This window comes from Heptranchias perlo, chromosome 13 (genome assembly GCF_035084215.1).
Source record: "Heptranchias perlo isolate sHepPer1 chromosome 13, sHepPer1.hap1, whole genome shotgun sequence".
NCBI lineage: Eukaryota > Metazoa > Chordata > Chondrichthyes > Hexanchiformes > Hexanchidae > Heptranchias > Heptranchias perlo.
In genome coordinates, this window is record NC_090337.1 from 37,554,221 (window position 1) to 37,698,399 (window position 144,179).

The following is a 144,179-nucleotide window of genomic DNA, read 5'->3' on the forward strand; positions in this document are numbered from 1 at the left end:
CCTTTAGGCAATGAGGGGAGGAAATGAATCAGCACAGATAGTCTAACGTCATGGATTAATTTAGCATATTGTTTATTAATACAATAACTGAAAACTAACAAACATATAAGCCTACAATTTCTATCTCCTCATTATGTAAGTTGTTTATACCAAAATCAGTATTGTGTTATGAAAAAATCATGTTTCTCCTAATTTTTCATACAAACATTGATGCATAGATCTGTAGCTTTATTTCCCCATAAGGTATTTTTTAGTATTCTTCTCTGGCTTCAGTAAGATAATGTAACATTTAGGGGCAAATATGCAGCCAAGAAGACCGGTGCTCGAAGAAAGAATGGCAAATATCTCTACAGCCACGGTGTACTTTCCAGGTGTAGTTATATAAGCAGGTACAAAAGTTAGCCAAACCACACAAAAGATAATCATGCTGAAGGTTATAAATTTAGCTTCATTAAAATTATCTGGTAGCTTTCTAGCAAAAAATGCCAAGACAAAGCACATGCATGCTAATAACCCAATGTATCCTAACATGCAGCTAAAGGCTGTAACAGACCCAACACTACATTCCAATATTATTTTTGCATTTTGATACTTGGTGTTTTGTGCTGGGAATGGAGGAGAGGTGACCAACCACAATATACATATTATAACCTGAATACCAGTGGCAACAAACACAATACCTCTCTGCTGTGTAGGCCCAAACTATTTCATCAAATTGTTGTTAGGTAGAGTAGCCTTAAATGCCATTAAAACAACAATTGTTTTCCCAAGAATGCAAGAAATACAAAGGACAAAGGAAATTCCAAAAACTGTGTGCCGCAACATACAAGACCAGACCGAAGGCTGCCCAATGAATGCAAGAGAGCATAAGAAACAAAAAATTAAAGACAATAGGAGAAGAAAACTCAGTTCAGAATTGTTAGCCTTTACAATGGGAGTGTTTTTATGAGACAAGAGCAATGCTGCAACAGCTATCGTGATGCAAGTACCAAACATCGCGACTGTTGTTAATGTGATTCCCATGGTGTCTTCAAAAGTGAGGAACTCAATTTCTCTTGGAATGCATTGGTCTTGGTGTTCATTGGACCAGTAACTTGAGGAGCATTTTATGCATTCAATTGAATCTGCAGAATGCAAAAATCCACAATCAGAACAATTAAAATGTTGTGCTTGTTTTGCCCATCATGTAAAAGAATTCCAATTCCATAACAAATATATGCAGGAAGGTCTATGGCCATCAGTATATTACCATTTTCTCCATGGATTCTGTTTTGTTATTACCATATAAAAGAATGCAAATGAGCCAATAATGTCACCTCCAGTTAAGTGTAGCCAATACATTATTTATATGGAAGGTTGTTCTCCGAACGGATAGTATGGACTAATGCTTTCAGTCTCTTATCTTATCGCAGAAGTTGCAGCTCGGGCTACACCACAAACCTGTTACCTTGTAGATGGTGCTACAATTCAAACTATCACCTAATACCCTTCATTCATACTCTGAGAAAGGTCAACTTCCTTAGATAACGCTGTGCTTCCCGTGAAACAAAACTTGACCTGTTGTGCAAAATATCTGGCATAGTGGGATGTCAGGATGAACAATTAAATTTTTTACCATTGGGGTACAAATTTGAAACAGCACTGAATGCCACCATACACTCCAGAGTCCACATTTTCAGGCAGACAGGGGAGGAAATGGGATGGGGATCCATTATGTTGTCTCCTAGCATAATTCAATGATATCCCAATTTTCTGTAATCATTTCCCTCAAATGGCAGAAGTGCCTGGTGAAAATTGGGCAGGCATATTTAAAGGAGGTGGCAATGAAATGGTGACATCAGATTTCCGATTTTCGCTTATTACTGCCTCCTTATAAGCTTTTTTGGACTGAGGTGGCCTTTGTGTCATAGCAACTAAATCCTGAAATGGACCCACTGTAGTCTGCATCTCTTTTGCTGTTGCTTGTGCAGCTTGGTCCTTGCTCCTTTCTGCCTGGTTTGCAGGCATTTGAGTGGATTGGCAGGATGGCATCTACGTGCTGCTAGCCTGAGCGACTACCATCATGTAAATACGTTCCTACCATGCCACTAGTATCAGGCACTCACCTTGCCCTGAAAGATAATTGTCTGTATTTCAGCTTCAATTGTTTGGAGGCCAGTAGAGGTAGGCCTGACCAATCTGATGCCATAGGCCTCTATGGCAGATGCTCAAGCTGCCCTTACTGCCCCTGTCACAGGTCCTCTGCTGCAGATGTCCCTGATTTGTCACATGTTCCAGATGGACTATAGTGCTGAGATCCATCTTTCAGGATGCCACAGAAATGAGTCGTGGTTCTCCAATTAACCCATTAAACGCTCCACATTTAATGGGTCTTCAGTCCCTGCACATATGTTTCATGCTCTGCAAGCGTACTTTTAAAAGCAAGACCATGAGAGCTGCATCCCCAGCTCTTTAGCCAAGAGATGACATCTCCTGACCCTCATGCCAGCAACATCTTCCTCCTCATGTTTCACCTACAGTTCAAGTTGACTCATGCTCTGCATATCATTGTGTGTACTCCTCCCTTGCTTCAGGAGCTCGTTAGTAACAATAAGTGCTGTTGCAGAGAAGTTTGATGAAGAAAGAAAAATGCAATTTAGTTTAATATTTTCTTAAGCTTTCAGGTTTTGATCCTTAATTGGTGCACTTACAAGAAAAGTATTTAAAATAAACCAAATAGAGGCAAAATGTAGAGTATCCTTTGCAATTGGTCAGATTAGTTGGGAAAAGTCGATGTACCTTTTGCAATTGTGACACATGGATGGTCAGCATTCAGTAAGCTGTTTTTCTACTGCCCAGGCTGCACGGAGTAAGCTTGCGTGAATGCTTAGGACAGGGCACACTAAATGAGTTGCGGTTATGAGGGTACACTTTGTGGTATGTGAATTTGGGGCAAGTACTTTGCATAAAAAGCTGTTCTGTAGCCTTACCTCAGCAACTTTCTTTGGACCTGACCTGCATCCAAGCCCCCTTGGTTGTGCAAATGGCATTTACTCTGCCTGCAATTTACTGGCGTACTTGCTGGACCAGCTGCTTTTGAGGAAGGTGTCCTCTCTTTCATACAGGACAACTCTCAATTCCTGCATTTCCTGGGTGAGGAGCTGCAGTGCTGCATCTTCAATGTGAGTGGTTCCCGTTCTAGAAGCCTCCATTTGGCAGCAATGTAGAGCTGCCAAACAAACATGTACTATAAACAGCTTCATGGGATATTTGTATTTGAATTGAATGGTTTGATTGGTCTGTTCAAAGCTCTGAGGTATAAGTTTGTCTTGTACAGTAGCGCAAAATGGGCAATAGTGAATCGGCAGCCTGTTTTGCACTCCACTCGATTTAAATTTTGCGCTACTGCACAAGATGAATTTATACCTCTTTAAGTAAGTTGTAAGATGGCTTCCCATTCAAGGACAAAGGTAGCAATCAATCAATGCATATCAGCCAGTCTGGGATGCGTATCCTCTGTAGCCGACAGGAACAGTTTGTATTAACCAATTTTAACCTGTGTATGATGTGACCAACAAGAAAGAATCTGATAAATAATCTCTCATAGGCCAGAATGCTTCATGGTTGTCACAAATGATATTTGGACGATTTTTATAATGGGCAGCCAATCCCAATGCCAGTTTTGCATCGGGTGGGGGGGGCGGTAAATTGAAAATCTGCCACTTAATGTTTCTTACTGCGCTCGCTAGTGGCAAAAATAAGCAGAGTGTAGTTAAATAAAATTGCCTGACCAACTCCACAGTATCTATTAAAAAACTCAAATTAGTGGAGTGATTTCAAGTTATTAATCTCATTTTGGGGTTATAAAAGACTCCAGTTTGCAGTTAGTGATATAACTTTGGTCCTGCATGAGATTATTGGTTTAGAATCATCTCTATTTTTTATCTATTCTGCATTTGTAATTTAATAAATTCTTATCTGCCTGCCAATTCTCACTTAATTATGCTCTTAAATCCACTCACCTGTCTGGTTGTTAATCTCACCATCAGCACATGGAATGCAGTCAAAACAGCAAATTGGCTGTCCTTTCCTGACTCCTTTTCTAGTACCTGGGGGACAGCTTTCACTGCAGAATGACTTCAACATCTGTTCATAGAAAAATGCATATTGTAGCTCATTATTATATTGGAAAAAATTCTTGTATCATTGTTTAAATGTGTTTATGAAACAATTGTAGTATCATAATATTGAGAGGATATTGCACTGGTATTGATGAATTAATGGCTTTATCTCACAAATGTGAAAGATGCATGATTCATAAATGCTGCAGCCATAAGTAAAATAAACCATCTTCAGGACAATTTACCGTGGTCTGTCCTCCACTCCAAATAATTGACTCTTCATTAATCTCAAGTTCTTGTTCTGCTCCTGAAGATACATCATATCTCCCGACATTTATATACTGAATACCGCCTTCAGTATCCAGCTGCCAGTTTAGAATATCGTACGATGCAACTACATCTCCATTTTCATCAAAGTATATGTCCTCTCCAAGTCTGCTTTTAAATTTGACTTCTTTCAGGTAATTTAGAAGCTGTAAAAAGAGATCACACATAAAATAATTTAAATAATTTAAAATGAATGATCTCTGTGCAGTTCTTCATATTAGTATATTATAATTTCCATCTGATATACACTGGACAAACAATTCTTCCCTAATTAATTGTAAATTATTTCCCAGTAATAAAATAACAAACACATTTAATGCCATTCTGTGCACTACTCAGTTGCCAATTTACCTGCCAGTTTCTAAACTGGAATGTACAAAACAAGTAACAAGTAAAAGTATGGAATCAAAAATAAATGGTACTGAGCAGCTGCTGCTCTCTTTTATCATTATTATTATTACAGAGAAGAAATGAGGCATGTTTGTCCACCAATACCACAAACAACAAATTAAACAGCTGCTGACTGCTGAAACATATCCAGGGTTTCTGCACCTCATACATTTTCTGAGCTTGGGAAGGTCTCAGGTGAAAATAGGAAGATTAACAAATTTAAAGACAAAAAATAGAAACAAATAAAAATAGACTGAAATATTGCAATGCTGTAACATAATTTTAAAATTCATTTTGTATCATAATATCACTTCAAATTACATTGCAATCCTTGCATATTATCCCTTGTTCTGTGTTTATTAATACTGAAATCTCTTAAGACATGGATAAATATCAGGCTTCATCTTTGATAAAACAAGTTCATATAGTATCAAGGATACTAATATCAATTGCTCCAATTAGTATCTCTTAAATGTTAAGTAGATAATTTTACACAGAGAATTATCTTAGTTTTGTAAAGATGTTTTGTAATGTCTAAAGTAATTCAAGATAATAATTAGTAGTATGTATACCTATTATTTTAGAAGTATAGATGCAACTTCAGAAAAAAAAATGTTCTCAGATCTGTGAGAACATTATAGAATCATAGATGCTACAGCGCAGAAGGAGGCCATTCAGACCATCGTGCCTGTGCCGGCTCTTTGGAAGAGCTATCTAACTAGTCCCACAACCTGCTCTTACCCCATAGCCCTGCAAATTTTACCCCTTCAAGTATTTATTCAATTCCCTTTTGAAAGTTATGATGTGGAGATGCCGGTGATGGACTGGGGTGGACAAATGTAAGGAGTCTTACAACACCAGGTTATAGTCCAACAGCTTTATTTGAAATCACAAGCTTTCGGAGCTTTCCTCCTTCGTCAGGTGAGTCACTCACCTGACGAAGGAGGAAAGCTCCGAAAGCTTGTGATTTCAAATAAAGCTGTTGGACTATAACCAGGTGTTGTAAGACTCCTTACTTTTGAAAGTTGCTGTTGAATCTGCTTCCACCACCCTTTCAGGCAACGCATTCAAGGTCATAGCAACTTGCTGCGTAATTTTTTTCCTCAGGTCGCCTCTGATTCTTTTGCCAATTACCTTAAATCTGTGTCCTCTGGTTACTGACCCTGGAAACAGTTTCTCCTTATTTACTCTATCAAAACCCTTCATGATTTTGAACACCCCAGTCAGATCTCCTCTTAGCCTTCTCTGCTCCTAGGAGGCCAACACCGGCTTCTCCAGTCTCTCCATGTAACTGAAGTCCCTCATAGAATCACGGAATCATGGAAAGGTTACAGCATGGAAGGAGGCCATTCAGCCCATCAAGTCCGTGCTGGCTCTATGCAAGAGCAATCCAGCTTGTCCCACTCCCCCCCCCTATCCCCATAGCCCTGCAAATTTTTTACTTTCAAGTACTTATTCAGTTCTCTTTTGAAGCTCATGATTGAATCTGCCTCCACCACCTCCAGATTCCAGATCCTAATCTCTCGCTGTGTAAAAAAGTTTTTCCTCATGTCACCTTTGGTTCTTTTGCCAATCACCTTAAATCTATGCCCTCTGGTTTTTGACCCTTCCGCCAATGGGAACAGTTTCTCTCTATCTACTCTGTCTGGACCCTTCATGATTTTGAATACCTCTATCAAATCTCCTCGCAACCTTCTCTGTTCCAAGGAGAACAACCCCAGCTTCTCCAGGCTATCCACATAACTCATCCCTGATACCATTCTAATAAATCTCTTCTGCACCCTCTGAAAGAAATTCACATTTCTCATTTGTTAATCCATACTTTTCCAAGGGCCAATTAATTTTGTCCCGGATTATTGTCTCTAAAAGTTTCCCCACCACCAACATGAGACTGACTGGCCTGTAGTTGCCGGATTTATCCCTCCACTTTTTTGAACAGGGATGTAACATTTGCAATCCTCCAGTCCTCTGGCACTACTCCCATATCTAATGAGGATTGTAAGATTGTGGCTAGAGCCTCCACAATTTCCACCTTTACTTCCCTCAGCAACCTAGGATGCATCCCATTCAAACCGGGTGACTTTTCTACTTTCAGTTGGAATAAGTTTTTTTTCTTACCAAATTGAACATTGACATAAGAATATTTTACTGCATTAAATTAAGAGGCAAGTATAAACAATGTTCTTTGCTTTTTCCTACCTGTCCTGGTTCCATGTTTAAAATATCGCCACATGTTCCATTTGTAAATGGCCCTTTTCCCGGTACACATGAAAGCAAATTGTGCAGAGCGTGTGCTACAGAATAAATTGCTTTGTATACGTTGTATAAAATTCTTAGCTGAGATACATCAGAATATGTGGTTTTTTGTTTAGTTAAATCTTCAGAGCCAGTACATAGCTGTTGAGGATATGCAGATGTACGTTGTGCCATTTTAAATGTACAGTTAAATAATATTTCCCAAAATTCTCTATCAAACACATTAGCAAGGGATTTAAAAGGCTGGAGCCTGAGGAGAAATTTTCTCAGCCCAGGAATATCTGCTCCTTGTATCGCAGTCCCTATTGTTCCCCTCATCACCGGATGAAGTTCTTTTGCCGACAGTACTCCTGAAATGATGGAAGATTCACTGGCTAACCATTGTCGACCAGTAATATTTTGCTTCACTAGCTCTTTTGCCACAGGAAAGAAATCTAAGTCACGAGCAAATATAACAATGGCTCTTGCTGAAGACATTTGTATAGTATTAACAATTTGTTGTGTCTTCGTTTTGGAGTAGATTTTGGGGATTGATTCAATAAATGCAATGCAGGCACCAGATCCTTGGATTTCAGCCCTGAATATCTGTAGTCCGTATCGACCATAGTCATCGTCACTTGCAAGAAAGCCAACCCAAGTCCAACCAAACCTTTTCGCAAGTTGGGCCATAGCCTTGACCTGATACTTATCACTGGGTATTGTTCGGAGAAACGTTGGGAACTCAAGCTTATTACTGAGACACGAACAAGTAGCATAGTAACTGAGCTGTAAAGGAAATGACAAAACACATTGTACAGAGAGCAAGATAATGTTTAAATAACATTACACTCCTGGCAATTCTTTACCCAGTATCTACAAGTAATTTATGTTGAATTACTGTTTTAGGAACAGCCCTGACTCTTATGTCTCAATAGCCAGCCTTTAGAGTTTTATTAAGGCTAAACCTATAAACAGATCAAGTATCACAGTGCATTGCTTTTTTTTAAACTATCTATTGCTGTTGTCTGGGATTAAAGAAGCAAAACGGGAAGGAGTATTCTGTCCTTTTGTTTTGTCCCGATGTCATATAAACAGACAGCATAAACTCTATATTCTCGACCTGGGAATGATATTAAGGGAACATATGTGACGTTGTTGAGAGCTCTGCATCCTTGTATTCACCACTAGAATTACTGTAGCTTTAGCTATTTCTACATTCAGTAACACCATTCAGTCTTGAAAAAAACTCTCTTTTGTTAATAGGCAACAACTACTTACATTTCTATAACATTTCTCAAGACATCTCAGAGCGCTTTACTGTGCTGAGGAAAAAGGTCGGCCATTGAGTGGAATGAAGAAAAGCAAAACAGCAAGGTTAGGACGATGAGCCCTAAGCATTGTCAAAGAAGCATTTTTAAGAGGCCTTTGAAGGCTGGAGGGAAGTAGCAAAGCAGAGTTTAGGGATGGAGTATCAGAGGGCAGGATCATAGTGGCAGAGCAGCTGCAGTTAATGGAAGAAAAGGAGCAGGGAACAAAGAGTAAACTGATATCAGAAGAGCAGAGGACGTGGGCAGGGATACACAGCTTAAGGTAAGGTGATACCATGGATTGTTTGAAGGCTAAGATGAGGATCTTGAAATCAATTTTCAGAACCAGTGAAACTTGACAAGGATGGGATGACAGGAGTATTGGACTTTGATACTGGCCTCACCATTCTGGATAACGTAACTTTTGGAGTGTGGTTGTGGAGAGGCCAGCAAGGACAATATTGGCAAAGTCAATGCTCGATAAAGGCAAAGATATGGCAGCAGTGGCCAAGTAGCCTTACTTCACAGTCTGAGTATGAGAATGCACTGCCCACTGAAAAGGTCTGCCTCAATTTTATGATGTGCTCAGGGTGGGAAACACACAAAACCTAGTAACCCCTTATGTTTCTGCCATAATGCTCTATGCTGCCAGCATACGGTAAGAATTTGCAATTTGCAGGAAAAGAGTTGGGGAACAAATTATATCACTAATAGTGTATCAATACGTCAACCACTTTTAGATGTTCATTGTTTGAAAGTTTTAATCTCCCATTTTTATTCACACTTTAACATTAAATTCTTTTTTAAGGCTGTAACTCAAAACTGTTTAAGGCCTCCAACAGTATAGTAGCAAGTAATGGAGAGCTACAGAGAAGCAAACGGGGTCTAGTTTCTTCATAAGATAGATACCTATATGTGAAATAGGTATGAATGGGTTAAATTAGTACAAATGAAAACCAAAAAGCTGGTGTAAACTGTGGGGTAGTAATTATTGTCTCTTTTCATTAGAAGGGAAATGGTCTATGAGAGGAAATAATTTCTCAGAAAATGTCAAAGCACCTACACGTACTAAATTCTAATTGATTATTTATTATCTTAACAGGGGTGTTTTATTTCAGAACTGCTACAAATGCATTAAAGAAATAATTTTAAATAGAAATTGCTGTATTCATTAAAGCACATGTAGGGAAATAAAATGTACTGTTATTTTAATCCTTTTAATTGCAAAGTTGATTTCTGTAAACTCTTACCACTAGAATCTGAAATGATGCTAACGTTCGAGATATTATCATGCACTGCGTTGAGGAAGGGTTGCCGATTATCACAGGCACATCACTGGCAGTACATCTAGAATTCGGCACTATTTCCTCCTGACCATTAACAAGAGAGATAGCTGCTCTCAGAGACATGGGGTGTTTCCCGCAGGAATCATAAATCTTGTAGCCCAGTGTGATATTTGGAAGTAGTATTGAATCTTTATTGATTTCTTCTATTGCAAAGATCATTGTTTGTGCCCAACGAAATGCTCTGAAATTGAAACTGTAAAATGCATTAGATGCAAATTGAGTGCAGTTCTTGAAAATAGTTTTAACTATTATCAAATTATCTGAAATCAAATGATTAAGCAGGAAATTAAAGCAGAAAATACAAGTTAAGAGATCCTTGGAGTTAAAATCAATACAATAGATAAAATTCTAGAAACAAAGTGACGACTTGTACAGAATTCCTACATGTATCTGATCATTTACTGTTGCGTGAAACAAATTCAAATGTTAGAATTAATGATAAATCAGTAAGGAATCTGATTAGTCCACTTAGTCAGTACATTTCCAGTACAAAATGACGTGATGTTAACAATCATCCAGTTATGTAATCACTTTGTTGCATTGTGTTAGTACGCACAATGTCTGATCTGCAACATGTATAGAATCATAGAATCGTATCATAGAATCATACAGCACAGAAGGAGGCCATTTGGCCCATCAACTGTGTGCCAGCTCTTTGAAAGAGCTACCCAATTAGTCCCACCCCCTTATTCTTTCCCGATGTGGAGATGCCGGTGATGGACTGGGGTTGACAATTGTAAACAATTTTACAACACCAAGTTATAGTCCAGCAATTTTATTTTAAATTCACAAGCTTTCGGAGGCTACCTCCTTCCTCAGGTGAACGATGTGGAAATGAAATCCTCGAAATGAAGTCGCATTTATAATTCACAGAACAATGCTTGGTGATAACAGACAGTTTTTTCAAATGCCTTGGCAACGGGCAGTTGAAAAAACTGTCTGTTATCACCAAGCATTGTTCTGTGAATTATAAATGCGACTTCATTTCGAGGATTTCATTTCCACATCGTTCACCTGAGGAAGGAGGTAGCCTCCGAAAGCTTGTGAATTTAAAATAAAATTGCTGGACTATAACTTGGTGTTGTAAAATTGTTTACAATTATTCTTTCCCCATAGCGCTGCAAATTTCTCCTTTTCAAGTATATTTCCAATTCCTTTTTGAAAGATACTATTGAATCTGTTTCCACCACCCTTTCAGGCAATGCATTCCAGATCATAACAACTTGCTACATTTTTTTTAAACAGTTTGTATAATACTTGTTCTTATTTAAAATGCCTTTTTTTCATTATAATTCTATGAACAAAAGTTTTGAACACCATCTATTGTGCTTACTGATTATTGCATGTAATGGATTCTTCTTCTTGTGGAAAATATTAACAAGTTTTTTTGGCAGATTTGTAATCATGAAAGGGATATTTTGTGGTTGTTCAGTTCTTAATCATTTTATGGTAGTCAGCATCTCAGTTTAACAGAAAATCACTTCTCAGGCTGCGTAAGCTGGTCAAACACAGAGTATATTTACATACTTCCAAGATGAATAGACACTTAAAAAGAAAATATCTTGGTTATATAATAGACACATTTTAATGATTATTATGCATTATTCCAAAAACATTTCTGGACATATATTCAGAAATATAACAGTAGTAAAGCTATTTTGGGATAACGTTTGATCCTTGTTTGCATGCAATTACCAGCAGATTACAAATTCTAAAATACTTTGATGGTTAGAAATGTTAAAGACTGCACCTTGCTCATCTGTGTAGCATCCTACGTATCCTGTATAAAAACAATATATTCAATAAGAGATAAATGATTCTTATGTTATTGCTTACCTCTCACATCCTAAGATTTTTGGTTGAGATTTAAAGGCTAGATCTTGAATAATTACTTTGGTATGAATATGGAACAGTCCACCTAGAATAATGTCACCATCCATAGACAGGTCAGGTAAATCAAAATTTTCTTGTATTTTACATGCAGCCTTATCTCCTCCAAACATACTGGTGCCTAAAGAAACCATCAGTAATAAAATGAAATGGTTATACATTATAGTACTTCATGAGAACAAAATAAACTGCTTTCATGTGAATGTCTTGTTTATATATGTATTACCATACCCAAATGTCAAATGTTTACTGAAAATTAAAATTCTAAAAATGAACAATCCCAAAAGAACCCTTTAGAAGGTGGTGGGGAATGTGTGTTGGGGTAAGGTGTTTATCATTTATTCCTCTGTGAGTAAAGACTTCATCCAACTTTTTTGCCTTCCGACTGCAGGCATAACAATAAATAAACTAAGCAAATCATCAAACTATCTCCCATAGGAATAGTCTCATTAACAATTGCTAATTATTTTTTCTTGTGTTTCATATATTAGTATGCAGGAATATTATGTTTTTTGGCATATTAAAAATTTTGACAAGCAATATGGATCAATTAATTTCCTCTTCTATGTTTAATTGTTTTCTCTTTAGGTCCTATTCCCTGACTGGGAAATTCTGCAGATCACCTGTTCCTGTGTTCTTTGATGCTACTCTGTCACTGGCTACTGGGCAATGTATGAGAGTGACCCGGGTTGATCTTCTCTCTGACCATTCCTCCTTACTGTGGAGAATTACCATCTCACTAGCACCTCTCCAATGGCTCCATTGAGAAACTGGGAGTGCAAACCCACATCTTTCCACTTTGTGGAACAGCAAAGGAGATACCTTGGGACAGATTTTCTTGTTCCTGCACCTGGGCCTATTGGATCACCTGGCAGGGTTGCCAACCCTCACAGATTGTCCTGGAATCTCCAGGAATTAAAGTTTACTCTCCTGGACACAGCTGCAAGCAACCCAGCAGATTAACACACTTAATGATACTATGGTGTGCGTCACTCAGCAGCTTCCAACTGCCTCTCCTCAGGGGAAAGCATCTCAGCTTAGCACTCCATACCTTTTACACCACACAAAGCAAGTCATGCCACACCATCCTGCATAAATCAGATAGAACAAGTCCTACAATGCTTTATGTCTTTTGATTAAAACCTCTTAGAACATGTTTAACTCAAGTGGCCAATCCTATTGCCTGGGCACAAGAAAATTGGGTGGGATGGAGCACACACCCTAATAAGACATGCCCAATTTTCTGGCTATTCATTTAAATGAAGTGTCAGCCTAGATTATGTGCTCAAATCTCTTGAGTGATGCTTGAACCCACAAACTGTGACTCAGAGGTGATAGTGCTATCCCTGAGCCGAGCCTGACATGAGAATCAGACATTGTTGGTGTGAGAAAGTTGCAGCTGATTCTCCTAATTTACATGATTGCAAGAACTGCACCAATATGCACAAACTTTGTATACAAGCAGAATCAGACAAAAGCTTTTCAATATATTTTCAATCATTTATGTTATGATCATGAGTATCTTAAACAACAATTTGGATTTCAGGGGGGCCATCAGGGTCTATTGTGTTGTGCAAGAAAGATCCAAACAGCAACCATGTTTTTAAAATAGCAGAATCATGATCATGTAGATGTTAAGAGCTTTGATGGAGTTTCAGACCACCTTGGATATATTCTGGGGAACAGGCATTGTTTTACTACTGGAGAGTGGTTAAGGTGCCCTGAGGATGGATCTGATTCGAAACTTGACCTCTCCGCCCTTTCTAAACTGACCAGAGTATTGCAAGATTTCTGCCCCCAACAGCAATTTACATTCAAAATATGCATGGATCTAGTCTAGGATCAAAATGATCTCTCATTTGCATTGGACTGGAATTTGACCGGATATCTGCCATATGAAATACTACACTGCTGCAAGTGATGGGTTTAAACATGTTCAAGTTACTATTCTAAATTAGGCCCACATATTCTCACAAAATAATGTGTGCTAGAATGCAAGACTTAATTATTTAAGTGTAGAGGTCTAGAATGTTTGTTCATTTGGGGATGTTGGCATTGATCACTTAAGTTCTACATTCAGGGATTCTGACATATATCAAAGGCAGTGTTACAAGTTCCAGGTATGCATTAGATATTCTTTCAGGTTCAGCATCATCAGTCTCTACCATAAGCGGATCCCACATCCCTTAAGATCAGGAGTTTATCTTTACTGCCTAATATCTAGACATATAATAGTGTAATCCGAGGTGTCGTAACAATGAAACCCATTGTTATGTGCACTGGATACTGTTATTTTGTATGTACCCCCGTGTGCAGACTGATGAACTAGCACTAAATGGCCAAATATAAACCAAGAAGTTGGTTTATTTTACACAAAATACAGGACTGAACGGAACACAGTCTTTTATAAAATTCAATCTAATTTCTATTGCTTCTTGTAACATTTAAAATAACAAATTACATAAATTAGCCACCGATACAGGCCCAGCTTCATATTTACAAGTCAGCATTCGGTGAGCTGGCTGGTTCTACCTTAAAAGGAAGGATCTCACCCTCCTCATTACTGTTTCCACTCCAATTGCAGACTGACTCTGTAGACTGTGTGGCCTGGAAATTCCTCGGATCTGCTCCCGCTCTGCTGACATTACTTCGGCATTTCCGCCGCACTTCTGGCGAAATAACACCATTGGATTGGGAGCTTCTCTGAGAAATTTCCTAGCCTGTGTTTCTTTCATAACTGGACAGGAAAACAAAAACCCTTCCCCAGCTCCCTTTGTCCAGGGATTGGCCAGTTGAGCTGCCAATCAAACTAACGACCACTTTCCAAGTGTGAGCTTCCCTGATAATACCCTTCCCCCACCAGCACTGGGGTCATATGAATGAAACCATTTTGACATTACATGTGTGAAAATTACTAGGAGATTTTAGAATGTGTTAACAACTTTCTGCTTGTTGCAAATTGAAATGGATAATGGATTTCAATGTGTGTCTCATTATCTTTCACAAGAGCTCTTTAAAATACATAGGGGGAAAAAATTGGATAAGGGCCGTTTTTGAGCGTGGGTAACGTGATGTGCTATTACCCCACTCCCAATGACCCCTGCACAGGCCGGCAAATTTCAGCCAGCAGGAGGACTCACCTGCAATCAGCGTTCCATTCCAGGCCTTTCACGTGGAATCAATGCAATTCACACTTTCCACCACCAGTGGGAGCTCAATCTCTTAAAGGGAGGATGTTCCTTAGAAATCTCTTAAAGGTAGCTTTAAGAGATTTCTAAGGTACCTGTTATTTGCTGAAAATAACATTCTGCTGTCTGCACGGAGTCTGAACGGAGATCAGACATTGCACACGTAAAACACAGATGCGGGTCCCATCCCTATGTTTACACACTGATGAGTTATGTTAAAACATTGAATAAAGCTTGCACATTACTAAATCCCATATCCTTCACTTGGTTCCAGACCTCATTACAGCCTTGGTCCAAACATGGACAAAAGAGCTGAATTCCAGAGGTGAGGTGAGAGTGACTGCCCTTGACAGTGTGTGGCACAAAGGAGCCCCAGTAAAATTGAAGTCAATGGGAATCAGGGGGAAAACTCTCCAGTGGCTGGAATCATACCTAGCACAAAGGAAGATGGTAGTGGTTGTTGGAGGCCAATCATTTCAGCCCCAGGACATTGCTGCAGGAGTTCCTCAGGGCAGTGTCCTAGGCCCAACCATCTTCAGCTGCTTCACCAATGACCTTCCCTCCATCATAAGATCAGAAATAGGGATGTCCGCTGATGATTGCACAGTGTTCAGTTCCATTCGCAACCCCTCAGATAATGAGGAAGTCCGTGCCCGCCATGCAGCAAGACCTGGACGACATCCAGGCTTGGGCTGATAAGTGGCAAGTAATATTCACGCCAGACAAGTGCCAGGCAATGACCATCTCCAACAAGAGAGAGTCTAACCACCTCCCCTTGACATTCAACGGCATTATCATCGCTGAATCCCTCACCATCAACATCCTGGGGGTCACCATTGACCACAATCTTAACTGGACCAGCCATATAAATACTGTGGCTACAAGAGCAAGTCAGAGGTTGGATATTCTGCGGCGAGTGACTCACCTCCTGACTCCCCAAAGCCTTTCCACCATCTACAAGGCACAAATCAGGAGTGTGATGGAATATGCTCCACTTGCCTGGATGAGTGCAGCTCCAACAACACTCAAGGATAAAGCAGCTTGCTTGATTGGCACCCCATCCACCACCCTAAACATTCACTCCCGTCACCACTGGCGTACTGTAGCTGCAGTGTGTACCATCCACAGGATGCACTGCAGCAACTCGCCAAGGCTTCTTCAACAGCACCTCCCAAACTCGCGACCTCTACCACCTAGAAGGACAAGGGCAGCAGGCACATGGGAACAACACCTGCACGTTGCCCTCCAAGTCACACATCATCCCAACTTGGAAATATATCGCCGTTCCTTCATCATCGCTGGGTCAAAATCCTGGAACTCCCTTCCTAACAGCACTGTGGGAGAACCTTCACCACAGGGACTGCAGCGGTTCAAGAAGGAGGCTCACCACCACCTTCTCAAGGGCAATTAAGAATGGGCAATAAATGCTGGCCTTGCCAGCAATGCCCACATCCCATGAACGAATAAAAAAAACCTCCAATCTGCACGCCAGACCTCACCAATCTGCCGATCTGAGTTGGTACCAGGCCTGGAGAATGCGTACACCAAGGTTCTCTGCTGATGCACAAGAGGCCTTGGTGCAAGAGGTGGACAGAAGGAGGGACATCCTATATCCACGGAAGGAAGGGGGGAAAGAGGCCCTCCAGACATATATCCAAAAGGCAGTGGGAGGCAGCGGGGGATGAATTCAATGCCAGGCACACAGCAGCATGAACATGGGTGCATTGCAGGAAGAAGTTCAATGCTTTGACATGAGTGGGCAAGGTGAGTGAGGTCAACTGTCAAGTGGCGTCTCATACCAACTGCACCACGCACTACACCCCCCCATCACCTACATACCAACAAACTCTTTAGTACTCAACTCTTCCAACCAGATGCTTCCTCTCACCCTTACACACTACCACTGCTTCAAGCCGCCCACCCACAACTCACAGGCCACACACACTGGCAGCTATTCAACCATGACAGGCACATCACCCAGACACACGTCCCGCTTTCTTGCAGGAGAAGGTGGCACACATCAGGAGGCAGCAAGTAGCAGCGGCATTAAGTCCCTCGAGCCTGTTCCACCATTCAATTCGATCATGGTGGACCTGTGACCTAACTCCATGTACCCGCCTTAGCCCCATATCCCTTAATACCCTTGGTTCACAGAAATCTATCAATCTCAGATTTAACATTCACAAGTGAGCTAGCATCAACTGCCGTCTGCAGAAGAGCGTTCCAAATGTCTCCCACCCTTTGCATGTAGAAGCATTTCCTAACTTCATTCCTGCACGTTCTGGCTCTAATTGTTAGGCTATGTCCCTGTGTCCTAGTATTCAAGTCTAGGAGACCTCCAAAACAGTTACAAATGTCTCGGCAGCCAGAAGCAATAATCCAGCCACTAACCTATAAATCCAGCAAGGTCCCTTTAAATAGCGCTGGTGGGGTGCCCTCCAGGCACTTAAGACACGTTCAGATGGTTGGGGTTAAGGCTGTGCGTTGAGTTGAGCATTAAGTCCCAAAATGGTGTCTCTCATTTTAAATCAGCATTGCACACTGATTGAAGCCATTTTCTCCCTACTTCACATGATTCCAGTGTTCGTTATCTGCGCCTGTGCTAACTCCTATACCAAGATGGCGTTCAGCACACGTCACTCTGGAAATGTCCATGCGCATCCAAGACGCCATCTTGGATGTCGGAGAGGCCATGTAGTGCCGAAACAATGGGCGCTACACAGCCCAATTTAGTGCCCATAGTCCCCATTGTTCGAAGCGCACCAAATTTTTTTCTTTGTCAAGTCAAAAAAAGATGCTGGATCTTTGTGAATTAATCCTTAGAATCCTGAATCTGATTTTGTGTCAAAAAATATATCATAACTTAAAACAGAAATTTCTTCTAGGCCGAATAATGAAATGTCTTAAAATGCATCAGGCAATTAAAAGTTCCAACTCCAGCAAAAGAATAAAAGCATGTAAAGAAAGAACTTGCATTTATGTAGTGCCTTTCATGACCTCAGGACATCCAAAGTGCTATACAACCAATTAAGCACTTTTGAACATACGAAAATAAGAAATAGGAGCAGGAGCAGGCCATCCGTCTCCTCAAGCGTGCTCTGCCATTCAACAAGATCATGGCTGATCTTTTACCTCAACACCATTTTCCTGCACCATCCCCATATCCCTTGATGCCTTTAATATCTAGAAATCTATTGATCTCTGTTTTGAATGTACTCAATGACTGAGCCTCCACAGCCCTCTAAGGGAGAGAATTCCAAAAATTCACCACCCTCTGTGTGAAGAAATTTCTCCTTATCTCAGTCCTAAATGGCCTACCCCTTATTCTGAGACTGTGACCCCTGGTTCTGGACTCCCCAGCCAGGGGAAACATCCTCCTTGCATCTACCCTGTCGAGCACTGTAAGAATTTTGTATGTTTCAATGAGATCACTTCTCATTCTTCTAACTCTAGAGAATACAAGCCTAGTCTACTCAATCCCGCTATCCCAGGAATCAGTCTGGTAAACCTTCGTTGCACTCGCTCTGTGGCAAGTATATCCTTTCTTAGGTAAGGAGACCAAAATTGTACACAATACTCCAGGTGCGGTCTCACCAAGGCCCTTTTTAATTGCAGTAAGACATCTTTACTCCTGTACTCAAATCCTCTTGTAATAATGGCCAACATACCATTTGCCTTCCTAATTGCTTGCTGCACCTGCATGTTAACTTTCAGTGACTCATGTACAAGGACACCCAGGTCCCTTTGAACATCAACGTTTCCCAATCTCTCACCATTTAAAAAATACTCTGCATTTCTGTTTTTCCTACCAAAGTGGATAACTTCACATTTTCCACATTATATTCCATCTGACATGTTCTTGCCCACTCACATAGCCTGTCTATATCCCCTTGAAGCCTCTTTGCATCCTCCTCACAACTCACATTCCCACCTAGTTTTGTGTCATCAGCAACCTTGGAAATATAACATTTGGTCCCCTCATCCAAAGCATTGATATAGATTGTGAATAGCTGGGGCCCAAGCACCGATCCCTGCAGTACCCCACTAGTCACAGTCTGCCAACCTGAAAAAGACTCGTTTATTCCTACTCTCTGTTTTCTGTCTGTTAACCAATTCTCAATCCATGCCAGTATATTACCCCCAATTCCATGTGCCCTAACTTTGTGGGATCTTATCAAAAGCCTTCTGAAAATCCAAATACACCACATCCACTGGTTCCCCTTTATCTATTCTACTAGTTACATCCTCAAAGAACTCCAATCGGTTTGTCAAATATGGGGCCCGATGTTACCAGGGCTGCGGGTTCTCGGCGGGGGGCTATCGGGCGCGTGGGTAACGCGCCCGGCGAAATCAGTCTGCCACCCGCGTGATCGTAGCCCAATTGGATCCACTTACCTTGTCTTCCGGGTTCCCCACTACCGATCTGCGCGTCGGGCGGGCTGCGCATGCGCAGTAAGATCTGTCAGCTGGAGGAGCTCTATTCAAAGGGGCAGTCCTCCACTGACAGATGCTGCAACAAATAGAAAAAATTACAGCATGGAGCAGCCCAGGGGGAAGGCTGCTCCCAGTTTAATGATAGAATCATAGAATCATAGAAGTTTACAACATGGAAACAGGCCCTTCGGCCCAACATGTCCATGTCGCCCAGTTTATACCACTAAGCTAGTCCCAATTGCCTGCACTTGGCCCATATCCCTCTATACCCATGTTACCCATGTAACTGTCCAAATGCTTTTTAAAAGACAAAATTGTACCCGCCTCTACTACTGCCTCTGGCAGCTCGTTCCAGACACTCACCACCCTTTGAGTGAAAAAATTGCCCCTCTGGACCCTTTTGTATCTCTCCCCTCTCACCTTAAATCTATGTCCCCTCGTTATAGACTCCCTTACCTTTGGGAAAAGATTTTGACTATCTACCTTATCTATGCCCCTCATTATTTTATAGACTTCTATAAGATCACCCCTAAACCTCCTACTCTCCAGGGAAAAAAGTCTTAGTCTATCCAACCTCTCCCTATAAGTCAAACCATCAAGTCCCGGTAGCATCCTAGTAAATCTTTTCTGCACTCTTTCTAGTTTAATAATATCCTTTCTATAATAGGGTGACCAGAACTGTACACAGTACTCCAAGTGTGGCCTTACTAATGTCTTGTACAACTTCAACAAGACATCCCAACTCCTGTATTCAATGTTCTGACCAATGAAACCAAGCATGCCGAATGCCTTCTTCACCACCTTATCTACCTGTGACTCCACTTTCAAGGAGCTATGAACCTGTACTCCTAGATCTCTTTGTTCTATAACTCTCCCCAACGCCCTACCATTAACGGAGTAGGTCCTGGCCCGATTCGATCTACCAAAATGCATCACCTCACATTTATCTAAATTAAACTCCATCTGCCATTCATCGGCCCACTGGCCCAATTTATCAAGATCCCGTTGCAATCCTAGATAACCTTCTTCACTGTCCACAATGCCACCAATCTTGGTGTCATCTGCAAACTTACTAACCATGCCTCCTAAATTCTCATCCAAATCATTAATATAAATAACAAATAACAGCGGACCCAGCACCGATCCCTGAGGCACACCGCTGGTCACAGGCCTCCAGTTTGAAAAACAACCCTCTACAACTACCCTCTGTCTTCTGTCGTCAATCCAATTTTGTATCCAATTGGCTACCTCACCTTGGATCCCGTGAGATTTAACCTTATGTAACAACCTACCATGCGGTACCTTGTCAAAGGCTTTGCTGAAGTCCATGTAGACCACGTCTACTGCACAGCCCTCATCTATCTTCTTGGTTACCCCTTCAAAAAACTCAATCAAATTCGTGAGACATGATTTTCCTCTCACAAAACCATGCTGACTGTTCCTAATCAGTCCCTGCCTCTCCAAATGCCTGTAGATCCTGTCCCTCAGAATACCCTCTAACAAATTACCCACTACAGATGTCAGGCTCACCGGTCTGTAGTTCCCAGGCTTTTCCCTGCCGCCCTTCTTAAACAAAGGCACAACATTTGCTACCCTCCAATCTTCAGGCACCTCACCTGTAGCTGTCGATGATTCAAATATCTCTGCTAGGGGACCCGCAATTTCCTCCCTAACCTCCCATAACGTCCTGGGATACATTTCATCAGGTCCCGGAGATTTATCTACCTTGATGCGCATTAAGACTTCCAGCACCTCCCTCTCTGTAATATGTACACTCCTCAAGACATCACTATTTATTTCCCCTAGTTCCCTAACATCCATGCCTTTCTCAACCGTAAATACCGATGCCTCACTCCAGGTATCAATACATGGGGTGAGGAGGAGGGGGAGGACAGAGATCTTCCCCCCCGGCGGGCGGGAGGAAGCGGCCTGCCTCTGCCACCAAGAAGGCCTGGCTCGAGGTGGCAGAGGAGGTCACCTGCACCACCAACATATCGCCCACCTGCATACAATGCAGGAGGCGCTCCAATGACCTCAGTCGGTCAGCCAAAGTGAGTACACTTACTCATTCCCCTACACTCCATCTGCCACATCAACACCCCCACCCCACACCTCATTCTGCACTGCCAACACTACTCTGTCACATCACCCCTCATACCCACTCAAACCTCATCCTCATCTTACCTGCACTTACTCACCTCGCCAGTACTCATCCCGCCACTACCACTCAACCCAATCCTCATACAATCTCATGGCTCTATCTCATATTCACCCTCTCGTGCATCTCTTTCACATTCAGCCTCACTCAACCTGCCACTACCTGTGCTGCAGCCACAGGGCATGCATCAGATATGTGCAATAGGCAGCGTAAGACAAACGTGTCGTGAGCATGAAGGGGATGCACAAGGGTGTTTGAGGGTTTGTCATGGTTGTTACTTATATTTAATTTCTGACCAACTCACATTACATATTATATTGGCACTACTACTGCCATGTCTTTGCGAATCTTGTCTGGTTTATGCAATAATGCCCTTTCCTGAGGATCACTATGAAGACCCACAACTGATGCCACCCATTGTGTCACTGCAGAGTGGGTGTAGGTGTATTTGCAGGGCTCTTTTGTGCAGATGGCTGAGAGATGTCGGCGATGTCCCCGGTTGCATCCTGGAAGGATGCGAAGGAGAAGTTGTTGAGGGCAGTGGTGACTTTGACAGCGACAGGTAAGAAGATGGTGCTCGGGCCAGCCAGGAGCAGCTTGGCATGAAGGAGGCTGCAGATGTCCACGACTACATGTCGAGTGACTCTGAGCCTCCGTGTGCACTGCTGCTCAGAGAGGTCCAGGAAGCTGAGCCTCGGTCTGTGGACCCTGTGGCAAGGGTAGTGCCCTCTGCGACACATCTCTCTCTGCGGTAGCCCTCCCTCCTGCTGTACAGGTGGATGTGTCAAGCACTCTGTTGTGGAGCTCCACATGTCAGAGGTGGACGGCGTGGATGGTGAGGCTGGTGATGCTGTTCGCCCTCCGTGGAGGTCATGACTGCAGCTACGGTGGCCCCCATCCGGAAGATGTACATCTGCGGGGGTCCGCAAGGTAGGTACATGTCTCTGGACCCCGGGGTAAGTGTGTAAGTTGGTGACTTTGATTGTCAGGAGGAGGGTGGTGGAGGCCAAACTTTGTCCCAAGTGACAGAGTGGCCTCCTGCAATGAGTGACGGTCTCCCCCCACCACCTGTCAAATGGACCTTTGCAGCTGCCACAGGCTGATGGCTGCAACAGGTCCATTTGAACTGGGAGTGTTTCCCCCAGAACGGGAAACAATCCCAGTTTGCTATAAAATCCCACCCCTCCTCACATAATCCCTTAATCAGGTCAGTTAATGACCTGAACAAGCAAAGTAAATAGCTTCAAGTGGAACCCCGCTGGCTTTAATTGCCTGCGGGATTCCCACCAGCGGGGGCTATGCACGCACGCCGGCGCGTCAGTGGGGGACCCGGAAGTGGGCGGGTTGGAGTCGGGCTCCCGACCCACTCCGGGATTCTCCGATTTTCGGAGCCTCCCCGCCAGGAACGCACCCGATAGCGGGTGCTAAAATGATGCCCATGATTTCCCTTTCATAAATCCATGTTGACTCTGCCAAATCCTATTATTATTTTCTTAGTGTCCTGTTATCACATCCTTTATAATCGTGTAATCACTGTTCTAATGTAGGAAACGCGGCAGCCAATTTGCGCACAGCAATCTCCCACAAACAGCAATGTGATAATGACCAGGTAATCTGTTTTAGTGATCTTAGTTGAGGGATAAATATTGGCCAGGACACCGGGGAGAACTCCCTTGCTCTTAAACAGCCTATTAGTAGCACAGATTAGGCAAAGAATGATATGATGTTACTTTTATTGATTTAATGAATGACAAGATTACACATTTTTCAATATTTATATCTAGCTATATCAGTTCTTTAACAAAAGTGGCTCATGAAAAATTACTAATATTTCTGGGCAGTTTTTCCTAACATGAACAGAATACGAAGTACATTGCTCAATTGACATTTGACAATTGACAGTTACAAAGTAGTTTGTATTATTTTATGTGCTGGCCGTAGCTGCTCTACCCATCAGATGCTTTTTTGTGTTCTGATCTGGTTTCAACAAAATAATGTAACATTTAGGAGCAAAATTACAGGCAGCCAAACCAAAGCTGGAAGACAAAATTGCAAAAATTTCAACAGCTACTGTATATTTTCCAGGTGAGCTAATGTAAGCTGGAATGAAAGTTATCCAAACTGCAGAAAAGATTAACATACTAAAGGTAATGAACTTGGCTTCATTAAAGTTGTCCGGCAGCTTTCGTGCTAGAAATGCTAATATGACAGAAATAGTTGCCAGCAAGCCAATGTAACCCAACACACAACAGAATGCTGTTACAGAGCCAACATCACATTCCAGGATTATTTTTGCACTTTGATACTTGATGTTTTTTGCTGGAAATGGAGGCGATGTGATCAGCCATAAAATGCATATTATAACTTGAAGAAAAGTACATGTAAAAACACTGGCTCTTTGCTGTAGGGGCCCAAAATATTTCATCATGTCGTTGTTGGGAAGTGTAGCACTAAATGCCATTAGTACAACAATTGTTTTACCAAGAATGCAGGAAATACACAAAGCAAAGCTAACTCCAAACACTGTGTGTCGTAATATACAGGACCAGACAGATGGCTGGCCAATGAAAGTCAGTGAGCACAGAAAGCAAAGAACTAATGAAATTAGCAGAAGAAAACTCAGCTCCATATTATTAGCTCTCACAACAGGGGTATTTCGGTAATGGATAAAAATGGATAAAATTACAATGGTTATGCAGGCTCCAAACAATGCAATGGTTGTTAATATGATGCCCAGCGTGTCTTCAAATGAGAGAAACTCTATTTCTTTCAGTACACATTGATCACGTCTATGATTTGACCAATAATCTATTGGACATGTCAAACAATGTATGGAATCTGCAAAATAAAAATAGTAATTTTTTCTTGCATCAGGAAAATATAGTTAACCATATAAAAGAGATATCCATTAAAGTCCACAAATCTGCCCTTTATGTTTATATTTTTTATTCCATTTGTTTAGCATAGTATTTCATGTAGGTCTGTGAGTGCAGCTTGGTAATGACTTTCTTTTTGATTTTCTCTTCTTCCTTTTGCAGAAGTGCCTAGTCTTTGCTTGGCAATTCTCCACAATGATGTGTCTGAGTTTGGGAAATCAGAGATGTGGAGCACTGCAGCCACAATTTTATGTCCCACCACTAATGGAGTTGTGTGTGTGCCTCTATGGTGTGCGTTATGGTACTGTCCTTTGATGCATTTTTATTTATTCCTGCAGACATTGTGAGCTCAGCTGAGGGGACACGTCTAGCAGTGTTTCATTACTGTATTTATAACTGTGTAATAATTATTTATACTAATTGTCAAGGAAATGGTAGTGGTGGCTATATCAATATGTTTTACTATTGGAAATTACATTGTTTCTGCTCATGAGTAAGATTTGGAATGCCAAACAAAGTGTAACAAAACAAAACAAAACATTTTGAGTGTGTATCAATGATTGCATTGCACTAAGAAAACAAAAGGTACAGCACTGCAAAATGAATAATATTTTGTGTTTTTAAGGCATTTGTATTGGACATATATGTAATGTTTTTCCTACATATCAATATATTATTAAAAACAGAGAACCCAGCATGCAAAATATCTACTGATGAGTATACATATGGAGAATTACGGTGAAAAATATGCATTAAACAACAACTGTACAATTTTAATGTGTACATTCTGCAAATATTTCAATATCTCTGATATTAGAAAATAGGTGGCAAGTCAATCATACAATGCCACCATTCATAGGGGGATTGGAATTGCAAACGATCTGATTCTTCTTCAGCACGGCACTGAAGTGGAAAGTTAACAGAGACAATATTTCCAACCAATGTACAGCAGCACATCTGGTGGTATCAGAAAAGGTGTTTACACATTTATCTGGGATTTCTGTGGCTCTTCCTCCAAAGTTACGCCAGGCGATAGAAGAGTCCCCACAGAAATTCATTCCCATATGTTGCTGCATTTCTGCCCTCATGTGAAATCATGTATAAAAGATTCATAAGAAACTTCTTCCCAAACTCACTGTGCATATTTTGCTTGTCAATTAGAAATACAATAACAGGAAACAAAGATATTGAGCCTGATAGACTAACAAATATGTCACCACAATACAAGTCTGGATTGGTGGGAAAGGTGTTCACCAAATATGCATGTATTCAGCAAGATAATTGTATGGCTATTTTGAAACCTGAAAACAAAATATATTCCTCAGATTAAACAAAATGAGATTGAACCGAACAAATATGCTGGGGCAAACTTTTATTATTTTTTGGTGAAATTTTTTGTGCTTATAAAGATGAGAGATGTCAGTGCTGGGAAATGGAACTCTTTTCCTATTTCAGTCATTCAAGATCAATATTAAGCATTCTCAGGTCAAGTAAAGCACAGCCAGATGCAGATTTACTCTGCCAGGTGGGGAAATTATTTTATAGATTAAATGCTAAATATTAAATTATAAATGGGGTAAGGATGCTTCTGTCAATGGTAGAAAAGATACAGATGGTGTTATTTCACTTAATATATTGTGTAGTGGAAAGAAATGTGCAAATAATACAAGCAATACATACAATTAAGGATTCCGTCAATACGTATTTCCTCCTCACTAATTCATTGCTGTAGTTATTAAGGAAGGAAAATATGGAGTAGGTATTAAGTTACTTGCCCTTGCCTCTCTTGTTTGGCTTGTTGGTCAATTCTGTCTCTTGCTTTTCCTGTTCCATATTGGCAGCTCTTTCTGTGACTTTTGCTACCCCGACTCTTTCTGTCTCCTGCTTTGCTCTATCCAGAAGACTTTTATGGGCCATGAAGATTGAAAATGGCGACCGTTATCTTTTTCATTACTTACTTGTCCTTCCAGGGCTATAGTGAGAGACCAGGGTGATGGGAATAGCTCTGAATTGATCTAGCAAAGAGCCAATACAGACACAATGGGCTGGATGACCTTGCTCTGTGCAGTAAATGTCTACGGCTTTATGATTCTGCTGCTCATATATACATTGCATGATATCATTACCATATCAATGTTTTCTTTTTATTTGTTTAGAGCATGTGGGTGATGGTGGTAAGGCCACATTTATTGCCCATCCCTAGTTGCCTTGACAACTGAGTGGCATGTAGAGAGAATGTTAAGAAGTGGGTGAAAGTCACATGTAGACCAGACTGAGTAGAGATGGCAGGTTCCCTTCCCTAATGGATATTGGTGAACTAGTTGGATATTTATGACAATTTTGCAGCTTTCATGGTCATTTTTTCTGGTGCTAGTGCATAAATGACCTTATTTATTAAATTGAATTTCCCCTAGCGGAGAGTTCAAGAACTAAAGGACATAGATTTAAGCTGATTGGTGGAAGGATTAGAGGGGACATGAGGAGAAACATTTTTACCCAGAGGGTGGTGGGTGTATGAAATTCGCTGCCCAAATTGGTGGTGGAGGCAGGGACCCTCAACTCTTTTAAAAAGTACCTGGACTTGCACCTAAAGTGCTGAAAGCTGCAGGGCTACGGACCGGGTGCTGGAAGGTGGGATTAGAATGGGCACCTGGTTGTTCTTCGAGCCGGCGCGGACATGAGGGCCGAATGGCCCCCTTCTGTGCTGTATCTTTTCTATGGTTCTATGGTTCTAACTTGTCGTGAGGGTGCAATCTCTGGGCTACCAGTCCAGTACACTAATCTCTGCACTACTAGCATGTTTTTTCTGTTAATTTGCTCATTTGAGAAAAAGTATTCCTGAAATTCTTTTTTAGAAAGAGTTTGGCATTTTTGATGGACTTACCATAACCTATGACTTGGTGAATATAAAATTGTTGTAAACAAGTCTGCACATAGCTTCCCTGCAAATAGATTATGCATTGAAAGATTCTTTGTATGGCAAATATGGCAACTAGTTAATTAAAGGTCAGTGATATGGCCAGAGTTAGGTGACTGACATGGAAAGAAATTTCATGTCACTTTACTCAAAATAGAATTACATCTGAAGTAAATTTCAAGAATCTGATTAAGAACTAAAATCATATTAAATTTTTACACACCTGTTTGATTGCTCATTTTTCCCTCAGCACATTGCAAACAGTCAAAACAACATACCGGTTGTCCTTTTCGTGCTGCTTTCCTTGTACCAGGAGGACAACTTTCACTGCAGATAGAGCTCGGGATCTACCATAGCACAGACATAAAGACAAGAGGAAATTTAGTGATCCATTTCTAATCTGACCCATTATTAAAGTAACATGTGGTATACAGTGGCGACAAATTCACTAATCAATGAGTAATTTGTGATAAACCTGTTGTAATAATGCCATGAACTGTTGATATCCTCATGTGAACATCACCAGACTTTGAGAACATGCAATACAATGTAAGTCAAACATGTAGCAACAGCTGCAACTGTCCAGAAACGGACTCAAAACAGAACACAAATTCCCATGTGATTAACAATTTTAAAAATATATCCCAGAATTTAGAAGACAGACATAAACTGCTTAAACTTCATTCTTGCAATTCATTGCGCCATTTGATTACGGTCTTGACCTAGTCATTAGTCTCTATTATCTATCAGATTCTCATCATTCAAAAGTGTAAGGATGTGAAAAGAATATGCTTTGTTACAAATATTAACTGGTTTCAGTAATTGTTATACATGTCAGGGAATATTTAGTTGTATCAGTTAACATGCAGAAATTCTATTTGAGGCACATCACAGAACAGCAGTTGTACAACATTGCAAGTCCCTCCTTGAACTTGATAACAGGGAAAGCTATTCGTTCACTGTTCCTTAAAAGAATTCTGTGAAGGACATGGATTTGCTTTATACAACTTTTATCCTTGTAGAAGTCAGTATCATTATCTTTCAGATTTGATCAACATTTGTACTTTTTTTTGTATAATAATGGAATTTTACATCAGTGGCAGTGGCTAGGGGCATGAGACTGTGGGGGCATTATTACTATCAGTCATATTTGTAATGAATGCGTTAATGTGTTTCCATGAAAGTCCTTTGCATGGTATTTTAACGCACTTAAATTGGTTAACAAATAGCATACAGGGGAACCTCATATAAGCAAATTTCTGTGTTTGTTACAAATATTGTGGAGAGCAATTTCATCCCTAAGGTCTCAATGTTAAGCTGTCATCAGCTGACAGCAGATTTTTCCTTTTGGGATTTCCTTAGCTAACGCAGGGGAACAATTATGCCGGCTTTCCATTGTCTGAGTTTTACATTGTTGTTAAACATATAGATAGCATGGAAATGTTGTGATGTACATTATGTGAAATCTCCATATTTCAAATATAATACTGTGGATGAAATTTCTGTGAGCAGTATTTGTAACAAATGTGTAAGTTTTAGGACATTTAAAAAAAGTTTTAAATTAAAAAATTTAACATTTTTAAAAACTTTTTCTTTCTGTCTCTTTTATCTCAGTTTTTTGATCTTACCCTCTCTTTATTTCACTTTCTCTATCTGATTTTATAGTACATTTACTAATCTTATCTGTGATTTCCTGGTTCTTAGTCTGTGTGGCTTGCTTCAAGCTAATTAGTGGAGGGGACACAAAGATTCTTTCCTCCTCTCACAGCTCAGAGAAGCCCGGCCACATCTTGCAGCTCTCAATTAAAGCAAGTTGGCACCCAGAAGCCCAAGAAAGGTTTGTGGGTGAGATATTTGCTTACGAGCGGCGGGCGACATCCATTCGCCGCTCAGTACAATCTCCAGCCCATTATGTGCTTCTTGGTTTGGTTTACAACCATGGGTTGTGCACACTTTTCTTCTGCTGTCTGCTTATAGGTGCTGCAGAAACGCTAATCCATGTCCTTATCACCTCCATGCTTCACTTCGTCAATGTTTTCCTTGCCTATCTCCAGGCCTCCAGCCTACACAAACTACAACTCATTCAGGAAGTCACTGCTTGTGACCTCATCCACACAAAGTCCTGTCCTCCCATCGCACCCAATCATCACTAATGACACTCACTCCATGCTAAGCTCCACTGGTTTCACATCCCCCAACAAATTGACTTCATGATTCTCATCCTCATGCTCAAATCTCTCCATGACCTTGTCCCATTCTACCTCTATGATCTCATGCCATCTCATGCCCCACCAAGAGACATGTTCTTTCAGTCACTATACCACTACCCTTCCCTAAACCTCTCCGTCTCACCATATCTCTGCTTTCAAAAGCCTACGGAAAGTAGCTTCTTTAGAAACTTAAAAACTTTGCACAGAAAGTTGTAAGTGTGCAGAAATAAAATAACTCACCCACTGTTAGCTGCAATGGTAAATCAGCATTTATTCTAAATAAAAAGCTAGGTATTATCTTGCATCTGGACTGTTCTGTCAGGATTGTGAAATACTAAACAACTTATGAGAAACTGTTCATGGGAGGAAACCCTAACTTAATACTTAGTTTCATTAGTAAGAGAAGGAAGCTCAACATTCTGCTGGGTACAAAATATATTTAGTTATTTCTCTACATGCAGAGTTTAATAAATTGCATAATATATTTACCTTTGTTTGCCCATCATTCCAAATAACAATGTCTTCATCAATTAAAAGCTCTTGCCCAAGAGCTGCTGATGCATCAAATAGGCCAACAGTAACAATTTTAACAGAACCATCTGCATCCATTTGCCAGTTCATGATATCATATGATGCAATAGGATCGCCATTTTCATCAAAATGTATTTTTTCACCTAAATGGTTTGTAAATGTAACTTCTTTTAGGTATTGGAGAAGCTGTATGTTGAGGTTGAAAAATGATAATATGATTATTTTTAAGCTTTGAAAGATAAATAGTAGAAATGTCATTATTCACAAACACTTCTAGTGTAAAACCTGAAAATGTATAATATACATATTAATGCCTTACTTGCCAGGGCTCAAAGTGTGAAATATTTGTGCAAGTTTTGTTCAGAAATGGTCCTTTGTTGTGTTCACAGATTGCCAAGTTATGAAGTGCATGTGCTATCGCATATACTGCTTTGTAGACATTATATGAAACTCTCAATTGTGACACATCATGGTATACACTGTCTGTTTTCTCTATGACCTCTTGTCCTGTACATATTCGTTCAGAAATAGTGGTTGTAGTGTGTCCAGTGGTGTTATTTGGCATATTAAGAGTACATCCAAATAGCTTTTCCCAGAATCTATTTACCAAAGAATTACCAGGGGCTGAGGAAGGGCGCACCTTGAGAAGAAATTCTTTGAATTGTGGAATTTCTCCTTTACGAAAAGCAAACCCTATGGTTCCACCAAATGATCTAAAGTTTTGTTTTGTTGCTAGCAGTGCTGCTGTACTCCAAGTTTCACTTGCTATCCACTGTTTATTAGTAATATTCTGACGCACCACTTCATTGGCTAAAGAAATTATATCCCCTACACCAGCAAACAACACAATAACCTTTGCTTTGGATTTTTTGATGGTGTCTACAATCCGGAGTATCTTTTCTCTGGAAGCAATTTTTGGAATTGCTTCAGAAAAGGCAAGGCATACACCATAATTCTGTAAATGTTCATTAAATAACTGAACTAAATATTGGCCATAATCATCTTGAGTTGCTATAGACCCAACCCAAGTCCAGCCGAAATGCTTCACAAGTTGGGCCATAGCTTTGGCTTGAAAGCTATCGCTGGGTATTGTCCTGAAAAAGGTGGGGAATTCCAGTTTGTTGCTAAGACATGAGCATGAAGAAGAGTAACTGACCTGAAAAATAGTAAAAAAGATTTGTGAAGATTCAATGGAAAGATGAAAAGATGAGAGACAGAGTTACATTTTCTGCTTTGTCAAGAACACTATAAATCACATGTTAAAGCAGAATCTTCATTTTATTAAAATAGGTGATAGTTTTTCAATATTTTTGTGCTAATTTAAGACCTCGTCATCCAAACGTTTTGTATTTTTTAATATTATTACAGCTTATGTTGTCTATTTTATTTTATGTCTTACAATTTGAGAAAGAGATTTAAGATTTATTTGTAGAAACTGAATGTTATGCACATGAAAGAGTACTTCTACATTTACAGCTTCCCGACTTGCAGTGTTATCGCTTGTGACGAATGAATGTCACTGTTATGAATTAAGCTCTGCAATTTAAAATCAAAATCAATGCTACTGCACATGAATGAATCTTGGCATAGAATTTAATAGCAAAGTTGCAAATAGATATTGCAGGCATTAACATTGATATACATATTGAACTATTGTAAATAGAAAATAAGAGATAGATTTTAATGTGCTGCATATCCAGAGAAAATGTGTTTTTCTTTGACAAACAAATTAACTTCTATCAATTTTTGATGATTTGCAAGTACTTTAAATATTTCAATAACCTTACAATTTTTGAAAATGAAAGCTCTTTCACCACATTGATATCTTACCATAGGAATTTTAAACAGTCCTGCAATTCTTCCTATAATAATGGATTGTGTTGATCGAGCATCACCAACAATTGCAGGAATGGGAGGTGGTCCTGTACATTTATAATTCTTGAAAGTATTATCTACTCCATTAAGGAGTGTGACTGCTGCTCTAACAGCCTGCGGTACTTTACGACAGTTGTCATAAATGCTATAGCCTAATCTTATATTTGGAAGTAGTGTTTGATCTTTGTTTATTTCTTCAATGGTGAAGATCATCATTTGTAGCCACCGAAATGTTCTGAAATTAAAACTGTTGGAGAACAAATTATTTGATTTTACTGTCCTTACTTTACAAAATGGAACACAAGATGCTGTTTCATTTCATCTCTCACAGTAAATATATGTGCAAATGATAAGCAATTTAAGCATGTATCCAACATACCCAACCCAGCACAAGCAATAGAGCAGTTAATTTCTAACTAGAATGTTGCGAAGTTGAGTCTTAGGGCGACTTATTGTTGATTGTCTCAAGCAAGTCAATCTTATCGGTTCTTAACTGAATCAATAGAGGGAACTTTGCATGGCAGTGAGATGTCCCTGTTTGGGTAAAAATAACTGGAGAAGCCCAATTGTTTGTCAATTAATTATGGACAATTATTGATGGTAACCATGGAGAAGCCACTGTATGTTAGGTCTAATGAAGGGAGTTCCATGTGGATGGATCAATTAGAAAATTTGAATAAACAAAAATCAGTAGAATAATGTTTGCTTCTGTTTATGACAACCCATTATGCCAGTGCTGTTGCTTTCATCACCTGCACAAATACTGAATCAAGAAACATGCTTTTTCACACCTAATTTTCACTCCAATTTTCCCCTTACAAGTGAAGGTGGCAACTCACAATGGGGCAAGGTTTCTTGGTCTGGTACCTCACCCATGTAGTCATGCTTTATGTATGAATCTGGGCAGTGAGTGAAGGTTCACAATTCAAGCATGGGGGCCACCACGCCAGGGTCCAATAATCTGACTTCCAATCACAGGATGTCAAAAGAGTTCACTTGACAGCAATCAGGAGCAGGAACTTAGACTTATTTGTTATCTCCTCTCCTTAACTGGGCGATGTAGAGACTAACTGTAGCATCCGCATTACCACCCTTGCTGAGACTGGCTAATAGCACAGACCTGGACTTTCCGGGCCTGTATTGTTCAACCATCTCCCCAGTGAAACATCAGGAAAGGAAACATTTATGTTAATCTCTACTTTTATTTGTTCTCAAGCATGAACTATTCATTTGGATTATTAAAAGGGATTTGAACTAAATAACAGTTTATGGATTAAACTAATAATATAAAAGTAATGTTTGCCATTTGATGATTGATTTTTAAAAAATCATACACTCTAATTACAAATTGTTGCCAACAAAAGTATATCAACAAGGACTTGCTTTTAAAATAATTTCCTTCCAACTACTTTCAAGTCCTATTCATTTGACAAAAAAAAAACTTCCAAGCAGCTGCATTCGCTGAAATATATCCTTCTTCTGTCTTGTCTCCCTATTGTAATCAAAGCCATAATTATCAGCTATTTCAAAAGCCATGCATTATAGCTCTGCCTGTTTTCTATTTCTCAAACCATGTTGTGCTCAAAGTGTGCAAAGCAATGGGAACACAATTATTTAAATTCTATTTTTTTCTTCAAAATATTCTAAATCTCTTTCAATTTTAGCAATTCCTACTTTGCCTTCCAAGGTACTCTGTATTGTAGAGATTTGTACGAACACCAGGAAATTTAAAATCAATGCAGTTGGACATGAATGAATCTTAGCTTAGATTTTATTAGCGAAGTTGCAAATAGATATTGCATTCATTAACATTTATATACATATTGAAATATTGTAAATAGAAACCAAGAGATAGATTTTAATCTGCTCCATATCCAGTGAAAATCTGTTTTACTTTGGCAAACAAAATACCTTCTATCACTCTTTGATGATTTGCAAGTATTTTAAATATTTGACAGTAACCTTTCAATTAATTTGTGAAGAACATTCAAACTCACCCTTCACATTGTAGTATCTCAGGTTTTGCCTTGTAGGAAAGTTCAGGTACAGTTACTGTGAAGTGAATAGGAAACAATCCACCAATAATGATGTCTCCATTCTTATGGACTCCATACAGATTAAACTTTTCAAGTAGTTTACATGTTGGATCAATGACCCCAAGCACAGAGAGAGACAATGAATACACCAGGACAAAATGCACATTGAAATTCATTGCTACCTTCATCACAGGATAAAAGCAGACTGATCTACTTCAATATTAGTTGCCCTTATATACAGCTGGTGCATTTGGCAGAACTCATCATTTTACAAGAACTTCAAAACTATAGTATTCCCAAAAGAATTCAACAGTACTGGGAAAACAAAACAGCAATAGCGATCAGAGGAAATCATCATGCTACGTGTACAATGTTGCTAAAATCATAGCAACCGGAAAAAGTCTTCCCCCAGAACTAACCTGTGGGTGAAGGAATGCCAATAATAAGAGGTACAGAGATAAACCAGGCTAGACTTAGTAAGTAATGGATTATAGTGGCTTGTACTGGAGTATGGAGGATAAAATACACAGGGGTTCAGGACCACATGTATCCCTAAATTGGACTACAAATCGCCAGTGATTTATTTTAAGACTATGTAATATAATAGGATAGTTCTAAGATATAAATGTACATACTATTACCCAGCTTCCTTTTTATTGGTGGTATTTCTGGTTCATCCATTCCTTTAATATATTTATATGCATAATTTAGTTAATTGTTCAAAATAAACTGTCAGTCATAAATTAAAGCAAAATTTAAGACACATTAGTTACTTTAATCCATTGGTAGTAAAGAAAAAATGCTTACTTTTATCCTGAAGCGAACAATTGAGGTTTAGGTGATAATCAAAACGTAGATGCTAATGAACAAATAAATATATAACCAAACAAAGTGAAACTCATCGATGTTCTAACAACTCTCACATGTTATTACCAATGCCTCCAAAGGTACTGTTTACCCAATGGTACCCCAATCAAGTGGCCTTTCTTTACTTGTGTTGACAAACTATTCAAACACAGCAGATATCACAGCGAAGCCCGATCCTATCTTTCACAATATCTACTTGCACTTTTTAGCAGAGATCAACAGATAGCAATTGGGAGGAGGAGTCCTGGCTGATTTCTCTCTCTCTAGCCTGTGCATTGAGGCCAATTATTGCACCCTATTGCTGAGATTAGCTAACTCAGCACAAAGTAGGAATTGAATTAGAGAACCATTTCCTTTACCAACTGAACCATGAGAGGAACTTTTTTGCATTGAATCTTAGTGCACATTGCATCTTCTTTTCCCATTGTCCACCACTTCTATAATTTTGAGGGTTTTATCTCTTTAGTGTATTTTACTTGCTCTTTGGATAATTTAATCAAGCCACTCCTCTAGATGGATCTAATTTATTCTTTGTGTTACTCATATTCTAAGTATTACAGGGATAATGATAAAAAGAAAAAATATGAATCTTGGAAATCTGAAATGAAACGGAAAATGCTGCAAATATACAGCATCTAAAAAAGAATGTTTTGGGTGGGTCCCTTTATCAGAGCTCAGGATAAAGAGCTCTTATTGTATGTGCTAGTGCTAGTGTCAGTAATTTTGTTTCTGATTTAATGCCAATGAGAATGCACCACTTGAGTTTAAGCTCATATTTGCAGTCTTTGCGCTATGTAACGCTTTTTGATGTGAGATTATTACCATGATGAAAGCTTACGTTAGTGGACTGAGGCATCAATTGAGCCAATTTTTAGGTAGAGATCAACCCCAATTTGGCAAGTATCAAATTTTCAAGTACCATAAAACCGATATAACACCTCTGCTAAACATCTAAGTGGAATTGGGTTTTAATGGTGCTGTAGGTGAAAACACCATTTGCAGATATAACTGTGCTATCAAGGAGCAGCAGGAAAGGATAATGGGTCCACAAACGATGAGGAGAATTGGGACAAAGTCTTATAATCTCTGGATAAAATACTTTGATGCTCAGAGCAGCAATATGACCTCAATGATAATGATGACAACCTACATAATATTCTCAATGTAAAAAAAAGTCCCAAAGCCTTTATATAGAGAGAGAAGAAAAATAATAGGTAAAAGAAATAAGGAGGTGGATGCTGAGCTTTGGTACAAGAGTTAGGAGAGGTGACTGTAAATTTTGGTTCATTTAGGTGGCCATTTTTGCACTGTGCCAAATGTTGGTATCTGACTTGGAGGAGTCCTGAGTGGCTCCCTCTGCCTAGCTAATGGCTATAAAAGTCTTATCAATTGTTTTGGGCATGGATTCTTTCCAGACTTCAGGCAGTTTTTCTAGTATTAGCAAGGTAGCCATGACCACCTGTATGCAGGAAGTGATAAATGCACTGTCCTGAGGCTAGTAGATTTATTAATTTCTCAAAGAGTGCAGATAAAATGTTGTCCACACAGCAAAGATTCTACATCACTGCTGATTTTATCAGTGTGCTGAGTGTAGTGGGCTGTACTCATGTGGAGGTCTAGGTAACAACAATGAATTGAATAACATACATCAACTATAAAGAGTTCTAGTTCCTCAATATACAGGTGAGGCACAATGCCCAGAAAATGATTATTCAATACATGACTAGTAGATTCCAAAGAATGCATGTATTTCCTTTTAAGCAGGAGAATCAATTGTTGGGGAGCAATCATTATTTAATGAAACCATGGCTTATGATGCCCTTAACTGGCTCAAGATGCCAGTTGAGCAATGGTGTAATGACATGCACAAATCTCATTGCTTCATAGTACAGCAAACTTTCGATCTATTGAAGTGGAGGAGGTATAGGTGCTCATGGGTACCCTACAGTATGAACCAACGGAAGTCTGTAAATTTTCTGATGTGTGCTGCACATTGCAGTCTTACCATTCAGAGGAAAATCCACAAAGATATCATACAGGAATTCATCTGCACTCTGTTAATAGTTGAATAGGAACTCCTTCAGCCTGTGCTTCGGAGGGAGGGGGGAGCAATCTCTTTGCATTGGTAAGATATGGAGCAACATCACTAAATAGCATTTTAGTTTGAAGGAAGCTGTCTTGTGACTGCAACCTGCATCAAGACATCATGTACATTTTTGTGAGACCAGGATCAGTCCAGGCGAGTGCCAATATGACACTGCTGCTATTTTCATGCAAAGAACAATTAATGGAGCAAATGGTCAGATGTAACTGACAAATGATCACTTTTCCAAACACTTTGCAAAATAATGCTTTGCAGAAGCTTAAGGTTGGTGTTGCTCTGCCTAACACCAGAATGAATTGCAACCCTAACATCTGTTAAATATATTATTCCTGATGACTACAATCTTTTGTTAAGCTATTTTCTTACCTTATGCCAGCCCACATCCATGTTTTCATCACCTTCACCAACCTCTCCAATGCTCTGCTCAGCAGTCTCCTGTGTTCCCCCCCACATAACCTCTAATTTGTCCAAAACTCAGCTGCCCCCATTCTATCCAGCATTAAGTCCCATTCCCCTATTGCCCCTGTCCTCACTAACCTCCATTGGCTACCAATGCATTGAATATTAAATATTTGTTCTTATTTACAAATCCCTCCACATCCTCACCCCATCTTACCTCTGAAACCTCCACCAGCCTTGCATGCCAGTTCACATCCTCTGCTCGTCTAACTCTGTCCTTCTTTGCCTCTTCCCCTCCATTTGTTCCACCATCAGTGGCAGAGCCTTCAGCAGTCTGAACACTACATTCTGGAACTTTCTCCATAACCACTCTTCCTTACTATCTCGCTCCTTACCTTCAAAAGCCTCCTCAAAACCTACCTCTTTGACCATGCCTATGGCCACCTTCCCTAATTCTTCTCCCACTACTTATTTTTTTACCATTGCCTCTATGAAGCATCTTGGTTGATCCCCCCACCCAAACCTGCCTAAAAAACTTCCTTGTGCAACATTCTGTTAGCAGCTCTCTCAGATGCAACCCGTGCTTTTCATCTGTTTCAACACAAAAACATACATGGCTTAATCTTAGTTAATCAACTAGAGGTCTCCCAAAAGGCACTTCAACTCTGATGCAGGCCAGTTTGAGATAATGGGAGGAATAGTCCTTCATGAAAACATATAGCATCACTCAATGGGCCAAATGTCCTCCTTCCATGCTGTAATTTTTCTATGATTCTATGATTCTATGATCACAGTGGAGAATGTCAGAAAATTCAGGTAGTGAGGCCTACTGTGGCCTCACTGCCCTGACTGGGATCTCCCGTTTCCTCAGAGACTGTCATTGGCTGTCCCTTCTCCACCCGCCACATGCAAACGATGGATTTTCCTTCTTTATGTCCTGGTTACCACCACTTCCCAGGGCTGCCATGTAGTGGTGGTGGGCCCCAGGTAGTGGTGGTAAATACCTAGACATCCTCCCTGCATTGGAGGGAGAGCGCCGTATAGTGGCCTTCTCTCCCTCCAATTGGCCCCAAAGACTTACGTGCTGAAGTAATTATTCAGTCTCAGCTGAGACCTTTAGTTGGAGCCTTGAAACCACAAGGGTACCCCGCCCTTGCACCGGCAGGCTTCTTCTTGATGGTGGGAATCCCATCGTGCATATGGAATGAACCTTGACCTAGGAAAATGGGTTGAGGCTGGAAAAATGGAGAAGTCCCACCCAGCCAGAGCTCTTCCCTGAAGAGGAGAATTCTCCCTCTAATAGGTTTAGCAAGATTTAGTTCAAAACAAAATAATTGCATTCCAGATAACACTGATGTCATCTAAAATATCTCTTCCATCATAATGCACATTCAAATGATTACTGTAATAATTATACGAGATTGCCTGCAATTTCCAACACAGGAATTGGTATGATTGTGATAATACTATAACAAAGTAGGAGCTAGAGGAGGCTACTGAGGATTTTCAGCTCACTCCATTGTTGCTGTTGTCTTTTCAGGACATTTCCATCTTCCTCTTGTTTTGCACGAAACATCTCTTTCCCCTGTTGAATTCTGAGTCTGTCAATTGCCTTTGAAATAGTTCAATAGAAATCAATCTTCACTATGCTAAGATGTCAATTTCTTCACAAATTTAACAAATTTGAAGTAGAAATCACTCATTCAATTAAACTGAGCTCATTGCTTAATCACAGAAACTACTGAGAATGTACTGGAGAGGGATCACCATATAAAAAATGCACTTCTGTTGAAGGGGTACACTTGAAAAGTTAACTTATTTTTCTATTTTGCTTCCTGATTGATCTCCTTGCATTTCCAACATTTTGTTTTATTTTATATTTTCAGCATTAATAATTTTCTTATTATCTCAACTCACTTATTCCATTTCACTCCCATTATTTAAAATATAATTGCAAAACAAACTAATTTTGTAGCTGAATGCCATTTGTCTAATACCACACATAGAGCTGAAGGAGACATTGTTTTCAATAAGATTTTCCAGTGTGGACATACACAGGCAAATTATCACTGAAATAAGAAATATTGCACGCAACCAAAGCAGGGCTTCCCTTTTTAGAGTGGGCACATAGGCCTCAAGGTCTACAACAGGTCTAGTGAGAAAAGGCCGTGTTCACCAGAAAACAGTCTGCTATTTTTTCTCCTAGGTCAACAAAAATAAGCATAACATTTTGACTGCATACCCCCATCCAACTTACTATATTGAGCAGTATTATTTTAGAGCAAAGTTACTTAATAAGTGAAGCAGATTGTTTCAATCTCCCATGTGACATAAAATTAATTATCTGGCACTCTCACACCTGTGTTCCCCATTTGATTTTACAACACCAACTGGAAACTTAACCCTCTGAGAGGAGAGAACATTATACACATTGAATTCAGTGCTGTTACTTGTGAGATAGATAGAAGTCTGAGGGTCATCAGGGATGGTCCGTGTAAGAGTGGAACATCTGCGTCATCTTCTCTTTAGGCCAACGAAAGCCTGCCAACTCTGCTTGCCATGAGGTCACGTGGTTCTGTGAGCTGCATCAGTATTTTTAAAACTTTATTTTGATGCCATGATTCATTAATCTATTAGAACACTGACTATGATGTCAATCTGACACCTTAATGTTAATTGATACACAGCTATGCTAAACTCTGCCAAAGTCTTCCAGCCTTTAACATTGGCTCCTTTTCAATTATTATTTATGATTGTAATTGAAATAAACATAATTTTTGGAGCAACTTTAACAACATTTCATTAGAGTTGTGCATACATTTTTTTTGATCAGTTAGGTGGATGACACACACAGAAACCCATCACCGTGGTTAAGAGTCTCCAAAAAAAGCTACTGAAAACTCCACACATTCTCTCTGTAGGGACAAATAATACTTGCGTCCAGCAAGTTTAGGTACAGGTTGGCAGAGCCAAGACTAACACACCCTCAAGTGTAAGTTTCCTACTGCTTGTTCAGTCAGGGCCACCCTACTCATTACAATATGTACTTCTTTTAACAAGTGGAATTTTGCACATAAATTTTGCATTGCTTGTTCATTGTGTAATATATTTTCAATGATACGGCCTGTGGAATCTCTTTCATTCATGTGCATCAATGTGTATCTGAAAGAGAACACAAAATCAAGAACAACAGAGAAAGGGCTAACTTAAAAGCCTGAAAGGATTATCCCCTCATTCAAGTAATTCAAGTAATTTAAACCAAGGAGCAACAGTAAACAAGTAAATAATTAAATAAATAATCAAAGTAATTAATTAGATTTAATGGGGATAAAATTAAAATTAACTAAGTAGAGGATACCAACATTAAAGGGATCCAAATTGCATTAAATAAAATCTGGTATACATAAATAATAAATAGGAGTTAAGAAAATACAAAAATAAAGAAGTTAATGAACAAAAAACATGACTAATTAGTTAGATTTATCTGAAATCAAGCTAAATCCATCGACTAAATATAATCTAGATCTCAAATAATTGTATTATATCTAGAATTAAATTACTATAAATAAATAAATACTAGAATTGGCAGTGCGGGCTATGTGTCGGGACTGTGATATGTGGGAGGTTGTGGACAGTGAGACTGTCCCGGATTGCCCCATCTGCAGGAAATGTCTCTGCCTTGAGACTCTCCAGCTCAAAAATTCTTGAACTGCAGTGCAAGTTAAAGGCACTCCTACACATAAGGGAGGAGGAGGAATTTCTGGATAGTTTTCTCTGGAGTACAGTCACACCTCAGAGGAAAGCACAGGTGCAGGAGGGGGAGAGTGTAAATGTTAGTCAGCAGGGTAAGGGGAACCAAGGGGAGGTAGGGGAGGTAGAGAAGGAGGTCCTGCAGATACTGGTCCTATCCAACAGGTACAATGTACTTGCTATCTGTGAGGATAAGGATGTAGGCTGTGGGGAGGACAGCCAGAATGCTAACTATAGCACCATGGAATAGGAGGCTGTCCAAGGTGGGGGCTGTGGGGAGCTGAATAGAAAGGTTGTAGTCATAGGGGATTCAATAGTTAGGGGGAGTGGATAGCATCCTCTGCAGTTGCGACTGAGAATCCAGGGAGATGTGTTGCCTACCTGGTGCAAGGGTAAAGGATATCTCGGAGCATATGGAGAAGAACTTAGAAAGGGAGGGGGAAGATCCAGTTGTCGTGGTCCATGTTGGGCCAATGACTTAGGGAAGAAAAGGGAAGAGGTCCTGGTAACAGATAATCAGAAGTTAAGAACTAAATTAGAAAACAGGACCCAACCTGGTAATCTCGGGATTACTACCCAAGCCATGTGCTAATTGGCGTAGGGATAGGCAGATCAGGAAGATGAACGCATGGCTGAAAGACTGGTGTGGGAAGGATGGGTTCCATTTCATGGGACACTGGCACCAGTACTGGGACAGGAACGAGATGTACCGCTGGGATGGGCTCCACCTGAACCAGAATGGGACCAGTGTCCTAGTGGAAAGGATAAACAGGGCTGTGGACAGGACTTTAAACTAGTAAGACGGGGGAAGGGATCTGGTGAAAATAACATAAATCTGAAGATAAAAGAAATAGAAGATAAAAGTATAGGTCAGACTAAGGTAAGGAATAAGGGTAACATAAATGGTCAAGGAACAAATACAGTTAGTTATAGAACGTAAGTACAAAATGACTCAAAAATAAAGTGAGGGGACAATTATTAAAAACAAATTAAATTGCCCGTACAGCAATGTGGACAGCATCCAAAACAAAACGGGGGAAATGGAGGCAATAATTCGTACCAGGGAGCCAGATATAGTAGAGATAACTGAAACATGGTTACATAAAGAATAAGACTGGCAGTTAAATATTGCAGGATATAACATATTTAGAAAGGATAGGGAAGGAAGGAGGGGGAGGAGATTAGCTGTAATAATTAGAAACAACATAATGGCAATAGAAAAAATGGTCATAAGTAATATTAAGAAACAGAATACATATGGATTGAGACAAAAGATAAGAAGGGATCGATCACGTTAATAGGTATATTCTGCAGACCACCTAATACTGGAAGGGAAGTGGAGGAAAAAATATGTAGGCAAATCTATGAAATGAGTAAAAAACAGCGAAAATAATCATGGGAGATTTCAACTACCCCCAAATAAACTGGCAAGAGGTAAGGAAAGGGAAAGGAGTTTTTACAGTGTGTTCAGGTCTCCTTTCTTACCCAGTATGTGAGAAGCCCAACAAGAGAGGAATCACTGCTGGATCTAGTAATGGGAAATGAACCAGAATAGATAAGAGAAGTAAACGTAGGGGAACATCTAGGCAATAGCGATCATAACACAATAAGGTTTAAAATAATGATTGAGAAAGACATAAGTAAGACAAAGACCAAAGTAATAGATTGGAAAAAAACTCATTTTGAGGGGATGAGAAAGGAACTAGGGAAGGTAAACTGGAAAAAAAATTGACAGACAGGAGAGATAAGACAAAGAGATAGAACAGCAGTGGGAAATATTTAAAACGGTGATCAATAGAGTTCAGGAGAAATATATTCCTCCAAAAAGGAAGATCAAACTAGCCAATAATGAAACACCATGGATGAATAAAGAGGAACGGGTAAAATTGAAACTAAAGAAAAAGGCATACTCTAAGAACATAGACAATAAAAGAGAGAATGGCAAAAGGGAATATGAAGATGTTAGGAAAGAAGTCAAAAAAAACAATTAGGAAAACAAAGAGGAACTATGAAATTAAATTACCAAGAAATAAAGAAAGAAATAGTAAAGTATTCTACAGACACATAAATGACAAAAGAAAAATCAGGATAGGGATAGGGCCACTAAGGGATGCACAAAATAAACACACAGGTAATGACAGTGAAATGGCAGAAATATTGAATAGTTACTTTGCCTCAATATTTATCAGGGAGACTAACAAGGTGGGCATGACATTTGAAGAAGATATCAAGAAAGATGTAAAGGCATTTAAGATAGAAAGGGGGGAGATAATTGATAAACTAATCAAACTTAGAGAGGATAAAAAATCTGGTCTGGATGGATTGCATCCGCTCATATTAAAAGAAGTTAGGGAAGAGATAGCAAAGGCACTATTACATGAAAATTCATTAGAAAAGGGAATAGTCCAGAGGACTAGTGGACAGCTAATGTTATCCTTATATTTTAAAAGGGAGATAGAACAAGTCCAGGGAACTATATACCAATTAGCCTAACGTTGGTGGTGGGAAAGATAATGGAATCTTTACTTTAAGATGTAATAGAAAAACATCTAGAAAACGAAAATATAATAAAGAGTAGTCAGCACGGATTTCAGAAGGGAAAGTTGTGCTTGACCAACCTTATTGAATTCTTTGACGAAGTAACAAAAAGAGTAGACAAGGATAATGCAGTAATATATTTGGATTTTAAAAAGGCCTTTGATAAGATACTGCATTGTAGATTAATGACTAAAGTCAGAGCATGTGGAGTCAGGGGACAGGTCGCAGAATGGATAGCAAGCTGGCTACAAAACAGAAAACAGAGAGTGGGGATTAAGGGTAGCTACTCAGACTGGCAAAAGGTGGGAAGTGGTGTTCCACAGGGATCGGTGCTGGGACCACTGTTGTTCACAATTTACGTCAACGACTCGGGAATTGGAAATAGAATTTCAAAATTTGCGGATGACACGAAGTTGGGGGTTGTACCTAATACAATGGAACAATGTGTCAAAATGCAAGAAGACATTAATAAGCTTGCACAATGGGCGTGTAATTGGCAAATTAATGTCAATATAGATAAGCGTGAGGTGCTACATTTTAGTAGGAAGAAAAAGGAGGCCACATTCTGCTTGAATAATAAATCTAATTGGGGTAGAGGAGCAAAGGGATCTCAGGGTACAGATGCACAAATAAGTAGCGACACAGGTTAATAAGGCCATAAAAAAGGCAAGCCAAGCACTGGGGTTCATTTCTAGAGGGATAGAATTGAAAAGCAGAGAAGTTATGTTAAACACATATAGAACCTTGGTTAGACCACATAGGAACATAGGAACAGGAGTAGGCCATTCAGCCCCTCGTGCCTGCTCCACCATTTGATAAGATCATGGCTGATCTGTGATCTAACTCCATATACCTGCCTTTGGCCCATATCCCTTAATACCTTTGGTTGCCAAAAAGCTATCGATCTCAGATTTAAATTTAGCAATTGAGCTAGTATCAATTGCCGTTTGTGGAAGAGAGTTCCAAACTTCTACCACTCTTTGTGTGAAGAAATGTTTTCTAATCTCACTCCTGAAAGGTCTGGCTCTAATCTTTAGACTGTGCCCCCTACTCCTAGAATCCCCAACCAGCGGAAATAGTTTCTCTCTATCCACCCTATCTGTTCCCCTTAATATCTTATAAACTTCGATCAGATGACCCCTTAACCTTCAAAACTCTAGAGAATACAACCCCAATTTGTGTAATCTCTCCTCATAACTTAACTCTTGAAGTCTGGGTATCATTCTAGTAAACCTACGCTGCACTCCCTCCAAGGCCAATATGTCCTTCCGAAGGTGCGGTGCCCAGGACTGCTCACAGTACTCCAGGTGCGGTCTAACCAGGGTTTTGTATAGCTGCAACATAACTTCTGCCCCCTTGTACTCTAGTCCTCTAGATATAAAGGCCAGCATTCCATTAGCCTTCTTGATTATTTTCTGCACCTGTTCATGACACTTCAATGATCTATGTACCTGAACCCCTAAGTCCCTTTGGACATCCACTGTTTTTAACTTTTTACCATTTAGAAAGTACCCTGTTCTATCCTTTTTTGATCTAAAGTCGATGACCTCACATTTGTCTACATTGAACTCCATTTGCCACAGTTTTGCCCATTCACCTAATCTATCAATATCGCTTTGTAATTTTATGTTTTCATCTACACTGCTTACAATGCCACCAATCTTTGTGTCATCGGCAAACTTAGATATGAGACTTTCTATGCCTTCATCTAAGTCATTAATAAATATTGTGAATAATTGAGGCCCCAAGACAGATCCCTGCAGGACTCCACTAGTCACATCCTGCCAATATGAGTACCTACCCATTATCCCTACTCTCTGTCGCCTTTCGCTCAGCCAACTTCCTAACCAAGTCCGTACTTTTCCCTCGATTCCATGGGCTTCTATCTTAGCTAACAGTCTCTTATGTGGGACTTTATCAAATGCCTTCTGGAAGTCCATATAAATAACATCCATTAACATTCCCCTGTCCACTACTTTAGTCACCTCTTCAAAAAATTCAATCAGGTTTGTCAGGCACGACCTACCTTTCACAAATCCATGCTGGCTCTCTCTGATTAACTGAAAATTCTCGAGGTGTTCAGTCACCCTATCCTTAATTATAGACTCCTGCATTTTCTCCACCACAGATGTTAGGCTAACTGGTCTATAATTCCCTGGTTTCCCTCTCTCTCCTTTCTTAAAAAGACACTTGGAGTACTGTGAACAGTTCTGGTCTCCATATTATAAAAAGGATATAGAGGCATTGGAGAAGGTGCAAAAAAGAATCACAAGGATGATGCCAGAACTGAGAGGATACACTAATCAGGAAAGGCTGAACAGGCTGGGGCTCTTTTCTCTACAAAAGATAAGGCTGAGGAGTGACCTCATAGAAGTCTTCAAAATAATGAAAGGGTTTGGTAGGGTAGACGGAGAGAAATGTTTCCACTTGTGGGGGAGTCCAAAAGTAGAGGTCATAAATATAAAATAGTCGCTAATAAATCCAATAAGGAATTCAGGAGAAACTTCTTTACCCAAAGAGTGGTAATAATGTGAAACGTGCTACCACAAGGAGTAGTTGAGGCAAACAGCCATTTAAAGGGAAGCTAGATAAGCACAGCAGGGAGAAAGAAATAGATGGGAATGCTGATAGGGTTAGATGAAGTAGTGAGGGAGGAGGCTCATGTGGAGCATAAACACTGGCATAAACCAGTTGGGCCAAATGGCCTGTTTTTGTGCTGTAGACTCGATGCAAGAAAGGAGGGGAGTCTGTATAAAATGCTTGCATTTAGACATGGTACACACACAGGAGCCCTTAGTACCAATAATTCTGGTTGCAGGATATTTTGATGAAGAAGGAAAGCTGCCAGTTTAACACTTTATGCTTCGGTTACTGATTTTCAGTATAAAAACCCACCTTCAAACAGATAAATCAGTCTGTTTAGCCCAATTAAACTCTTCCAGCAATTTACATTTTGGCTCAATGACTGCAAGCATAGGGAGCACTAATGAAAACAGCAGTGACAAATACACATTGAATTTCATTGCTATAGTCATTAGAGGGTAATGCCGGATGTCTGAATATGGTTACCCTTATACACAGCTAGCATCTTTGAAAGATCTGATTGTTTTAGTAGAATTTTGAAATGAACATCTAATTTCCCAAAGAATTCAACAGTATGTTTCTATCCCCATTGGTAGAACATGAAATACAGATAAGAGCTTCCCATCCTTGACCTTTTTTTAATTGAAAGCTCAGACGCAAGAAGGCATTTGGACACAGATTTGAACCCAAATAGTTTGGCTTTTATCATTTACAGAAACCAATTAATTAAGACTTACAAATACAATTACATTCAAATTATTTTAAACTTAATATAAAGTAAGAGTAAAATTCTGTATTTGGTCAACTGCATTTCATTGGGAAGTGTTTGTGGTGTATCTGCCTCTACAGTTCATTATAGGGAAGTATATTCCACCCAATAGTCACATAATCCTGACCATTATAAAGGAAGAAAATTGAAAACTTTCAGTCATTCATCATTACATTTTACATTTACAACTGCTGGTCAGAGGCATCCTGGGAGAAGACATTTAGCCACTATATCACCCCACCCCACCCCACCCCACCCTCCTCCGACAATCCCCACAGTCCGATGCCACTGAGTTCCTTCCAGTGATCTTATGAATAGGGACTTCTGCTCACAGCTCCATTTTGATTTAGGTGGAACTTTATTTCAGGGGGAGTTCTACACAAAATGTCTGCATCCGGTCTATTTCTGAGCAACAATTTAAAGTTATGAAACACATGATCAAAAGGCAACAGAGAGAAACTATCAGTACAGATGCAACAGTTTTTTAACTTTAGGATGATGTGACAATTCCGTAATACTCCTCATTAATACAAATTAGTTAATTGCTGAAAGCAAGATGTTAATTAGCAGTCTAATCCAAAAATTAAGCTATTCCTTTGCTGACAATTATTGCAGTTCACTGGTATTGAGGTTAAACTAAGGGTTTAATTGGTGATTCAATTTAATGCAAGTACCCTTTAATCAAAATAAACAATGTTAAACTTGTTTAATAAAATACTTTCTCTTGTCATCTGTCACCTTTTGACTTTGGTCTGAATACTCTTAAAGATCATTTAAGGGACAATTGCTGAGACAAATTTTAGAAGCTGAATCAGTCTCATTAAATTGTGTTTACTTCAGTTTTTGTTCTTGTTCTGAAAACATTGTAGATCAAAATTTTGTCTTTGCTTAAATGTTAACAGTGAGATGCAAAACTCTTCACTGCATTACATTTCTGAAAGATTAACTTGTATACTTTTGTTTGGTACAACCTTCACTTTAATTGAATTCTTGTGCTTAGAATATTGACAATATTGAAGTAAAATTTTCATTTGTTCATTAGCACCAATCAAATTAAAATTATATTATAGAAAAATAAGGAAATGATCAAGTCACTGTTGATTCAGTGTTTTTTAAAATTCGTTCATGGGGTGTGGGCATTACTGGCAAGGCCGGCATTTGTTGCCCATCCCTAATTGCCTTTGAGAAGGTGGTGGTGAGCTGCCTTCTTGAACTGCTGCAGTCCATGTGGTGTTGTTCCCATGTGCCTGCTGCCCTTGTCCTTCTAGATGGTAGAGGTCGCGGGTTTGGGAGGTGCTTTCGAAGAAGCCTTGGCGAGTTGCTGCAGTGCTTCCTGTGCATGGTGGTGAAGGGAGTGAATGTTGAGGGTGGTGGATGGGGTGCCAATCAAGCGGGCTGCTTTGTCCTGGATGGTGTTGAGCTTTTTGAGTGTTGTTGGAGCTGCACTCATCTAGGCAAGTGGAGAGTATTCCATCACACTCTTGACTTGTGCCTTGTAGATGGTGGAAAGGCTTTGGGGAGTCAGGAGGTGAGTCACTTGCCGCAGAATACCCAGCCTCTGACCTGCACTTGTAGCCACAGTATTTATGTGGCTGGTCCAGTTACGTTTCTGGTCACTGGTGACCCCCCAGGATGTTGAAGGTGGGGGATTCGGCGATGGTAATGCCATTGAATGTCAAGGGGAGGTGGTTGGACACTGTCTTGTTGGAGATGGTCATTGCCTGGCACTTGTCTGGTGCAAATGTTACTTGCCACTTATCAGCTCAAGCCTAGATGTTGTCCAGGTCTTGCTGCATGCGGGCCTGGACTGCTTCATTATCTTGTTGCCTATCTCATTGTTGCCTAGATCAGATTTTTAAAAATTAATATTTTATCTGTGCGAGTGATATTTTTGTGTCTGTTTAGATTTTCTGATGAATTAAAATTGTTGCTCTTGGATTGGCTTGCTAAAATATGGGTCATCATTTTAGCACCCGCTATCGGGTGCGTTCCTGGCGGGGGGGCTCCGAAAATCAGAGAATCCCGGAGTAGGTCGGGAGCCCGACTCCAACCCGCCCACTTCCAGGTTCCCCGCTGACGCGCCGGCGTGCACGCGCAGCCCCCGCTGGTGGGAATCCCGCAGGCAATTAAAGCTAGCGGGGTTCCACTTGAAGCTATTTACTTTGCTTGTTCAGGTCATTAACTGACCTGATTAAGGGATTATGTGAGGAGGGGTGGGATTTTATAGCAAATTGGGACTGTTTCCCGTACCGGGGGAAACACTCCCAGTTCAAATGGACCTGTTGCAGCCATCAGCCTGTGGCAGCTGCAAAGGTCCATTTGACAGGTGGTGGGGGGAGACCGTCACTCATTGCAGGAGGCCACTCTGTCACTTGGGACAAAGTTTGGCCTCCACCACCCTCCTCCTGACAACCAAAGTAACCAACTTGCACACTTACCCCGGGGTCCAGAGACATGTACCTACCTTGCGGACCCCCTCAGATGTACATCTTCCGGATGGGGGCCACCGTAGCTGCAGTCATGACCTCCTCGGAGGGCGAACAGCATCACCAGCCTCACCAGCCTCGCCATCCACGCCGTCCACCTGACACATGGAGCTCCACAACAGCGCGCTGTGACACATCCACCTGTACAGCAGGAGGGAGGGCTACGGCAGAGAGAGATGCGTCGCAGAGGGCACTACCCTCGCCACAGGGTCCACAGACTGAGGCTCAGCTTCCTGGACCTCGCTGAGCAGCAGTGCACACGAAGGCTCAGAGTCACTCGACATGTAGTCGTGGACATCTGCGGCCTCCTTCATGCCAAGCTGCTCCTGGCTGGCCCGAGCACCATCTTCTTACCTGTCGCTGTCAAAGTCACCACTGCCCTCAACAACTTCTCCTCCGCATCCTTCCAGGGTGCCACCGGGGACATCAATGACGTCTCTCAGCCATCTGCACAAAAGAGCCCTGCAAATACACCTACACCCACTCTGCAGTGACACAATGGGTGGCATCAGTTGTGGGTCTTCATAGTGATCCTCAGGAAAGGGCATTATTGCACAGACCAGACAAGATTCGCGAAGACATGGCAGTAGTGGTGCCAATATAATATGTAATGTGAGTTGGTCAGAAATTCAATATAAGTAACAACCATGACAAACCCTCAAACACCCTTGTGCATCCCCTTCATGCTCACGACACGTTTGCCTTACGCTGCCTACTGCACATATCTGATGCATGCCCTGTGGCTGCAGCACAGGTAGTGGCAGGTTGAGTGAGGCTGGCCGTGAAAGAGATGCACGAGAGGGTGAGTATGAGATAGAGCCATGAGATTGTATGAGGATTGGGTTGAGTGGTAGTGGTGGGATGAGTACTGGCGAGGTGAGTAAGTGCAGGTAAGATGAGGATGAGGTTTGAGTGCGTATGAGGGGTGATGTGACAGAGTAGTGTTGGCAGTGCAGAAGGAGGTGTGGGGTGGGGGCGTTGATGTGGCAGATGGAGTGTAGGGGAATGAGTAAGTGTACTCACTTTGGCTGACCTACTGAGGTCATTGGAGCGCCTCCTGCATTGTATGCTGGTGGGCGATATGTTGGTGGTGCAGGTGACCTCCTCTGCCACCTTGAGCCAAGCCTTCTTGGTGGCAGAGGCAGGCCGCTTCCTCCCGCCCGCCGGGGCGAGGGGGGGGAAGATCTCTGTCCTCCCTCTCCTCCTCACCCCATGTATTGATACCTGGAGTGAGGCATCATTAAACTGGGAGCAGCCTTCCACCTGGGCTGCTCCATGCTGTAATTTTTTCTATTTGTTGCAGTATCTGTCAGTGGAGGACTGCCCCTTTAAATAGAGCTCCTCCAGCTGACAGATCTTACTGCGCATGCGCAGCCCGCCCGACGCGCAGATCAGCAGTGGGGAACCCAGAAGACCAGGTAAGTGGATCTAATTGGGCTGCGATCGCGCGGGTGGCAGACTGATTTCGCCGGGCGCGTTACCCACGTGCCCGATAGCCCCCCCGCCGGGAACCCGCAATCCTGCTAACATCGAGCCCATGGTAACAAAGCTTTATTTCTGTTATGAAGTTCGAGAGGATAACATGAGTTAATAGAAAGTGAAATGAGAAAATCGCAACAAAAGACCCTGTGACTTAACAAACTTGGCCTTTAATAGAAAACTTTTTGGTTAAAAAGTAACCTGCAGCCCAGGTTTTCAAACTGGGCTCCATTAACCCTAGAATGTCTGCAAGGAGATCCCAGGATGTCGTCAACATCATCAGATTTCTGTCATTCTCAACAAGTTTCTATATTTTCCTGTATTGGTTGACTTACTAATAGTATATACTGCAACAAAAATAACCTAAAACATTTTCTGCAATCATAACCCTGTTATCCTTCTGGTAGCTGACACTGTTTCAGAAGTTAAGGCAAGACATTCTTGGGCATGTGCCAATATTTACAGAAAAGCTGGAAAACCACTCACTTACAGTGTAGTATATATCACCATTAAAAAGCAAACACATCTTCATATATTTAAATAGGTTTACAACCTGCATCACGCCAACATTTTCCAACGTTGACAGATCTGATAAAGTTATTGATGTAACACCACAGTTTGTGAACCTTATTGAAGGAGATGCGAGTTTAAAAACAATTATCTCAGTGCAATGGTGAAGGTATCCCACTGCCATTTTAGACTATATACTGAACACTGAATTTCCCTGGAAGTTTGCAGATAAACCTATTACTTTGATCACCTAACAATTTGCACTTTATAACTCTGATGAATGTTAGAGAAATTATTTAATTAATATGGTAAGAGATGTTTATTCGTCATACTTTGTATGAAAGGAAACAAATCTGAAGTGTTTTGATTTTGATAAAAAAATATTGTGTTTGTCTGGTTAAACTACAGTCTTAACAACATTACAATATATTTTGGTAGAATCACAATCTTGACTGATGACTAGCAATTTACTGAACACTTATTTCCCCATGATACATGGAACCCAACATTCCTAGCAGCCCCGCTCTATTGCCGGAAGTTTGTCAGTCGCTAGTCTGCTGCTGCTGCCCTGATCCCATTCCAAGTCCGTGAGTCAGGGTCATTTGTATGGAGGGGGTCGGTGGAATCTTGGAGTGTCATTATGCTGCAACGTTAAGGGCTGGCTGTTCCGGCTCAAGGTGTCTGAAAACTTAAAAGAATTTCACAGATTCAAAGTTGTTGCTTCCCCAATGGCAACTAATCATTTAGTGACCATTGCCATTGGGAAACTAGAAATAATTGTCGAGCCTACTTCCACCAGGATCCAGTTCTGGCACACAAATATCATGCAGGCGTCCTTTGCATTGGGGATAACCGTTGGGATTTCATATCATGTCATCCTACAAGTCCAACCTCTTCTGGTAATGCTTGCATAGAGTTGGTGGGTGGGTGGGTGGGTGGGGGGGGTGGCGGTGGAGAAGGTATGATGTGCTTGTCTTCACTTCTGGTAAAATTTGACTGCGTAAAATAAGGTACGGACACTTGTGGAACCCAGTCTCGCCTCTAATTCCAGCTCACCTATCCAGATTGCACTGCTACCATGTCCCACCTCCCTGCACACCTCGGAATTTCAGACCCATTGGGAGTGATTTTAATTCTCAAAAATAGGTGGGTTGGGGGCGGGTGGGAGTTGAAAATAGTTGGTTTTTGGGTCGTGACTGCAACCCAGCTTTATTTCCGGGTTTAACGTCGGCACGGAAAAGTACAGGCTTCCCACTGGGAATGCCAAGTCCATAGACTTTAAGGAAAATTTAAAGCCCCGTCTTAAAATCTGAACCGTACTGCCGCATTTTCTAGGGGGATCAAGTGGGTGAATGTTTCGATAAATGCTTGGTCAATATAGGTCAGATATTATCCTGTTATTTTATAAAGTTGAACCAGATTGTTTCATTTCCCCATGTGATATAAAATCAATCATCAAGTGCTCGCACACCTGTGATTCCCGTTAGATTTCATGCTCACTTGAAGCCATCCTCTCAAAGGGGAAAGCATTGTACACATGGAACCCACTGCTGATACTTCTGAGACAAATGCAAACCTGAGGGTCATCAGAGGTGATTCATGAGAGAGTATCACAGCTGGGTCCTTTTTTCCCTCAGGCGAGTGAGAGCCTGTCAATTCTGTTTACCATCAGTACATGTGATTGATAGTTCAGAGCAATTCTAAAGGATTCAAGCAACATGAATAGTAAGCTTACATTTTTTCTTAAATGTGGTCACCTTCACTGGTAGTGACTCAGCTTTGTCATGGTCACATTAACACATTAGACCAAATGTCCAGACATAAATGGATGTCACATCAATAGAACCAGATCTTTAATAGGATAGAAACTGTGAATCCTGAGGCTCTTCTGTTTTTTTTGGAATCCTGACGTATTTATCACAAGAATTACAGAGCTTGCACCGAAATTTCCTTGCTCCATATCATCATCCTGGCATTTTTCTGAATAGAAAGGAATTCCATTCCCTCAACATCCAACTTGTTTTCAGCCACAGGCAGCACATGATGTAGGTTTGTGCCCAGTTTCCTGGCAGCAGTCATAATCAATTCATCCTGCGCCAATACTCTGTACCACCTTTGTTCCAGCCAGGCCCTCAGGTTACAGGTTGGCTACTGGGCAACAAGAACTATCCCCGACAGATGAGGCACATGACTCCTGACAGGAACCTGGGCACAGCTGCAGAGCTGGCTTAAAACAAGAGGCATACTACCACAAGAAATGTCACCAAGCAGACAGTCAGCATGCTCAAGCATACTGCCCCTTGGCTTTATCCCCAGAAGACACTGAATCAACTTCCACAGGTACGCTGATGACACTCAGCTCTATTTCTCCATGACCACTCAACCCCTCTGCTGCCTCTGTGCTGTCAGAGTTCTTGTCTGATATCCAGTCATGGGGAGACCGAAGCGCTCATCTTCGACCTCCACCATGAACTTCGTACCCTTGACCAATTCCATCCACCTCCACAGCCACCATTTCAGTTTGAATCAAACTGTTCGCAACCTCAGTGTCCAATTTGACCCTGTCAGGAAAGCATTGAAATTGTTAAATCTGGAGGGAACCAAGGTATGGAGAATTTTAGCAGCAATTCACTGAGACACAGTAAAGGCAGGCGACATTACGGGGGTAGGCTTTGTGATGATGAGGATGTGGGGTTGGAAACTCAGCTCTCTATGCTCTGTAAATTTCAGATCATCCGAAGTTTTATCCTATCTTGCACCACACCCCACTCACCTATCACTCCTGTCCTTGGTGACCTACATTGACCTCCCAATCCCTCAACACCTCCAATTCAAAATTCTCATCATGTTTAAATCACTTCAAGACCTCACCCCTCTCGATACGTGTAATCTTCTTCAGCCTTATAGTCCCCCCAGAATTTTCCATTCATCTGACTCTGACCTCTTGTGCATTCTCAACCTTTGCCGCTCTGAAATTCCCTCCCTAACCCCCTCTGCCTCTCCATCTCACTCTGCTTCTTTAAGACCCACCTTCTTAAAACCCACCTCTTGGATCAAGCTTTTGGTCACCTTTCCCAATATCTCCTTTTTTGGCTTGGAATCCATTTTTGTCTGATTACACCTCTGTCATGTGCATTGGGATTTTTTCTATGTTAAAAGGTACTATATAAATGCAAATAGTTGTTGTATAGCTCACCTGGTAGTGCTTAATAGTGATACATGGACAAATATTCCATTCCCCAATTCTAATAACTCCCACCGACATGCCTTCTTTCAACAATTTGTGAAAAATGCTGCTTTACATAAGCTGACCTGCTTTAGGCCTCTCTTGCCCAAGACCCCATCCTTGCTGACCTACATTGGCTCCCTTTCCCCAGTGCATTGAATTGAAAATTGTCTTTAAATTATTCCATGGCCTCATTCACCTTAACACTGAAATCTCCTTTAGTCCTATATTCACACCACCCCCGCAAATACCACTGCTCTGATTCGGTCAACGCCTCTCCCTTTGCCCCACTATTGGTAGTAGAGCCTTCAACGACCTGGATCTTACTCTCTGCCATTCCCTCCCTAAATTTCTCTACCCCTTTTTGAACTTTTTTAAGCCTCATCTCTCTGTCATCCTTCTTAATTTCTCCCTCCGTCACTTTCCTTGCACCTGTGAAGCACCTTAGGAAGTTCTTTGTGTTAAAGGCATTATATGAATACAAGTTGTTATTGCTGAGGGAGGCGAAAAGTATAAAGTAAATTGCTGGACGTGGGGAGGATGAGTTCAGTGGAGATTGAAATCAAGGATGAGAAGTCTTTTGTACAGATAACGAGGCCAGACAGCAGGAAGAGGCATCAGTGAAAAAGTCATCTGTGGATGAGGATGGGGAAGAGGATCTTGAAAGAGAGATGGAGATGGTGGTACAGGGTGAGGTGTTTCATCCTTGTGACCCAGAAGAATTGCTTCAGTTTGGGAGGGCCAAATAATGCCAACCTAAAGAAGATCTCTACCAATGGTAGTCCAGAGGTAGGAGCTGTGTTCATGGTTGCCTGGAGTGATTATCCTTCTGATTTTCTTTTCCATCCTTTGGGAAAATTCCCAGTTTCCACTTGGCATCCCCGCCACAAAGACAGGGGTCATGATTTAAGTGTATGCAGAATTGCAAGCACAGATCATATCTTACATTAGATGCCAGAGCTGTGAATATATTTTCTACTTTTTTAGTCAACATATGCTAGATATTAACATTTTAAAATATACATTAAAAATGCATGAGCTTGCCTCGTGTTTCCATGCGATATGAAACTAATTATCCAGTCCTTGTGGTTCTAGTTTGATTTTACAGCACCTGCTGGAAACTTCATCCTCTCAGAGGAGAAAGTATTGTATACATGGAACTCATGCTGGTTCTTGCTAGAGAAACACAAGCCTGAGGGTCAGAGCACTACAGCTGGGTCCCTTATTCCTTCACGGGAGCGAGAACCTGTCAATTCTGTTTATCACCAGTTCGCATGGTTGAAAGACCTGCGCCAGTAAACAGAATTTGTTTTGTATAAAAAAATTTCAACTTGATTCCAAGAAATGTACGTGGAAGTTCATTTACGTTCCACAATAATTCAAAATATCCCACAATATAATTTAATCATCAGGTTGCTTTTAACATCAGCTTTAATCAATAATTGCCAGGCATTTCTAACACAGCAACTTTAGTGTCCCAATGAGAAATTTGGAGTTTTGTCCCTTCAACTAGTCCACAATGCCATTTTGTGTGCCATGATAAAAGTTCTGCTCTTTGTGCAACTGAAACTGACAGAGGTTCCTTGTGTCAAAAGTAGGAGATTCTCTCCCCTCTTCAAAAGGCTTCTTTTGTCTCATTTCTGACTTCAAGACAGTTTGGTACTGACTTGATTTACCTTGACTAGGTATCTTCTTGGCTAGGAATCTTCTCTCCATTATCTTTACACCAAATACAATTATGCCATTAGACAAAAATAGCAGACCATTTAAAAAAAACTCTCTCATTCATATGTTTCTTTATCATTCCTTTCATCAAGGCCCACACTTTGCAAATTTAGTATTCTGACCTAGCATTTCCTTGCTTGATCCAAGCAGATTTTCTATATATACAGCTATTTTTTTAAATGGTAAGGAGTGGAGGGAGGGAGGGATGCAGCAAAGTAATCAGGTGGTACCAGTCAATTTGGCTCAATTGGTAGGACTCTGACCTCTCTGAGTCAAGTGATTATGGATTCAAGCCCCATTGCAGGACTTCAGTTGCTGAGATTCAGTATAGTACTTAAACAGTACCGTACTGCATTATCAGAGATGGTGCCTTTTAGATGAGACGATGGAGTGGAAATTGCAAAGTGCTGGCCTGGCGGTGCCAACTGGATGCAAAGAACCATCCCTGCAGCAGAGCAGGTAGGCCTGAGACCTGATCAAGATTGGGCCTTGGGCCTAATTTAAAATAGACTGGTGAGCTGTGGATGCCTGCTGCGCGCCCACGGGTAGCTCACCGGTGAAGCGGACCCCAATTTTCTCAGCTAGGTCCTGGAAGGTGGGGCAGTGTGGGGGGGAGCACTCCTGCTCCTCCTGGCTCCCTAGGGTTTTTCCAAAAATAAATTTTAATAACTTACTTTTTGTTGGCAGCCATGGGGCTCCTCAATAATTCTGACTGGGGCAGGCCCAATGCTTGCCCTGCTCCACTGATGAATTTTCAATTGAATATGGTCCAACGCCCGCTTTAGATGTCTGACCGGGACATCTAAAAAAAATGGGCCCCATGAATTTAGCAGTGGGACCATGCCTGTGCAGATTGGAAGCAGGCCGTTCACTACTAAATTGGTATGCTTTGTGCCCATTTTATGCCTAAAATTACATATTTAGATGATATACAAGATGCAGAAATAAAAGCAAATCAAGTCTGTATTTATTCTGTACAGATTAAAGACATCAGAAATAATTTGTCTAATGTCAGAAATATAGGGGTGGAATTTCCTGTGGGGGCGTAATCGGGAAGTTACATCTGAAATTACTCCCAATCATATGCCCATTTTGCTAATGTCAATTTATGCCTAAATTTCCTGCCAATCTAAGTAGCATACACCTGAATGTAAAATTTGGTGTAAACAAGTGGAAATCAGCATAAACAATCAAGGCCCGAGGAAAGCCTCAAACTCACCATATATTCCTTCTTTAAGAATGAAAATTAAAGTTTGAAGCCACCTAAACAACATTCACTCACATTAGACACAGCATTTTTAAGATAATGCAATTGTGGAAGCTTTCCAATTGTTAATGTCACTCGTACTGATGCCATAAAAATGCATTCCAAGAAACAGAAAATACAATGAGGATAAATAAAAAATAAACCACCAGAAATGACTGTTTCCCGCTGCGCCTAAAATTCAGGGCCTAATTTTAAACCCATTCTGAACCAGGGTAATTGTAGTAAATTTGTGTGTGTGGCTCTTTAGCCTGGCAGCAGAGCTGAGTTTCATTCGGGCGCAGGGATCGATAGATGGGTGTAAAAGATCAAGGAAATACGGTCGTAGCGTAATTACATGCACAACTCACGTGCTCAATGTTCCTCGATCTTTTACACAGGATGTTTGCTTTACACCCCGATTACGTGAGTCTCTGGGCGCAAATACACAGGAAATTCCTCCCCATAGTGCTGTTTCTTGACATCTGTGGATCAAGAATGTGCTTCAAATTATGGACAAAATTTAAGCATCATCAGATGAAATGGATGTTTTTATTTCAAACGAAAAATGTAAGTTTCACTAATCTGAGCAAATTTACAGAAACAACATTTGACAGAAATCACATGTTATGTAAACTTCCCACTTCACCACTGAATATTTGAGGAATGTGTATTTTTACTCACAACAACTACAGAACTTAATTTGCAGACTCTAACATAGAATTTTATGCATTCAAGTTTAACTACACTTTGTGCAAAGAAAGTCCAGATCAGATATATACTTTTTTAGAAGATAACAACTAAATAGTTAAACAGGCAAGGAAATGTGCTACAAACGTTATTCTAAAATATCATTTCAATGGGAGGGTTATTAAAAAAGTTACAAATGTCATGTTTTTTACATCTAAATCACAGTCGGAGTAAGAAATAAATTTCTGGCTCACTCACAGAGCTGGGCTCAGTTTGCAAGATTGAATCATCAGTGTAAAAGTTGTCGGTGTATCTATGGTGCAGTGTACTACAAGAACCTTCAGGAATGCCTCGGCCTTCCAATCCTTCCTCTTTAAGCTGGTTCAAGTATCCTGCAATGTAAGAACCTGTGGAGTGCCTATTAACTGTATAGTGTTGTACTGGGGGTTTATTTCTTAAAACCACACCACCAGAGCTGCAGTTGCTAGAAAATCTATGCTTGTTGGCTTCCTGAATTTGCTTTGCCCTGTTAGCAACATAACGAACTCTGCTTTGGCTTCTAGATGAGAGCTTTCTTACTAGTCCCTTTTGGTAACCCGATTCCGGCCTTATATTTGGAACTTGGGTTTCTTGATTTTCCTCCTGTTCCAAGGATACAAGTTTGCGTAATTGCTCTGTTAAAGCATCAGCAGGCTGTGGCACACTTTTACGGGAAGACATTGTGTGTTGTTCTTTTGTACTTGGCACAATAAAACCTTTGCTGATGAATTTGTACTTGCTTTCAAAGGTGCAGGTTATGTCCTCAGAAGTCAGATCTCCAAGACTCTTGGATTTACATGCACTCGGTTGATTTGTTGCAGTAAAAGGATGGATGTCTGCTGAGGTTACACGTGTAGCTGAACGCAGTGGATTCCAATTATTCCTCCTGGAAGTACACAATGTCTTTTCATCTGCATTTGAAGCTGGCAAGTCCCCCAAAAACAAACAATTGCTTTGTGTTTTACCATTCATGTGGCCCGAGTGATAAAAATTCCAAGCTGATGGAGAATTTTCTGCGCCCATGTCTTCATTGCAGTTTTCTGTGGCTGTCACTGTAAACTCTAAGTCATCCACTTCTATTAGACTACTGCCAACAGAATCTACCGTTAGAGACACATTAAGAATTGTATCTTCAGCTGCCTTACAAGTGGTAGTTGCACTATTACATTTACCGTAAGCATGCATCAAGCTCCAGGCTGCATCATGGGTACTGGAAACACCTGAATTTACAAGGGCATTGGTATAGCTACATGGAGGATTTAAGGTTTTATCCAGTGTTACATCCAACATTGCGTCACATGTATTTTCATTTCTAGTGTTGTTCAAGGAAACCGGAGAGAGAATTTCCTCATGAATTATGGTATATGTGGAATGGTCTGCTGTTTCAGGGCTGGAGAAGATTGTAGTATCTGCTGTTACATTCAAACATGGTTTCTTGGCTTTAACATTCCTATACAATGGCTCTATAGGTGTATTCATTTCTAAGCCACAAGTGTGTGACAGTCCATTCGTCATGCTGAAAGTATGATTGCTGGTTCCTTGAAAACTTGAAACCATAGTCAGATTGGTTCTGTCAGCTGTTGTTTCAAACTGTGCAATGAGTGCTGAAATAGAACTGCCCACTCCACTTTCACTGGACAATGACATGGCATCAATAAGATGAGAGATTGTGCTGTCAGGAGTCATACCTAAAGATTGTGAAGCATCAAGATTGTTAACAGGGACTGATGAAGAAATAGAAGACATTGTGATGTCATGCGCCATATTGTTAGATTCTATTTGTTCAACTTTTTCTTCAGCTTCTACAAGATTTGTATTGCAAAGTGGAATTGAAGTAATTTCCTTATTTGGTTCTTGTTGTAGTTCGCTGAGTTTCTTTTCGAGTTCTAGGTTCTCATCGGTCAGCTGACAAAAAATCGGATAACCTTCAAATTGGAACTGCTCAGTTTTGTGCAAATGTCCTTGATCACAGGCCTCATCGATTTCAACAGATTTTTCATGATGCTGCTCATTGAAGGGAATATTTTGAAAGGAACTATGCTCATGTATTAGAATGTTAGATGAAAAATGTTCCGTATTTACAGTTAACGCTTTAGAAATATTCCCGGTCAATTCTTGTGGCTGAGGTCCACAAAATTCATTGGCCGCTGCTAATGGAATACAGTGAGGTAAAACAAAAGATGATCCCACAAGTTTATCTTCACAACACATTTTACTTGAGCTTGTATCCATTTTTGTTTCTGCAAAAACAAATGATCAGAAAATGAGTTTTCGAAGGAAAGTCTATAATTTTTCTTTGGCCAGAGATCAAAGATATGTAATATGTACACACCTACATACACACAGGAGTGAGCTTTTGGCTTAATGGTAATGTTCCCACCTCAGTCAGAAGGTGAAGGATTCGGGCCCCACTCCAGACGTGCCGACGAGTGGAGATTAGAATATGGCCTCTAAATAGTGGGGTTCTCGTGTCTGGATGGAGTGACCATTGGTCAGTGGTAGAATTCTCAGCTTTGAGTCAGAAGGGTTGGGTTCCAGCCCCACCCCAGACAGCGACGGCGCGCGGAGACCAGAGCATTGGCTTTGAATACTGGGCTGACATCCAACAGGGGTACTTGCATCTGATGGATGTGGGTGGTGGGGCTGCCTGCCCCTTCCCACCCCCATTGTAAGGGGGTAGGTGGGGTTCTTGAGCCTGGGTTGCAGCACACCTAGTAGAAGGAACTCCTAGGATAAAAACTGTGAGGGAGGCAATGGGAAACAAGGCTACTCTTGCCTAGTGAGTGGCTCAAGAATCTCGTGTGAGAGTTGAATTGGGAATAGCTTTAGGGCAGTTCACAATGGATGGATAGACAAACACACACAGTTGCATAATCATATACCAGCTATAAATGGTAGGGTTGAGCCCAAAACTTAGGTAAAATTCAGAATTAAGCCTCTTTGGATTAATGTAGAAGAGAATAAAAATACCCAAACTGGAGGTACCTGTCCATTTAAATTAGGTTATTGCTCACATCCATGTTTAATATCACCAAGTTTCCTCTCTTTTGGTTTGTTCAATATCGGGTAATTATCCAAAGGAGGGAAGCAAAAAGTGATAAACATCCCCCAGTCCTACTTATTCTAGAGGAGAATATGTTGCCTTGTGATGAGTGTCGAGGGGAGGGGCATATAGATTTAACAGGAATGATTGTACGGTACTCTAAAAGAGGGACATGCAGCCTTATGAGGAACAACGTTCCCAATATCTGGTGATGGTGGTGGGCTGGAGGGATTCATTTCACCTACATTAAGGAATATGTGGTTTACAAGTTCAAATGATAAATGTTCACATCCATATTCTTTAGTATAGATTTAACTGCTCTATAAACTTTGAGTGGTTTTGCCAATCCTGAGGGTGGACAAGAATTATCGTCAGACTTGCGTATGAAGTAGATGTTTTTATTCTTGGTGACTAAAGAAAGGCATCTCAAGGTCACTGATGTGATCTTAAAATTTTGATTGCAGATTTGTAGGATGTAAATTGCGACCCTTCAATGCTAACTCAGACATTCATCCCTACTGAATCCTTTTACTGAAGACATTAGTTTTTAACAATTATATAAAAAAACAATTTATGGAGAAGTTTAAATTTAATTACATTTCAAATCTGAAAACAGCAATGGAGAAGTTTATAAAATACATCAGTTAGGTGATAATGTTCCATCTCTTGATTTTTTAAAAAAATCAGTGAAGCACCTTTCTCAAAGTTTAGGTTTACCTGCAGAAGTTTCCTAGTCAGTTTTGAACTATAAAGAAACAGGACAGTAAAGACAGAACAAAAACAGAAACAACTTTGTTAAAATAATTCTCAAGTTTCAGATCCACACTACACAATTTCAAATGAAAGCAATTTAAGAGCAAGAAAAAAAAAGAGAAAAGCACAACTGATCATCGATTTTAAGATACAGAAAATGTTTCAGAAACATTTACTCTTTGCCAGGGATCTTTTAAATATTTTTCATGAATTTACTTATTTTTCCATTAAAGTTGCCTTCCTAAAGAAGAGAAAACTAACTGATTATTTAAATTTTTAAAAATGGTATAACTTGCTAGGCTGTATCATGGAGTGCTTTGATAAGAATTCATGGCAGTAATTCTTTATACAGCAAGTTTAGGTGAAGCGCTTTCCCGGAGGAAGGGAAAGCAAAAAAAAACAAATAATACTGAATGTTGACAGCGATCTGGCAACACCTCACCAGATAACTTTCAGCCAAAGAATGCATGGGATTGGGACAAGAGAGAGGACGATGGAACTAATGAACTTAAAAACAAAATATTACTTGCTTGTATTTTACATTTAAAGAAGTCAATTTGTTAAAAATAACTTGGCAAGACTTACTAAAACACATTTTACCCCATTTGTCTATTTGTTCATGTTAGAAGGCAATTACTTCATTATAAGCCTCTATAAATGTTTGTATTCTCAATATCATGAAGTACTGAACAGCTGCATGCACTCTGAATATTCAACGTGCTAAACACTAAAAGGCTACTGAACCAAATTAGATTCAAAACGTTAGCCTAGAAATTCGATCGCACCCGGAAATGGGCATCCAGGGGCGGGGCACGTACTGCACACATCTGTTCATGTGGTCGCAAGGCCCATGTCAAATTGGTGCTGGCAGCTCATCATGAGTCAGGCGTGCAGCCAACGGTACCCGCTATACATTGGCAATGAGCCTGTTTTTGGGGGTGGGGGGGGGAATGGCAAAACCAGGCTTCATTAATGCCACTTAAAGGCAGCCAGCATCACTTAAAGGGGAGGTACACTCTGGCTGCAGACAGCAGGAAAGCTTTGCAATTGGAGAAACTACTGCAAGAAGTACAAAGAAGGCACCCAGGTTCTCTGAGGCAGCATTGGAGGCCCTGGTCCAGTCAGTGGACAGAAAGAGGGAGATCTTGTTCTCCCAGGGGCAGAATTCCCTCCAGGCAACACCTCTGCCGCCAGTGGGAAGAGGTCGCTGAGGAGGTTAATGCCAGGAGCTTAGCCCCCAGGACATGTCTGCAATGCTGAAAGAAATTCAATGGCCTCACCAGAGTTGTCACGGTAAGAATCTTGCCTTTCAGCTCACTTACTCTCTCCTCACCTGTAGCCTCACTACTCTCAATATTCCCCTCCCCTGCTTCCCTTCACTCTCCTACAATCACTGCACTAAACTTCACTCCACCTCTTCCTTCTGCAAGAATTACATTCCCTACTCTCACCACTATTGCATCCCTCACTTCCCCAAACCTCACATCTTACAAACTACATTCAAACTATTTGACCATGACAGGCACATTCTCTAAATGCTTGATAATGTTTCTGGTGGCAGCTTGGCTCTCATTGTATGCCAGCTCTGCAGCTGCATCTGGGTTCCTGACAGGATTCATGAGCCATGTCTGATGGGGATAGCCCTTGTTGCCCAGCAGCCAGCCCGTAATATGACGGCAGGGTAGAATAAAGGCAGCACAGAGGTCTGGTACAGAATGAATGAATCATGATTGCTACCAGCAAACAGGGCACAGATCTGCATGATGTGCTGCCTGTGGTCACAAATAAGCTGGACATTGAGGGAGTGGAATCCTTTTCTATTCAGAAAGATGCTAGGATGCTGATGGGGATCACACAGGGCAATGTGGGTGCAGTCTATGGCACCTTACACCCTGGGGAATACGGGTGAAGCCTACTGCTTTCTCATCCTGCTTCACACTGTACATGGGGAAAGTGATGTAGCTGATACACCTGGCGCAGAGAGCCTCAGTGACCTCCCTTATACAACGGTGAACAGCAAGCTGGGAGATGTCGCTGCTGTCACCTGGAATGACCCAGTCATCTAAAGGTTAATGGCCATGGTGACCTTTACAGTCACAGGCAGTCTGTTCATGCCTTGCTTCGAGGCTTAAGTTGTGGCTACACCAGGTGACATAACTCGGTGACAGCCTTCTTGCTAAGTGAAGGAGCCTGGTACATTGCTCCTGAGTGAAATTAAGGTGGAAGTGTTCCCTGAAGACCTGCTGTGGGTATGGCCTCCTGCTTAGTGCCCTCCTCCTCCCAGCTACTCCTGTTTACTCCTGTCTTCTTGGCAAGCTCCCCCTCATCCTCCAGCACTAAAGACAGACCTACCAGACCACCCATGACTGCAGTGAAACTCTTTTGAAATCAGTTGTAGAAGGCAGAAAATAGGCCAGGAACACCCAGACGTCAACCAGCAGCCTAAAAGGACAAACCAGCAACTAACCTGTATGTAGTAGATGAGCCCTTTAAATAGCTCTGCTGAAGAATCCTTCCTGCCTGTTAGCACCATGCTGAGCGAGTTATCATGTGGAGAGTCAGGCACTGGGGCTGACCAATGTCATAAAAGGGTGCTACAACATGTGTAGGACCCTGATTTAAATATGATGAGGCTTTTAAATACTCCAGCATCTGCCGTCAAAGCCTAAGGAGAAGCCCGATCCAATATGGCGGGTGGCGCAATTCTGGCATGAAATGAGAGCTTGCACATTGCCCGCCATATTGGTTCCTTAGGCACCTGTTTTACACCTGTAAAACGGGTGTGGTGCAATCGAATTTCAAGGGCATTAACTTCAAGGTATTATATTGGCTTTGTATATTTAGTTTTCCTCCTCCTTTGAAAGTTCAGCTTCTACATACACATAGATCTGCCATGGGGTCGAACCATTTAGGGTTGCTCATCCCTGCCTTTGTACTGCTATGTTAGTCTGATGGACTTCACTTCCCCTACTTCATTGTATAGATTGTCTTGTTTTGAACGCAAATATCAATTCATTGATCAATAGAGGCAACAATAAGATCATAATAAAGAGAGCAATGCAACATCAAATAAAGCATTTCCAAATGAATAAGAATTCATCTATAGGCTAGAAGGGAACTTTGCATGTTGAAGTGGAACTTCCTTCAAATACACCGAATCCATTTTCTTAATATACAAATTGGAGTTTGCAAAATTACACCCAAAACTAGTGGTGGGACTCTGAAAACTTGTATTTCAGGTTGAAATGGAGTGAATTCTTACTCCAGTATTTAAATACAAATTGTCAGGTGAACCTCTGATTTTTGCAGTTGTGGACAAATATTTTCCATTTAGCTTTATAAGTCTTCAGAGTTTCGACTCTTTGGGATGCAATGTGTCAGCACTAATGACTGCTGATAACCTTACTTTGCTAAATGAGCCCTCTTCAGCATTAAACTCTCAAATGTAAGCTCCCTGTGCCATATTTGGCCTTTAATTCAGAATCAGTAAAATCTCTATAGAATTCTGAAAATTTGATCAATGCTGCAAGACAGGAACTTTGAAAACTCAGGCCTCCTTGGGTGCTAAGAGATATGAAAATGACCACTGTTTGCTGTTTGGACGTTATGCCAAGAATACTTGTATAGGATGGAACAGAGGAAGCCTTGGAGAAACTGTCAAGGTAGAGTCTCAGGGAAAAGCTTTCATCGGCCAGTTGTCCAGATGTGCATCCTTAGGAATGCAACCACCACCTGTGGGCACTTAGTCAGCACATAAGGTCAAATGGGAATACTCTTTACTTGTAGTTTTTTAAAATTCGTTCATAGGATGTGGGCGTCGCTGGAGAGGCCGGCATTTATTGCCCATCCCTAATTGCCCTTGAGAAGGTGGTGGTGAGCCGTCTTCTTGAACCGCTGCAGTCCGTGTGGTGAAGGTTCTCCCACAGTGCTGTTAGGAAGGGAGTTCCAGGATTTTGACCCAGCGACGATGAAGGAACGGCGATATATTTCCAAGTCGGGATGGTGTGTGACTTGGAGGGGAACGTGCAGGTGGTGTTGTTCCCATTTGCCTGCTGCCCTTGTCCTTCTAGGTGGTACAGGTCGCGGGTTTGGGAGGTACTGTCGAAGAAGCCTTGGCGAGTTGCTGCAGTGCATCCTGTGGATGGTACACACTGCAGCTACAGTACGCCAGTGGTGAAGGGAGTGAATGTTTAGGGTGGTGGATGGGGTGCCAATCAAGTGGTCTGCTTTGTCTTGGATGGTGTCGAGCTTCTTGAGTGTTGTTGGAGCTGTACTCATCCAGGCAAGTGGAGAGTATTCCATCACACTCCTGACTTGTGCCTTGTAGATGGTGGAAAGGCTTTGGGGAGTCAGGAGGTGAGTCACTCACTGCAGAATACCCAGCCTCTGACTTGCTCTTGCAGCCACAGTATTTATATGGCTGGTCCAGTTAAGTTTCTGGTCAATGGTGACCCCCAGGATGTTGATGGTGGGAGATTCGGCAATGGTAATGCCGTTGAATGTCATGGGGAGGTGGTTAGACTCTCTCTTGTTGGAGATGGTCATTGCCTGGCACTTGTCTGGTGCGAATGTTACTTGCCACTTATCAGCCCAAGCCTGGATGTTGTCCAGGTCTTGCTGCATGCGGGCTCGGACTGCTTCATTATCTGAGGGGTTACGAATGGAACTGAACACTGTGCAATCATCAGCAAACATCCCCATTTTTGACCTTATGATGGAGGGAAGGTCATTAATGAAGCAGCTGAAGATGGTTGGGCCTAGGACACTGCCTTGAGGAACTCCTGCAGCAACATCCTGGGGCTGAGATGATTGGCCCCCAACAACCAGTACCATCTTCCTTTGTGCTAGGTATGACTCCAGCCACTGGAGAGATTTCCCCCTGATTCCCATTGACTTCAATTTTACTAGGGCTCCTTGGTGCCACACTCGGTCAAATGCTGCCTTGATGTCAAGGGCAGTCACTCTCACCTCACCTCTGGAATTCAGCTCTTTTGTCCATGTTTGGACCAAGGCTGTAATGAGGTCTGGAGCCGAGTGGTCCTGGCGGAACCCAAACTGAGCATCGGTGAGTAGGTTATTGGTGAGTAAGTGCCGCTTGATAGCACTGTCGACGACACCTTCCATCACTTTGCTGATGATTGAGTGTAGACTGATGGGGCGGCAATTGGCCAAATTGGATTTGTCCTGCTTTTTGTGGACAGGACATACCTGGGCAATTTTCCACATTGTCGGGTAGATGCCAGTGTTGTAGCTGTACTGGAACAGCTTGGCTAGAGGCGCAGCTAGTTTTGGAGCACAAGTCTTCAGCACTACACCTGGGATTTGTCGGGGCCCATAGCCTTTGCTGTATCCAGTGCACTCAGCCATTTCTTGATATCACGTGGAGTGAATCAAATTGGCTGAAGACTGGCTTCTGCACTTCTGGCTGAAGATGGTTGCAAACGCTTCAGCCTTGTCTTTTGCACTCACGTGCTGGACTCCGCCATCGTTGAAGATGGGGATGTTTGCAGAGCCTCCTCCTCCCGTTCGTTGTTTAATTGTCCACCACCATTCACGACTGGATGTGGCAGGACTGCAGAGCTTTGATCTGATCCGTTGGTTGTGGAATCGCTTAGCTCTGTCCATAGCATGTTGCTTCTGCTGTTTAGCATGCATGTAGTCCTGAGTTGTAGCTTCACCAGGTTGGCACCTCATTTTTAGGTACGCCGGGTGCTGTTCCTGGCATGCTCGTCCACACTCTTCATTGAATCAGGGTTGATCCCCTGGCTTGTTGGTAATGGTAGAGTGAGGAATATGCTGGGCCATGAGGTTACAGATTGTGCTGGAATACAATTCTGCTGCTGCTGATGGCCCACAGCGCCTCATGGATGCCCAGTTTTGAGCTGCTAGATCTGTTCTGAATCTTTCCCATTTAGCACGGTGGTAGTGCCACACAACACGTTGGATGGTGTCCTCAGTGCGAAGACGGGACTTCGTCTCCACGAGGACTGTGCGGTGGTCACTCCTACCAATATAGTCATGGACAGATGCATTTACGACAGGTAGGTTGGTGAGGAGGAGGTCAAGTAAGTTTTTCCCTTGTGTTGGTTCGCTCACCACCTACCGCAGGCCCACTCTAGCAGCTATGTCCTTTAGGACTCGGCCAACTCAGTCAGTAGTGGTGCTACCGAGCCACTCTTGGTGATGGACATTGAAGTCTCCCACCCAGAGTACATTCTGTGCCCTTGCTACCGTCAGTGCTTCCTCCAAGTGGTATTCAACATGGAGGAGGACTGATTCATCAGCTGAGGGAGGGTGGTAGGTGGTAATCAGCAGGAGGTTTCCTTGCCCATGTTTGACCTGATGCCATGAGATTTCATGGGGTCCAGAGTCAATGTTGAGGACTCCCAGGGCCACTCCCTCCTGACTGTATATCACTGTTCCGCCACCTCTGGTGGGTCTGTCCTGCCGGTGGGACAGGACATACCCAGGGATGGTGATGGAAGAGTCTGGGACATTGGCTGACAGGTATGATTCTGTGAGTATGGCTATGTCAGGCTGTTGCTTGACTAGTCTGTGGGACAGCTTTCCCAATTTTGGCACAAGTCCCCAGATGTTAGTGAGGAGGACTTTGCAGGGTTGACTGGGCTTGGTTTGCCTTTGTCGAGTCCGGTGCCTAGTGGTCCGATGCCGGGTGGTCCGTCCGGTTTTATTCTTATTGTGACTTTTTTTAAGCGAAATTTTACAACTGAGTGGCTTGCTGGGCCATTTCAGAGGGCAATTAAGAATCAACCACATTGCCATGGGTCTGGAGTCACATATAGGCCAGACCGGGTAAGGATGGCAGGTTTCCTCCCCTAAAGAACATCGTAAGCTCATTTATGTTGAGCCTCAGGTATTTTCTGACCCCTGTATGAAAACAGCTCCTGGCTGCAAGAGTTAAGTCACCATATTGAATTGTTTCTTTATTTGAAAGGAATTTGGTATCTCGAGGTTCAGTATGGGCCATAATCTTCCTGCCCTTTTTGAGACTACAACGTTACAAGAGAAAAATTTGTTTCCACTCGGCACAATAATGCCCTTCCTGTAGTTTTGGCAAGCAGTTCCCTGGGCTGAACACTAAATTCCATAGAGAAAAATACTTGATCAAATATTGAGAAGATGTTATAAATTGAAGGGCATCAATTTTTCTAATTATTTGTTTTTGTCCATGCATTCAATGAGAAAAGTTTCCCTTCATGGATTGATGCCAGTGTTGGAGTATTGTGATTAAGTCATTGCAGGAGCAATTTAAGAGGAGGAAGGGGTTGAAGTTGTTTTTTTGGGCCCCATTGCACCCTGTTTGGACCTTCAACGCTCTCATATGAAAAGTCTCTTCATAGAAGTTACAACATGGAAACAGGCCCTTCGGCCCAACATGTCCATGTCGCCCAGTTTATACCACTAAGCTAGTCCCAATTGCCTGCACTTGGCCCATATCCCTCTATACCCATCTTACCCATGTAACTGTCCAAATGCTTTTTAAAAGACAAAATTGTACCCGCCTCTACTACTGCCTCTGGCAGCTCGTTCCAGACACTCACCACCCTTTGAGTGAAAAAATTGCCCCTCTGGACCCTTTTGTATCTCTCCCCTCTCACCTTAAATCTATGCACCCTCGTTATAGACTCCCTTACCTTTGGGAAAAGATTTTGACTATCTACCTTATCAATGCCCCTCATTATTTTATAGACTTCTATAAGATCACCCCTTAACCTCCTACTCTCCAGGGAAAAAAGTCCCAGTCTATCTAACCTCTCCCTATAAGTCAAACCATCAAGTCCCGGTAGCATCCTAGTAAATCTTTTCTGCACTCTTTCTAGTTTAATAATATCCTTTCTATAATAGGGTGACCAGAACTGTACACAGTATTCCAAGTGTGGCCTTACTAATGTCTTGTACAACTTCAACAAGACATCCCAACTCCTGTATTCAATGTTCTGACCAATGAAACCAAGCATGCCGAATGCCTTCTTCACCACCCTATCCACCTGTGACTCCACTTTCAAGGAGCTATGAACCTGTACTCCTAGATCTCTTTGTTCTATAACTCTCCCCAACGCCCTACCATTAACGGAGTAGGTCCTGGCCCGATTCGATCTACCAAAATGCATCACCTCACATTTATCTAAATTAAACTCCATCTGCCATTCATTGGCCCACTGGCCCAATTTATCAAGATCCCGTTGCAATCCTAGATAACCTTCTTCACTGTCCACAATGCCACCAATCTTGGTGTCATCTGCAAACTTACTAACCATGCCTCCTAAATTCTCATCCAAATCATTAATATAAATAACAAATAACAGCGGACCCAGCACCGATCCCTGAGGCACACCGCTGGTCACAGGCCTCCAGTTTGAAAAACAACCCTCTACAACTACCCTCTGTCTTCTGTCGTCAAGCCAATTTTGTATCCAATTGGCTACCTCACCTTGGATCCCGTGAGATTTAACCTTATGTAACAACCTACCATGCGGTACCTTGTCAAAGGCTTTGCTGAAGTCCATGTAGACCACGTCTACTGCACAGCCCTCATCTATCTTCTTGGTTACCCCTTCAAAAAACTCAATCAAATTTGTGAGACATGATTTTCCTCTCACAAAACCATGCTAACTGTTCTTAATCAGTCCCTGCCTCTCCAAATGCCTGTCGATCCTGTCCCTCAGAATACCCTCTAACAACTTACCCACTACAGATGTCAGGCTCACCGGTCTGTAGTTCCCAGGCTTTTCCCTGCCGCCCTTCTTAAACAAAGGCACAACATTTGCTACCCTCCAATCTTCAGGCACCTCACCTGTAGCTGTCGATGATTCAAATATCTCTGCTAGGGGACCCGCAATTTCCTCCCTAACCTCCCATAACGTCCTGGGATACATTTCATCAGGTCCCGGAGATTTATCTACCTTGATGTGCGTTAGGACTTCCAGCACCTCCCTCTCTGTAATATGTACACTCCTCAAGACATCACTATTTATTTCCCCAAGTTCCCTAACATCCATGCCTTTCTCAACCGTAAATACCGATGTGAAATATTCATTCAGGATCTCACCCATCTCTTGTGGTTCCGCACATAGATGACCTCGTTGATCCTTAAGAGGCCCTACTCTCTCCCTAGTTACTCTTTTGCCCTTTATGTATTTGTAGAAGCTCTTTGGATTCTCCTTTGCCTTATCTGCCAAAGCAATCTCATGTCCCCTTTTTGCCCTCCTGATTTCTCTCTTAACTCTACTCCGGCAATCTCTATACTCTTCAAGGGATCCACTTGATCCCAGCTGCCTATGCATGTCATATGCCTCCTTCTTCTTTTTGACTAGGGCCTCAATCTCCCGAGTCATCCAAGGTTCCCTACACTTCCCTACACAAGCCTTGCCCTTCACTTTATAAGGAATGTGCTTACCCTGAACCCTAGTTAACACACTTTTGAAAGCCTCCCACTTACCAGACGTCCCTTTGCCTGCCAACAGACTCTCCCAATCAACTTCTGAAAGTTCCTGTCTAATACCATCAAAATTGGCCTTTCCCCAATTTAGAATTTTAACTTTTGGGCCAGACCTATCATTCTCCATAGCTATCTTAAAACTAATGGAATTATGATCACTGGTCCCAAAGTGATCCCTCACTGACACTTCTGTCACCTGCCCTTCCTTATTTCCCAAGAGGAGGTCAAGTTTTGCCCCCTCTCTAGTCGGGCCATCCATATACTGAATGAGAAATTCCTCCTGAATACACTCAACAAATTTCTCTCCATCCAAGCCCCTAATGCTATGGCTGTCTTCATCTGGAGAATTTAAAAAATCAGCTGTTCCCCTCTGACCTGTATACCACAATTGGATATTGTGTCATGCCTGGGATGACTTCTGGCAAAAGTGGTATCTAAGGTATCTTTCACCTGGAGAAACTGAATTTAGAATGCTCATCAGTATAGCTTTCTAGTAAACAGCACAGTAATGTCAGGTCCTTTGTTAAGTTTGAAGCGTGATTGATTCTTCTAATATCACTTCACTTTCAGAAGTAAGTCTAAGATATTTTAGGTATTGATCATTGGGAAGGATTTTTAAAACAACTTTTAAAGCTGAGAGCTAGTTTTGATCAATTCTGAATTGATATAGGAAAGTCTCAATGGGCCGATAATGATTTGCAATGAAATACTGGCCAAGAAGAATGGTGTTAATGATTAAAAGTAAAACTTTGGTTAAACATATAAAAGTGATAAACTGGCTAGAATTACTTACTACCAAACTACACCAATTTAAACAAGTCAAAAAAAATGAAACCACAATAAACTCTCGGGTTTTCGGACCATCTTACTTCTGCTGATGGAAAGAAAAAAGAATAGGGGTGCAGTTGAGAACAAGACTTTCTATACATACAGACTGGGGATCAATGGACCAAAATAGCAGTACCTTGGCATGAATTTCTTAAGACATACCTAGGTAATTCCCCTTTCCACCATGTGACATCAGAAAATCCTATTTTAATGTTCTCATTGAACAAATAAGAATAAACACGCTCTAAAATGTCATCTCACCTTTCTTTCTAAAAATTGATATACCTGTTTGTATCACTGCTTAAAAATATTTATTAATTTTGCATTTTTATAATTCTGTAGTGCCTTACCATGCCTGTCTTGTCTTTCACCAGCAGGTGGTGCTATTTCTCCATAAAGCAACTTATCAACTGGCATCGAAGTCGGTCGGGTTTGCCGTTTCTTTGTTCCACGATTGCTATGTGTTTCTTGCCTGCTGGAATCAAGTGGATTGGATTCTTGTTGCCTCAATTCAGTGTACGTTTCCAAAAACATACTTTTGCTCTTTTTTCTTCCCTTTGCAGGTGCACTGGCAGTGCGGCGTAGAATTCGATTCCCAAAGGATGTCTTATGCGTAAAGTTGCTACAGTTGCTGTTTACAGAGGGATACTTGGGGTTCTTGTTAAACAGACCTTTGAATCCCATTAGTTGCTGCATCTGGTGATAAAAGAATTAATAACTCAAATCAGGACCGTAGCGAAGGGGTTTGAGAATCAGTTATATTTATTTTTTGGGGAGCTATATCCCTAATTAAGAGTTGAACAAGTTGGTTACAGGTTTCTACATGAAACTTTTACATATATCAGGAAAAACATTAGCAATGCTATACCAGGCATGCTAGTTTATAAACTTCAAAGAAATGAAGTTGTGCATTGGAAATGTTTATTCTCAAAACTGCAAATGGTTTTCATTTGTTTCACAATTGTATACAAGTCTTTCAAATTTTTGATTTATTTTAAATAAATCTAAGATTTAAATAATTCTTAAATTACAATGGAGTCAAATGAAAACAATATTTCTATTTAATATGTTGCTCAGGGATACAAAGGCAAAAATGCCACAGGTTGGTTCAGAGAAATAACTGCCAGTAGTCAAATGAAAGTGAGTTTTCATGCAGCAGCAATAGCCTTGCTTGTTTGCCATACATTTGTGATTAGGAATGTTGTACGGCCTGAATGTGCAATGAAGGAAAAGAAAGTCAAGCCGAACTATTGGGAACTGCACAAAGTACATCAGCTCATAAACTCATTCTCTGAAATATCATAACCTCTTTTCAGATGCTGACTGGCCTGCTGTGTATTTCAATTATTTTCTGTTTTTATTTCAGCTTTCCAGGGATTGCACTTTATTTTCTTATCTAATAACTACCTTCAGCGATTTAGTCATTTTCAGTAATATCTATTTCATTGTAATGTTGGGAACCAACTTTCATAAATTCAATGATTTGTGTCAGAAACAGGTTTGAGATGCGAAAAACTGATCATGCTAGCAGACAGCACTGCTGCTTCTAAAAGACAATGTCATAATTACTGTTTCATTCAGTAAGTGGTGGACTAGAGGCAGTTACAGTGACAGCAGAACTAGAGTAACGTACAGAAAACTGATCCAAGAATTAGAAATTAGAGCAGGAATCCAGAAAAAATATCTTCATCATTATCAGGATCAAACCCAGAAAAAAAAGGAATCTTTAGCTTCAAGTTTGTTGAAATCTCTCAGTTTCATGATTTTGCCATGGAGACACAAATGGCTAGGACCATGATATTTATCCTTTTAACAGGGAGAAGAGTAAATATATCACCATCAGAATTTGACAGTTGGTCACTACTTATTGCTGTCCATCTGGATGAACTCAGTACCCTTTTCTTTTAAACACAGCAAACATTCATATACAACATACACAAAGATCTCAAGCCCATTTTCTAATGGTTCGCATTACACAAAATTCAGCCATTTTCCAACATTTCGTCTGGATTAGCAGTAAACAGCGACAAATTTTGACCTTGAAAGGACTCTGAAGGACATCAGTGAATCGGCTGGGTTTTTATTTTTCTGGTGCCAGCCCACAAATGAACATGATTTGTGGAATTCAATTCACAACATACGATTGTAGGATTTGAACTCAGGACCTCTGTTATTAGGTCAGTACCATAACCACTAAGCTACTGTACCCAGCACGTTATAGACTGCGATTGATGGTTGTAACAATTTCCATCAGTAGACCTTTGCCTATTTTATAGAATTGTATATACTTGAAATGACTAAACAATTCCTAAGACCAAGAGATGTCCATCAAATCTCAATTTGCTGGATCATCAGCATCCAAGCATCGACATACATTACTATCTTGAAGTTTAAAACTTGAAGTTTAATGAGTGAATTTATCTTGCCAAGTGTACAAAATAACTAATTTTGTACCTCCACAGAGTACATTTCATACAAATAAAGCAGCACTATCACATTTCTAAATCAGAGATGAAAACAAACAAATCCAAATGGATTACATACCTTGCCATAAATGTCATGAATCATCACATGCACAAAAAGTGAAGCTTCTGTCATGCCCTCCAGGTAAACATGCCGATATCCTGTGGCAAGAACAATTTTGTTCAAATCTATATGTTACTTGTGGGTCCAGGACAATACAGTACTGAATGGTGTTTACGTAAATTATTTTAAAAGGTGTACTGACCAGGCATGAGAGTACTAAAAGGCACAGTTCTTTCACCAACAAAATCTCGACCAATAGGATCATGATCCCAGACCAGAAACCGAACCAGGGCTATATCGGGCATGTGGACTGTAAAAGTTATAGTTTCCTCCCAGACAGGATTAAATCCTAAAAATGAGAGTTAAGTTTAGAATTCCACTTTAGTTTGCAGCGTCTCTTTATAGCACATACACACACTTGCCTCTGCTATTAACATCTTTATTGGAAAACAACCAATCTTGATATTGCTTTAGAGAGCACAGTTAAGAAAATGCTTATGCAGCAGTGTGAGTCTCTAATTGGTACCATTCCCACACATTCATTTTATGTGGTGCAAATTGAAATACGGAGTTCTATAGGTATGTTAGATATGTAAATAAAAAAGTGATACTGAAACAGTCTCACTTTAGTTAGAGCTATCCAGCTAATAAAATGCAAATTAATGAAGGATTGACAGTTTAAAGCGATAAATGTAACATGTGGCAGATGAATTGCTCAGTGCAATGATCTATGAGAGAGCTAGAGCGCGAGCAATTGCACATGCATAAGAAGAAAAACAGTATCAAGAACAAGTGAATGGGAGAGGGAGAAAGAACACACATGAGTGAGGGCAATATTAGTCAACACATAGTATGGGGCCAGACTGGGTAAGGACTGAAGAACATTAGTGAACCAGTTGGGTTTACAACAATCCAGCAACTTTTATGTTTTTTTTATTCTGGTGCTAGCCCACAAATTACCAGATTTATTGAATTCAATTTCATAATGATGAGATTTGAACTCTCAACCTCTGAATTACTGGTCCAGTACCATAACTGCTACACTACTGTAGCCACAGGATGCCATACCCAGGAAGTCTCACCAATGCTCCCAGAGCCAGGGTACCCAGACCCCAAGACTCTTCCCAATGTGCCTTGGCCCCAATACCTTTCATCCCATCTCCAGTGTTCCAAGAACCAAGAACCACCCAACCCCACCCCAGTACATGCAATCCCCAGAAATACCCTCCACTACAGTTCTGACTCCTCAAAGGACCTCCCTTTAGTGCTCCATAACTTGTAACACCCAAGGGCACTCTGCCTCCAGTACTGACAGACCTGGTACTTCCTCCAGTTTAACCAGATCCCCACGACCCCACCCCATGTCCCAGTGCTGCCACTATCTGGAAGCCCTCCCCACAAGCCTCAGTGCCCCAGACCACAGCACCTTTCCCATTCCTACCACCTCTTGGGATCCGCCAATCCCAATGGTGTCAGATGTTGATACCTCCCCAATACCACCAGGCCCCATGTCAACTCCCCCTCAACAGTATTGCCATACCCCAGGATCCCCCTCACCAATAGCTACAAAATCCTGGGCACTCCCTATTTTCCCCAGACCCAGATATCAATTTAATTTCAATTTCTACATCATTTCCATTTAGAATTATAATTTTTTTTACATTCATTTCCTCTAAGGAACATCCATCTTGTGCTAAACAACAGCAAAATATACCAGCTCAATATATTCTCAGTTACCTTGTTTAATACTGCTCTCCTTTTTAAATGCATCCTCTGACCTGCTATGAGCAACATTCTTTCATTCTCTCTCTCCCACTCTCTCCCCCCTTTCCTCCCCCTCTCTCCCCCCTTTCCTCCCCCTCTCCCCAAACTACTGACATTCTAGGCCTTCTGGTCTCAAATGGAACTCATATCTCCACCATTATTAAAGATGTCTCTTGCAGCTGAGTTTCCTCTTCTATGCAAAACTTCTTTTCCCTTAACGATCCTTCATGGTCTCTAAAGGCCAAGTCTGCCCAAGACTTAAGCTCCTCCCATATTTACAGCTTATTTTAGCCCCTCTCACTTGGGCAGGATACAGGAACAGCTTGTCCTCTGATAGGCAAACTCAGTCTCGTCACTTGCTTCCAACCTTTCTTTATTCTCTTGATGTTTTTACAGTCAGTGAGCCCCTAATCTTCCCTCTCATTTACTGAAGTTCCAAATTTGCTATCCTATATGTTCTTTTCCCTACACCCCATGTTTAATCAAGACACCAGTCTTTTTCCTCTAACTCATTCTTTCTCAGCATCTCAAAATGTAGCATTCCTCCCTCCGGCAGTCCTTAAAATCTTGAGGCCTTTAAAACATCCTGATTTACTTCATTTCTTGCCTTTTCTAACTTGGTTGTGTCCTGTACTATGGGCCTTGCCCCTTCAGTTTGGTTTCTCAATACAAAAACCCCTGGCGGTGATCTCAATTTCCCAAAAACATTTTTTCTGATCAAATTCTTCCAGAGGAACAAGGCGGCTGAAGACTAATCATATTTTAAACTGTAGCAACAAAATCATTGCAGAAATTATGCATGCACAATGGAAAGTTACTTGACATTCATCTGATAAGCTATCATATTACCACGTTATAAAGCAGTTGGTGCTCATTTGAAAACCAAGGTTCCCAAATCCAATTTGAAGTTGTGACTATTATTGAACTCAAAAGGATTTCCTCTCCAACTGAACGGGTGTAATTCAGCATTTAAGTTTTGAAAGTGATTTGGTCATCTCAATTTAGTTTCATTATTTTTCACTGTAAAGAAGATAGTATACAATGCACACCTTTAATTGAAACATTTTTAATATGTTTTGATCAGAATTCCGACAAAATTTAGCACCCGGGTACTCATAACATCACCCTTACTTTGCAGCTGTAATTAATGTTAAAACACAATACATTGTACAAATTATGGTTAAAATGACGTGACAATCCCAAATGATGTTCTTTACAGCAACTAGGAAAGTGCCTCTGTAAAAAGGGTTTCTACACAACTTTATTATTCACAGACTCTTATCCTGTGAATTTAAACAGGTGACAGCGAACAAACGTTTGTGACTGAGTGAACAATGCAGAGTTGAGCCATGCATTTCTCTTTCTACATTTATATGTCTAACAGCTCTGCTTAGAATATACACAGCACAGAACATAATAGGTTCTAAAAACTCACCATTATCATCCACCACTCTGGTCTGTTCCTTACAGCAGTCTATTGGTAAGCCAATAATTTCCACTTCAACAAAGGGATCAATTATCTGCAGAAGATCAATCATGTAGAAAAATATTCACATGTTTGTGCTTTTCACATCTATCAGCGTCTACTGATGTACTTGTTCATTTTAATGAGCATGAAATAATGCAAATAAGAAAAAACAAACTTGCAATTTACATTATTATACTACGCCTGTTGCTGTAGGAATCATTTGAATGTGTCATAAGAAATATAACTGCATCTACCTAGCAACTACGGGCCATATTTTCCTCTCCACTAATTTTAGCAAAACAATAGATACGGGTAAAATTATTTAAACTCACAATGGCCCAAATGGCCACTAACTGTACTCACATTTCTGATTTCTATATCCGGTGCAGCTACTTTTCAGTTATGTTCATGTTCTACCTTTGTGTTCTTTTTAAAAATCAGACAACACCTTCAAGTCCTCTGTGTAGTTGACAAATTATGAAGAACTGGCATTTCTCTTTCTTTGAAAAGAGAAAAATCTAGTGCTATATCTTTACATTTCAAATTGGTCTCTGCCCAAAGGCCATGTTTGCAAGCTTTCTGTGGAAAAAGAACAGTGCCCAGAGGAATGATGCCATTCTGGAGCACTCTATTGAACCAAGAACATCGCTGTTAGCATTATTGGAGATTTGTCAGCAGTTCTTCTTCACCATGTAGTGAGTAAATGAGAAAATTAATTTGCTTATTTTTTGGAGGAGGGGAATCAGAGCAGGGGCATTAAAAACACTTGACACTGAATTGTAATGACTAAAATCTATATTGGCAGACCATTAAAACTACATTACCTCTCCTCTATCCCCAAGCATTGAATGAGGTGGCTTTGGCAACTGCTGTCCACTGATTATTTTCAGGGTTAGCTGCTTTTTTGGATGGCCGTGCAGAGGATCTTCAGAGAACGGGTTAAAAACACCTAAAAGAGCAATTTAATACTGTTTAGAAAACAATTATAACATAGAAATTATCAGCTTTGGTTTCTTTGACAAAAGCAGGTCTTAATTTGTATAAACACAACAGGCTTGTCATTTGTGGTCTACAGGTGTAAACTAATTTAGCAGTATGTAATTTTCACCTGGCACAACTCAAAGTGCATCTGCCACAAGTATTAAACTCCAATGAGATGTTTGGACAGGATTTAAATCATCTGCCCTTGTAAACAAAATGGACTTGGCAAAAAATTGAAGACAATCAACTAGAAATTACTGTTGATAATATTAGCAGATCAATGCTTAATGCATTTGTCTGGGCTGCCTCTGTCCAAAAATTTAGTGAAGGTGTTGGATTGTCTAAAATGGAATTTCATATGAATGTATTAAATGTTGTCTGCTATTACCCAAAATTACAATCTGACAAATTGAGGAGAATTTTAACTCCCACTCATCCAGCAGAAATTGAGCGAGGTGGGGAATTAGAATGGGAGACTTACCTGCTGGCATCCCACCCTGATTAGACCGACTGTGATTTTAAATTGCAGGCACCAAGGACACCCACCTGAAGCTGGCAGGGACCTTCTTTAAATATGCAGATCAGGCAGGAGCCATTGTCTTCGGCCCCCACCACAAACTCTGTTCCCTTGCCACCGATTCTATCCCTCTTCCAGGCCACTGTCTCAGGCTGAACCAGACTGTTCGCAATCTCTGTGTACTATTTGATCCCGAGCAGAGCTTCGACCCTTATATCCTCTCCATCGCTAAGACCGCCTATTTCTACCTCTGTAATATCGCCCGTCTCCACCCCTGCTTCAGCCCATCTCCTGCTGAAACTCATCCTTGCTTTTTTGATACCTCCAGACTCTGGTCTCAGGTCTCAGGCAGCGGCCCCTTGTCGTCTGATTTTAATGGCTGAGCAGCCACTACTTGCGGACTTCCTGGTCATTTTTGTTGGGAAGTCAGCCAGTGACGCATTAATGAGGCCTGGCTGTTAAAACCATCTGGGCCTCCCTACTGCCGCTCCCAGTCAGGCCGGACACTCGCTAGGCCTCATTCCTACCCGGAAGTTAAAATCGACCCCGTTGTCTCTTAATTCAACTAGTCCCAAACCTCATGTTTAGGGAGTATTGGAACAGAAAAGTAGTCATGGCACGAACCTTAATAACAACGAAAGAGATTTCATTGTATCATAGTGGGTACAGCACAGGAACAGGCTATTCGGCCCACCGGCTCTTTGAAAGAGCTATCCAATTAGACCTATTCCCCTGCTCTTTCCCCATAGCCCTGTAAATGTTTTCCCTTCAAGTATTTATCCAATACCCTTTTGAAAGTTACTACTGAATCTGCTTCCACCACCCTTTCAGGCAGTTACAACTCGCTGCGTAAAAAAACGTTTCCTCATGTCGCCTTTTGCCGATCACCTTAAATCTGTGTCCTCTGGTTACCGACCCTTCTGCCACTGCAAAAAGTTTCTCCTTATTTACTCTGTCAAAACTGTTCATGATTTTGAACACCTCTATCAAATCTCCCCTTAACCTTCTCTGTTCTAAGGAGAACAACCACAGCTTCTCCAGTCTCTCCACATAACTGAAGTCCCTCATCCCTGGTACCATTCTAGTAAATCTCTTCTGCATCCTCTCTAAGGCCTTGACATCCTTCCTAATGTGTGATGCCCGGAACTGAACACAATACTCCAGCTGAGGCCTAACCAGTGTTTTATAAAGGTTTAGCATAATTTCCTTACTTTTGTACCCTATGCCTCTATTAATAAAGCCCAGGATCCCATATGCTTTTATAACAGCCTTCTCAACTTGTCCTGCCACTTCAAAGATTTGTGTTTGTGAACCCCCAGGTCTCTCTGTTCCTGCACACCTTTTAAAATTGTACCATTTAGTTTATATTGCCTCTCCTCATTCTTCCTACCAAAATGTATCACTTCACACTTCTGTGTTAAATTTCATCTGCCATGTTTCTGTCCATTGCATCAGTCTGTCTACGTTCTCCTGAAGTCTATTACTATCCTCCACATTGTTTGCTACATTTCTGAGTTTTGTGTCATCAGCAAACTTTGGAAATTATACCCTCTATACCCATGTCCAGGTCATTAATATATTTCAAAAAGTGTAGTGGTCCTAATACTGACCCGTAGTGGTCCTAATACTGACCCCTGGGGAACACCACTGTATACTTCCCTCCAGTCTGAAAAACAACAGTTAACTGCTACTCTCTGCTTTCTGTCACTTAGCCAATTTTGTATCCAGGCTGCCACTATCCCTTTAATCCCACTGGCTTTAGATTTCACATACAATGTCTTGTGCAATTGTTTCAAATATGAGCTCAGAGTGTTATTCAAGTGCAGACTTAACCTGTCCTCGTTTCAGATTTCGGCAGCAATTCTATCTGCTGCACAGTTGCCAGGGGAATGGGGCAGCTCAATTTTTAAACTGATCACACGTACAAATACCACATAAATGAAATACTGTTACATTGGATGTTAAGAGCCTAGAATTGTGTCCCCTTTTAAAAAGCTTCCTCTAGGAAAGGTTCACATGAATCTCATTTATAAACCGACTGTATACATCAACAGTTAATAGAATGCAAAAGGAAATATTAACAGTCGAGAACCAGAGGACACAGATTTAAGGTGATTGACAAAAGAAACAAAGGCCACATGAGGAAAATCTTTTTTACTCAGACAGTAGTTATGATCTCGAGTGTGCCGCCTGAAAGGGTGGTGGAAGCAGATTCAATCATGACTTTCAAAAAGGAATTGGATAAATACTTGAAGGGAAAAAATTTGCAGGGTTACGGGGAAAAAGCAGAGAATGGGACTAATTGAATTGCTCTTACAACGAGCCGGCACGGATTTGATGGGCTGACTGGCCTCCTTTTGTGCTGTAACCATTCTATGATTAAAAATGTACCTTCAGTGCCATTTTGTGTTTATTCTAATAACCAGTTTCTTGTTCAAAACAAGATGTGCTTACATTGCATGCCCACCATCATATCCAGCATTCACACAGTAACATTTGATTTCAGCAATATACAGTCCCCATAGGAGGTAATATTTTTATAACAGTTTGCATTTATACAGCACCTTTAACGTAGAAAAATGTCCCAACACTTCACATGAGCATAATCAGACACATATTGACTTCAAGCCAAAGAAGGAGATGTAAGAGGGCTGACCTAAAAGTTTGGTTAAAGAGTTGGATTTTACACAGAGTATTAAAGAATGAGAGGCATAGGGAGGAATTCCAGAGCATAGGGCCTAGACAGCTGAAGGCATGGCCACCAATGCTGGGATGAAGGGAGGGTGGATGCAGTAGAGGCCAGAGTTGGAGGAATGCTGAGTTCTCAGAGGGGAGGGCTATTGGGCTTCGAGATTACAGAAATAGGGAGGGGTGAGGCCATGAAGGAATTTAACTACGGGGATGAGAATTCTAAATTGGAGGTATTGGGGGACCGAAACCAATGTAGGTCAATGACTTGGTGCAGATAAAGTTTTGGATATAGTGAAGATTACAGAGGGTGGAGGATGGGAGGCCAGACAAGAGAGGATTGGAATAATGGAGATGCAGAGGATACGGGGTTGAAAGCTCAGCTCGTAGTCAAATAGGATGCCAAGTTTTAGGACTTGAATCAGGAGGTTCTTCTTCAGAGAGAGCCAGCCAGCAACACCTGGAAGGGATTTCCAAGCAGTATTGGAATTATTAGCAATTGTTAACAGTTAGATGCAGCAATAGGAAAGAGGGAACATAGGAATTTTCTGGATGGATGAATTAAGTTGAGCCAAATGGCCTTCGTCAACCGTAAGTACCTTGTGATCTTAATCTGCTTTTGTCCTAATCAACTGTGTCTTAATAGTGAAGCCTAGATTTGTTACACTTCCCAGAGTACTCCTTTAGAACAACTTTTTGGACAAATTTTCAGTAGCATAAACTCTTCCTTTATTAAGCTATTAACTAGTGCAGAAACTCAATTTCTAGGTTATTTTGCTTAGAGTTAATAAACAACCTTCTGCACCTATACTTTATTCTTTAAAGGGAAGAATGAGATGAAATATAAAATATCAGAATACCTTGGCACATCGATTCGGGTTTTAGGACATACCCACAGTTTCCATTTAGCATAAATAGCGCTCGGTTTAGCTGCATCATTCGACCATCAGACTGGTAGTTTAATGCCACTGTGGATACAAACAGAATGTTAGAATCATAAACTGAAAGTTTTCCCTTTCATTTCTTCAGTATCTATTTTTATAATGAAATAGTGTTAATAATAGCTTTAATTTTAGAGATTAAGCTGATAGCAAAATGAATGATCTGAACTTAAATTGATGCCTTTATTTGACTTTATTTTTAACAATTCTGAAACATCCCAGCCATAAGAAACCTGAAAAACAATTCCTTCATTTCATCCTCCTATAAAATACATAAATCTTTTTCTAAAATAGGAGGTAGAGGGACTAAAATGTTCAAATTTCATTTGAGTCAGATGGAATTTGCAATAGTTTAGATAGTTATCAATTCAAGAATTAATATAAACTTTATTTTATCCATTCCTTTCAGTTTTCCTGCAACATTAGCTGTGTTGGAATTACCGGTGTGCATCCTGATCCAATTATTCCCTTCCCTTTAAACCTGCTTCACCTGAAGCCTACAATTCAGTTTGACTGTGTGCAACACCACAGGAAATTGACTAGTACATTATTAAATTCAGTATGTCCCATCATCTTTCTATTCAAAATTCCTATATAACGTTTTTGCCTGTGCTGCTTGTAGGTGGCACTGTAATTGCAGTTTTCTAGCTTATTTTCAACTTGCATTTAAGTGTTACATGGTGCTTCCATTAAAAAAAATTATTCTCCCTTTACCTATTGCAGTGTCTTCCTTGTTGCATTTTTGAGACAGGGAGGACTGAGCTGGAGATACTTTCACTGATTTACGGGCAAGCTTGCGAGCTAACTCAGCCACTTTTAAAAGTCCATTTTAAGCCTTGCCACAGCTTTAGCAACCTGTTCTGGCCCGTCAATATTTCCCACCCCCACCTGTTAAGAACGTAAGAAATCGGAGCAGGAGTAGGCCACATGGCCCCTCAAGTCTGCTCTGCCATTCAATCAGATCATGGCTGGTAGAAACATAGAAAATAGGAGCACGAGTAGGCCATTCGGCCCTTCGGGCCTGCTCCGCCATTCAAAATGATCATGGCTGATCGTCTAACTCAGTACCCTGTTTCCGCTTTTTCCCCATATCCGTTAATCCCTTTAGCATTAAGATATATATATCTATCTCCTTCTTGAATACAAGATCTTCGCCTTCAACTCCACTTACCTGCCCGATCCCCGTATCCCTTGATTCCCCCAGAGTCCAGAAATCTGTTTATCTCAGCCTCGAATATATTCGACGACTATTAACCATTCAGCAGCCCCTCTCCTCAAATTTGGTGGTCCGTTCTGGTCATGAATAGTCCCTGCCCATTACTGACTTTTGATGACTTTAAATGTAAGGCATTGACTTTAAACAAAACATAATTCACCTAACAGTGTTGAAATCCACCAATTTAATCAGTTAGAGACAGATACAATCTAACTTCAAGTCAGATTCTCCATGTTTGTAGTCCATGTGTACTCCACTGTGTAGTCCATGTCCCTGCCTGTCATATGTTCAGCAGTTCCTTTCTGTAGCTTTGTCAGTCCATTCTTGGCAGTCAATATTCCCTGCACTAACCTGTTAGCCACTTTGCATCACATTCTTATAAATAAAATAAACTCCTTTCCAAGACTTCCCAGTGTTAAACAATCTTCATGTCAGCCAAAGGGGACACCAAATACATGGGAGACTCAGCAGATCATCTACTAAGGTACAGATTCTTCCCACCCCCCACCCCTTGTCCCCCACCCCTTGTCCCCCTCCTTCTGTCCTCCTCTTGCAACCCAATATCTTTACTTGGTCTTGACTCTGTGTGCAATGCCATGGGAGATTGATTGATACTAGTAATTTTTAACAAGTATTTGTTCTAGAAAATTTACAAAGATGATGTTCTCACATTTGGTGCCATAAAGTAATTGCAGTAACAGCTTCAGTGGTACTTGTAAGTACTTAAAACATATTATAAATTGATTTTAAAAAGCTAAAGATACATTCTAGCCATGCACTTGTTAATTAACATCATTTTGAGAGATCTGAGCAATAGGTAAACTGATGCATCTCGAATATGCTTACTCACAATTTGACAAGATTCCTCCCTTTCAGAATAAGTACCTAAACATGAGTTAAAGTATGGGACAGATAGTTCCAGATGACGAGAGACACAATAGATGAAGAATCTAAGGAGCAAAGACTTAAAGCTTTATAATCAGTATCTATTCAAACAATAAATATTACAGAAGGTTGTCAAGCATTTACAAAAACTGGCTACACTACATCCATTTAAAGGTTTATTGAAGTGCTCTCAGTTTGGAATGGTATGTTGTATGTTGGCACTAAAGAAGGGAACAAAATTAAATGCATTACATTTACTCTTAGAAGCTATTAGAATTTAAAATCACTAACACACTTACCCATCTGACAGCCAACATTCCAGTATTCTTGTGGGTTAAAATTGCTCGAGTCTATTCTGTAGGCAGATGGGTAGATGCGGGTGAGTTGTTTCTGGTTAAAACGGACAAAGTGTTCAGGTTTTTGATGTAAAAGTTGGTGGGCTCGAGTCTCACTTAAAGATAAAACTTTCCCAGCAGGACCTGTTTAAACATATTTAGAATATTAACTAGGAACAAAACCACACATGAAACTAAGGCATTAACAACCATGGCTATTTTATGCTTGTGTAATTTACTGAATTTAAAAACAGTGAGAGTCTCAGTATGAGCATTGGGTGAGGGCAGGATTTGACTTGATGTGTTGCCACTGATTGAGCTCACATTTAAACAACAGCTACTTGGGCAAAGCACCGGTGAGTGCCCTCGAGACATTCAGTGAAGTGGGGGGTGCGGGGAAGACAGGGAAAAAAATTGGCAGAAAAGGGAGCAGGATAAAGCTAAAGAAATGGTCTACGATCAGACGATAGAAGGTGCACCTGGTGAAAGAGTTGGTATGATTGTGACCTATTTTATCTGCTGCAAAAATACTCCAGCCAACCTTGAATTCATCACAAACTTGGCTGGTGAATTCACGTGACAAGCTGTAGCAATAGATAAATTATTGACCACCAGGTTGTGCAGTAAATGCTTTAAACATGATGTTATTGGCTCATATACTTTAATCAGTAATGAGCTTATATGCAGCTTTTTGTTCAATACATTCAAGCAGAATTTTATTCTTTCCTGAACAGAATTTTACAGCCATTTCATAGGCATCCTTTGTATTAAGAATGCGCATTTGGTTGCATTTGGTCTCAGATACCCCTTACCTTTCCCTAGAAGATCCTGGGAAGTCACAGAGTTGGTGCATATAACAAGGTCAGAAAGACCACGGTAGAGTTTCACTGTTTTTCTGCGACGGCCCATCCTACATAAAAACACAATGAGAATTTACTGATGATTGCAAAGGTGGTTTAACTTGCACCAACCTATTCACTCACTCACTGGCCTGGAGGAAAAGAGGAATAAGTTGAATAATTCTATTTACAGCTCAATGAAATTTTGTCCTTTAAAAGGATTTTTGCTGTAGCTGGCACTCAAAAGTCCGCTTAAAAACATTTCATGTAAAAATTACTTTTACTGTTTTCCATTTTAAAAGGTTCAGGGTGGACTCAAATTCCTACTAATTTTAAAATTAAAACAGAATAAGCTGAAAATATTCAGATCAGGCAGCATCTGTGGAGAAACAGTAATCAGTCAGACAAGTTTAAGATCTAAGACTCTCCCTCAGGGTTGGAAGATATTATGGATGAACAGCACGTAAAAGGGAACAAAACAAGGGAAAGAGGAGGGAAGAGAAAAAAAACACACGAACAAAGAAATAGAATGACTGTGAATAAAGTGCTTGGGTGGAGAACTGGAGGTTAAATGGCAGAAGTGATACTAGCAGGAGACAAAAGGAGGCATAATGAGAAAAATCAAAGAAATAAAAGACAAAGGAGGCAGAGTATTGCACATCTACAGGGGAATAAGCAGAAAGGGAAGCATGAAAAACCAGCAAAGCAGAGTGGACTCCAGTCTGGAGAAAGAAAAAAAAATAGCAGAACACCACCAAGGGTGCAGACCACCCTGCCAGTAGTGTGGGGGTCCCACCCCAAGTACCAATATCCTCCTTCCCCATATCCCCGTAAACACCAGCACACCCATCCCACATTGCCAGCACCTTTTGCCAGAGAAAATGGAAGCTGTAGTTAAGATCTGAAGTTGTTAAAGTTAATGTTAAGGCTAGAGGTTTGCAAACTGTTTCGTAGAGAGATGAGGTGCTGTTCAGACTAGAAGGCCAAAGACAGATCAAAGTGTAAGGGGGACGGAGAATTGAAATGTCAGGTCACAGGGAGTTTGGGGTCACACTTGGAAGACAGAGCGGAGGTGTTCAGCAACACGATTACTTAATCAGCATTTGATTTCCCCATTGTAGAGGAGACTGCACCATAAGCAGTGTCTACAACTTTTTGTTTTCAGATTTCCAGATTCTTCAGTAGTTTTCTTTTTGTCATGTGACTATAACTGGTTCAATATGAAAGGTGATTAATTCTCAAAAATGTAAGTTATTAAAGTTCACTTTAAGAGTTCAGAAGTGCACAGGGAAAAATTAAACCGATGAATATTGATTATTCAACATTGTTCTACGTTAATGTCTAGGAAAAATATAAGAATTAAGAGAATAATTTTGGGAACAATGAGTCTTTGAAAGAAAGTGAATTAATAGTTTTATTAAACATTTCGCAATTTCAAAATGTTATGACATGCTCTTACAAATACAGACCCAACCTTGCTCACTATGTATAAGAGAATAGCAATGTTCCTTACCTGTAGGCCTGCCCAATTTCTTTCCCTGTGGAATCCTGCTGATCTTCATCACCTGTATTGTACAGTTTTGCTTTGGATTTTCCACTTTTCTGATGCAAGGGAGATAATCATATTTAATGCAACACCTTAAGTATACTGATTGATTATAGCTGTACTGTTGCTAAATTTTACATTTTTAATAAGTGTAAATACTTAAACTATGGTAGTCTATTATGTACAAACCAGTTAGCTATTTTAATTGTCTTAGTTATGTTTTAAATAACAGCTCTAATATATTGCACCAATAGATTAAAAGTAGCAATTCCTACCTTCTGTTTGGAAAAGCTACTGATAAAAGAACGGTTTTGAGCTTTCTTCCCGCTTTCTTTAACATTTTCTTTAACGTCTAATTTCTGAGTGAAGAAAATGGAAATTTAAAGCAAATCAGACTTACAATATGAAACAAAAATCAGATATGTGCTACAAGTTATTCTACAAAATTATTAAACTATAATAGCACAGCATTGCACAGGGCACAAGCTCACCACTGATTATTGCGATTTAATTACTACATTAAAAAGGGGAAATTATCTTTCTTAATTCATGTTTAGCAGTTGTAAAACCCTTTAACAGGTGGTTCTGTGATGCAGTACAACTGTGCCTTGCAGTATTAGGACGTGGGTTTATAATCACACAATTCTGCACTTTCCTAATCTGAGTCACCCTGCTGACAGGTGAATCACTCGGGACATGCTCACACATACCACTGATCAGGAGTGGGCAGCTCAGGCGCATCATTGTTGGTTACCCAGCTTTTTAATCCAGGGAATATAACCTGCTATGAACAGATATTTACAGAAAACAAAAATAGGGTGGCAGGGAACAAAAGAAAAAAAAAGCTACTTAACACTTGTTGTGTTTTCTAAGATTGGATCCTGCAGTGCCTTTTTTACCTCTGGGGCCTGGTTTTAATTCCAGCCCCGGCTGATGGCATGAAATCACCTCGGTCTTCTGGTTCTAAGTGTCACATGAAATATGCTTGAGCAGCCCAGATTGAGATCCAACAACCATGGCACACAACACAAAACTATCCTTAATTTGATATTCTTGCTCTCAGAGGCCACTGGATCACAAATGTGGAAAATTGAAAATGTTTCAAGTATAGTGGAAGGTGCTTTTTTAAGATTGCAGTGACATAGAGGAAGCTTTGCATTGCATATAAACATAATATAACCAACTTTGGATTACTTGATGCCACATGCTTTAAATGTGAGTATTTGATTTTTCAGTACAAATTAAACAGTTTGTATTTTAAGAAATTAAATTCAATAGGTTTATGTAGTAAAGTAATTAAATGAGTTTCAATAAAAGTGAATGCTATATAAATTGCTTTCTTTTCTAGATGAGAAGAAATTAAATGTTGAAATCTCTTTTCCCTTGATTAATTTCTTCATTTTATCCCTCTTCAGCAAAAAACAAACATGGGAACATTCTGCTATTGTAAGGTACTCCACCAAATGTCAAGCACACAGTTGATAAAGTAGCATTCCTAACCAACTGGATACCTGGGCATGATTCAGAGTTTAGCCAGTTGACTGAACAATGGAAACTGAATTATGTTTTCCAGTTGGTCTTTTGGAAAGAGGTCTGAAATTGGAACAATGGATCCAACTTAAGTTCAACAGTAATAGGATCCAACACCAAACAAGATTAAAAGCCATATTTATCCACAGTCAAATTGTTAAATTGTTAAAGGCAAGTCATGTTTAACTAACTTGATTGAGCTTTTTGATGAAGTAACAGAGAGGGTTGATGAGGCAATGCGGTTGATGTGTATATGGACTTTCAAAAGGCGTTTGATAAAGTGCCACGTAATAGGCTTGTCAGCAAAATTGAAGCCCATGGAACAAAAGGGGCAGTGGCAGCATGGATAAGAAATTGGCTAAGTGACAGGAAACAGAGAGTCATGGTGAACAGTTGTTTTTCAGACTGGAGGAAGGTATACAGGGGTCGGTTCTAGGACCGACTTTTTTGATATATACCAATGACTTGGACTTGGCTGTACAGAATACAATTTCAAAATTTGCAGATGACACAAAACTTGGAAGTGTAGTAAACAGTCAGAAGGATAGTAATAGACTTCAAGAGGACATAGACAGGCTGGTGGAATGGGCAGACACATGGCAGATGAAATTTAATGCAGAGAAGTGCGAAGTGATAGGCAATATAAACTAAATGGTACAATTCTAAAAGGGGTGCAGGAACAGAGAGACCTGGGGGTGTATGTGCACAAATCTTTGAAGGTGGCAGGACTGGTTGAGAAAGCGGTTAAAAAAGCATACGGGATCCTAGGCTTTATAAATAGAGGCATAGAGTACAAAGGCAAGGAAGTTATGTTGAACCTTCATAAAACACTAGTTCAGCCACAACTGGAGTATTATGTCCAATTCTGTGCACCGCACTTTAGGAAGGATGTGAAGGCCTTAGAGAGGGTGCAGAAAAGATTTACTAGAATGGTTCCAGGGATGATGGACTTTAGTTACGTGGATAGACTGGAGAAGCTGGGATTATTCTCCTTAGAGCAGAGAAGGTTGAGAGGAGATTTGATGGAAGTGTTTAAAATCATGACGGGTTTAGATAGAGTAAATAAAGAGAAACTGTTCCCATTGGCGGAAGGGTCGAGAACCAGAGGATACAGATTTAAGATGACTGGCAAAAGGACCAAAGGCAACATGAGGAAAACTTTTTTTATGCAGCAAGTAGTTCTGATCTGGAATACGCTGCCTGAAAGGGTGGTGGAAGCAGATTCAATCGTGGCTTTCAAAAAGGAATACTTGAAGGGAAAAACTCTGCAGGGCTCCAGGGAAAGAGCGAGGGAATGAGACTAACTGGATTGCTCTAACAAAGAGCCGGCACGGGCTCGATGGGCTGAATGGCTTCCTTCTGTGCAGTTATGATTCTATGATAATTACTTTGACAAAGGCAATTCCTTTTCTTGATCGCGTTCTTGCCGATATGTACATCGTAAACCTCCTTCCCTTCCTCTAACTGCACAGCCCAGGCTTCTCTTTCCCTCTCCGTACCCTCCCACCCTTGGCTCCGAGCTGGCCTGCTGCTTACCCGCCAGCTCTTCTTGTAGAATCCCACCACCCCTACTGCTCACCTGGGGCTCGAGCTGCTGCTGACAGTAACACCGGCTTCCCGCTTGCGCACGCACACACACAAAAGCACAAAGGAAGAGCAGCAAATAGAGTCAATAGTTCTAGTGTAGAGCTAGCACCAGCACAGACATGATGGGCCAAGTGGCCTTCTTTTGTATTGAAATTTCTATAATTCTATTAAATTTGTATTATACAATTCCTCCATGTCCTTAGTTACAGACGTAATATGGTTAGGAAGAAATATCCATTCAGCTTGTTTCTTCATAAGCTAGCACAAAATCTAGTCACATCAATCCTACCCTTAAGAGACATCATTGCCATTTCAAGAATTTTTGGGAGTGGTTCAGTTTCTGGAACAATTTAACCAAATAAGCTTGTACTTTCAGCCAGGTCACTAAATTTTCATCCAATTTGAACTTCCCTGCCAAATATCTTAACTCATAAGCATTGAGTTGGTGGAAAATAGGCTAACATTCTATTAGAAATAAGTGTCCTATATTCATATTGCATGCAAATGAAATGTCAGCACTAATTTTCTATTTAGCAGTTCTACGAACACTATTTTCAAAATACGTGCAAGTTTCCACAGAGCAATTCAGCTTGCAGAAAGAATCCATAGGATGGGAAATGATTCCATACATTGAATTTAGTTCAGATCTACTGAAGACTGTCAAAACTAACCAATTGGGCATAAAAAAGCAAACATTTGGGGCTGTTCAATGGAATGGTCATACTTTCAACAAAAAAAAAGTAAAAGTCCATTAAAAACATTTTAAGTTATGAAGCTTATTAGCAGCTATCCATGGACGACAGTTGTTGGAAAAATAAATGGGACAGGTGATTCCAGAGCATACGTCTATCCAAAGCCTATTCCCCCTCCTCCCCTATGGAGTCAAACCATGATAGTAGGGCACAAAGGCACAGCAAGGAAGGATTCAAAACTATGTACAAGATTCAAATATTACCTGTTGTAGATTGTCATTTAAGCCTTTATGTGTAGCTCTCAGAAGTGCACAGACTGTATAGCTATCTGGATCCTCTTTATCCTGGATCTGAGACTCTTTCAGCAAGAAATCCAGTTTCTTTCTGATAAAACACTCCACTTGATGGTGGTTTGTACCATCATCCTGTATGGATCACATATTGATATGGTGTTAAAGTGCATCAATAATGTTCCTAAATAGCTGCTAAAACAGGAGACAACCAAGACAGTGAAATTGTTTAGGTTCAGACTGCCCTTTTTTGGCAGAAGGAAAAATTGTGGTGGCAGGAGAGAAAGAGGGATCAGCAAAGTATTTTTTTAAAGCCACATGTTTATGTTTACAGTCATAATAGTAAATGAGTTTTATATCACCCATTAAGACTGGGTCAAGCATTGCATCTCAGTAGATATTATTGATTTTATACAAGTTTTGCACATGAAACATCTTTCTGCAAAAAAGCCATTGGGGGTGATTTCAAACCCCAAGATCGTGGGTTGGGGGCGGGTGGGAGTTGAAAATAGTTGTTTTTTTGGGTCGCAACCGCAAAATTTTGGAACTTTGCATTCCCAGTTGGAAGCCTGTACTTTTCCGCGCCAAGGTTAAACCCGGAAATAAAGCCGGGTTGTGGTCCCGATCCAAAAAACAACTATTTTCAACTCCCACCCGCCCCCAACCCACCTGTTCTTGGGGTTTAAAAATCAGCCCCATTATATTTAAATGCTATTGATAAGTTGAAATTTAGTTTGAAAATGCTCAGTTAAAATATTACATTGATTTGCTTCAATTTGCAATCTTCTTCAATTTCATCAGCACTATCTTCATCAGACACCTCTCCTTCTTCTGCATCAGTCCTGAGGTCAGGAGGCAGCTTCTTCCCCTGAAACAAATCAATATTAATCAGTCAATTCTAACCTTTATCAGGTCTAATTTTGGTTTGCTTAAAATCGCAGGTCATATTTGTCAGATAAATTAGGTTTGGTCCGGCATTTTTATTTTAGAACAAGTTTGTATTTGAATCAAATGAGAGGGCCTTTCCTCATTTTACAGTTACTTTTTCCAGCATTTCATTAAAATGTATACTTTGATGAGGGGCAAACACAAAGCTAACATTAATGTCCTGACAATTTTATTATGCTTAGTAGCTAGTGCTATGGAAACATTCATTTAATTGCATGTTGGTATAATGGACTTAAAAACATAGTAACAAGATGTAGTTATATTATCACTTTTGGGTTAATATGGAGTGGCTTTGGGTCCACATTGATGCAAAAATATAATTTCAATTCCGATCCGACTTCCGAGCAGTGCAAGATCCGTTCCATCTCACTCCAGGTTGAGTTCATGTGGAATATAATTTCAATCTGGTTTGAATGTAGGATTAAACAGTGCTCTGGCACTGCACTTCCATTTGATTTCCTGGGCATTTTATAAATATGGCATCTAGATTTTTTAATGTTATGTTGAGGCATGCACATGTTGCAAGAGTCAGATCTGCATTGGATATTCTCTCATGTACAGCTCACGTACATTCCTATAAATGGTTTGAGCATCTTACATTTAAGTGTGCCTGTTCCCATTATCTTATCATATTATAGTGTAACCACAAGTCCCTCTTGTGATCGGAGCTGGATATCATCTCTTTTGCATGTGCTGTCAAGTATACATCCTCAAATCTTTTTGAAAGCGGACTACGAAACACAAGATCAAGCCAGGTATGAATCATTAAACTGCTTCATTTCACAGACAGATGATGAACAAACAGTTACAGATGTTACAAGATCTCACTTACTCCAACTAACCTCAAAGAAAAATAAATGAACCAGGTAGCCCTGTCCTGGTGAGTGGCAAACTACCATTCTTTTAGTCTGCCTTAGCATTAACACCAAGGCATATGCAGGGCTTGCTTGGCTCTTTTCTTAAGGTAACCTGCCTGGATCTTGCTGGCCTCCCTCTCAGCAACTCACAAACTGATCTCTCAACATGGGACCTTTATTCTCCTCTTTCCTGTCCTACAGGAAGTGAGGGCTTGATTTCTCACCTCTCCCCCTTCCACAAGTTGGTCAGAAGGGCTGCTAATCAATCCTGCTACAAGCCCCCTTCTTTTGAAACTATATTCGGGCAAAGCTCAACAGGAATGGGTATTCCATCCCTCTATAGCGTGAATGTTTGTTAGGAGCACTGGAGATGAGATAATGACTCTTTTATTGTTTCTGATTGTCATGGGTAACAGTAACAAATAACATTTCAATCCCCTCTCTGTACCAGCCACTCCATGCTGGAAGAGAATTTCCAAGCTTGGCGAACTCCATTTAATTTTAAATTAAAACCAAAATTTAATCCTAATCATATTCAAATCCTCTCCACGATAAAAAAAAAATCAAAAATCCTGAAGTAGGACAGCATGGAACCATTACCTTTATAAGAATTTTGCCCTTCAGACTCTGGGGAGTAGGAAATTGGTATGCATCATGAATATGAACAGGGGACAAATCCAGTTTGTCTCCAAGGACATCTTTCAAATATTGGGCAATCTTCTGCTGCTGCTGGATGCTACAGTGGTTCTCAATAGACAGTATTACAGGATATCTGCCAATAAAAAAAGCAAACAGGACAAAAATGAATTCAACTACTAGGTGGTTGGGGGGTGGGGGGGTAGGGGGAAAGAAAAAAAAAATCTAATTTCAAATTTTGTTTTTTTTAATAACATATTTCCATTAACATTAGCTTTTTGAATATTTATGTCCTGGGATATGAGAATATTCAAAAGCTGAAATATATAAATCCTTGTCGACTAGATGTTCTTCTTCTGGCGTAACCTATGCAACAATGGCTACTGGTGGGTTTTAGACAGACTGAAATGGAAATGTGCTGTTTACACTCAATTTTCCTGTGCCAGCTCACTATCATAACTTCAGATGATAATTTGGATGGATCAGCAAACTAGTGGTGGAAGAGGTAAACTGCATGCAAGTTAAATTTAAAGAGATGGGGACAATTGATAACGGTCACATTATGGGGACATTTCAGAAAGCTTTGGATATCACAACCCATTCAGGCTGTCAAGGCTTAAGAGCCAGAGGACTAAGAAGCAACAGGAAAAAAATCAAGAAAAAGGGAAACCTAGGTGCAAGCAGCCCCGCCCCTCATCTAAAGCCCCGCAGCGAAAGCCATGGTGATACTGCAAGAAGTAGTTGTGGGAGGAGGGTTGTCTTTTGCCACTCCACGGTACCATTCGTATAGGTCAGCATTGTAGCAGGCCTACAAGAAAATGCAGCCAAGTTTCAGACCACAACTGACCATTAATGTCACTGCATGTACTAGCCTTTGCAGCGTGGCAACAAACGACACAATTCTGCATCCGTCTCTCAGTTGACACAGGCCGCAAGAAGACAAGTTCCAGATAGGTGTGGTGGAATCTTGGTGAATATCGCCATTCAGGCTATTCAGGCTGATAATCATGGCATGCATTCTTTCATGGAGTGCCACTGAAGGCATATGGTGATTGTGCTGCTTCTGAGACAGCATCTAACATTACGGTTCGTCAGTATTCACATATCTTAGTGATGCTGTCATGGATGGTCTGCTGGCACATATTTTTTTGAGAAGAGGAGGCTACACAGAACTGCAGCTGTCAAAATATAGTCATTTAATCTCTTTCTGCAGAAAGCAGTGTGAGGGTAGCAGCAAGTGGGCACAGAGCAGCCTGACCTGCCTAGCTTCTTCAATCAGACAGATCAGGTAGGCAGATTCTCATTGGGAAACCCAACGGTACCAGTAGCAGTGTTGGGAGGTGGTGGGGGGGAAAGAGAAAGATCATTGGCACAAAAGCTCAAGTAAGAAAAATAGTTGTTAAGAAATGTCTAAAATACATTGATTTTTACATCTCTGTGTCCTTTCCATGACCATTTCATTGTTTATGGTCACCTAGTTACTCTGAATACCCACTTACAATTTATGTTCATAGCAGGTGTGCTGCATGCCAGAATAGGGAAAACTTGCATGAAGGCCTGAAATGACCCCAAATTTGTATTCAAAAAGTGTCCCCCTGTGAGGCAGGCACTTCCACTGCTGCCAGTCCCAAAAACCTGATGCATTTCCAGTGGGGTGGAACTTTACCCAATTTTCTGCCCTATCTGCCCACGTGCTAGAAGACAGGCAGAAAAAGCTTTGTTTGTCAATATTAGTCAGGTAACTTGTTTCAATTCACAAGTTTACTGAATAGTGTATGTTCAGAAATCTAAATCTAAGGAATGCAGCAATGTGTAATCAGCCAGAGTAAGGATTCAAGCAAATTTGCCACATATTGGTCATCTAAATTAATGGTATTAAAAAGGTGACTGAATACATAAAAGAAAAGTCAAGCTCATGATTCAAGAAGGGTGCAGGAAATCACTGCTTTTCAATGGTTGAGAGTTAAAAACCAGAATTGCTTTTTTGTATTTTTAGATTTGTTTTTGATTTACAATTTGACAACTCCATAGGCTAAAGGGCACTCAGGCCCAGGTAACTTACATCGATTTATAAAGAATGTTTGAAAGTCCAGACTCAATTTTATCTTCCATTTAAAGAAGTATATAATAAAAGGGTAAATCACCTTTTTACTGCATTTTCTCCATTTATTTGTCCCACTGTCCCAACTCTATGTAAATGCCCTCTATTTCTAGTTGCTATCCAATAATGAAATCTATAAATGTGCTTTTTTAAATCTGCAAAAGATAGATGATACACAATGGGAAAGTTCAATAAACCAAACTAGTATGGGTGAGGAAGACTAACAAACGATCATTGAAGTTGGTTCAAAGGGTTTTCTTCAGTCATGGAATAAGCTTAGTATTACTTTGATCCCAATAGCTATAACATAGGTAAGCTAGTGAACAGTTTTACCCTACATATAAAACCTGCACTATACTTTGCGAAGGAGTGCCTAATATTAAGAATGGATTGCAAAAGTGAGGACATATTTCATGCCCCAGGATAAACATCTCACCTCACTGAGTGTAACATTTGTAAAATATATGTTCACCAATCTCAATTAGATGCACTGGTTTTAAAGCATTACAGAAATATTAATAAATGCTTGTCAGCAGGGAATGGACAATACACCAGCAGAAAAGCATTTCCACAATATAAACAAATTTTAGTAAACATATTCAGGCTTATACATACACCGTGGTGCATGTCAAATGCATGCCAAACTGCCTATTATGCATTCCTTCTTACATACTACTCCTTTTTCACTTCAGTGTATTGAATTATGCTTTCAGCGGAGATTGGTTGATTGTAGTGAAACTGGGTGTTAAACTGCTGTATTGGTCAACATGAAATATATAATCTCGTATACACCAAGTCACCTAATTATGTATCATATTCATCAGAACAGAAATTGTGATCAGTTCACAAAATACATGGCTACCCAAGAAAATCAACAGACACACAAGCATTTAATATTAATCTGATTTTCAATTATTAAAAGATAACACATACTCATTTTTGATGAAAGCATGTTTGCTGATGGTTTCAACAACATCTCGGAAGAGGACTTTGGAGGTCAGTGTGTAACCATGCTGTACAATTGGCTCCCCCTCTGGGCCATCCCAGCAGTCAACTGAAATTAAGAGAAAATAACTTAAAGGCCAAGCAAGATCAAAGGTGACAGGTCAAGTAACAGGCCAGCAGTTAACACAGAACAATTAATAGAAAACTGAAAATAAGATGTAGCTTGATCACTGTTGTGTAATTTGAAATCCTATTTTTTGTTTAGTCTAACCATTTTCTTATCCTTTTTATGCATCCAGTATTTTATATTCTTCATTTATACTTCAATAGAATAAATAAGCAATTAATAGTTTGGGACAGATGACAAACATTTCTGAACTCGAGAATGTCTTCATTAAACACATTTTTGTAGCCCTAAAATTTAATGACTGTTCCTATGGATATTCAAGATAAAAAAAAATGCTGGAAATACACAGCAGGTCCTCCAATGTGTGTGTAGAGAAAAGATAAGAAAACCCCTATATAGGACCAAACAAAACAGCAGGAGAACACAAAGCTGCAGCTAATGGGCTTAATAGCTTATGTGGGCCACTACTGTGTCTAATTTACATCAATGATTAAGATTCAGAAATTCAATGCAAATTGGTCATATTTCCAGATACCAAACCAGGAGGGACAGTGGAATCAGATCAGGAATTACAGAATAAGCCAGACAAAATAGGTATGTGGGCAGAACATTGGCGAATGAAATTTAATGCAGTCAAGTACAGAAAGGAAAAATGGGCAACTTACATAAACCATGAATGGTGTTGAAGTAGCTAAAGATTAAGTTGAAAGAGATTTGGGAGTTTTTTAAAAAAATTTGATTTGATGATCAACATATCCAACCAGTGGAGAGCAATCAACAAATGTTGAACAACAGACAAAATAGTAGAATACAAGTCAGAGAAAGTTATGATCAAACTATACAATGCTCTGGTCAGACCACACCTTGAGTACTAGAGTTCTGGTCATCAAGACACAAAGAAGACACTTAACTGCTGGATGCAGGGCAGAAAACAGCCATGAAGTCAATTCCAAAGGGGCCTTTTTAACTCACCCCACCCAACAGAAATGGGCAGGCACGCTGTTAAAATTGCTTCAGAGTACTCACTGCCTCGTTCCCGCTGCTTCCCCACTAACTGCCATTTTAACCACACATTTTTTTTAAAGTTGGCCGAGGCGCCCATGAGGGCCATATGGTCCTATGATGTCATTCGGACCCCAATGCGATTTTAACGTGATATTGCAGAGATCCCGTCCAGTGCCCAACCTGCTCGTAAAACCTAGCAGGATTGATCTCTCAAGGCCGCTGGAAGCACTATTTAAAGGGACATTCACCTGCAGGTAATTGGATCGTAGGGATCTGTGTGCCATTGTGCTGTTTGGATTGCCAGAAGAGTTTCCAGCTTCTACATTGCTTTTTTAGGATTTCTTGCCTTACCGTGATTAAGCTCTCATAGCTTATCATAGGTGCTATTAAGGCCACTTTGATTTGGATAGAGGAAGAGGTAGAGCAAGAGGTGCAGTGGCTGTCTCAGCAACCGGCATGAGCAGCAGGTGGGCCTATTGGAAGACAGCAGATAAGGGCGGGGGGGTTTGCTTGTAGGAGGCCATACCCAGCATACAGGGTTTATAGGCCGAGAGTCACTTTTCTGGATCTATCTGAAGAGCAGTGCATTGGGAGGCTGTGCTTCTCCTGGCAGGCTGTTGCAGCTGTCTGTAGCCTCATGTAACAAGAGCTGCTGCACCGGGTGGCTATGCTTTGCCAGCGGTGTCAAAGTTACTACAGCCCTTGACTTCTTAGCCATTTGCTCATTCTAGCCTGCTACAGATGACATCTTCTGCATATCCCAGTCTGCAGTGTACAGCAAGCAGGTACTGGCTAACCAGTACATCACCTTTGTCATTGACTTCAACATCCAACAGGAGAGCGCTCAAGGATTTGTAACAGTGCCTGGCTTCCCTTGTGTCCAGGGCATGATAGACATGCACACATGTTGCCATCAGGGCACCAGATGACCAGCCAACAACCTTCATAAATAGGAAGAGCTACTACTCGATTAATGTCCAGCTTGTCTACAATCACAGAAACAGGATAATGCAAGATTGTACAAGATTCCCAGGCAGCTGTAACAACGCTTTTATCGTGCAACACTCAACTATCTCCTCAATATTCGACCCTTCCAGAACCTGACAGAATGGCTGCTGTGGGACAAGGGATACCCACTACATACATGGCTCATGTCACCCCTTCACAATTCCACCGTTCTTGAACAATAGAGGTATAATCAAAATCATGGGACCACCAGGATCATAATTGAGCACAGTATAGGGCCTGTCAAACAAAGATTCAGGTGTCTCCCTACAATATGTCCCCCAAACAGTCTCCCGCATCACAGTGGTGTGCTGCATCCTGTCCAACCTTGTCATCCAGAGATGGCTGTATTTGGAGATAGCAGAGCAACAGCAGTGGCCCTCACCGGACCAGGGTAAAGGCAAAAAAGGAACAGAAGGAAGGAAGGTCATTTCAACACCTTGCAGCCAGAGATACCTGGGATAAGTTAATTGCACAGCAATTCTGGTGATCTGCTCACTCCTCTGACCTGGAAACTTACAGAATTCTCTCTGCATTAACAGCTCTGGATCAAAGAGGATGCTGAAGGTGCGAACAATCTGGTTCAACCCGAGACAGTGGGAGTGGGATGAAATCACTGGTGAGGATACAGAGTTTGTAGTGGGGGCCAGAAATGATGGCTCCAGACTTTTAACTGGAGGAAAATCATTTAGTTTTTAAATTTTAAAAAATTATGGAAATACCACTATATGTCAACATGATTTGGAGTTTCTGCCCCTTTTGCCTTCTATTTTGGGTAAGGTACTTGAACTGATGCGTGAAACAAAACCATAGGACCTGGAACTTCAGGATATCCTCCACGTGTTGGGATTGCTGCATTTTTAACAGATTGGTAAAAGGTATGCAAGAACATTGGAAAGATACAGGACATATGTATACCAAGAAAGCTGCAAAACACTTTCAGTCCTCAAAAGACTTCAATTGATATATTTTTGGGAATTGCTATGATGAAAAAAAGACCAAGGTCCATCTAGTTTGGCTTCTACCATTCTGGTAGTCACATGATACAATGATAATGGAGTTGTTGACTAATTATAGCAAACAATCTCCATCAATTAGTCGACAACAGACCCAGAAATGACACAAGGAAAACCTTAGTGATGGAGAGCTTTGGGAACCATAGGTCCATTCACCTTTTTCCTCACCATCATGTTACAGTTGCTATGTGTCATGTCTCAAATTATTCATGTACTGTATCCCAAAATGTTATGTTTTTAAAGAAATCTATCTAATTTGCATTTGAATGAATCAATACTAACTGCTTCCACCGTCTCCCTAGGGAGTCTATCCCAAAGATTGACCACTCGCTTACTGCATTATTGTTTCCACAGATTCGTTTTGAATTTAGCCCCCTTCAAGCGCAGGCCACGTCTTCTGGTTCTACTGTTCTGGACAAGATAAAATAGCTTGTCATGGTCTACATTTCTAGTCCCTTTAGAATCCTAAAAATACCATACATATCACCTCTCAAGCTTCTCTTTTCCAGTGAGAACATGCCCTATTTGCATAATTTATAAAATTAGACCAATTGCTACTTCAGCAAGATCAATCTTAAGAGGGCACCTATACAGAAAGACAATTAGTCCCAACATCAAATCCAGAGCAGAAGTGGAACCAAACCCATCTATGGAGACTATACAGTACCTGTTGTTAGTCTGGGGGAGGGAAACTGATGGCTTCACTGCACTTGTCAGAAGACCAGCATATATAATTTGAAGCATACACTTTATAACTACCTTCCACACAGCGGCAACCAGCCTGCAGCACCCAGGAATACATATCCACCTTGGATTGGGAAAGGAGTTGATCCCCTGTCAAGTAAGTGTTGTGCGATGAAGCAATAAAGTAGTTGCACAGGGGCTGATCCATATCCTGATTTACTTCATAGTGCAAAGGGTTAAATATATCACATGTAGGACTGCGCATGAAGTTAGTAAAACCTAGATGCAAAAGGAGAATTAGTGAACCGGATAAACGCAGGTTTTGCTTACAATTCCTTCTGTTCAGAGATATCAAAATAGAACATTTCCCATGGAACTAAAATCTATTAAGTTTAATAAGCTTGTGTGTAAAAAGCCCAGCTAGGAGTATAATATGTTGTACTGATACAATGTGTTATCATTAGGCTTTTAAAAATGTATTGGTCTCATTACACCATTGAAAATCTCAAATAGCCTAAAACATTTTCAGAACAGTTTACAACTTAGTTCCAGGTTTGGGCTCGAAGAGTTCTTCATCTGCAAATACTTGTGGCATTGTGCTGGCTCCTTATTTTTGCAGACCTGTCATCTAAACCGGAGTCCTTACTTCTCGTGCTGTATGAATAAAAACTTAGTGGCTCTGATTTAACTCAAAGTAATGAATAGAATAAATTAAATTCGTACTCCTTTGAGACTGTGATGCTTGCTATTAAATTGGTTGGTCTTTTCAGGCTGTGCTGGTACTAAATCTAGATAATAGGTGGATGCAATTTTGAATGGGAAAAAAGCAAATCCCCATTTTTGAAAAGGACTCACGAGCCATGCCTATCGATACTCTACCAAAATCCCAATGACTGCTCTGTACATTTCAATATGCCACAATGGAGATCTCAAATAGCTTAAATAGGTTTTCACAAGAGTATGCCACTTAGTTCCAGGTTTTGGCTCCAAAGTTCTTCAACTGCAAGCTCGCAGATTGGGCTGGCTCTGTATTTTTGCAGATCCATCATCTCAACTTCATGCATTAAAAAAAAAGTAAACTTCAAACCAATAGGAGACAAGAGAACCATGTTTCATTTTTTAAAAGTGAAATTCTATCTGAATTTTTCAGAATAATTACTCAAAGCAGACACGGCTCCAAATTCCATCTGTTTTCAGGATTCTGAGACAACTGTACTTGATAAATGCAACAGAATAGAAATTGAAGCACATAAGGCAGCCATTACAGCCAATCATGCTTGTGCTAACTCCATATCACAGCTACTTAATCCCAGTCCCTGCACCCTTTAATAGTTTTTATGCTTATTGATTTCATTTTGCATCTCTTACTTTTTTCTGGCCAGTGGTTTTGATAAATTATAGACTTTCTTCAATATTTCCATTCAGTGGCTGTCATTTCTTCTGTCATAACATGCACCCAAAATGCTAAAATACACTTAGGATTCTTCAATAAAATGTATATGCTCAATTAAAGTATGTCATTGGAAAAATATAATTAAATGAAATTTTTAAAGAAAGAACTTGCATTTACATAGTGCCTTTCACAACCTCAGGATGCCCCAATTTTTTCACAGCCAATGAAACACTTTTGAAGTGTAGTCATTGTTGCAATGTTAAGGAAATTTATGTTGCTAGCTCTATGCACAGAAAAGGTTAAATTGAGATTACTCAACTGTATCCCAGTCATCAATTTTTAACAATTTCCTCTCCCTTCAAATTCTTACTCCAGGAGAATCCTGATACTCCTTCAGCTGACTGAACAGTTCATTGAAATGTACTTCCACAATGAATAATTCTTCCAAATAAGTGACTTTGTCTTTGCACTCTGCAGGCATTAGCTCAGCCTATAGAAATCACTAATACATAAGCGAGCATATATTCCCAGAGACACTAATATGCTGTGATATTACCCCGAGGTTGTAGTATAACCCGAAGTAGTACATTCACTGGCATGTTTTATACTAAACTTTAGTGTTAATCTGATTTTTTTTTAAAGTTCTGGATTTTTTAAGATAAATCCTCACGATCTTTATGCTAGTTTAATTGATGTATATATTTTTGAAATTACAATGTCAACCAGCAATCGTGAAGAGTATTCAGACCACAGATTCAATCAGCCAGAAGGTGGAATACTTTGAATCTAAAGTTCAAATACAAAAGGTCAATGTAGCAGCAAAGAGACAATCCCTCCAAACTACCATTGACTTGCACACATTGCCATTGGATCAGGAATTAGCTGCATACCATCGCCCGTCTCAGTCCTTCCTAACCCAACCACAAAAAGGAAAAAGCAAATCACATATAGCAAGCAATTTATCTTTGCTACAATTACTACCAAAGCAACCAGCTCGGTTGAGAGAGAGGGAGAGGGAGAGAGAAAGAGAGAGAGTTTTTCACATCACAAAATGTGTGCAGTGACTTTTTTTGCTGCTGAAAATATAATCTTGTGTGTTAAAAAACATAGGCCATCCAGATTTGACCATGCTCAGTATCTGAATTTAATCCAATTCTGATCCATTTAGTTTTGGTAATCAGTCCATCAGCAACTCCATTGGTGGCACTATTATGCCACTGGTGTACTGCAACTCAAAATTCCAGAGATTTTGGTCACTTAAATAAGCATTGGAATATTTGCACATTAATCCAACCCTAGTTTACATTCAGCACAACAAATGCATTGACATTTGTTTTGGAACTGGTAAAAACACCCGCAGTTAGCTGTGAACAGGGTTCTTCATTTTCAGTCTCCTCCCCCAAAGGAAATATTTCAAGTGCCAATGCAAATTTTCTTTAAAATAAAAATTGGGGCTGCTTTGAGCCCAAATGTTTGTTTCTGTGTGCATTGGAGCACTTTTGTAAGGAAGGAGGAAATATATTCTTTTTACAAAAACTGTTTTGGTTCAGCCTTGGATCCATTGCTCAGTTTGCTCACTCTTAGCCACTACAGGAGACCATTGATTTCACTTAGTTTGTTGGATAGATTCTTTGTATTTTTTTTAAAAGTAAAAACAAACAGAAAGCTAAGAAAGCATAATCCATTTTGATATCCTGGTGACTTTATAACAGTCTGTAAATTCTAGGAAAGTTCCAGCTAACCTGGATCACTGTCTGGGCAGCCAGGGATATCGACAACTTGACAATAAAAGTCCTTGGCAACTTACTTACCTTTAGGAACCCCAGCCACTGGCATTCAATGATCATTACACATTAATGGGAAGAAGCAATTAATATTTGCATATTCTAGCACAACTGCATTATGTTAAACACATCATACACGGATGATACTAAACTAAATTAATTTACAAAACAATTCTTGCAAATACTGTTGATATTTTAGCACCATGATAACAACTTTTTCTTATTACATAGATAACAATGATCAGCTCAGGATAGAGTGAATACCCAAATGATTTGTACAATATTTAAAGCATTTTTAGCACCACTTAAAAGTTAAATTAGCACAGGGGTCAGGTTATCCAATCAGATCATTAGGAAAAAAAGGTACAAAAGGAGATATTCGGCTAAATTCCATTACATTAGTGCTGCAGCAGTGATTGTCATAAAGTATGGTACAAATATATTTCATTATTCATATGAAATTTTCCACCTATAAACATTTACAAGTTTATTGTTCCAATTACCTTCGACTCCCAAGACATTTTGTTGCTTGTTTTCCTCCGATACTTCAAACTTTCTTATAACATCCATACAATATTCTAATGTGACATTAGCCATCTGTGTAAAGAATAAATGTGAACCTAGGGTTGTTAGAAATGTCAACATTGTCTTGAGAAAAACAATGCCATAGACAAAATCTCAAATCCAGGGCTTTAATGATTAAATATAAATTAAGTTCCAGATAATTCCAATCAATTTATTTCCATTAAAGCTTATAACATTTAAAAAAAACACATGAACTTAGACATCGCCATTCTTTTGATGGAACACTGTTTTCTATGTGAGGATTGGATCATTTACCTAGTTTTTGCTCTCGTCAAGTACAGCATGGGCAAAATGAAGAATAAATATTTTGTTCTCACTGCCTCAACCATCACCTAAGCACACAATTATCCTCCCCTCTTCCACCCCTCCCCCCCACCCCATAATACTGCTAGTCTTTACACAGCCAGGCTTCCGGGAGCGGGGAGGGGGCGGGGGGTGAAGAGAGAGTCTGTCTGATTTTATATGTTTTTTTCAGTCACTGGGATCCAGTTGGAAAATGCCATGCAGGGGACTGTAAATTTACACACAGCAATGTGTCAAATTTGCCAGGGCTTCTGCTCCCGATGACTACCCCAGTGGCCATTGTTGCAGAGTATGATTATGTAGGTGTCAGGTAAGGACACAACTGGGCTAATCGGTAAAGTCCGCCTTAAATTACTCCTCAACATTTACTGTTTCAACTCACATGTGAGAAATGATCACTTGTTTGAGGTAGCCTGCACCAGTAGGAAACATACCACAGCATGAGTTACTACTGTCTTCAGGAAAGGACAAGAGAAAATTGGGGAGGGAAAAAGAGGAAGTAACTAAACGTTATTTGTGGAACATTGAATTGTGCACAGATGCTGGGTGACCAACAAAGCTACCTCATTATTCCTGCAATCTGCATCTTGAACTGATTTGACAAAGATTTTTAATTCATTAAAGGGATGAGAGCTGTAAATCAAAAAGCCCCAAAAAGCATAGGTGCAAAAATTGCTCCGAATAGCAATTCAACATTTGTGGAGATTAAAATACAATGTGCACAGTGCTTGACTGACTTACTTTTTGTTCTGTTTTGAGAAACTGAGCAAGTTCTTCCACAGTTAGATGGTCTTTCCTGTCACTGTAAGACTTTACCAGTAGGAAGAGATCCCGTCGCAGAGACATCATCTTATAAAACACAGAGAACTCTTCAAGATTTAATGTGCCCTGGTTTTCATCTGTGTCAGCTTCCTATCAGGGAAAAATAATCAAGAGAAAAGACTTCACATTCTCCAGTATAGTAAGAGTCAAAGACTTCAACTTGTTTCAACTTGGTTAGCACATTCTTTTGATTTTCCCTTTTGGAGTTATTGTTGGATACATTTTCCTTTTTTTCTAACGATTTTAACTCTTCCTTTTTCCACCTCACCCAACAACTATCTGCAATGGGCCTGTTAACTGCAGTCTATTCCATGCTGTTTTCATTGTCTGCTGTGGTCAACCAGGAGAAATGATAAATTACCTGATCCCGCCAGTTTTCCTTTATCTTCCGCCCCCCCACTCCCGAGGTGGAACAGTGCACACCCTCCTCTTATGAGGCCGAGACCAGGAACCCAGCAGAGCAGGACGCAAACCTGCATCCATCCTCACCAACCATAACTGATACATTAAATCTCAAACACACTCAAAACCAATTATAAAACTGTGAGGCATTTATATAATGGGTCTCACTCTAGAGATTGTCACATATGGAAGAGTTTCTTCTACAATCGTTGAAGGTGAAATACAATCGAAATTGCATTTATAAAGTAAGTAACCATTTTCACATAAAAGATGATCAATGTGCCACATTAACAATTATTGGTGACAAAATATGTACACATTTTATACAAAGTAAAGGGGCATACACAGAAGTGCAGCATTCCTTAAAACAGCCTATAAAGTGCGCTTTGTCTAACTACAAGCAGCTTATAATGGTAATTGTTATACCAATCGCCTTAACTGTTCAATTAGCTTATTGCTGTTCAATCACACCCAGGTATCCATCACTCTTCAAATGGTAAAACTCAGTTCTTTCCATTGCATTAACTAAAGAGTCACTTGTGACTTAAGGGTCCAATTTATAATGCATTTGTGAAATAGTTTCCCAAAGAGGATTTATATTCATATCTGTATCTAACTCAATGGTCATACCATCATGCTAAAGTTGTCCCATGTGACATTGCGTTGTCTCTTTTTCCACCTTACTGGCAATCAGCAGTGTGATTCTGTCACATTAATTATGATATCACTACCAGTGGTCTCCTTGCTCCATAAAAGAACATTAGTAACAGATTCAATTACTGTATTTGAACTGTGTGTCCAGTATAATTTGTTTTAAAACATGAAAAAGTCCTCGCAATAGATGAAAGATCTTCTAACACAGGAATTTTTTTCATTTTTCTCAAATATTGTCTGATAAAGGAGTATGACCACACCATTGAGAAGATAGCTTCCAATGAGGGTAATAAAAATATATTTACTAAATCATTTAATTGATCCAACAGCCTCAAAAGTATCTTTGCAATAACTGCAAATAATGCCACTTGGGCATGAAACTTTGCAGTAGTCTTTGTATGGTTTTGTGGGTCCCTTTGAAAGGGCACCGAAGGCTGTTCAGAAATACATAAATATTTCCAGCTCTTTTTTGATTGGTGTAGGGTACGGATGGTGCACAATGCCAATGAAGCTTTCTAATCTTGAGTAATTTTACAACACCAAGTTATAGCCCAGCAATTTTATTTTAAATTCACAAGCTTTCGGAGACTTCCTCCTTCCTCAGGTAAAGGAGGAAGTCTCCGAAAGCTTGTGAATTTAAAATAAAATTGCTGGACTATAACTTGGTGTTGTAAAATTGTTTACAATTGTCAACCCCAGTCCATCACCGGCATCTCCACATCATAATCTTGAGTAATGACAGTCACGTTTTTTTTTTACTTTTTTTTTCCACAGAAAAGATTTGGAAACAAAAAGTGTTATTTGTAAATGCGTTTTTAAAGCAAGTGTATGCACACAAGTTTAAAATAAAAGGCGATATATGGTTAAAATGCTAATAAGTTAAGCTTTGATGTTGCTTCCCCCTAACTAAATATTAAGAAATTTGTGTGGTGCTTATTTATTGCATAGATAAGCTAACACTCATTGTGTTGGGAATTTGCTGGTCCCTTCTGGCTGTGAACATGGGGTGATAGAAATCAGAAACAAACAGTCAGGTCCAGCAAAGACTATGAAACCAGCAAGGCTTTAAACAGAAAGCTGTGAGTGAAAGCTTTGCTGAGGCTCAGAAGTTTGGCATGCATATTTTGCACTTGATTTGAGGGAAGTGTAGCATGTTTGTTATTTAGCAGTATTACACAAGGACAAGTTGTACTGATTGAACTAAATGAATTTGACCATAACTGTTCTTCTATATGTTCGCTTTCTATGAAATAAAGAAACTTAATGATTTGTAGCTAGCCTCACCTCACCTCACATCAGTCCACCTTTGAAAAGATTAAAAAAGCATACATGCAAAACGCACAAATATGCAGTTCAGATATTATTGCTACACCCTGGGTTAGACCACTGTGTACTTAGATATTGGGCAGTATGGGTACACATTTACACATAAAACATTCAGACTGCTTATGAGAGTGGCCAGCACCAATGTATCCAAGAGAACATCTAAGGCAAGAGCCAAAACTTGTACTGATCAGCAAATTGAAGAAATTAATCTGGCATTAATCCCTAAAGACAGAATCATCAAAACATTATAAGTGCCCTGATGGAGGTGGATTTTATCTCAAAAGTTGTTTCTTTTTAAATGCTTTTTAAGATTTTACTTTGCAATTTATTTTTTCATTTTTTTTTCCTGTTTTGTTCTGATTTCACATAATCCACTATACCTAATGCATATTCCTTACTGAATATTTATAAAAGATTATTCAAAGCCTTAAAACGTATTTGGGTCTTTGCTGACCATGAAACCATTAAGTTAGTACCAGCATGTTTCACCTCAAAAGGCACTTAACCAAAAATTTTAGTAACAGGAGTTACTGTACATGGCTTTCAAGAATGCATTAAAAAATAATTAATGATAGCTAGAAGTAAAGAGTTAGTGGAAATATCCTGTTGTACATTACCATAAGTGATTTTGCCAAGGCAAACCTACACAGGGATTAGAAAAAAAACTCAACTCAACACAGGTTCCCTTACATCGATACTTCCAGATAGCATACTTGAAACAGCCATAACATTTAAAAATTGAAAAAAGTGATAGAAAATAGTCTTTATTCACCACTTCTATTAAATTGAGATCTATACACAAATACAATATATGCATGCAGTAATCCACCTCCCCCCAGGATTGATCTTACATTTTATAATATACTGAAGCTTAGTCTCAATTTGAGTAGGGTAGCGTAAGCTGATGTATTCCATTGAATTTAAGACATCAGCTTAAGCAGTCGGAGGATTGATTAAAATCAAGCTCCTGGCTTTCAACTATTTGAACTCCTATTGGGAACCTTGAATTACAGGCACATTTTCATTCTTCCATTTCAGGATGATTAGAAATATTGGTGGGGGGATTTTAGATCAAGTTCAGTTTTCAATAATACACAATGAGTATTGGGAGCATTGCAATAAAATTTATTTCAATCAAGAATGAAAAAAAGGTTCTGGGAATCACACGAACATACTGTGTACAATAAAATGACTGCTTGATTATTAAAAAGTCATGTTTGTAGCCAAATATACATGCATGTCATTTTATGGAGTATGTGCTCTGCATCAGTTTGGAAGCAGCTTACAGGATCACCTCTTATCGCAATCTCTAGATTGACAGCAAAGAAGTGGGTGGCTTGGATGTGCACATCACTGTATAATGCCCTCTCCTACACCCCAAGGCAAGGTGGCTCCTAGGAGATCAAGTTTATCCTCTGATGCTGTGTATTTGGTGACACATAGTGCAGCTAGGCAAAGGGCAGTGGTCTAAACAGATGCTCCATTCAGGAAGAAAAGTCTTTTCCAGTGGACAATTGAAAAGAGGGGTAATAAGTAACTGCATTCCAGCAGCAAAACAAGGCCCTATATTTATCAGTTGAATTCTCTTCTACACTTCCCCCTGCCTGTGTGCCTTGTTTTTCTACATTTGAAACACCTTTAGTTGTCAACCTGCATGAATGAATCTGATCATAAAAGGAACTGAGATTTCAATCCTGTACTTTTTAGACTGAACACACAAAGTATAATACTGCTAACTTCTGATGGTAAAATTTTGATCCGTTCACACAGTCTACAAATTTGATTGGATTTTCTGCACAATTTTATACCGTTCATGTAAATCTGCACAGTATTTAAAAAGGAGGACGGGGAGGAAAGATAACTGATAGAGGAAGTTAATGATTTCAATGACCTAAAAACTGCTCAAAACAAAAGAACATGTCAGATTGTATAGAAGATCATCCAATGAGGCAATGAAAGGCTTTAGAATAAAAGAATGAATAATAAAATAGCTAAGATGGTGAAGTCTGTACAAGAAAAAAAGCACACGAGGATGGAAAGAAAGAAAAGATATAGGTCTGAAGTAAAAACAGGAAATGCTGAAAACATGCAGTAGGTCAACTACTCCCAAAGCGGAAACAAAAAACAGGTCAGACAACCCCCCACCCCCAATTTCTGAGCTATGTTCAGAGGAAAGGTAGACATCTGAAGCATGAACCTGCCTCCCCTCTCCCTAATGCGAACAGACCCACCCCACATCCCCAGAAACTGCAGCTAAAAAGAAAATGTGTGATATGGCCAAGGTCTGAAATTACTAAAGTCAATGCTCAGACTAGCAGGCTGCAAAGTACCCACAAGAAAGTTGAGACTCTTGAGCTTGGTTGGAAAAGGGTAGGAGACCAAAGACAGAAGTTAGAATGGGAATAGGAGGGGAATTAAAGGGGTCAGCCAGCTCGAGGTTAGGTTTTTGGTAAAGAGGGCACCTGATATGTATTTGACCTCCCCATTGTAGACGAACATGCACACGCATACAGAGAAAGTGGGAAGTGCAGAATATGCAAACAGAGACAGTGAGGTGTACTTGTGTTGCGCTTTTCCTCTTAACAGATCCAGATAAATTTTATAGCTCCTCAGTTTGTTGTTCTTGAAACAGCAAATTACACCCATTTGATATAGCTACAACCTTTTTCTAATCTTAATTTATCCATTAAGCTCATCGCAACTGCTTCCAACTGGGCTCAACGAACCCAGGAGAGTCTTGTTTTTGATTCTGCATTATTCCATCAGTTACTTATATTGAGGAAACATTATGCAGGACAGCAGCAATTCCAGGCAGATTCTGAGAACGTTGTGGTGATATACATTTGAGATATTTAGTGCATAACTGCATTAGGATAGCAATGCCATGTAGGGCAAATATATGTTGACTTTAAAATCAAAAGCTAATCATAATCTCCATTTCTTCAATTCCCTGTGATATCAGAACCAGTCCAAAGTAATTTTGCAGCTTAAGTGCCTATGGTAGACAACCACAATGGGGGGAAAAAATTGCTTAATGCTTTTTATGGGTAGGACTTCTACATTCCCCACTATTGCCTATGCTAGTTACATAGCCCCCGCTTAGCAATGGGCAACTAGTATTTAGGTTTTGTATCATTTACCCATCATGGATGGTTAACTAACCGCCTGTCATCTTTGGTCAGTTTTTGTTCATAAGCTCTACTATTGACTTCTAGATACCAGGGTTACCTTGTGTGCCATTTAACATGTATAAAAACAGACTGTTCCTTTGCTGCTATGGATTAAGCGCAATCTAAGCGCTGCATCAGGAGCAAATTGTGGATATGTCTGTGCATATTTTTGCAGCTCGGGAGAAAAAGATCTTCTTATAATCTCTTTAATCAGGCAAATATTCCACATATTAGCATATTCAAATGAATGAGAGTCAAGATAGAAAATTACCAGTAAATTTATATTCAAACATTCTGCATGAATACGGGAAAAAAAAACTTAATTCTGAGGGAATGAAGTTAAAGAATTAGAAAACAAATATTGATCAGCTTTAATCAGCTATAAGGAGGCAACTAACCTGAAACATCTGCCTGATTTTCCTGCGAGGTAGATTCACATTTAGCTTATGCATCAATTGATAGATTTCCTCAATGCACAGCAAGCCATCTCCATTCCTGTCGGCTTCTTCAAAGGTCTGTTTCATCCATTTGAAAGGAAATTAAGGAAGGACTAAATTGCAGTAGAGGGCAGTGCATTAGGATTTGCTGGAAATTATCCTAATTTTTATTTGCATCATTGTTCACATGCCTACAGTAAAATTGATGAGACCATTAAGTTTTGGATGTTTGGTTATTTTTGTGATAAAGTAAAAATACCTCAATTATATGCATCAAATTCTGGTGCTGAAACTCATTGTGAGTCATTTCAAAGACATGGAAACATGGGGCCAAATATGATATGGATACAGTAGTGTAATGGTTGTGATACTGGATTTGCAGCCCTGAGGTTGTGAGTTCAAATCCACCATGGAAAGTTGAGAAAATTAATTGGTGGACTAGTAAGATTTGAACCATCCCTCTATTTTCAAGTTACTAAAACAAGATGAAAACTGCTTTGTGATATGTGTTGCACAAACATGCAAAGGATATTGATCATGGGTTCTCTGTCTTTTTGCAAGTGAATCCTCATCTTTGATTCCAGCCATTAGGTATTTTAGCCCAGTTATCCAAGTGCGTGCATCCTCAGAGTTGGAGGTTACCAAGTCCAAAGCCTCCATATGACTGCCATGGTAAACGCTGAAGCAGCAGCTTGGATCAAAGTTCCCATCAGCGCGACGATGAAAGTTCACAGATTGGCTCCCTTCTAAAACTTTACAAATGGAATCAATGGTAACTGGGGAGGAAAAGAAAAGTTGCAAATCATTTTAATGCACATACATTGATTTTCACACATCATTTCTAATTTATATTGCAATTTTTCATTTATTTATTTTAACTTGCTTTTTCATTTAAACATGTTTGTGGCTTTGAGACAGCTTGATTTGGTACATTGGTGCTGGACCTCAAAATATTGGTCTGCCATTGTAAGGCAGAAAAGCATCAGTAGTTAGAAAGCAACACTTTAACCTTGAAGATTAAATAAAACTTGGGCTTTTTCCTTGCCATACAGGATTGGTGCTCTTCTAGAATACATCATTTTTCCTTGCGTTGCATTTCTTCCACGTTAATGGCCAAGTTCATTCAACAAATACTAATATTATGTATATCACAGGCATTGATTCAATCAGTCCCTTTTTCAGTTCATTGCATGAATTTTGAAACAATGTCTGCAAGTAATTTGCCCAGATAAACCATAATCTGTTCCAAATATTCAAAGTGCATGACATTTCCTTCTGTATTTACTCATATACTTAATACAAAATATTTGGAAACAGTGCAAATTCTTACTTTTTGCCTTTTCATTTTTCCTAGATGGGCGCCACCGAATGCATGTCCTGTGTTCATCCAGGTAGAAAAGACGAATTAAGCCTTTGCTTCCACTCTTTAGCTTGACCATTTGAGTTCCTGACTGCATTACACTCATGCATCTTTCCACTGTGAAAAAACAATCCGAACAATCAGCAATAGTGGATTCCTAAGGATAAAGAAGCTGGTTTGCTGTAAAAAATATTGCTTGTATGATTAATATCCTAGGGTATCTACGGATGAACAACCAGTCAATCTGTTGATTGAGAGGTGAACACTGGCCAAGACGCAGGAAGAACTCCCTGCTCTTCAAGAGTGCTACAGAATCTTTTATGTCCTGTTAAGCAGCCAGATGGACCTTGAGAGGATCTCCAACTGTTACTTGCACCCCTTCATGAACTTCAGAAAAATGCACTACATCAAGCTGCATTTTGGTACCTTGTCATCTAATCCTGTGCTGCCTCGCAGTGCCATGCTAACTCTTGTCCCTTTTCTGTTTCCTTCAGGTCATTCTCCTGATTTTGTAAATTACTCTCTGAAATCTTGAGCCCTTCTCGATGCATCTTTACAATGCTCTGCTCCCTTCTTTGGGCGCCTCTGCCAGGTCCTCCACTTGAAAACACGCTTTAAAAAAGTGGCACAAAAATCACATGAGCACTCTAAAATATCTGACTGTGAGTTCAGTCTGGCAAACCATTTACTATTTATCTACTGCTCCCCAGGCTGCTGCTGCAGCCTTCAGCCACTCTTGGCTTTTTAAAGGCTACACTGCTAATTTCTAAGCTCTCCCAGTGCAATGCATGATTTGCACGAATGAACCACTAAAAGGACATGCAAGAGAGCTGACCCCACAAGTTTCAGCTGGGTCAGTGCTGGACAACAACTGACAAATTCTAGCTGATGGGCACAAAACTGGCATAAATGAATTTTGGGGCTAAGGTATTTAGATAATATTTGCTAATTTTGCTTAGACTTCTTTTGATCTCACCTATTGTTATAAATTTTGATGGCAGCTCTAAAAGCTTATTGATGCACTATATACTGAATGATACAGGCACAAAAACTTTAAAAACTGAGCTCAGGTTTCTGAAAAGAAAGTTTGTTTGTACCTTTATAATCCATTCTAATTATAGAAATATGAGAAAAAAAATCTAAATAGCTTAATCCTTGTGCAAATTTTAAAATCAAGACTTTGTAGACATACAAACATCACTTCTAAAATAAATCATGTGTATTCGCTGTAATTTGGTATACAACCTTTGAGCTTTTTCTAAAAGTTACAAAGCAATCACCAAGAAGCTCTCGACAGCTGCAGTGAATGTTAGTTGCTTTGCAAAATTTGAAGTAATTGCACAAATTTTATTCTCAACATTCCTGAACTATTTGATTCCTTTTCTAAACAGATGGTGGAAAGCTTATTCATGACTAAAAAATTTTCAAACCTGTCCCTGTGCAAAAATAGATCAATGTTACCAACCTATTTGTTCCAATATGAATTTCTGTGGGGCAGCAACACTACATCCCACACTTAACATCCCCAATGCCAAAAGGGAAGCCATCCTTGCTTAAAACAAATCCGTGTTTAGCCATCCACTGCTTACTCTGCTCAACGGGAACTGGTTCCCATTATCAAGTCAGATGTGAACAGTATGACCCACTAATCCACTAGAGACCTAATCTCATATTAATCTAATCTTCATGACTCGTTTTGTAATATACAGCAGCCTAATACTACAGCACATAAATATTAAAAATTTTGCATGTGTATAAATGCCTGTCTGTAATGTAATGCTGTACAACAGGGATGTACAAACATTGGCCCCCAAGCCCTAGCAAGCCAGCCCTCCAAATCCTGACAAGTCAGTCCTATTTGCGCTTATATTTTTTATTTACTGGTTTGTTCTGTTTGAATTTGTGGCACTGGAGGCTTAGAAAAAGCTATTCTTGGTACAGTTGCCTCATTGGTAAAAGAAACAAGGTAAAACTTCGCTTTTCACGACCACAGGACGTCCCAAAATGCTTTACAGCCAATTAAGTACTTTTTTGAAGTGGAGTCACTGCATTTAATGTAGGAAATACATTATTGGTACAGGAATACCAACACTAGTTAGTAGCAGCAGTTTGAAATATATAAAAATTAACAGGAAAATGGATTTAAACTTTAAAAAAGATACCATGGCGTGCATCCATCCAACCCATGGAGACAAAAAACTTGGACATACCTGCCGTGAAATCTTTTTAAATCAATAAAATCACAGAAGCAGAGATCAGTCCTTTCAACCAATCACATCGGTGAGCACCACTCATGTCAGCTGTTTCTGCCAGTGATTTCGAGATGAACATTCATCTGAGATTTCTTCATACTTCAAACATCCCTTATAACCCTAGACTCACCAAGAGTAACTCTACAGGAGATCCACACAATCAAATGGCACCAATATGCTACAACTTGCACTTATAGAACGCCTTTAACATAGGAAAATGTCCCAACGTGCTTCACAGGAGCGTAACACATGAAATTGATACCGAGCCAAAGAAAGATATTAGGAGGGGTGACTAAAAGCCTGGTCACAGAGGTAGGTTTTAAGGAGGGTCTTAAAAGAAGGTAGAGAGGTTTAGGGAGAGAAATCCAGAGCTTAGGCCAAGAAGGCTGAAGGCACGGCCACCAATGGTGGGGCGAAGGGAGTGGCAAATGCACAAGAGTTCAGAGTTGAAGGAATGCAGAGTTCTTGGAGGGCTGAAGGAGGTTACAGAGATATGGAGGAGTGAGGCTACGGAGGGATTTAAACACGAGAATGAGAATTTTAAATTTGAGACGTTGGTGGGCTGGGAGCCAATGTAGGTCAGCAAGCACAAGGGTGATGGGTGATTGGGACTTGGTGCAGATTAGGATATGGGCAGCAAGTTTTGGATGAGCTCAAGTTTATGGAGGGTGAAAGATCGAAGGCTGGCCAAGAGAACATTGCAATAGTCAAGTCCGGATGAGGGTCTCAGCAGCAGCTGGTTGAGGCAGGGGTGGACACAGGCAATGTTATGGAGGTAGAAATAGACAGTTTTTGTGATAGAGAGGATATAGGGTCGGAAGTTCAGCTTAGGGTCAAATAGGATGCTGAGGTTGCGTCCCATCTGTAACCGGGAATCCAAATTACTGATCCATCTTAAAACCTTCAAAAGAATCGTAATGAACTTTATTCTTGTAACTTAAATACTGTATTCTTAAACTGAATTTCAACTGCACCCCATATATCATCAAAACTCAGATACCAGAAAGCATCCTATTATACTACTTCCAATGGCATTTTGATCATAAAAAGTCTTTTGCTTTAGCACCATTTTTTAAATTTAGACTTTTTGAATCACAGTCATCCCACAGCTTGATCACCATGACATGAATACAGCAAAAAAAATTCATAACAACAACAAGCCAACTCAGTTTTTCTACTGAAAAGGACAACATTAAATACTCTCCATGATTAGCACACTATCATGAATTTACAACACTGGGAGAAGATTTCTTCTATGATTATGTACAAAGAAATTGTAAACATGATTTTATTACCCATAGTGCAGAGGAAATCTTCCAGCTACTGTAGATTGACTTTAGCATTTAAAACCTGAGGATGATTGAATTATCAAAATACAGAAGGAGAATTATTCTTTTGCAATACACCAGCCATTAGTTTAGGAAATGGCTTAGCATTGATATTATAAGGGAGAACAACACAAAATTCACCTGCTTATATGTTTTGAAGAAAGTTGTACACATTACTGTTAAAAGGAAAAACCAATTGGGGATAATCAAATGTTATTCGTTTTTTAAACATCAAGTATTTCTCAATCTATTAACAGATGAAAACAGACAGATTTCCCCACTGGCACTGTAACCCAGCCAGTCATTTTTCATTAATTACTCCTAGAATCAGCTGTGCAAATATTTGTCTTCAGCTTAGACAGGAAATTCAGGTTCCAAATATGAAAAGAATTGCCCACCGATGGTCTGGTTTCCAAAACTGGTTGCGGTCAGTGTAAGACATGTTGCAGTAAAAAAGGTGCTGATTTGTACTTCCCAAAATTTAAATATTTCATGCAAAAAGACTGATACAATGCTTCAACTGGAAGAGCTCAGAATGTTAAAGGATTTCTCTCTCAGCATCTCATCTCTACTTGACAGATACTGCTAGAGAACAAAAATAATGGCAGCTGTATCAAAAGTGTGTATTCAAAGCCAATTACTAAAAATACATGCATACCAACTCCACAATACACACAAAAAGAAGCCAGCTTTGCTGTACTCTATTTTAAACTGCAGGAGACCACTTCAAGGAATTGGCACACATTTCAATGATTCCATCTCAAGATCACTGCAGAACATATTACTGATGTAATTTGACAAATGTGCACAAGGCTGCATCGCTACCCACTAAGATGTCACATCAAATTTACTATATAAACACTTCACACTAAAGCCGCGAACAAGATTGTCTTTCCCTATTTACATATTTGCTAACCAGAAGCGTGTTTCAGCTTCATCATTTTCTGTAGAAATATTTTTATACCAAGAATATACTACTAAAAATGCGGCTTGAAGAGATATTTTTATACTGCAATTCAACAGCATTTGGATGGTGGCAAACAAGCCCATTTTCTAGCTGTCAGACATACAGAATTTAAAATGTAACCGTCTTTGTTGTGTCCTTTGCAGTTAATAAGTTGACAGCTGCCAAGTAGAATTCTAGTCAGATAAAACATATACAACGCACTAATTCTGGAGACAGTCTGCATTCAGGAAAATACTGGTTTGGTTGTTAGAATTAGATTTATAACAGCAAAAATCACTTAATCACATATTTAATCACTGCATAATTGTAACCAATATATTAAGCACTGCTTAATATTTTTTTTAAAAGAGGGAAACAATGTAGTTTTATTCATAAGAAAATGTAATGAAACACAAATGAAAAGCTGTGCAATTAAGTGAAGTCCTATGAAAATTTTAGCAGATAATGGAAGTTCCACTGTGGTTTTATTTTGTGATGGATCTACATTTTATAAATTAAACACACTTTAGTACTATATCCCAACAGTTTTGTTAATTTTAACAAAAGGTGCATGTTTTTTAATGAAAGGCACCAAATTATTCCAATTCTCTTAGAGCAGGATTAATGGCATTTCTTTAAATAGTTACTTTCCCCTGTTTAAATTTTAAGAGGCTATCCAATCACGACATTTTACAAAGCACGCAATTAACCACAATTACATGGAAAACAAATATACTTTATAAGATTCATAAGATGTGCATTATATGATGAGATCATCACAAAAATGTGAAAATGAAATGTTTATACTTATATCAGAGACTGAATTTCAACAGGAAATGTATTTAACTAATTATACACCTGACTAGATATAAAACAATTGACTATAATTTTTGAAGTTTGTGAAAATAACTATGAATGCTCAATCTGGGAAAGGAGCTAAATATTGATTCCACAAAATATGACCTCCAAATCAAGTTTTATATCAAACCACTTAAAATTATGCTTTTGAGATATTTTGGTTTTACAATGTCAACTAATACACAATTTAGTACCTTTATTTTGTAGTCCTTTCCAAATGTAAATATGTCAGCTTAGACAATTATCCCAAACGCACATAGGAACAGCAGCACATCTATAACACTTACCTTTATCAGGACTGAGATTCTTATAAAAATCCAGGTCTGCCATGAATAGTATTTTTCTTACACATCGCTGGATTAGTCATTAGATTTCCATTAATAATTTCATCCAGAACCTTCTCATTCATAATCTTCAGTGCTCTAACTTTTATTAATAGGTTTCATAATACTGTATGCCCATTCAGTATACAGATCCTAATCTGAAAGATCACGATCATGACATTGATAAAAGAATGCATCCATCCAGAGTGCTGAAATACTTGATGTAAATTCCAAAGGACTGTGTTTGAAGAGAACTTCTCAATAAGTAAAAAGCTCAAAGTGAGAAAAAGGAAAACAAAATCATGGGTTAATGCCTGTTTCTAGCTGCTGCTTCTGTAAGGATGCAGTGGGTGTGACTACAGTGGTAAACAGCTATGTGTGTTTGATGTCGATATGGGGGCCCCAGTAAAATCCACAATGCAAAATGCATATTCATTGCAGGGCACTGCAGGTAAACATTTGGTGGGAATAGCACACTTAAAATTTGCTCTTCAAACATGCCACAGGGAAAGTTCTGCTTTCAATAAACAGGCAATTAAAAATCATAGAAAGTGAACACAAAAGAAATTATGCTAAAAAGATCACACTTAAAAAGTGCAGTTTCATTAACCCTTTTATTTTGGTACACAAATGACCATTGTGGTTAAATTAATTTCAAGAATGTTAATGCTTCAGCCTGTTCCACCAATCTTACTTCATATGAAAGATTGGGCCATAATTTGCTGTCAAAATAATGGTGAGACTAATGGCGCTCGCCGTTATTATGCGCAAATGCGACAGCAACTTCAGGTGAGGGCAGAGGCCCGGTTAAATGCAGAAATCCAAAAGTTGCTGTATGAGATGTGCTGCTCCGCCACTAGCTTCGCGAAAACAGCATCTTGTTGTCTGACTCACCGTTGAAATGCAATGAATGGTGTGAAGTTCCTGTATTTGCATGGTAGATACGAACTAAACTCACCACAGAAAGTTAAGTCTTGTCCATTTCAGTCTAAGTATCCTTTCAACGATATGATAAATGTTAATTAGTGCCAGTCACCCTCCCTGGCACTGAAAATTAACTATTACAAGTATGCAGTCTCATTCCTTCTGATTTTAATTGTTGCAGATTTTAAAAATGTCAAATTTTAAAATTAAGATTTTTTTTAGAACTTTTCTTTTGTCTCTCTTAATCCAATCTTTCTTTCCCTCTCTTCCTGTACCTAATTTGACATTGAATTCACCCACTCTAATTTACACTTCCTCCTCAGTCCTTGTGCTGTTCACAATCCTTCAATCTGATTGGCTAAGGAGATACACAGTTGCTTGCCCTGTTTACTCAGGTCCCAGATGTCCTGTTTCCCTCGCTGTGACATTATCAGCTCGCACTTTCAGCAACTTGCCATGCAAAAGTTTTAAAAACCTAAACGCGCAAGGACAAGTCTAACGGCAGATGCCGTTAAACTCCCTGCCACAGCAAAATATGGCCCAACGTGTATTCTACACCCTGAAAAAGATCTTCAGCACATAAACGAGCTACATTTCCAAAACTGCTCAAGATTTACACAATTTCTAAATAAGCCATCAAATCCGAAATTAAAATCTAAATTTTTGAACATGTTTTCAGTTTTTCTGAAATGAAATCTTATGTTCATCAGTTCATTACAGGTAGCCTGCCACATTATTTTGAAACCTTTTGGCTGGAGTGCCAAAGGTGCAAACCACTAGCAATGCCACTGTAATCAGCTGATTGGAAGAGGCTGGTCAAAGTCAGCTTGCTTCCATCTGGCAAAATTTAACAGGCTAGGTGAGAATTACAAACTTTGAACAATATGAAATTCACTCAAACTAGTTTGAGCAGCTGTGAACTTTAAAGAAACAAAGTAAGAGGGAGGGGTGGACATTGTTGCTATCCAATTAAAAAGTGCATCCGCTGGAGCCCAGTGTGTTTTCTCTGTTTCTAGGAATGTACAAAATAAGCCTCTAGACATATGGGAAAAATGTGCTCATCTTATAAAAGATCCTAATATCTATCCTCTGTATAGGTCAATAGATTATGGATTTTTCCTTTTAAATTACTCCTCTTTCTCAGGCAGACAGCAGAAGCAGTATCAAGACTCAGCAAATGGAAAGTTGCGAGTGTGACCCCACATTCTTCTACTCTGACTCTGCAGGCTGATGCTTCAACATACTGACCAGATAGTCTACCTGTATTACTTTATATATGGATCTTAATTTAAAACCACACACACATAATTTGGACATCAACACTGGCCATCCCACAATTTGGCCATCCATATAAGTGTCAATCACTCAATGCCAGAAAAGGCAGCCTGTGTCCTAAACCATAAAGACATCTTCAAAATTTTGAAAATGGTTGATGGGTCTTGGCTAGTCACTAACTAGGAATGTACTCCGAGCACCCAAAAAGAGAGGCAGCTTCCTGGGAAGTCTCAGACCAGAAAAGGAGCAAAGCCCAGAGAAAATTAATTCCGTGTGCAAGTGAAAATGAAAAAGCTACTTGTGAATGTTTCATACACTAGGATCGTCTCTCAAACAACTTCTGATTGTGAATGTACTAGCTTCTGGCAATGGTCTATGAAGAATACTAAGCAGGAGACTCACTTCAGATCCTACTGTGTGTCATAACTAAATCTAGCATGAGAAAAGCACCCATGTGGATGCTAAAGCAGGGATTTCATTTAACACTGACACCATGCCTGTGAATCTGTGCCCAATACAGTTAATCTTAATTCTCCCATGAAGAAAATCACTAATCTGCATGCACAAATTTTGCATTGATCTTGCCATACAAATTTCACTGGTGCATTTACTGTAAGACAGAAACAGAGTAAGGCCGAGTGCAACAAGGCCAAGAGCACTCCTAGCTGTAATCACCAATAAAGTAGCCAGTTGTGAATTGTGGATAATTATGACTGATGTAGTGAAGAACTCTTCATGTTGATCTGTTTTAGTAACCAACGATCTGGAGGAAACAACTGCAGAAAGTACTTAGAATAGCTTTTAGAAACTGTCGTGAAGATATTGTGGTGCTTTATATAGTACTTTTAACATAGTTAAAATTTCCCAAGATGCTTCACAGGAGCATTATCAGACAAAATTTGACAACTACTTGCATTTATATAGCATCTTATACAGAAAAACCACAGAGGGCTTGGCACGGTAGTTGCTGAGAGGCTGTTTCCCCCGGTTGGAGAGTCTAGAAGTAGGGGGTCATAGTCTCAAGATAAGGGGTTAGCCATTTAGGACCAAGATGAGGAAAAATTTCTTCACTCAGAGGGTTGTGAATCTTTGGAATTCTCTACCCCAGAGGGCTGTGAATGCTCAGTTGTTGTATATATTCAAGACTGAGATCGATAGTGTTTTGGACTTTAAGTGGATCAAGGGATATGGGGATCAGGCAGGAAAGTGGAGTTGAGGTAGATGATCAGCCATGATCTTACTGAATGGCGAAGCAGGCTCGAGCGGCTGTATGGCTTACTCCTGCTCCTATTTCTTATGTTCTTATCCCAAAGCACTACAGAGGCATAATCAAAACAAAATGGACACTGAGGCAAACGAGGAGATATTAGGAGGGGTGACCAAAAGCTTGATCAAAGAGGTAGGTTTTAATGAGAATCCTAATGGAGGAAAGGGAGCTAAAGGCACAAGGGTTTAGGGAGGGAATTTCCAGAGCATGGTACCTAACCAGCTGTGGGAATGGCTGCCGACGGTAGGGTGATACACAAGGGGCCAGAGTCAGAGGAATGGAAGAAAGTTCCACTGTAAATGCAAACCAGGTGGTTGTGGGACCTTGTTGTTGGCACAAATTGGTTATTGTGATTGCTTATATAACAGTGACTGCACTACAAGTACTTCATTGGCTGTGAAGCACTTTGGAATGTCCCGAGTACATGAAAGGTTCTATATAAATGCAAATTTTCTCATTTTTTCATAAGCCAAGTTTCTCGTAACAACTTCAAGGGCTCAGACTTGAGGATACAAAATCACTAGGTGTCCAAAACCACTGTCCAGCAGAGAGAATAGAATGTGCATGTGTTTGCTGTACTTCACACACAATGTATTTTTCAAGCTGTATACATTCACTGGTTCATCAGATCACATTCTGTCACATGTACATTTGCTAAAAGTATTGGTTTCAGTCTAGCAGGTTATCACTAATTTGGGATTCAATTTTAGATTTTTTTTTAACATATATAAAAGTCCACTGGCTGAAGTTTAAGGCTTTCAGTTTACACAAACGCTATTACAATGGCAACTTACATGTAGGAGTACCTTTATTACAGTGAAATGTAGTAAAAAACACTTAGAGAGCCAGAGAAATTCCTCTCTTCCTGGGCAGACTGTTTATTTTCAGTTCATGGATTGAAAAACACTTGGGTAGGTTGAAAAAATACATGGTTAAAAGACTGACTTGAATTTATATAGCTCCTTTCACAACCTCAGGATGTCCTAAAGTACTTTTTGAAGTGTAGTTACTGCTGAGGGAGAGTGATTGCCAGCCACGGACATGAGCTTCCTTGCAGTCAGCTGAACAGCAGCTTTGATGAAAAGCCTGGAAGCAGACTATCCACCACTCTCAGCTGCAGGAGGTGCACAGTGTAGAGAGGCAGAGAGAGACAGAGAACACTTTTGGAAAGGAAAAACTTTATGTTACAAAAATAATTGTATTGAAATTAGCATATTAAAATGATTACTGTATTATCTTTGAAACCAATTTGAGACATTCTGTACAGCCACACCCCCTTGTGTCCAAAGAGGGTATTAAAAATCTATGTGCAGTTGGAACAATTAAAGTTACTGAATTAAGCAGGCACAGAATTCATCTGATTATCCAGTTGTGATATGTTGAACCTGTATGAGGACTGTTGTGACAACTTTGAGCGTGTGAAACTTATTGCAACATAAATCCAATTGGCAACAATTTTTTTTTTAAATGAAAGATGTTTCTATAGGTTCAACCAGGTTGCCAGCTCTGGTTGAACGTATTCCTGGAGGTTTCATCACAAGACCTCCCGCCTCCAAACGCTTTGCCCTCATGCTCCCATCATTGGTTGCCCAACACGTCCATCCTCACAGCGCACCGCCTTCCCATGCCAATTGGAAAGCGAAGGGGGTTGCTTACAGCAGTATCCTGGAGATGAATCTTCAATTCCTCGAGACTCTAGGTCAATCCTGGAGGATTGGTAACCCTATTCCATATGGAAGTTTTCTAACCAGAGGTGGCTATGATTGAGGAAACCAGAACAAAGATTCCATTCAGTTTCAAAAGCTTGCATAAAAAGAATGTGACTTTTTAAGGACATTCTAATATTTGTGAGCACACTAACAATGCAGATCTATATCTTACCCAGAGAGTAATTAGAATGTGGAACCGTATCCACAAGGAGTAGTTGAGGCGACTAGCATAAATGCATTTAAGGGGAAGCTAGATAGACATGAGGGAGAAAGGAATCGAAGGCTATGCTAATAGAATATTATGTTAGATGACGTGGGGGGTGGGGGGGGAGGAGGAGGCTCATTTGGAGCATAAACACTGGCATGGACCTGTTGGGCCTTATGGCCTGTTTCTGTGCTATACATTCTATGTATTTCATACTAGTTGACTTTGCATGGTGTCCTCCCATAGAAAGTCAGGACAATAGCAAATTTTCTTCAGCGTGCATTAATGATGCTTAAAAAGCGGTTTGAGGATAAGCAGCTTCTGGAGCTCTTGAAGCTTCATCTAATGGTAAATGTGTGCAGGTGCGATTATGTGACAGGTACTTCTAGAACAGAAAAGCCTATTGAGACACCACCGAGAGGCAAGACAGAATGGTAATGCCCAAATACGGAATGTGCGACATACATAGCAAATTTATTAGAATAGTCAAAAACAGAAATGGTCAACAGGCTACAACAGGGCAGAATCCAATGGGAGAGCAAAGAGGACTTTATAAAAATCCCCAAGGAGCTGTGACTAGACTAGTTAACAGCATCCTGCATTGAAAGAAATTACCTGCTACCTTAAACCTTAGACACTTTATACTGCTTTATTGTTACATTCTTTTGCCCATTTGCTGGGCATAATAGTTGAATGAAAGTATTTATCATCTATCTCTTGTCTTTTTTGTTAACTATAAAATAGCAGTAGAATCCACACTCCTAAATGTCTCAACAAAATACAAAAAGTTTTCCTCTTAAAGACATAACATTGGTGAAGGAGGACCCCATAATGACTGAGGAACCCGTAATGACTTAGCACAATAAACTCCTTAATCTACGGTTTACCTAGTCTAATTGCTGACACACCGGCTTGCGTTAATGGAATCAGCATTCACATATATTCAAACTGAACTCTTACCTTGAAGGATTGGCCACGCTTAGCGGCATCATTAAGGCTGTGATGACATTACCAACTTAAATGCAGCTCAAAAGTTATTTATTAGAGTTTTACAACTTGCATACAAGAGATCTGTGCTGACATGATGCTCTAACATTGCACACATCAACCATACCAGCAAGTTAACTAATAGAATTCAACTGCTCTACCACTTACACCAAGAATTATGGTCAAAAATGCATTTTCCAATTTAACTCGCAAACCACATTTAGAACAACCAAAGGAAACTTAGTTGTAATGGTAACAGACTCTCAACTAGGTTATTAAACTCACCTTCAATGAACAATTGGTAAATTTCACCAATTCCTGGCTAAACCACCATGTGGATAAAATGGTAGCAGAGTACCTCCTTGAGTTAGAAGCAATGAGAATCCTGCCCTGCCAAAGTACACCTTCAAGTACCCAACCATGGAGCAACATGACCACAGCAGTAAAACAGTCAGCCAGCCAGACCTCTCATTCTGTTGGCTGGAAGAGGAAACTTAAGGTAGCCACCTTTCAGGAGGCGAGAAAAAACAAACACATGTATTCTGGCCAATGTAGGGGCAGAAATAAAAAAGATTTTAAAAACATTGTAGCATCAAAAGTACTATAAAGTCAAAAGGAAATCATGTACAGCACTTCATTTTGCAATAAGGTTATATAGAAATCCAACTGGTCCATAAAGTTTCCTCCAAGTTGTAATATACTGGATTCTGAATCCTCACTAACAAAAACTAGATTATTACTGGCTTACAGCCACTTTAAGTTAGATTTTGTTCTCTTAGTCCCAGTTGTGGGTGCATTAATATGATGTTGGTTATCCAACATAAGAACAGTACATGCAGAATATATTCAACTAAACAAAAATTCTATTTGATATTAAACTAGAAAATTCAATAAGCTTTCCAGTGAAATAGATAAGCTGCACCAAAACCCATCATAGTGAGCCTAGCTTCTCCTAGAACAGTCTCATTTGTCAGCATGGACAAATAAATAGTGACCCTGCCATAGTCCAGCTATAAACAGTCTACCATAATCATATATCGAGTCACTGTTATTATTGTCATTAAAGGGGCTGCAGCTGCTCCCATCAATAGGTTATAGTACCACTTTACCAAGAAAGATTATAAAAGACTAGATTTTAGCTGGGTGAAGATTACTGAAAATCACTAAAAAAAATTACCTTCAAGTGATTTTAATCTCCATTTTTAATATTGCAAATAGTGATTATAGATAAACAGCGGGAAACTTAGTATGATGTATTTTAAATACAAAAGTTGGTCTACCATTTTCTGTTAATGCAAAAAAGTAAACCTTCAATGCTGCATACTTCAATATTAACTAAAGAAATACATTATCAGACTTTTATGCACTGGTTTGGCCCCCAAGGATTCTTTGGTACAATGTTAAGTAACAGGTTATATTGAATACACACATCATTTGCTCATTTCTGGGCATACATTTGCACTGCTTATGAAGGGTCACGCCTGAATAGTCAAAAGCTATCTTTTCTCTTTGCAGATGCTGATGTGCCTGGTGTTTGTAGTACTTGCAGTTTTTTCTTTTTATCATGAGCATGTTCTTCTACTTTAACCATTGACTGATCACTTGTAATCTAAAGAAATACGTCTACTTTATTTTTTTTAAAAATAAAGCAAGATAACTTACCGTGGAACACGCCATTGTCTGCGAGGAAGTGTCTACAGTACTGAAGGCCACCTTTTCTGTTCAGGACCCAGGAACTCATTGTAAATCAAACTATAACCAGAGAAAATATCTATTGTGCTCCAGAATAATAGAACCAAACTGCAAAGCAAAGAAGAAACAGGTTACACATAAATTAACAAATAAACTGATTCTGCTGACAAGGATGGGGGGGGAGGGGAACATTGAATTTTATCTAATGAGTTTAACTGATTTAATTCTTTAATCAAACAAACCTCTTAATAATGAAATTGGATCATGAGTTGATTAATGAGGAGTTTTTAAAAAAACTTCTTTTTAGCTGACCAGCATTGATTGTTACCATTATTAAAAGATATATATCATAGAATCTTACAGCACTGAAGGAGGCCATTTGGCTCATCATGCTTGAACCATCTCTTTGAAAGAGTTATCTAATTAGTCCTTAGTATAATAGTTATTTTTAACACAGTTTTCTAAAAATGATGAGTACTGTTATCCACAAAGATCTTAATAGTCCAATAATCATATCCAAAAACAAAATGATTCTAATCAGTTGTTAATTGCATGGCAATATTAATTTATAGTGATGACATCACATTGCCTGTTAGGATCTTTAGTTAGTGTAATTTTAGCCCTGCTTTTAACTCATACCAGAGTTTTTATTATATTGAAACCTTATACATTAAAAATAATTGATGAAAGGCAGTGCAAAGATTTAAAAAGCTGTGGGTTCAGAAGACATTCAAGTTATTTCCTTGTGATTTAGGATATCATTGGAACATTGTGATTAAAATATATCTATGTTATCTATGTTATTTACTCCCCAAAATCTGTCATGATAAATATTCTTAGCACTGAAAAATTGTGAATGGACTATGTCCTTATTCATAAGTTTATTTTAAAAAGAAAATTGCCAGTTTAAGGTAAGAGAAACGCAACTCATTTCAAGGAGGATTTTTTCATAAGATTGTGCATGTTTTAGCGTTAAAAGTCTGAAATGTGCATATTGATAGAAATCCATGCTTTCCATGTCTTTCCCTCTCTTTTACACAACTAATATTTTGTTTATACCGACACACAATGCCATTTATTGAAATCCAGTGTGCCAGTCTGTAAGTCAGTCATCATAACTAGACTGGTCTCAAGATCTCATCAAGATGCTTTTCTTTCTGCCAGCTCCTGCAGTTTTCTGCCCCACTACTCTTCCATCCAGTTGTTATTGTATGGTCTTTATCCAGCAGTGACTCATTTAACCACTTTTGAGGGTACCAATCTTTAGTCATCTCGTACGCATGCTGTATCCATTGCAATTTTCTTGGTTTCATATGTCTTCATTTGGTCTTGAAGGATTTGTAATGCTATGAACCTCAGCATCTACCATTATCAAATGAACTACTTTGAGAATGCTCTTTTAAGAACATAAGAAATAAGAGCAGGATTAGGCCATCCTTCTCCTCGAGCCTGCTCCACCATTCAACAAGATCATGGCTGATCTTCTACCTCAATGCCATTTTACTGCACTATCCCCATATCCCTTGATGCCTTTACTATCTAGAAATCTATCGATCTCTGTTTTGAATGTACTCAATGACTGAGCCGCCTCAGCCCTCTGGAGGTAGAGAATTCCAAAGATTCACCATCCTCTGAGTGAAGAAATTTCTCCTCATCTCAGTCTTAAATGGCCTACCCCTTATTTTGAAACTCTGACTCCTGGTTTTACACTTCCCAGCCGGGGGAAACATCCTCCTTGCATCTACCCTGTCGAGCCCTGTAAGAATTTTGTATGTTTCAATGAGACCACCTCTCATTCTTCTAAACTCGAGAATACAGGCCTAGTCTACTCAATCTCTCCTCATACAACAATCCCACCATCCCAGGAATCAGTCTGGTGAACCTTCGTTGCACTCCCTCTATGGCAAGTATATCCTTTCTTAGGTAAAGAGACCAAAATTGTACACAATACTCCAGGTGCGGTCTCACCAAGGCCCTATATAATTGCAGTAAGACATCTTTACTCCTGTACTCAAATCATCTTGTAATAAAGGCCAATATACCATTTGCCTTCCTAATTGCTTGCTGCACCTGCATGTTAGCTTTCAGTGACGCATGTACAAGGACACCCAGGTCCCTTTGAACATTAACATTTCTCCATCTCTCACCATTTAAAAAATACTCTGCATTTCTGTTTTCCTACCAAAGTGGATAACTTCACATTTTTCCACATTATATTCCATCTGCCATGTTCTTGCCCACTCAATTAGCCTGTCAATATCCCATTGAATCCTCCTCACAACTTACATTCCCACCTAGTTTTGTGTCATCAGCAAAATTAGAAATATTACATTTGGTCCCCTCATCCAAATCATTGATATAGATTATGAGAGGAATGGCCAACAATTTTGATTATTTAAGCCTGAACTTCATGAAAGAGTCTTACGACTGCCTTACTGTAATGCAGGCTGGAAAGAAACACTGCCGTTTGAGTGGAATAGTCCAATTTATACTACTGACTCTCAGTGGGTTAGTTTCATTGCTGCAAAGTACTTTGTTTTGTGCATGCACGCATGTTGTAAACGTATATATGTCTGATTCCCCCATCATAATTATATCAAATGCAGTGTTATACGTGCACAAGTACAACAAAAGAGATTGCACAAGTTGAAAAGGCAGTCCCGAGGTTGATTTGGCAATTCCTTATCAAATAATGATTGTGTTTTTGTTGACATGTCCTCAATTTAACAATATAAATAGGCATCGATTCAGTCATCTGATAACAGCATAGATAAATACTAAGAAAAATAATGTTTTCTGTATTTGTACAATAAGATAGTCAATGAGTTGTTTAGCTCTGTGCTCCTGTTTGTTCTGTGTTTCTATCTTTGCTTGTTATCGTTCAGACACGATCCTCTTTTTTTCCAATTGGCAAATCTCACAACATTTCAAATGCAATGAAAACCACAAAAGTGCAGTTCCAAAATTACTTGTGAAAACCTTCTAAAAAATCATTCTTGATCAAATATGAATAATGTTAGAAAAACAGAATCATGTTATTGAACCAGAAGAGACAACACTGTAACTACCTTTTCCCATAACCTGTCCATAATTCCTTTTTATCACACAAACAGCTGGGAATACTTTCTTATGAACTACAGTCTTTAATCATTTCATAAAAGAGATAGTGCTGAATTTAGTAGTGGTAAATTGGCTGTGATCCTCAATATCTTGCTGCTCCTGCCATCTTCATTAGTGACAAAATGTACATCTGCTTTTAGGAGTAATAAACAAGGGTTTCAACAAACTTGAAGCTTGAGGCTATTTTAACTGTATAGATAAAGAAACATTTTAATATTGGGGAAGTTTAGATGAAATTCCAAATTTCTAATCTAGTTTCTATTGCTGTAAACTATTATAGACAGAACACAAGTCTTTGTTGATATTTGTAAACAAAAGGTCCTGCTGCAGTATTATTAGTGTGAAATTATTAAAATAGCAGAGAAATAACTCTCTTTGCAAACAAGCCAGAATAGAAGTTCTCAAGTGAGGTGTTGAATTACTGTCAAAGATTGTGCATTTGTGTGAAGCTTGATTTAAAGATTCATGTTGAAAAAATTAGCGTTTAGCGTGAGAGCAGAAGTGTAATAATAAAGAAATAAGAAATGAACTCTAGGTAGACTGAAAGCTTTTATCTGATTGTGTACTGTTTTTAACAGAAATCGAACATTCAAAATTGCTGAAGCTTCTTTGACAGATTGTTAGCAAAATCAGCATGTAACTTTGCTGTGCACACCAGAAGGTCCATAGTTCAATTCTAATTGCCAACAGGTAAGTCTTAGATTGGAGGTGGTGTGAGGGGGGGGGGGGGGGGGTCAGAGGTCATCGATCATCAGGGAGCTTCAGTCATCGGGAGGTCAGGGATCATGGAGGATCGGGGTCGGCGTTCATTGGGGGGGTCGGGGGTCATTGGGCTGGTTGGCCATCGGGAGGGAGTCATGGGGAGGGGGTTGGGGTCATGGGGGGCCAGGGGGTCATTGGGGTCAGGATCGGTCATGGGGATGCGAGGGTCAGGGATCATGGGGGTGGGGGGAGATCAAGGTTGGGGGTCATCAGGAGGGGTCGGTCATCAGGGGACTGATCATCGGGGGGCCAGGGGTCATTGGCGGTCGGTCATTGGGGGGGGTCATCAGGGTTGGCAGTCATTGGGGTGCAGTCATGGGACATCGGAGAGCGGACATCATGGGGGGGTCAGAGATCGTGGTGGGGAGTCAGAGATCATGAAGGGGGTTGGACATGGGGAGGGGGTCAGCCGATTGCGTGTGTGGGATCGTGGCAGGTGGGCTTGTTGGGCCTGTAGGAGACATTCTTGCTCCTCCTGGCCCACAAGCAGTGCAATAAAGGCACTTAGCTGCTGAGCTGGGCCTACCCACTTCCTCTTACGTGGCGTGAAGCAGAAGGCCTGGGAATCCCAGCCCTCAGGAATTAAAAATAAAAAACCTGTCAAAATGGAGGCCCGTAGCCTCCTTAAAAGACTTCACTGACCAACCCGCCTCCTGAGAGTGGGTTGGTCGCCCACCCTGCGAGTGGGCAAGTTGGGGTCAGGTTTTACTTTTTTTACGATTTTTACCTTCGCACTCGTCCCCAGCCCACCTGTTTGTGGGGTTAAAATTTACCCCTAAATATCTAGGCTCATAGATGAAAACTGCCACTTAGTTGAGACACTTAAGCATAATTGATGATCATGGATCTGTATTGCAGCAAAAGTCAGCACCTTTAGAAGAGGAGGTGGTTTCCAGTCTCAGCTGTGTAATTATTGGGACATGTTGAGGCCACATATTTCATCACTTGGAGAGAGGAAGAGTGATTCCGGTCACTCTCATACATCTTCTAGTGGCTTGTCACGGACAGCAACTGAAAGAAACCTGAGACCAGGTTGTCTGATGGCCACTGTCTCAGCCAGACCAAAAAAAGAAATGGATGAAAATAAATAAAATAGCTTAATTGGATGATAATGTAGTAGTTGTGTACAATCTATAATACAAAGGTGGCATCTGAAATAATACACCATATGGTGGTAATAGATTTTAATTTGAAATATACCGTCAATGTCATGATGGTAGAATACCTGTTAGATAGTTTCTTGTTTTGTGAGGTGCTCTATATTCATAATGTTTATTGCCTCATTTACGTTAGTGTGTTGCGTTTTATGTTTTGTGTTCTTAGAACATGTTTTATATATGGTGATAATATGGTTTGTTCCAGAGGTTGCATTTTTTTCCAAATTTTATACATAGAATGCAAAGCTTTCCCAGATTCCATTAACTTTTGCATTTAGTTTATCACTACTACAGAATCGATCTCTGAGAGCAATCAGTAGGCGGAAACAAAGATATTTTATGACACATTGGACAGCCAAAGGAAGGACGTTGATGCACAATGGGCTTGAATGTGGCATAGATGCATATCAGGCAAGCAGGAAAGAAATATACATATCATGCAACTGCTTCAAGCACTCAGATGCCCACCAACACTATCCACTAAAATCAAGTTTTACTCTTATCCCTCTCTCCTCGGTGAACAGATTCACTAACTCCAACTCAGTATCCAGTTGCAGTTGGCATGGTAACCTGCCACACATGCCTCCCTTGCTGGCCTCTGAGTTTTGTCACAAAGAAAGAACAGTGTTGGGAAGATTAAGAGACACAGCAAGTTTGCTTGTGTGCCGAATTATCATATTATGACTTATCATATTGTGATTAAACTCAATAAAATGAGATATCACCATTTCGTAAGCACGAAGATCTTACTAGATTACTAAGTTTGCTGTGATACTGAATTTTTCTAGCACTTTGTAGCTATTGTGAGTTGCACCATATACTTTATAGCTTGTGAAACACGCGCTTGGAATTAGTAGGAAATACAAATGTACAAAAATATTACAATAAAGCATTGATCATGTGGCTTCTGATTTACAGCTGTACCAATGAAGCTAATCACACAGGATTTCACTGTTACCTACTGGATTTTATGAATTGCACATTAGTCAGTAATTATTCTGCAAAAGCAACTAATCATTTAATTTAGATACAGCAGACTGTTGGGACTGATGAAGTATTTTTTAATTACATAATAAAAACTGCACAACTGAATACATGGAAATGGAACACCACGGTATTCCATGACCTACTCCGTGCAATATAACGAAATTGGTACTATTTGAGGATTAGGAGGGGGTAGAGAATGCACTAAATCTACGCATCAAAAGAATGGCGATTAAGTCACTGTTCCCTTGAGGGTTAGTGGTCGAGGTGCATTTGCAGTACAAAAGGATTTACTTCATTCTTGCCTTCTCGATACTACCCTATAGCAGGTTGAAGTTAGAATGTCAGTTAGAGCCAAGCGCACAGCAGCTGTAAACTGTGGGCTTGAGTTTCTGCGGACCAGACTGAGACTGATGACACTAATTTAACTTATAAACCTTAACAGCCATTATTAAGGAAGCCTTCATCCCATCTGTTATTTGGACTGGATTCAAACTCAGCTCCCAGAGGTGAAAGGACAGAGATTCCAAATAGTGTTTTAATGCACAATGCCATCCAGTTCCCCAGTGATCTGCATTTTAGCTAATTCTGCACCTGGTCCTTATTATAAATCAAAGTCAATACAATGTTCATAAAAATCACTGATGTTCAGGAATATAAGAAGGAAACAAAAAACTGTCTCTTACTACAAGAAACTTACATCAGATAGCAGAAAGAACACAGAACTATTTTCTACTATAAGTTTTTCTATTTCACACAGACCAAAAGCCAATGTCAGATGTATTACCATTATCCTGTTCTGCAATCTCATTAACACAAATGTGTATGCATCTCATACACCCAGCATGAAAGTTATTTAACTTGAATAATTAAAATGTTACAATTACACTAATTGTAGACTGTGTTATTGTGACATTTGTTCCAGTGTAAATTGAAACAATGTTGTGATCTGAACTGGAACTGAATGCAGATATAGATTTATGCACTAATATTGCACAGGCAACTCCACATATTTGCAATGAGAATCTGTTTAGGCGGTTTCAAATAAACTCTGAATGACTGATAACACTACCTCTATATCATTTGAAAATCGGTACACTGTATGGTATTGTCAACAAAATTTTAAATCATTAAATTTTTAATGTACTACTTGATGCTCCTGCGGTAAAAAGAAAACCATAATGCTGGAAATCATCAATAAAAATAGAAAATTCACAGTAGTTTGATCAACAGGCAATAGTAACCATTCAACAGAACTTGCCATTGGTGATGATCAGACAGATCCAAACCATTATACTATCTTTCTCTTTCAGATGCTGATCAACCTGCTGTGCATTTAATTTATTTTCTGTTTTTATATCTAATGCTGCTGGTGCCTGTGCACTACTGGTACCATTTAAGCAGTGATTAGAGTGGGTGGTGTGCAATTAGACAGTCTGCTCATAGTTCTATAGGGGTGGTAGTAAAGCTCTGTGCATGTATACTTAATCAACCATTCAAACAGTGGAAAGTTGAAAGGCAACCTCCTTAACAGCAAATTTTAAAAACTATCGGAGGGATAAACTGCAGCCAGCATGACGTGAAAGTAATGTGAGGTGACATCTTGGGGACCATCTCATTTATTTTGATACTGATGAAATTAAGCCTGCATTATCATACAAACACACATATATACACAATACACACATACTTTTGGTGTTGGCACAATGAAAATCTTAGTGCAGCACCAAATATGCTGTATTAATCTCAGTTATAAAGAGCAATGATTTTGGAGAATCAGTCTCATGTGGAGGCAGTAGAGACAGTTTCCATGCATATGGTGGAGATGATGGAGAAATCTCTACTACCCACAATTGCACTACATTGCAGGAAGTTTCTCATGTCCTGCAGATCACCTTGGAGACTGTGACTGCCTGGGAAATTGCTGCAGGATCAAGATGTCAGGGAGAGCTTCTAAGGACATTGGTGGCAGCTACAAATGCTTCAATAGATGCTTTGAACAGAACACTTTCACAGGGCTTCCAAGACCTTATTGGGCCTATTGAGTCTCTGATGACACTGACCAGTAGCACCACTGAGCCTCTGCCCAGCACCAGTGAGCTATAAGGAGTGGGCGCAGACGTCACTGTCTCTCCAGAGTGTCAATGAGCCCACTTACTTAAGGTTCCCTCCAATACCTTCACATCAGTGTGCTTCAAACATGGACCCAGTACCTCTTGCTACTGCAAGTGCCAAGCTGCCAGAAGCTGGCCCCTTTGGGGCAGCAGCTACCCTAAAACAAGAGTTACCTCGGATCTTTAAGATTCCAAGGGAACCATACCGGTCACCTCATGCCACACAGGGAGCACTTTGTTGGAGTAGTGGATTAGGAACTAGAGTAAGTAAGGTAGCTGGTACAAAGGTTTGTCACAGGATTAAGAAGTAGTTGTAGAAAAGATGAATGGATTTCTGTGACATTTCCTGGTGAATGTTATCGTTTAAAGTAAACACAGCTTGATCACATAGAGTTGGGAGTTATAGAATCATAGAAGTTTATAACATGGAAACAGGCCCTTCGGCCCAACATGTCCATGTCGCCCAGTTTATACCACTAAACTAGTCCCAATTGCCTGCACTTGGCCCATATCCCTCAATAGCCATCTTACCCATGTAACTGTCCAAATGCTTTTTAAAAGACAAAATTGTACCCGCCTCTACTACTGCCTCTGGCAGCTCGTTCCAGACACTCACCACCCTTTGAGTGAAAAAATTGCCCCTCTGGACCCTTTTTTATCTCTCCCCTCTCACCTTAAATCTATGCCCCCTCGTTATAGACTCCCCTACCTTTGGGAAAAGATTTTGACTATCTACCTTATCTATGCCCCTCATTATTTTATAGACTTCTATAAGATCACCCCTTAACCTCCTACTCTCCAGGGGAAAAAGTCTCAGTCTATCCAACCTCTCCCTATAAGTCAAACCATCAAGTCCCGGTAGCATCCTAGTAAATCTTTTCTGCACTCTTTCTAGTTTAATAATATCCTTTCTATAATAGGGTGACCAGAACTGTACACAGTATTCCAAGTGTGGCCTTACTAATGTCTTGTACAACTTCAACAAGACATCCCAACTCCTGTATTCAATGTTCTGACCAATGAAACCAAGCATGCTGAATGCCTTCTTCACCACCCTATCCACCTGTGACTCCACTTTCAAGGAGCTATGAACCTGTACTCCTAGATCTCTTTGTTCTATAACTCTCCCCAACGCCCTACCATTAACGGAGTAGGTCCTGGCCCGATTCGATCTACCAAAATGCATCACCTCACATTTATCTAAATTAAACTCCATCTGCCATTCATCGGCCCACTGGCCCAATTTATCAAGATCCCGTTGCAATCCTAGATAACCTTCTTCACTGTCCACAATGCCACCAATCTTGGTGTCATCTGCAAACTTACTAACCATGCCTCCTAAATTCTCATCCAAATCATTAATATAAATAACAAATAACAGCGGACCCAGCACCGATCCCTGAGGCACACCGCTGGTCACAGGCCTCCAATTTGAAAAACAACCCTCTACAACCACCCTCTGTCTTCTGTCGTCAATCCAATTTTGTATCCAATTGGCTACCTCACCTTGGATCCCGTGAGATTTAACCTTATGTAACAACCTACCATGTGGTACCTTGTCAAAGGCTTTGCTAAAGTCCATGTAGACCACGTCTACTGCACAGCCCTCATCTATCTTCTTGGTTACCCCTTCAAAAAACTCAATCAAATTTGTGAGACATGATTTCCCTCTCACAAAACCGTGCTGACTGTTCCTAATCAGTCCCTGCCTCTCCAAATGCCTGTAGATCCTGTCTCTCAGAATACCCTCTAACAACTTACCCACTACAGATGCCAGGCTCACCGATCTGTAGTTCCCAGGCTTTTCCCTGCCGCCCTTCTTAAACAAAGGCACAACATTTGCTACCCTCCAATCTTCAGGCACCTCACCTGTAGCTGTCGATGATTCAAATATCTCTGCTAGGGGACCCACAATTTCCTCCCTGACCTCCCATAACGTCCTGGGATACATTTCATCAGGTCCCGGAGATTTATCTACCTTGATGCGCGTTAAGACTTCCAGCACTTCCCTCTCTGTAATATGTACACTCCTCAAGACATCACTATTTATTTACCCAAGTTCCCTAACATCCATGCCTTTCTCAACCGTAAATACCGATGTGAAATATTCATTTAGGATCTCACCCATCTCTTGTGGTTCCGCACATAGATGACCTTGTTGATCCTTAAGAGGCCCTACTCTCTCCCTCGTTACTCTTTTGCCCTTTATGTATTTGTGGAAGCTCTTTGGATTCACCTTTGCCTTATCTGCCAAAGCAATCTCATGTCCCCTTTTTGCCCTCCTGATTTCTCTCTTAACTCTACTCCAGCAATCTCTATACTCTTCAAGGGATCCACTTGATCCCAGCTGCCTATGCATGTCATACGCCTCCTTCTTCTTTCTGACTAGAGCCTCAATCTCCCGAGTCATCCAAGGTTCCCTACTTCTACCAGCCTTGCCCTTCACTTTATAAGGAATGTGCTTACCCTGAACTCTGGTTAACACACTTTTGAAGGCCTCCCACTTACCAGACGTCCCTTTGCCTGCCAACAGACTCTCCCAATCAACTTCTGAAAGTTCCTGTCTAATACCATCAAAATTGGCCTTTCCCCAATTTAGAATTTTAACTTTTGGGCCAGACCTATCATTCTCCATAGCTATCTTAAAACTAATGGAATTATGATCACTGGTCCCAAAGTGATCCCTCACTAACACTTCTGTCACCTGCCCTTCCTTATTTCCCAAGAGGAGGTCAAGTTTTGCCCCCTCTCTAGTCGGGCCATCCACATACTGAATGAGAAATTCTTCCTGAATACACTCAACAAATTTCTCTCCATCCAAGCCCCTAATGCTATGGCTGTCCCAGTCAATGTTGGGAAAGTTAAAGTCCCCTACTATTACCACCCTATTTTTCTTGCAGCTGTCTGTAATCTCCTTACATATTTGCTCCTCAATTTCCCGTTGACTATTTGGGGGTCTGTAGTACAATCTTATCAAAGTGATCTCTCCCTTCTTATTTTTCAGTTCTACCCATATAGACTCCGTGGGCGAACCCTCGGATATATCCTCTCTCACTACTGCCGTGATGTTCTCCCTAATCAAGAACGCAACTCCCCCTCCTCTCTTACCTCCTGCTCTATCTTTCCTATAGCATCTGTACCCTGGAACATTGAGCTGCCAGTCCTGCCCCTCCCTTAGCCATGTTTCAGTAATAGCTATAACATCCCAGTCCCATGTACCCATCCATGCCCTGAGTTCATCTGCCTTGCCCATCAGACTTCTTGCATTGAAATAAATGCAGTTTAATCTAGACTTCCCTTGGTCTTTGCCCTGCTTTCTCAGACCATCTGTCCGGTCATGTTTTGTACACTCTCCCTTACTGCCTTTTGTTTCTGTCACCACTTTACTTCCCACTGACTTCCTGCATCGGTTCCCATCCCCCTGCCACTTTAGTTCATTTCTGCATCTGCTTTCAAATTTTGGGATTTAGATGATGGCAGGGGAAATGTAGATCTCTGTCTTAGAAAGGACTTGGCATAAGCCTTGGAAAGTGAGAGACTCTGTGTGAGTGTGTGGGGGGAAACAGGCAGGTCTAAAGTGACTTCATTTTTTGCGTCAATCGTTATTTATTGAAAGCTTTGGGCTCTCATTTGTGCTGTTCTTACAGCTGGTTGCTGGCTCTCCTTTCTATCCTTGTGCACCCTCCTCGTATTGTGGGAATGCTTAAGTGAGACCTTCTTGGTCCGCAGATTCTGACGTGTGAGTGGTGAGTGTCTACGTGTAGGGAAGAGATATCTTCGGTGATGCCTGACTCTAAGAGCCTCCAACTTAGCCTCTTTCATGTGTTCATTCTCATCCTCTTCAGAACATCAAAATAAAGGTTTTCCCATTGAGAAATCCATTTAGAATACAAAGCATTAGTTTGAGCAGAGCTGAGCAAAAGTCCTTTCTCAACCACCAAATACTAAAATGTACACAATGCAGCACACAAAATTCAGTGGAGAATTCAGGCCATAATCTTTTAGTATTCATGAACCGAAACATTAAGGTCTCAAAACTATAAAATTGACGATACATTGGTCAAACTACTCGTATGCTGGTAATTAAATCATAAATGTCAGTGGTGAACTCATTCCATATCAACACTCTTCAATGATAACCATAAAGTCATATTATTCATCCCCCAATGATCTCTTTGACAACTTAAAGTCAATTATATCAATTCAAATTAAATTAATTGTGATCTCTGTAGTTGGGCTCATTTTGAAGCAAAGTCCTAAGTCGGTTACTGCGATAAATTCAAGAAAAATGACTATGAGGAAATGAACACATATTTATTATCAGTAACACAAGATGCATTTCTCTTTTTAAGTATCTGAACACACTAAGATTAAATTTATTGCAAGTCAAATAAGTAATTTCACATTTCTTTATATGGTTGCAGACCTGAGAGGCCTCAGGGCCTTGTGGTTGCTGCTGGGAAAATCATTTTCCTGCAGGCACCTCTGTCTTTGGAGTGCTTCCTCTAGTCTGCAAAGTGCCCTGGCACAAGCCTCATCACCAGCTTTTTGGGATACCCCTCTGGTTGGGTGGCCTACGGGTAGACACACCAGAAAGGAAGGGCAGGTCCGGAATGCTCCCTCAGATTCATTTAAATGCTACTGTTGAGCCTACACCTTCTGGGATCGCAGACCCAGAACCACCCATTTTGGAATCTTCCTGAAGTCCTGGGGCTGTATAATGGGAGCAGAGACCTGACATAATGTAGTGTTACCTAGGTGCACCTCACCTCACCAAGTATAAGAACTTTTAAAGTCTTAGTCTGTTTGTTTATGTCAGGGAAATTGTTGTAATATGAAAGACATCCCATGGCATAAATTATAGTTCGGGTACTCAGTTTTAGTTCTGGCAGGAGATCAGAACTTCATGGATTAACTAGGATTCACATTAGCCATTTACAACATTGGAGAAGCAAGACCATTGACGTGCATAATTCAAACCATGAATGTGTGATATTGGTCACCCTCTGGACTCTGGGAAAACCAGAAAAACTGTAAAATTGTGTTGCTAGCTCATGCTGCTATTATTACTGATGAAAGTGAATAAGATGTTGCTCCTGCTGAATAATGCAACTGTGATATCCTTGGTACATTGTGCACAGCAAATGTGCACAGCAAACATGCTAAAACCGTAAATGTCCCCAATGCTAGCATGGAAAGAGTCTGATGCAAAAAAAATTGCTGGTCACACTAACTTTGACAAGCACATGTAGTGCTGCATGGGAAATCTGACGACTTCATGGGTAAGTCAAGCTGGAAAGTCAGCTGTAACTCAGCACCTGGCATCAGGCCACAGAATTTTCTGGGGCCAGGAGGAGCATTTCTGCAATTCCCCCAAAAATGTTCCAGGCCGTTTTTAGAGTTGCCGCCAGCAGTCCCTTTAAGTACCGTTGGTTTGGCCACTAACCCATTGGTACAAATAGATGGAGCGTTTGTGGTGCATGCTCTGCCCATTTGTGCTTGAAAATTGCAACTGAGGTCCTATAATCAGCGTAGAGCCCGGATTTGTATATATAAGCAGCCTCCCACCTGTTTCGGGCAGGAGCGCTGGGTGTCCATTTACAGGCCCGCCTGAAAATCGCATCAGGTGGGCCTTCGGTGTCCAATGGGCAGCCGTTGTTTCCCTACCATTATCAACTGCTGGACACCTTGTAAATGGGGTGGGCGGCAGTTGAAAATCACCCTCTCTGTCTTTTGTTACAAAGTAACCTCCAAACATCCTTTCAAACACAAAAATCAAAGAACAGACTTGTTTCATATCACTAGACTACATATCACAAAGTGCCTACGCCTGGTGCCTCACTGTGCTGTACAGAGGTGATGCTGAGGGCCAGAGGTGCCAGTAGAACCTTGCCCACTAGTAGCACATCTCAGAAATTCCAATTTGCACTGCGCATGATTTGCTAACCATAAGAAATTTCCAATATGTGCTCCCAGTGCAAAGTCAGAAAATTACCCCTTATAAATCAGGACCAGCGGAGATCTTTGCTGCATTTCCCTGCCCAACTGTTGCTTTCATTCCTCTATCCATTCTTTGTTGATGAATTAACTGGTTATTTTAGATAGCATGGAAAATATTATACCTCACTCTTGCCCATCTGTCATCTGCAGTCCCTCATAAAAATTCTGCATATTACACCTGGCGTCTTGAGCAGCTTGAAGCACTGCAAGTCAACTATATCTCCGTTCATAACTTCTGTTAATTCACTATTAAAGTTGCTGAACTTGACCTTGTTAGAAAGGAGCACCAATTGCTATTTTCATGATCCTCCAATAGCTGTTCCTTCTGATCGCTTGCCAAAGCTGTCTCTTGCAACTTTGTGAATCCTCCTTTCTATGTCTCTTTCAACCTGATGAAACAATTGCTAGCTCTCCTGAACTGAAAGTGATCTTTTTGACTTTCTTTTCTCTTCAGCTCTAATCTTGATAATTTTGGTAAAGAACCTCTCTCCAATGCACTATTCTGTTTAACCATTATGACTCATATCAAATTGTATCTGACAGACCTGGTTAAATGTTCTGTCCTCTGTACTTTAGTAAGACCTTTGGTTCTAATGATACTCCTCTCATCCTCATGATGTGTGCCTGCAAACTTACACCTATCCTATGCCATCTCTTCAATCCCTTAGAAATGTAATTGTATTCATTCTATCCCTAAGAAAGGCAATCCTTTTACTCTTCTAATTACTGCATCTTCCCATCTGGAGTACTGCATTCAGTTCCAGGCACCACACCTCAGAAAGGATATATTGGCGTTGGAGGGGTGCAGTGCAGATTCACCAGAATGATACCAGGCCTAAAAGAGTTAAATTACGAGGCCAGGTTGCATAGACTAGATTTATATTCCCTTGAATATAGAAGATTAAAGGGTGATCAAATTTAAGTTTTTATGATGATTAAAGGATTTGATAGGGTAGATAGGAAGAAACTATTTCCTCTGGTGGGAGAGTCCAGAACAAGGGGGCACAACTGTAAAATTAGAGCTAGGCTGTTCTGGGGTGATGTCAGAAAGTACTTCTTGACACAAAGGGTAGTGGAAATCTGGAACTCTCTCTCCAAAAAGCTGTTGAGGCTAGGTCAATTGAAAATTTCAAAACTGAGATTGATAGATTTTTGTTAAGCAAGGGTATTACAGGTTATGGAACAAAGGTGGGTAGATAGAGTTAAGATACAGATCAGCCATGTTCCAAAACTATGGAAGTTGCTATTAACTGAAATTATCCATCACATTAATAGTTCTGGCCTAATCCATGATTGGCAGTATGGTTTCAACACAGCCATTTCACTGGTGATTTTGTTGCTTCTGCGATGCACCTTTTATTTTTGAACACATAAGTGAATCATCTGTCATTGCCTTGCACATCTCCAAAGTCATACATACAACTGAGGTCAGTATCTGTTTATCCAGGTTTGAGGGTGAAAAATAGTGCCAATCCTAGCTCTGCCCAAGTGCTGTTCCTATCTGATAAAGCTGTTGCGGGTCAGATCGTTTGACAAAGTACTTCTGGAGCTAACACTACAGTTTTTTTTTAGCAATCTAGAGATTTAATACATTAAACAGCAACAAAAGGCAATAAAATGATTGAGAGCCAAAGTTCATGTGCAATTGAATTATCTGAGGGAGCTGGCAGATGAAATAACCACAGTTCAATGCATGTAATGAAAGCCTCAACCCAACTGCCATACAAGCGTTTAGTGCAAGCTGTCTGCAGTGTGGATACATAATGTGCTGCTGAAGAGAAACAGTTCAGAGTCTTGCATATAAATGATTAAGGGAGAAGGGCGGAACATGTGTGTTCGTAGCAACAGAATAGAGAGTGAGGGAACAGAAAGCCGTGGAAACCCCAGAAAAAGAGCAGTAACAATGGGGTCTCCGCAGCTCTTCTGCTGAAGTTATGGCAAATACGTGGGCGAACCCTCAGGGAAATTCACGCCACAGGTGAATTTTTTCAACACATATCAAAACATGCTTGCCAACTGTCCCATTTCACCTGGAAACTGTGCTGTGGCTGGGAACTCTCATGATAATAATTCAGTGCCATCAGGAATTCCTACCCATGGCAGAGTTCTATCCCCCAGAACAGCACCCCCATTGGGTATAAATTGTGAGTCGTAGTGGTGGTGGTGGGGGTGGGTAGATAAGGGTGTCAATGTGACAGATTGGGGAGAAAAGTGCCAGCTTGAATTCAGGGAGTAAGGGAGAAAAGCGGCAGGATGAACTGAGGAGCAGGGAGGAATGTACGCATGATCTGTGGGGGGAGGGAAATATAGTCAGCATGAACTCAGGAGGGAAGAGAGAGAGGAGAGTTCCAGTGTGCTCTGAGTGGGGGGGGTCATGCCGAATCCTCCTCATCCTACCCTTTAAGATCACGCTGGCACTCTCCTTCATCTGGCCCCTCATTCGTGTTGGCACTTTTCTCCCCCTCAGATCATACTGCTGCTCAGAAAACCGCCAGCATAATCTGAAGGGGAGAGAGTGTCAGAATGAACTAGGGATGAAGAAAGAAATGTTAATGTGAGATGAGGGTGTAGGAGAGTACCAGCATGAGCTGGGGAGTGG

At 40.2% G+C, this 144,179-nt stretch overlaps 2 protein-coding genes and 1 pseudogene across 2 annotated transcripts; all 3 read right to left on the minus strand.

The window, feature by feature from the left end:
* Positions 1-228: 228 nt before the first annotated feature.
* Positions 229-11,687, minus strand: LOC137331057 (extracellular calcium-sensing receptor-like; annotated as a pseudogene).
* An 11,612-nt stretch (positions 11,688-23,299) lies between these two features.
* LOC137331123 (extracellular calcium-sensing receptor-like) lies at positions 23,300-33,933 on the minus strand. The gene is made up of 6 exons (XM_067994729.1): positions 33,782-33,933; positions 31,740-32,031; positions 30,229-31,065; positions 29,868-30,095; positions 27,392-27,515; positions 23,300-24,213 (listed from the first exon to the last, which is right to left on the minus strand). Exons 2-6 carry the CDS (start codon positions 31,998-32,000, stop codon positions 23,300-23,302), a joined length of 2,364 nt encoding a protein of 787 aa, XP_067850830.1. The 5' UTR covers positions 32,001-32,031; positions 33,782-33,933.
* A 24,353-nt stretch (positions 33,934-58,286) lies between these two features.
* On the minus strand, positions 58,287-119,391 carry plch1 (phospholipase C, eta 1). Its single transcript, XM_067994730.1, is given in 22 exon segments — positions 58,287-60,468; positions 72,663-73,008; positions 74,809-74,936; positions 75,041-75,187; positions 78,038-78,122; positions 78,895-79,019; positions 83,117-83,224; positions 85,598-85,777; positions 86,446-86,543; positions 87,986-88,074; positions 88,294-88,377; positions 92,091-92,252; positions 92,878-92,985; positions 94,523-94,694; positions 97,593-97,713; positions 101,517-101,720; positions 105,122-105,215; positions 106,248-106,418; positions 112,279-112,409; positions 112,851-113,093; positions 113,648-113,794; positions 119,349-119,391. Coding segments are annotated over 22 exon segments (5,046 nt in total). The 3' UTR covers positions 58,287-58,408.
* Positions 119,392-144,179: the final 24,788 nt, after the last annotated feature.

Excerpts from the sequence above, each read along its gene's own strand:
- LOC137331123 (XM_067994729.1), bottom strand. The coding sequence starts at position 32,000 with ATGATGATCTTCACCATTGAAGAAATAAACAAAGATCAAACACTACTT. Across the intron at positions 30,096-30,228 it reads CACACTTTGAGCCCTGGCAA|CTTCTCCAATACCTAAAAGA; the intron begins GTAAGGCATTAA and ends CTCAACATACAG. Across the intron at positions 27,516-29,867 it reads GGAATGATGGGCAAACAAAG|ATCCCGAGCTCTATCTGCAG; the intron begins GTAAATATATTA and ends GTGCTATGGTAG.